The sequence below is a fragment of the Lottia gigantea genome, assembly GCF_000327385.1.
Source record: "Lottia gigantea unplaced genomic scaffold LOTGIsca_12, whole genome shotgun sequence".
NCBI lineage: Eukaryota > Metazoa > Mollusca > Gastropoda > Lottiidae > Lottia > Lottia gigantea.
This window is the reverse complement of record NW_008707225.1, coordinates 2,954,435-3,094,228: the sequence shown is the minus strand read 5'-3', so window position 1 is coordinate 3,094,228 and position 139,794 is coordinate 2,954,435. Positions and strand designations below refer to the sequence as shown.

Sequence of the window (139,794 nt, the reverse complement as noted above, 5' to 3'; positions counted from 1 at the left end):
AAAACTTTAACCAGTGATTGTTGTTTCATAAAGCTGTGTCTATAGACTTATTAACGGATGAAGTGTTGAAGGAAAAACTGATTGGCTAAAAAAAATAATCCCATTTCTGAGATTAGATTTGATTGGTCGAAAAACATGGCGCCTCTGTCCCTTTTTAACGTACCTGAAAATTTTTAATAAAAATATCCAGAAGTTAATTTTTTACCGCCAAAACTTTTCAAAAAGATTACATAAGCTTTTTGGAAGCTGTTTGAAAACTACGGTCCTTATTGCAGAGAAAAATGTCTCTTGTGTATTCTGATGGTTTCAACTAAAAGTATCGAGACATTATGAAACCAAACACCAAAACTAGGTCAACTGCTTAATTAACAGTTTAACCCTTTTAAAACAAATTCAGTTTGATCAAGTTCATACATAGATGAAAATAGCATACTTTAGAACTATTTTTAGGTATAATTTATCTATGTAGGCTGTGAACGCTTTAAGAACTGATGAACTAAGCTGAACAATTCATACCCCGATTATATTGACCACCGCAAACGGTAAATTATGACCTTTGAACGTGTCTTCGGCACTTCATTGTTGAAAGAAAAGTTTAGGGATGTATTTTACGGGTCAACTAATTTCAATTAAGAAGACAAACCTACCAAAACATTGTCGTCCGTTTACAAAAAGTTGCGGTTTAGCTATCCCTCGATTGCCTGCAGTACAACTGCATTTAAAGCCTGGCCTTGAGCTTGGATTTGAATAGCCTGCATGTAAATTACTGCACGTAGCAAGAGGGTGACAATCATGAAAACCTTGTTCACATTCATCAAGATCTGCAAAAAGATACAGTATTATTCATTTAGGTAACATTTTATTATTCAGACTTTGAAGGCATCAAGAATGATTTATTAATGTGGAACCAATTCTTGATATGATTACTTCTAATCAATGTAAGTTTACCTTTTCAATAGCCTGAGAACGTTAACCAATTGAACAGCATTAATGAATTAATGATATAGCATAATTCAAAACTTACTAATGGTATTTTGACCACAATACAAAGGGCCGATAGTAATATTGCCAGACGATCCATCAAGACCAGTTGGTAAAAAGGTGTAACTTCGTAGCGGCAAATCTTCTTTCACAGATAAAATACCAGCGTCGATTCTATCTTCGTCATCACCCATATCACAATTACAATCTCTATGGACAAATAAAAAGATCTCTTATACAGCTTGTTGTCTTAAAAATCAGTAACAAGTCTTTAAGTCACTAAGGTGGCGTTAGCCTGTCGACATCATTTGACCCTATGATATATTCGCCATGTTCATTGAATAAAGCCTCAAGTTCGTGCATCTAGATGTATACAACAATGTCTTACTGCAAAAGTACTACCTCTCAAATTGATAGGCCAGTGTCCATCTTAATGTGTCGGCCAATATCATTTCAAACCAATATTTTTTGTTTGTTGTGATTGTGTCTACATCACTGTTCTGTGATCTACTGTTCATCTTACCCAATTTTCTTTTAAATTTGATTGATCAAATTCAATTTCATGATTCTCCAAATTTAGCTGCAAATTAGGCAAAGAATCCCTTGCCCAGTTTCATACAAGCTATATTTTCCTTGAATTTTATTTCATGTTTTCTCAACACATGATAATTCGTCCTAGTTACTAGAAAATATTTGTGATTTTTTGTTTGTGTAAGCAATTAATCTATTACCTAGCCTCCATTTCACTTTTATCTCCACTACCAGCACATTTATTCTCTTTCCCACAGGTACATTCACCAGTTGATCCAGCTCCAAAATATTTATTGACACTGGCATCAACGCTGGTCCATGAAAATTTATCACCTCCAACAAACTGTTTTGGATGAAATATTGTTAAATGAATATATAATTCATAATTCATAATAATGATATAATTGAGTCGCAAAGAGACACCAGCTATCTTTGGATGGTTTTTATGTCTTGCCTCTTCAACGACACCTTCAACACTTATAAATATAGAAGAATTAACATTAAAGTTTTAATTTGATTTATTTTTAATATTTAAAATATACTGAATTTCTTACTATTTTGTCATTATAGCACGAATCACGTTTACCAGACTCAATGCAATTTACATGCTTACATTATCTGGACGATTTTTTAACTCGGAAAAACTGAATAAATTGAACCTACATTTGTCTTCCTGCAGTTATATCTAACTGGTTGATAACATCTATAAGAATTAGAAACAAGGGCCTGCAATTGGGCATCCGTTAAACCTTTATAAGTAACATTTACAGCAACTCCATCATAGGCTACAGGTTGATCCGGTTCAATATCTGGTAGGACGACAGCAGTACCTAATTAACAGAAGGTTAAAACGATTATTCTTACAGTGAGATTAATGATATTCAAATTTCATAAGCGTCTTCGTTTACACAGTGACCAAAACCCACTACAGGTATCGCTAAATCTATCAATTATACGTTATCCCAAGAGTAACGCGTTGGATGTTTGTCTCTGTTCTTTTACTTCAAATACAGAAAAAAATGAAAACTCGACAAATCTTCACCTGATATTTTTTAAAACTTAAAGATGTTGAAAGTTGGAACGTTGAAAATTTAAGATTCTTTCATTCGATTCAATGTGATAAAATTTCTCTCTGATGAAGGACCTATTACGAGAGAAAACCTTAGTTAACAGGTTATAGCTTGTTTATCTTAGTTGGCCATAAAGACTGAATATCTTACCACGTCCCGGATTAATTTCCATATCACAATACACAAAGAATGGATCTAGTGAAGAAGATGGATAGATCATTACCTCTCCGGTTTTATAGCCTTTTACCTTTGCCTCTTCACAATTCTCAGGTAAATCTGTAATAAATCAATGTTTAAAGACAGGGTCAAAATGTAAATGATCAGGTCGATAACTTCAAATGAAATGGTGGTAGTGTGTGAAAATAGTTTTTGACGTTGAATGAAAGTTCGGTACTTTTAGTGTGTTTCAATGTTATTTAAAATTATATAGTTCTCTTATTATTTTCTTTCCATGACATTAAAAGGGAAGGGATGACAGCCTAAATATCAAGGTTTTAATTGCAATTCCCACGCACAGTTATTACTATCAATGTAATATCAATGATGTGTACAATTGCTTATGAATGCATGCAAGTATGTTTATAACGGTCTTGATCACCGTATCATTTTCTAAACCAGATTTTATATTTTCATTCTATCATCAGTTTTACAGTGAGAACTAGGCCGAATATGTCGTCTCCAACTACTCTTCCGACTCCTCAATTTATATTTCAATACAACATGTACAAACCAATAGGTCTCTTTTCACATCTGACCGAATCTACTTTAACATTAGCCGAAGCTCCAGCCTCGACTTGGCCTCCTACATTAACAACTGTTATTGGTAAATTATTTTTGTCTGTAATTTCTCCACCATCTCGTTGTTTTGATGATAGTTTTTCATCGCATCGACAAGCGAAACCATCACAATACCCAAGAGCATAGCATGGACATACAGAAGAATTTGTATCATATCCAGTACCAAACCCAGTGGCTATGGTATTATCATACAGTCGATAGTCTACAGATCCATTGATAGGTGTTTTGGTACATTCATACTCCACGCCCTATAGACAAAATGAAAGATAAGTTAAGAAAATATTTTATCACACTACCTTACCATAAAGGACTGCATACAATATACACCGCCATGGTGATTACAATATGTTGTCAATTATTAAAAGTCGTCCCAGCTAGAAGATTCCAACTCACAAATTGCTAAAATCGCTAAAATAGGTGTATATTGAAATTTTTCTTTAAATCTCGCAAAGTGTAAGAAAAACCTGTTATTTTGACTTCAAAACAGTTTTAATTTATTCTATTTTCAAATACAAACCTGATGGCAAAACGGAGATTGGTTGGCCAATACATTGATTTGTTCGGGTGTAGCATCTTTATATGTGATAGGAACAGGAAAACCAAAATCTGCAACTTTACCAGTGATTGGATTATTAGCACCACTGTCTACCGGAACCTGTTAATATTTTTTAGAAAATGATAACTAGAAAATTAAATATTTGTAGGAGGCACAATTTATCTTAAAAAGAGATTCTCTTCTTTAGTCATGACACCTGGTAAGTTTAACTGATTAATGTATACTCTTATTGACCAAGTTTGAACTTTAAAGTTCTTCAGCGTTGTGTTATTCAAAAAGTACAAAGTTGTGCTCATTGAAAATATTTTCAATACGATAATATAAGAAAAATTTTGCTAAAAAACAAAGATAAATTCTCTTAATATTCTAAGCTTTTCAGACTTATTTTACAAAGCTATTATGTGTTGCTCAAAACATGAAAGAGATCCAAGCCTGAGAAGTTGTATTGTAACTTGACAGTATTAAAGTCTACCTCTGTAATAGCGTTGTCTTCTTCCGAGTTGAATGAGCATGTAACCACAAATGGATCTACACCATCAGGACCATCTGGATCTATGACATAACGATCTTCAGAATATGGTGTTTTTGTGTTTCCACTCATCATAATTTGGTAGCAATCTGGACGCAATTCTGCAATTATTAAAACGAACGTTTCAAGAGACATTTTTTTCAGTTTACCGCAATCGTTTGAATATTTGCTCAATTTTAATAATTATTCGTCACATTTTTCAGAATGGAAATTCGGAGTATGGTTGTGTACCATTCAAGAAAAATGTGCTAGACCAACGTATCCGAACGAGAGAGTGGGCGGACGTGATCTTGATACAGTGACTATCATTTGAATTTGTTTAATACAGTAATTACCAAAAGAATATTCGAAAGTTTTCACAATCTACTGAGGCCAGCAGAATTAAGCGGCTTGTAATTGAGATAACATACCATAACATTTAACTGGTTCAATCCTAAGTATACGCTCTGACGAGTGTGGTTCAAGAACAACTCTAGAAATCGGTAATAAAGCTTTATCACCGAGGATGCCTCCATCAGTTTGTGCACCGGCTTTGTTACAATTACAGTTGGATCCAGTACCTTCACATTTTAATGTCTCTGAAATTCAAGCAAAGTGTGTAATAGAAAGACAAAGTGGCCCCTACTCTGCCCCCAACCCTATGATTCTTAGAAACACCATTTTGATGAGCATACATTACTCTCTTAAATACGTTTGGGTTTCCTGGTATATAAAATACAGTTTCAATACGCATTACTGGCGCAAGTTTGCATACTAAGAATTGAATTTCAAGGAGTTAGTTATTTTTGTGCAAAGTATTTTGTCAGTAATCAAAGAGTATTATTGCTTCATCTTACGTGATGTTTGTTGTCCATGATTATTCACAGTTTCTATTTGTTTCAAAACTTACTTCCTATATTACCACCCCAACTGTCTTGTGGATCACCAGCTCTAGAGTACCAGCCATTAATACCACTCAGATCTAGGGCACCTGAATTACAATCTATAAAGATTTCCTGGGTACAATAGTAAGAGTCATTTATCAATCTTTCCATATCCTCTTTGCCGTATCCAAAATACACCGGAGATATATCAATGCCTTGAGTCGCTGGTATAGTGTAAGTTGTTTCATTCAAACGAAATTCCTGAAAAAGATACAGACTATTGTTCTACTGCCAAACAATTAATAATCGACTGTATAAATTATTATATTAATTATCTATTTAAAGGTTGATTTATTAAATCTCAATTATTGAGATAATTATATTGCGTAGAGACATGGGAGAATATTTAATGGACCCCCTTTTCCACAATCAAGAATATTTACACCCCGGAACCTCAAATCGGACGGAACTCACCATAATTCCTATCCGTGGTTCAGATATCATGTCACAATAAACTGGCACGACTGAACCTGCCTCCTTATCCCCGATGTAGGAAACACCAGATGTGGTAGAAGTGACTCTTAGATCTTGACAATGAGCTTCACCAACTTAAAAAAAAAAAGAATTTCTACGTTTTGAGACTCGATAAAACGATTAAAATTAATTGAAGTTATTTCAATTGAAAGCAAGTAACATGCCTTCGCTTCTCTGGGCTTTTGGGCTCTGGTGGACAGGCGTTTCAAAGCATCTCATCAGAGAGCCGTCGCAAAATTGACCCATTAAAAGGCATTGCGATATGAATGGTTACAGATTATGACCGATTTAAACAGACGAACAGAATTTGAAAAGAACTTCAATAACGGATGGTAACTAGCGGTAACTGAAACAGTCATGCTACCAATTCAGATTCGGATGCTCCAAATTATCTAGATCAATAAGTACGCTAGTATTAGTAGTGGTGTTAGTATGGTTGTGTACTTTCATTAACACTCTAATGTGTACAACAGATATTATTTTTTAGACACATACCAAATCCTGCTCCAGAGCACTTTAGCATCCCAACATCATATGAGGCTGATCGCACACCACCAGGTGAAGGAGGATTATTGCCACCAAGAGGATCTACAGTTATACACACTTCACAAACTGGTAATCTTGTAGAATTGTATATCGTGCCTTCATCTTTCTCACCATTCACAGTGTCACAATTACATTTCTCATTTAAACCTCCAACACATGTTCCAGTTAAACCACAAGAACACATGTCGTATCCACTACTTAATGCCCAACCTGTAAAATACATCTCAATTTAATCCACCGTTATAAACTCTCCTCGTAAATTCTACATACAATAACATTACATTCTGTAATGTAGATGTTTTTGAACAAAACAGAAAAGTACGTGACACAATTATATTTTGTTGTTACCAGAATGGATTATTTCAAGCTTGGTATTTTAGTTCCTGCAGTACGAGTGTTAAAAACAAAGAAAGTGGATGGGAAAAAAGCCAAGCTTACCTGTTTGTGGCCGGCCGTCACAAGTTGTATAATTTACGTTCCCAGTTAAAGGGGCATTCTTACACTCGTATTCAAGTTTTTGTGTACAGTAGTCGGAATCTGACACAAGATACTAAAAAGACACAAATCAATACGTTTTACGTTTTGGCTTTTTGTCATGATTGTTCAATACGCATGTTTTTATTTTCCTTAATTCCCTAGAAAAGTACAGTATAAAACTTACAGCTACTTGAGATCCCGTTAAAGCATTACCATCAAAATCAAAGTATTCAACAGTATAACATTCAGTTGAACCAGGGTCTGGTCCTGTTAAATTGGCTGAAAACATACAAAATAGCTTTGAAACAGCAATATGGGGGAAATAGATAATAATTTAGCTGTACCCATTCTATTGCAGGATTTATAATCGACACTATGGTAGAATCTAGGAACAACTGGATTTTCAACGACTAGGACAATCTGATCAATCGCGGGATTTAGTCAATGGCGGTGTCCCAAACGTCTACATACCTATATAGCAGGATTTCAGGATTTCCACACACTATCACAACCACCAAATCCTTAGTATACAAATTCGCGATGCCTTACCTGGACCAGTACTGACCACTGTAAAAGGAAATTCACAGGTTACGGTGAATGGTGGATTATCTCCGGATCGGTCAGGATCAATTGTATATTTACCATTTTCAAGCTTAGCTTCACCGAGTTTTTTCTGTTCTTTCAAAAATTTTTCCATATCGTAACAGGTAGTGAAGGTTTCTATCAAAATGAAAAGAAAAAGTCTTATTTTCCATTATAGTAATGTTAGCTTATGATACGTCCTGACGTCCGGATAATAACATTCAATATAGATTTCCTTTCGTCAAGGGTTTATTTGCTGGAACATCCAGTAAAGTTAATTATGTAATAATCCAATAAGAAAAGCGAACACAGAAAACTATATCTGTAACGTGATTTTCTGGTATCCAATACTTTGCCATTACTTACACAATGATATTTGTACAAAGAGACGTATCTTAGTTGAATTAGATCTCTTGAAGCCATTTTGCTATACAGTTAGGAAAATGGATTCTAAGTGATTAATCTGATCGATCACAACAACAATATAACATTTTTATTCAGTTTTAAATGGGTTTCTACGGATAATTCTGGAAAGGTTATATCCAAGAGGTTTGGTCAAAAATAGACCGGGAATCCTTTATCTCTTATCTCCTTGCTCTTGCTATATAAAATAAACTAACCAAAGCATTTCAAAGGTCCAAGCGTAAATTGCAGGGAACCAATATCATTTCTTATATCCATAAAGTCAAGAGAAGAAACTGGTAAATGGGTGATATTTCCCAACTCGCCGTCATCGTTGCTAAAAAGAAACATTGATATATATATATATCATTATACACACCTTGAGTCAACTTTATTAACAATTAAAAACTGTCATTAAAACTTATCAAGATCAAGACCATGTAAACTAAATAATAATTATATCGAAGCTTTGTCTTTTGAAACCAAAGTTCTGTTCACTTATAGTTAGGTGGCTTCGCACGATTTTTGAGGATTAACGTTATTGGCCGGACTAAAGTACCAAATTCTACATGGAGTTCCTTTCGACCTGTCTATTGATTTTGTCCGTGGAACCAACTTCAGCGGTTCAGATTTTCTAAGATGGCCGCCAGAAAAAAAAGGAAATATCATATATATCATGGGCTGTGAAAATCGGAAATGAGTACAAGAACTACACGTCTCCATTATTGCTTCTTAGGTATATGTAATGAACTGGTATCATTAGAGAAGTGGTAATACTTTTACCTAAGGTAGTGTTCATACCACCGGGGTTAAATACATTTCATAAAAAATTTACTACCTTCAAAGTGAACATATCTCAATGATATAAGGATCCATTAAATCAGGATCATTGTCATTTGAGGTCAAATACGTACTAATTTCCGCCTGCATCAGCATCACAGTTACAGATTTTATCTCCCTCAGCACAATTAAGATTGTTTTCAACATTACATCTACATCCAGTATCTCCCGCTTCACCGCCAGATAAATAGCTGTGGCTATTACTATCAATATCTTTCCACGTTACTCCTTCTTCAGCTAGAAAACACATTCAGTAATTGAGTAAATTCTGCAGTCCCAATTTTTACCGTTTCAAATAATGAGACACTTTTAGTTATCGGCGTCATTTTATAAAAAAAATAAAGCGTACAGTAGAAGTTAAGATTGTCTTCACCAACATTATTAAATATTCTCATGGACGGTATTACACTGACTATATCTTTAATCGTTATCACCAGAAAATTATGAAATAGTGCTAGAAAGTACACCAGTTTAAACTCTTATTGAACGTTTTTGTCGAATTGTAGGGCGACCGAGCTATCAGAAGCTTGTAAAGAAAATATAACCATATTGTATGAAATGTGCAAAAATAAAGTTGAAATGAAACATTTTTTTCCAAATGGGGACAAATCAAGTTTAGTAGTCGTGACATTGAATAAGAATTGCACACAGATTGAACCTATTTAACATCATTACTTTGATGGATGTGGCGCCAAACAGGGTTTGCTTCATTTTGAAATTCTTACTCAATGATGATTGATATGATTCCTCCTGCGACCTATGTTTTGCCATCGTGTGGTTTTTAAGATCCATGAGGAAGAAGAAATAAGAAAACGTCTCTGTACAATATCAAAGGCGTAAACTGAAAATAATATGTACTTACGACCATTGTGAAGTTTAGTATTGGTGCAAGCAAAGTCCAAAGATTGTCCGCAAAAGGTTGACCGATCTTTCAAATGTGCTATTTGGCCTTTTTTATCCACATTCTTATAGACCATTTCGAACTGAAAGTCGTCTGAAGTCACATCTCTCTAAAACGAATGACATACTTAAATGTTGATTGGAAAACCAGTTGACCATAGCAAGTAGTTCAATGGTAAGCAAATCATTTTAGAAATATATACCACAGGATATGATGAAAAATGTTAACTTACGGGGCCTTCTTGGTCATGATGAACTATTGTGACACCTTGTGGTGGATTTGCATTGAACTGACATTCGACTTCAAATGGTTCGTAATTGACTGGAAGTAAAAAACAAATGCACCAGCTATCCTTGTGTATGTTATAATCGACCAAGACAACCAATCTGAACAAAATCAGATGACAAATTGAATCTCTTTCACATCAACTTGTCGTCGACAAGAACTAAAATCGACGTATTATCAACTCTTAGATTGATGGACATCTCTTCATTCGAATTTCATCTAGGACGGTGACATTAGCCTACTATTTTTCGATTTCCAACTGTCGAGGGATCTTAAATGCACACAGCCTCTGGAACACGGAGCTTATATCTCCGTATATCACGTCCAGAGAACGAATAGGGCCAGATTTGTCGAGATAGTGATCTAAAAGCATGAATTTAAAATGCTTACTTTCAGTGGGCTTTTCTGGATCTTTTGGACCATCGGGATCGATCAAGTAAGTGTAAGGATCTTCTACACCTATATTTCTGTATTTCTCGCAATTTGGCTCTATTCCTGTATAAAAAAAGGGGCACTTCTCATTGACGGTTTATACTGACTAAATCTTTAATCGTTACTCGCATCAGAAATTCTTAAAATCGTGCTCGAAGGTACACCATTTTAAACTCTCATTGCACCTTTTGTCGAATTGTAAGGCGGACTATAGCTTCGTTATCGTTTAAAACAGGGGCTAATTCATTAACAGCAAGCAATATATCCCGAGGGGGCAATGTGGGCGTGCATCACAGATGTAGGGAATAGGGAAATGAGATTTCCTGGAGTATCAAAACTTTACCCTTGCTACATACCTCGAATATAAGAAACAATATCAATATTATGATGATATGGGTCGGCAATTCGTTTTATCGCGGAGGGTGGGTGGACTGCGTCATTGTCCTGGCCTTGGCCTTCCCAATCCCCTCCACTTAGGTATTACTTACCGAACTGCTGCTCGCTGCATAACAGGGGACCGACAATAATTCTTGAATACGAATCAGGTAGACTTAAGTTGACATAAAAAGATTTTATTGGTAAATCTTCCTTGATTGTATGATTGGCTATATCATATCTTGTGACGTTATCCGTTATGTCACAGTTACAGGTATAATTGGTATTCACACAGGAACATGTTACTCCACATCCACAATATCCTTCCCGCTGTTTTCCACCGGGAAAATAATTTAACTGAGTTCCATTACCACCTCCAGCCTTAACATACACTCTTTGTTCTCCTTCAAAAGTTATTGGTGCATTCTAGAAATAGACAATAAAGATTCACTAAAATATTACGAAAAATTTATCAGGTATATAATCTTGAAAATTTAACCAGCATCACTTAGATTAGTTAAAAGGAATTTTAAATAAAAGGAGAAGAAGATATTGCGTTAAGATCTCATAACAAATATGGCGTTAGTTGTTGACAAAGATCATTTCGCCTTATTCATTGTGACTCAGGTGCATGAATGCAAAATGTCCCTAGTTGAATTTCTAGTTACAACGATCAAGACATACCCGACATTCATATCTGATATTTTGGAAGCAGAATGCTGAAGCCTGTATTATTGCTTGGATCACGTCATCTGGTGTGAGATAGGTAAGGTCAATGGGACCACCCGAATCCGGAATTATTGGCTCTTTTCTGAAACATAACGATGATAAAATTTCAGTAAGCAATTAAATATATAATAATATCAATGCACTGTACAATAACATATACACAAAACTTTGGCTGTGTGGACTTCTGAAATAAATGAGTCGCCTGATATTCACTTACACGGCAATAGTTAAAGATTTCCTTGGAATTTGCTAAACCCGTCTTTTTTACCAATCATTGACATGTACGACCTCATTACAAATTCATGATGGCGGTAGAAACTTACATATCATGTGGCATTACCGTCAACCCAACGTGATCATATTGTGTCATATCACAATGAACCAAAGTTGGTTGAAGATCACCAGTTGGACCATCAATATCTATGTATTGTGGACCATTTTCTTCAAAACCATCCATCTTTATCTGATCGCAATCTTTTAGTATATCTGGCAAAGTAAAAAAGAACCATTAGTCAAACATAAAATAAACTAGTCCTTAAAGGAGAATTGTCACTTATTGTTTTAAAAACAACTTCTCTGATGTTCTGAAAAAGGTTTTTTGTGCTTACCTCGTAAAACAGTAAAGATAATGTTTGAATTTTATCTTTTTATTTTTAATTTGACTAATTATAACTTAATGGTATCTCAAATATCTCAACAGCAGGTAAAACCTGAGCTGTGGAAGCAAAACAAGCCGCCACCGTGAGTCACTATTTTGCTTTATTTTATCCCACATTTCAAAGTATTTCATCTTATTAGTGTATACTTAATAATATGTAACTACATGAAGCAGTCGTAGTAAACTGAAGTCAAATGAAGTCTGCGTTCAGCAGTGTGGCTGACTTAGCCGCGGAAGTTTCAGCCAAGTTCGTTAAAGTTAATAATACAACGACTTGCTTACAAGTTACTACTATAATATAATATAGAGAAATAGAAGAAAATATAATAATTTCTGAATAAAAATGTACCTTGTCTTGTACTTCAGCCTTAGAGCGAAAATAGATACGACCCAAACACCTTACACTTACCTATAATTTTTGAAGCGCAAACAACTTCAGAAACTTTGTATTTAGCTGCACCGTTACTGGCTGTATTAAATTGTAAAGTAGCTATTGGTAACATTGATCCATTAATAATTTTTCCAAAATCATGACCAGTAGTAGTCGAGGTACCATCACAGTTACATGGTACACCTTGTTCACAGTATCCTAATACACCACATGGGCACTGAAACGATGAATATGTTGATCAGTAATAGACTTATGATACATTGCGAGTTAATGCTTTTGTATTAAACACCTTTCTGAATTTTGGGAAAACTGTTTAAATATCTATTAATGCTTTAGGCATCTAATCCATCAGAATTTGACAATCCGTGAATGAGCTGAAATAGCATTCCAAAATAGATGAACATAATGAAAAGTATTATTTGGTTTTTCATCAAGATATGACAAACATGTTTTTACCTGGCCATCTTCTCCAGACCCGCCCCATGTTTTATATGAATTTCCAGCTCCATCAGTCCAATAGAATAGGCCGTCTTTAAATAGGTCAAATCCGTTAGAACATTCTAGCCTGTAACAGAAACAAATAAAATACTTCACAGGTACTCGTTCCACAGACTGGTGGTAAATGTATTCTATTGCTTCTGGGTTCAAATAATAAATGGAAATTAGTTTGGAGTCCTGTATTGTCATGTGGGAAATTATGCTCAGCACGGCGACGCCTACAACCAGCTTTCCAATATAAAAAAGGCTCTCCCTTCAACTCATGGATATCATGTAAACCGTGTGATCAGATTTAAAGTAATGGCACATTACTAAAACTAAAACTGTAATCTTTAGACATGAAAATATCATAAGAAAAGTTGACACGCATTTTATTACATGTATTTACTTACCATTGTGACTGATAGCAAAAAGCGGACTTTGAAACAAGATCCTTAACTTGTTCTATTGTTCCTGGTTTGTAAGATATAGATATCTCTGTACTGCCAACGGTAGAAGGTTTTATTGTGTTGGGCTCCATTATTGTTATTCCAACATCATCTCTAAATTCACATTTAACCTGAAGTAATCGGTTAAGAATTTACAAAATTGGCAGAAAAATCATCACATATTATCTCATATCTGAATATAGTTACCCAAATCCACTCGATAATCCAATATTGTTTGTTGATTAATGGTTGATAACTTTGATTGATTTCCAGAAAAAAATTCTTACAAAAATTGAGGGTTGGAAGAACTTCATGACATGATAGACTAAAATGTACCTGCTGTAATATTATACTTACCATCATAGAATCTATAGGATCTGCTCCATCAGTGTCAATTTCAAAATAATCCCCACTCTTAGCAGTCATGTCGTTCTCAAAGATTTCCTGACAATCCTTGGGTAATACTAGAATTATTAAAGAAAATACGTAAATAAATGTCTAAAAATGGGCACTTTCATGGACTATTGCTATCATTTTCTCATTAACATCCAATGTTGAGTTGTGCAGTGCTTTAGACTTTTAGATCTTGCTGCAGGTCCAAAATGTAGTTCTTTATGTTTATGCCTAATTTTTAAAATTTCTTTTGTGGGCATTGACTTATTTCTGATATTTGTTAAGCATATATTTTGTTCATAAGATTAAGAAGAACATGAATGAATACTATATTCGATCGACATGCAGGTGTTGGCTTATGTAGATTAATGCTGAAATTAATACTTACGGGTGCATTTTCCCACATTTCCAGAATAACCATTCGGACAACCACATGTGTGGCCACCCTGTGTGTTTTTACACACTGCTGGAGCTGTACATATTCCAGGGTTGACCTCGCATTCATTTATATCTGAGGATTTAAGAAACAGGATATTAAAAATAGTCCTAAACACCCAAAAGACATAATTAATTAGGTAACCATTTTATTTTCATTAACATATAAATTATGATGTATGTTAATCAATTTATATAACTGAAACTTTTGGATTTTTATTGTTCAAAATTACCAAATCATACGCACATGTGTAGTGATACTTTTAATTAATGAACTCAGTAAACAAGGATACTGTAAACTCTGGAAACTCTAGTAAGCCGTTGAAAGGAATTTTAAAGTTAAAATGCAATGGTTGCCAAGAATAGACCAGTTAATCAATGGTTTAGTCATTCCTAAACTTCCATCTTGTGAACTGTTTTCACCATTAAATTTCCATATTATATACAATTTTAAATAGCTCTTGTGTTGATATATTTACTGTTCATTTTCACTTTCAACAACTATGATGCTATTTACCTTGTAATGATCAAACCGAAACAGAAAAAAATGATAACAAAGAACGGAACATAATAATTTAATATTTTATCAGTTCAAGTATTATAATATTAATTTTAAATTTTATTCTGTGTTAGTTTGAGAAGTTTCTTACCTGTGCAGCTGATAAATCCATTACCCTCATATCCCGAATTACATTTACAATCTTTATTTACACACGAGGCAAGCGAAAAGCAGTCGTCGTCGAATAAACAAATTCCTGAAATTAGAGGCATTTCATTAAGCAAAATATACAATCAGTCTTTGAAGCCATAGTTTCGTATCGTCACAGTCGCAAGGGTCAAATGTAGCAAAATTAAGACGGTGATATTAAAGTGATACCACGTCTTAGAACACACTCGTCCTGTGGCTAATATTTGTGTTTAATAGTGACCATTGGTTAAATAAGTATGCATCCCACACTTTATCAAGTTTGAAAAAGCGACAATAAAACTATAATCAAAATTTTTTATAAAAAGTAAGCAAGTCCGTTCAGTTTGAGAAAAAAAGAGTCTGGGTAATCAACGCTAAAACAGGAAACAATCATCTCCCGGTGTATACAAATAAACTTTGCCAATGATTAATATTCGTTGAAAATTGTGTTAGTGGTGGAGATATTCATTCTAAATTATATGAATTGCTTTTTCGCGGAGTTGCTTAATCTCCTACGAGGCATTATTATTCCGTCTTCAAAATATGTCTGACAATGTCGAGGTCAATAATTGAGAGTTACTTCCCCTTGAAAATGACACCGGATTACATAGACTCACGATTTGAAAATCGCTTAATGGATGTATTAAGCGTTTTATAATTAATTACTTGATTTTGTGGATATATCGGATTATAGAGGGATTTTGATGTATAGTTAGGACACCAGGTAAGTCCACTGATGGATATATACTGTTATTGGCCAAATTTGAGCAAAATTAAAATTTTATGTTCATCCTAAGACGTAGTATCCCTTTAAGAGGTTTATATTAATAATATGTATGATAAATACACCCCATAAAGGTAAATAACGTACTGGGCAATATCAGAAATTGGAAAAAAGCCTGCATTCCTTCACAACATCGAACAGCAGCGTTTTTTTTAGATTTTATCCAGAATAGTAAGAGCTGCATTTATGTGGCTAAAATTATACGGACTATCCCGACTCATTGATGCATTAAAATAAGAAAAGATAGATTTATTTTTACTTAGTATGGTTATTTCTATGACAACAACACAACAGCAACAACCCTAACTTTCAAACTGGGCCGTTTACATCAAAATATAAAGCAACTTATGAGAAAGACATAAAGTGCACACATTACAATTTGTTTGGTATAAGAATACTTCTTTTCAATACCTCTGAAACAGAACTTATGGATGCCTACAGATTGTAGTAAGCATACTTACTGGTGCAAGTTAAACCATCTCCCTCATAACCTATATCACAAGAACATGTCGGCAAACCCCCGATTTGATTTTGACAATTACCACCTTCCGGAGCACAAGGGCTCGATTTGCATTCATCAATATCTATACGAAAACAAATAAAGATAGAAAATAAAAAAAAGCATGTAGATGTTACGAAAATATCTGACAGTTTTAAATGCCACGTTTCATTTAAAACCAGACACCAGTGTTGTTTGCTATCTATCAATACAGAACTTTGCTAATTGCACAAAATGTTTGAGCTATGCGCAAAACACCACCGGGTAAAATTAAAATCTGAGTAAATAGATGTATGGATACGTAAAAAGTGAACTTACCCAAACATATGTCTTTACCATTACCTACATAATATTCATTGCACTTGCAAATATTTTCTCCACCCAGATCACAGTAAGCATCTTTGTGACAGTCTTCCTTCTTAGTACATGGTTCGTTCTCTTAAATATTAATATATTATACATACAAACTTAATATTTTACATAGTTTGGCATGCATACAAATGTTTGAAATAGTTTATTCCAATTAGTCAAAGAATCACAAGCTTTCCTGTGTATAATTTTATCTATTAATTCTTGGTTATTGTGAACACAAAAATGGTTGATTGCCGATTGCCATAATGTTGGGCGAAGTAAAGAATGGCTTTTGAACCCGACGTCTGACCCTGATAAAGTGATTATTAGCTCATATATACTCTAATAAAAAGATGATCAATATACAAGAAAAAGGGTTGTTTAAGAAATTTTGTGTAACATATAAGAGATATATGAGCAACTTTGACAATATTATTTTGAAGCATAACATTGCGGTTTCCTATGAAATTACAAAATACAATACCAAAGAAACAGCCAGTTCCAGATTTAAATCCGTCTCCCATAGAACCTTCTCCACAAATACATTGAAATGAGTAGTTACTCTTGGTCTCAACACATTCTGCTAGTCCATCACAGATAACAAAGGCTTCAGAGCAGTTACCTGCTCGATAAGGTGATTCTGAAAGAAAGAAACATGAGAACATGATCTTTATTCAGTGAGATCGCATTCTACGATTAGCGCCTCTAAAAAATCTACTGCCACAGATACCAGCACTACATTTAATGACCAAAGATATCAGGGGGGAGTATATGAAGCGGACCATCGAAACCTCAAGTCACACGGATTTAGACTATCATAATCATACCGTTACGCGATACCTGTCGTGAGATATCTCAAAAAAGGGGCCTGATACCACTGTTCTAACCAAGTTTCGTCATTCCAAACTACCATGCTTTACCAGTACAGGTTGTCGATTGTAGAAAATCTTTTAATTTCATCAAAATTAATACCTACGTGCATAAATTGTTGGTAAAAAAGCTAGTATTATATAAAACAGAATCATATTCCTAAATCCAATAAGGATTTCCTTGAATCCCGCCTGGAAATTAAAATTTTAGAATGTAAAAAATTAATATCGTTTTATTCTAATGAAAGTTGTTCAGGGATGGTTAGGACAGAAGCACTAATGTCACGACTCAGATTTCGGCTTTTGATACTTGGCATAAGCCAATTTTAGACCATATAAAGCGACTTGAACAAGTTTTCTTAAGAAATGGTGCAAAATCAAACATACCTTTTATAGGCCTATTACAATTTATATACCTGTCCAGACGAATATTTTCCAAAAATATAATGTTTCCACGCTCTCAACTGGGTATTTGATCTGAGCGATATGGCAGAAAATAACAACCCTTAGTATTGATTCACCAACAGATTGGCTTATTGGCATTATGCTAATATGCAGCATATATTTTGAATATTTTTGTAATCGATATATTGATATTTGTGTATATTAACTGTATTGTTTTAAGGGTGTCCGATCAACCTTTTCATGGACAACTAGGTCCTTATAATAGTGCTCTGAAGACAAAATGATATAGCATTTCTAATATATATTTCATTTCATTTTCTGTAATATATGTCATATTGTGCTATACAGTTACCCATTATGTAATTTACGACGTGGTAGATTTGGGTATGCAAATTATGAACCATGCACGTTTTTTGCTTCTAAATTGTTCAGCATTGCCCTGTTTAACAATCCCACATGCCTTGACCCATCAGGACTAATCTCAGTAAGCTTCTGGTGGGGCTTTATTCACTTTGGTCTTAGAGCCCTGTACACGAGTGTAGGCGATTTAAATAAGATGAAGTAGAATTGTTTTAATTTCGATATACTTGACAGAAGCTAATCTTTTCATGTCGCCACATGTTTAGGATAGAAAATCAATCGCAAATTCAGTTGGTTTTAAATTGGAGAATATTCTGCCCTCTCCAACGCTGGGATTTTGTGAGAGAGTGAAGGAATTTGATTGGTTAAAGCAGGGGTAATCAGGTTATTGTGACGAATGTTCAAGAGGTCTGTCTTTAGACCCTAACTGAAGAAGCTAAATTGGGAATAAAGCTTATTAAAAAACTACACGAAAGTTTGGTTTAATTTTAATTGAATGACGTAAGAACAAGAAAAAGTAACTCGTGTCTAATTTTCTCTGGTCAACGACACGAATAATATGTGACTGGAAGGATTTTCTTTCATGGAAATTTGCGTTAGGTTTGGTTTGTTCTACATCCAATTAAATTTATAATCAGATCGCACGATATTTTACGAGTCTTTGATTCGCTGTGTGATATTAGGTTTAAAGATAGCTTGCCAGGCAAAGTAATATACGCCCGCTGGCAGCTTTGATTTTAAATAAAAATATTTGTTAGTACAGTTACAATTACCAGTATGAAATATGTTCAGTCATATTCTTCTTTTGAACTTTTTGTGGCGATACTGAATAATATTACCAAGTTAAGTCAAAATTTGTCAAGAGTTTACGAGCTAAAATTGAACGCGTTTTCAAAAAACAAGGGCAATAACCCATTCTAAATGTTTTTTGATTTTTGACATTTTCAATAGGGTGCATCCAAGGGTGATTACAAACAAGTTTCGTCAAAATCTGTCAAGAATTGTGACTTCTAAGGTGTTTTCAGGCTAAAAAATGAAGGCGTTTTCAAGAACGAGAACAGTAATTTAAAATAGGGGTCAGCCTTCGGATATAACAAACTCTCACGAGAATCGTGCCTTCAAGAGTGTTTACAAGTTAAAAATTCGATAACAAGGGTTCATCCTTGAATGATAAAAAAAAAACACTCACACCAAGTTTCATAAAAATCTGTAAATAATTGAACAAACTAAAATTGAACGCATTTTCAAAATACGTGCTTAGGAACATTTCAAGAACATTGTCCGTAACTCATACTAAATATTTTTCGATTTTCTATTTTTCAATAGGGTTCATCCGTGGGTAATTATAATCACTCATACTAAGTTTCGTCAAAATAAGCCGAGAATTGTGCCTTCTAGAGTATTTACGAGCAATTGTGGATGGGCGGACAGACGGACTGTCATGGGTGACGACAATATAGTCCCCCCCCCCCCCCACATTCATTGTGAGCGTATAACAATGAGTTTGTAACAATTTAACAATGTGAAATATTGTGCAAATAAAACCCAATAATTCAAACAATATATAAAAATCTCATTTTTAAGGCTGGTATCACAGCTATTCACAATCAATAATGTATGATTGACGGTGTATTTGTTTATATAATACATAAATAAACATATTGAAAACAGGTGGTTCATACAATTGATCGAATATATTCTTTACACGTCTATCAAACATGGCTTACGTACGGTATTAATATAAGCTTCGCCACACTTACCTTAAAAAATATGATTCTGGGACCGTAGACCCCCCCCCCCCCCCCCACCCCCAATTAAATGGATTCCCCACTGAAAATAATATCTGACATCCGACCAATTCGGTTGCCCGTCTTGAACTTTCCCTTTCAAAATTGGCTACGGGTCTGGGCTATGCTTTCGTCTTTAAGCAAGTAATACTCTAACCATGATATCGCTGGATATTTAAAAAATTCTGTGTGTGCATGTGTAGATTTCCAGAAATGGGAATTTTTTAAATTTAGTTCCGACGCTTAATCCTGAGTGCAAAACATCACCCAGCTTGGCAAGAGGGTTCCATAGTTTTAAACATTTCTGACCAATTAAATGAAATTTATTTATAAATATATATATATTATTGTTAAAATAAAGACTTTGTACAATATATCATTATATTTATTAGAACACAAACATACGAAGTTATTTTGCTGATTAAAATATTTTGACCACCACAATACAAAGTGATCTTCCAGTTCTGGACCTCGAATGTTTCTTTTTCAATACTTCTTAATTAGCCAAATCCTGGCATTTACATCTTCTGACAGATTGAACCTGGAAGGTAACAGTAAATAAACCGTAGAAATTCATCTTTCTAACTATTGAAAGAGTTTTCGCGTCCAATTGACTGATGTCTTGTATGATATAACAAGGATGCAAATGCAGGTTACGCACATTTTGATGCAGATTAGCGGGTAATATGTGCTATCAGAGTTTCATTAAAATGGTTGTTTTTATCCATTTTTACAATGTCCATTTCAAAATGTTCTTGGCCATGTTACATACTTTTTCTGATTGAATTCTAAATATAATAAGAAAATTTTAACAGTAAAGGGGAAACTTGCCTTTCTGTCTACAGTTGTTCCATTAGAACAAGTTAATGTATAAGTTATCTCCTCTTGTTCAGTTGGTTCACAACATTTATCAGGATTGATCCCACACCCTCCTTCACAGATACCAACAGCTACAGGTGTATCTCTTGTACATTCTCCTTCTGATATATCATTATATTTAGCATACAGAGAACAGTTCAGTGGAAGAGCTAAAATGTAAGACAGGATGACAGGAGATAAAACGATTATAGTAAAGATTGAATGTAAACACCGAACTATTTATATTATCCATATACAATCGTCAGATGGATTCAGGACGCATTGAGTAGTCCGCCCTAAATGTCGATTTTTATCCATTAAAGCAATTTCTTAAAGTAGTCAATAAGCTTTGGAAAATAAAAAAAATAGAACACAGGAGAAAACAATACCTCCACAAGCACTCTCACTCAGCAAGAAAGGCTTCTTATTGACCAAGCACGCCTTTCTGTCGAGCTCACATTTGTTTTTAAATGTTAACTGTCGACTTCCAACCAAACCACACACAGGTTCATCTTCACGATGATCACAGTTGGGACAAGTACATTTGGCTTCTGTATTATCTTCTGATGGGACACATACTTGACTAAAACCAGCACATACAAATCCAGCACAGGGACCTGAATCGTAAATGGTATATAGTATATATATTAGAAATGACATTGACGTTCTTCTTTTATGCTCTTGAGTTTGGTTATGTCAAATTGTCCATTTTGAACTGTCTCCAAAGGTGTAGATTTCGGTCATATTTCTCATGCAAATAACTAAATGCATTCCTTCTGCATGCAGCACTGACAAGGAAAATTGGGTTGAAAATTAGAAGGTATTTTCTCGATCTCTTACCCTGGACCCGAGAAATAAGATTTATTGAGGCACAGTTACCATGTCGAAGGTTTTGTATTCAATGTATGATAGTTAAACGGAATGGATAGTGAGGGGTAACTTTTATTTAAAAGTTGTCAAAAGTGGTAATAAACACTTGCCTGATGTACAGTTTCCATAACAAGGAGACTTTTCTTCTAATGGGAAAATAAGTTTCTCATAAGTGGTTCTATTTCGTACTTCGGCTCGAGTTCTCTTCATTTTACCAGGTCCACATTCTACGTCACATGTTCCCCATGATGTCCATGTTCCGACGGGAGATGCTGAAAAGATACATTGTTAATGGTGTTATCTGGTGTTTTGTTCCCCATTGTAAGGGATTTATAAAACAGTTTTTAATCATCATAATTATTATTCGTAAACTATCCACAGTAGCCTCTAAAATGGCACGAATTAGAAATGATTTCAAGCAACCTGCAATTGCATTTAAATGATCCGAACTGTAAGCAATATACAACAGTTCATGAACAGAAGGGAAATGCAGAAATGATACATATACAAGCTATATACAACGGCCTGGATTATAAATGATACATTACATAAAATTATATAATTGCCATTGAACGACTTACTTCCAGGGCCCTTATCACAGAGGGAAATGTCGTCATACAGAGTAGTTACTTTATCGTCGATTTCACACATAACTCGTTCAAAAAGACATTTACTTGGGAACACAACAAATCGAGTACTGCATACTGGTGCTGAAAAATATGTTTTTGGTTAATGTAATGATATTTTTAGATGTTTTAGTATACTCTATTTCGACTGACCAAGGATCTATGACGTGCACAATCAGTAGCACAGAGGAAATCGGTTAATTGTGTCATGACAACCACTCCGAATTGCATCACTGACAGGGGTTATTTATTATTTTTTCTGCAAAGCCTTAAGGCAGAACCCTCCACGAATAGAATAGGCATATGACTATACTGTAGCAGGTACCTGTACTAGGTGACATCGGGATGTAAACAGTAATATAAGTCCTTGGCTTTAAATTTTAATAAATAAAAATAATATTGTAATAAAAAAAGTTACGTGGAGGTGGTGCAGATGGATCAGCGCCTCCGCATTTAGGACATTCACATTGAGCCAAGCCTTGCACTGGATCAACCATACAAGTTTCAAATGGTTTTTCACATTGTACCCCGCTACAGTCAGCTGAAAATAAAATATAATATCAGGTAAATATGGTACCAGATGATGACGGACCCTGGTTGGTGGAAAGAAGATTATCAACATCGTTCTACCAAGAGATCATGCCAGATAAGCATTTTCGAATGTGAACCTTCTTCATGATTAACAGTCTGATTAGAGCTTTTACTGGTCGCTGTTGGTGGAAACAGGAGTATCATCCCTTAGCATGCGTAACATTTCAAAACCAGAAAAATGGATCTTACGTTTACATTCTCCTTTGTAACTGACATCAACCTGTTTGTCTTCTTTACATGCTGTGATTCTCAAAGCTCTTTCATTGCTGTATGTTTTTCCATCATCACCACAAACCTACAAATTGCATGATACATGATATGGCCCTGCAAGTTTTGGACATGCCTTGTCGACTGCATGGGATTGGACAACTGATTTTAAGTCGCGAGGCTTATTACTGTAGAATGCGTTTGTGACTTCGACCAAATGTTAAAGGGGAACAGTCGGCATTTTTCGGAGATTGATTTGGGTCTTGAATGTGCTTTAATAGTCTTGATAAATACTAAACGCACGAAAATCGCATAATCCCTTCAAACATTGGAGTCAAACTTTTAAATTTCAAACGTGAATAATTATGAAGGCTCAAATTTCGAAGATGAGCTGTAAACACTATTACTGTAAGCTAAAACAATTCCTGAAACTAAGGTATGATTGGTTGAACGGATAGTGAAGGTGCTCCTTTAAGTCCCATAAAAAAACCTTTTTATACATCTACATATGGTTGCATATTGCCATCGGTCCGTCCGTCAACATTTCTTGTGGGCATTACCATAACAGACACTACAGTTTCGTCTGATTTTGATGAACTTTTTGTGAGCATTGTGAGTTATTGTTTGTGGGCACAATAGAATCTACAATTTTCAATTGACTTTGATGAACGGTTTTTGAGTTATTTCCCTTAGTCAAAGCGCGTAAAATTCATTTGTGAGACGACAGTTTCCATCTGATTAAAATATATTGATGAGATATTGGAAAATTTTGCATTTGACTAATAGTTTTTGAGTTATTTCCCTTCACCTAAAACAAGTCAAATTTGTTCATGCGCTCAATCAATAGATTCCATTTTCATTCCATTTGTAACTTTGTGGTACCATTGGAATTGTTAAGGTCTTGAGTAAGGAGTTGAGTATTGAATATAAACTTGACAGATTAATCAATTAAGAAATCAACAAATACATTTTTAAGACCATTATATTATATGAAATTTCAAATTACCTTGCCTGGTCGTTGGCATTCTGGACCAGTACATGAGCAGCATTTTGATCCAACTGTTGTCGGATTGCTGGGGTCAACTGAAGATAAAAAATCAGATATAAATATTTTTGTGAAATTCAAAACTGTTGGGGCTAGCACAGGTTCCTTAATCATTCGAACACAGTAACACAGGTTTGGAAGCTGATATTGCATTATGTAGAGAATGCTAATAATTGTTACATTGTTAAAACTTACCAACACAATCTCCTACAGCATTCTTCACAAAACCAGCACAACATAGACACAAATAACCACCATGTTTATTGATACATTCGGAATGTTCTCCACAAGTATCAAACCCAGCTTGACATTCGTCAATATCTAAGGACAAATATTACAATAAAAGAATTAAAATGTGTGTATATGCGCCGAAATAACAAAATATGTTGTGTAAAAATCGTCTTATTTTGTATATAGAGTTATCAATTCGGTATTTTTTTTTTATGAATTTATTGTGATCAACCCATTAAACAGCTTCTGAAGAACATGTTGCAATCGAAATTTGTAAGATGCTTTTAGTACCTATATTACATGTATTGGTACTTATATATTCATAATTCACGAGCGAAACATAATATATAATAGCTGAATTTCCACGAAGGCTAGTGGTATCATGCATGACATAGAATATTCACCTACCAACACAATAGTTGCCATATCGAACGTAACCGTCAAGACACATGCAATCAAACCCTCCTTCATAATTGTTACATTTTTGACCAATATGATTACAGTCATCAGTCTTTGTGGCACATTCATCGATATCTAAAAATAAAGAGTCGTTATAAATAGGTGGACATGTGATGGGCTAAGTAAATTGCAGAGAAGAAAACTTGTGGATTTATGGATCATAGTTGAGTGTTGATAAAACGTACAAAACATATTAATAAATTAATAACTTACCATCACAATTATTACAATCCCCTTGATATCCCATTTTACATTGACATGATCCATCTTTACATTCCATATTCTTTCCACAAGTTACATTGAAGCATGGATCATCTAGAAAATTGTTAAAAATTCATGTCTTATTCTTCTGGTTGTCATTTAAAATTACCAATGTGTTTTCATGATACAAATTTGTATCTATTGCAAACAAACAGTAAATGCGTTTGAAGGGTAGAATTTAGTCTTCGTTTTGGTTAACAAAATCCCGCTTATGGTGTATAATTCTCTCACGTTATGTTTTGTTATTAAATAGATTTTTGTTCTTTACTTACCGGAACAGATTTTTCCATCACCGCGGAATCCATCAGCACAATGACATCCATAAATACCGCTTTCTATATCCAATTTACAAACAGTATTAGGTCCACAGTCCAAAGGTTTTTGTGTTACAGTGCTATCCTCGTTACATACTTGTTGGGTGTTACAACCTGGATCTACATATGTACTTCCAATCTACAATGATGGAAATCGATATTGTGCAGTTGTTCTCTTTCTAAAATGTTTTGCACAGTTCTGTAGGGTTTACAAATTGTCACGTTGAATCATATTATTGCAAATGTAACTTTTGTATGTTAAAGAGATTTCTATGTCAATATTGTTGATACCCAATTCAACACTAGGTAAGACTTACAGTCGGTTATTGTATTGGCTGATATCTTTACCTTTGATGTAAGATTTTTGTAAGTTTTGGACGACATTAGAAACGGAGAGTACAGTTAAAACGGGGAATATATTAAGGTAGACCTTGTGTAAGTTGTGTTGAACAGTGTGTTATACCATAATATTGTGCAAACGTGCCTTTTCACTCTTTCCCAGCTTTGCGCCAGTATTATAAGGCATATAGCAACGTGTTATTATTTGTATGAACATTACGTACGCCTGCGTTGTACTATAGCAGCGAATGCGCATAGATGATTCTTCCTCTCGCCATTGTATTTTTTTACGTTGTAATTTGAGTTAATTATAACAATTAATATCATCCAAGAGTAGTTGTATGTCTGCATGCATGTTGTGTGGGTCTATACTGACGTTGAGTATAATTAAAATAAAAATAATACATATATAGTTGAGCAAGGTATTTTTTCACATCCGAGTCCGATTCATAATCATAAACGTGAACAGTCTACCTTATCTAAATGGTAATAAACAGATAGAATTTCCTGTTTACTGTTCATATTTATGTTTTGAGTTAGACTGCAAGGATGTGCGAAAATGTCTGCTGGACTATAAGACTTACAGCCATATAAATACCATCTAAAATACAACCACATTCTGCAGACTTGACACATCTGGTAGATTCCAAAACATATCCTGGTTTACAAAAACAACCCTCTTGACAATAGCCAGCATTTTCTGCTTGTGTTTTGGAAACTGCATTAGTGCATGTTGTTTGTTTTGATTTCGAGGGTTCCCCTCGAGGTCCACATATTCGATATTCCATATTTTCACCACAAGTCACATCTTTAATGTACAAAACAATCCCATTAATATAAATCATTATATATAAACCATTTCAGTAAACTATACATGTAATGACAAAAGAATCGAGAACAAGATCACGGATAGATTGGTGATACCTTCACATAAAATACTTTCTAAAAAAGGCCCGTGTTCATTACCAGATAGACCTATTCTCCCTTCTCAGATAGACATGCGATCATTCCAAGGTAAATTCTTAGATAGACTGGTTCTACATTTCCAGATAGATTGGTTCTACATTCTCAGTTAAACTGTTGTTACCTTCCCACATGACTTGTGATCATTCCGAGATCAAACTTTCTCTACCTTCTCAGACAGACATAACTAATGCGTGGTGGTGAAATAATGATGATTCCAAAATGTTACTACTATATTACTTACAATCACCTGTATTTGTGTTTACAGTTTTGTATTATGTAAAGTGGAATACATACCACAAGAGTAAAATGGTCTCCAAACAGCAACGTCAAAATTCATGTTCTTCTGACATTCATTTGCAAGTCTCTGTGCACTGGCACAAATACCCAACCGATAATCTTGTGAGACATGGCAGAGATCATAGACACAACTAAAGAACATCTCCTTATAAACCGTTTCTTCCATTTGATTTATGCAATTCTGAAATATTGGATAATATCCTTTACATCGTCTAATCTTTACAATGTATATAATGGAAATAAAATATGAACAGATATGTCGAAATTTCAGTTTTATATTTGATATAAAACACACCAATACAATAGCAATACAGCTTGCAATTCAATACATTATCTGTAATCTTAAATGCAAAGGCAATATGCTATATAATTGCAGAATGCCCCTACCATTAGGTTTTTTTTTCTTTACTTTAGATTTCCTGTTTTGGGGTTGTTTTTGTTTTGTTTTTTTTGAAAGGGGGGGATTATTGGTGAATTTTGTTACAGATTACCTACCCCGAATGGTGAAACAGAAGAAACAAATACACTTGAACAATAATACACAATGACTTCATTAGTAATATCACAAGTATCATTTGTTGGTGGAGCATCACAATCTGCCTTACAATCTCCATTACTTTGAATAAATTCAGGAACTACCCAGGAATTACCAAACAGATTTTCATTGTCGGTCTGAAACGCATGGTATTTAGTAAACAAAATCCATATGAAAGAAAAATTTAGCAAATGAACTACTTCGAATCAGAATAGATCTGATAGATCTCAATACGTTTGAATCACACAGTTGAGATTATTATGCATCAATTACATTAAGATAATGTCTGTGCACAATCAGGAAAATCATGGCATAATGAAAGGTAATAAAACGAAACTGATCTATAAATCCTACCACGTTGCCTTTTTCTTCACAATGATCTCCAACCACCCAGTCGTCATACTTATCGCCATTATAGTTACCACATAAGCCACACGTTTTTCCATTATAGTCCTGGCTTAGAATAAGTTCGACCTCATCTTGACCATCCCATGTAACTTCCACTCCAAAGTCGGTTTTAACAACCTATCAATATACAGAATGATGTCAAATGTTCTAAATGTGCGTATTCGTCGAGCTAAAATCATTTTATATACAGGCTCTGTAATAAACGATGGTATTAACTTACTTATCTTTCTAATAGTTATCCTAATGACGCATAATATAGAGCAAAATAGTGCAAAATGTTATTCTCATAGTCATGACGCGTCTTAGAGCTTTGAATTAGGGGGACGTGACACTGCCAAAAATAAAATTAGGTAAATAAACCAGCGACGAAGACGAAAAATATAGATTCTTTACAGAAATATTATAGATTTTCGTTACCCTTCATCCCAATTGATTTGGAGCCGCCGTTGTTGATGTTGCTGTTAACACCAAAATGTTTAAAGAAATTAATCATCGAATTAACTGAGACGACTATTAATAATCTATATAGAACGAATTCGTAAAGAATCTATATTGAATCTGTAAAGAATCTAGATTGAATCTCTAACGAAGCTATGTACTTACAACTTCTCTGCCGTTATCATCTACACTTATACCATCTTTATTATAGGCCAGAGATAAACGATCATTTATACGAATTTCTCGATTTCTTCCCAAGAAAATTTTCTGCAAAGATATGTACCAAAAGTATAGAGGTTTATACAGAAATTTAAATGTTTTTAAATTCAACGACATTTTTTATATTGCAGTATTAGTTAATAGAGGGTTCAATCCAATACCGGTCTGAAACTCGGAAGGAATGGTGATGGCATCAGAAAATTTCTTACGGCACATAATCGCCAAGCAGACGACAATCCAACTCACTTCCGACTGCCACAAAAGACAGAGTTGCAACAAAACGTTAAAAGGAAGACAGCCGATGAGAATTTAACGATCTAATTAAATGGTCCCTCGTTTCATCAGCTCAGTCGTGGATATGCTCGTGTTGATGAAAATCTAAATTCCTACCGTATTGTTGATGGTGACTGTGACATCTTTAACCCAGGAAATACCTTTAATATCACGTCTATTCATATCCCAATCTCGAGTCACAACAGAGAATGTTTGGGGTGATTTACCGTCACAACCATCTTTGGCCATGACATATTCACATTGACCCATAAAATGTAACCATTTATTATCGAATGAGATACAATGTGGATCACCAAAACAAGCACAGATACCGATTCCTATTGACATAAAAAAAATTAAGGTTAGTCTACTTGGAACTTTTACAGGTTTATATATGGTTTTAGTTTTAGAATTACAATAGTACACATGGGCACTAACCAAAAGTATTGGTTAGCCATAACATAAGATTGAATTTATCATAAGTTGGAGAAAAAAGGTTGTGAACCTCTCATTTATCTACGAATCTCAGTAGCTCAACAATATGATTGAGAGTTCGTATCCAGAAAACTCTTCTGCATTTTTTTCTGGGGGTGAATGCCCCAACGGGTGGTAGTTGAGACACAGACAAATCTGTATTGCCAGGACGTACATGTACATTTACTTAAAGTACAATCATCGTTATAGTCATATATGATTGCAGTACAGACCTAATCTAGAGCTAAATATATCATCTACACTACTGTAGTGATAAATTACATGTTTTCTGAATTTGTTTTGTGTTTTCGTGATTGGATCCAGATACAGAATAAAAAAAACCTAACAATACCTTTACAGGTACCATTGACACCATCTCCTTTATATCCACGTTTACATGTACAGAAAAATGATCCAAATGTATTGGTACATCGAGCATTTGGATCACAGTTGTGCTTATTTTCCGTACATTCGTCGATGTCTAGAAATTAAATGGAAATAATAAAAGATTGCCGTAAGACGTTCTACTATACCCAACAAAACCAGTATTCAGATGGCAAATCCAGATACCAGGATGCCTTCTGGAATACAACCAGGTTTTGACAGTCCAGTCCAAGATATCAACATATCCTCAATGTTACGACGTCTATATCAGAAGATATTTTCTTCATTTTTCCAGAGGAATTTTGCTATTTTTAGAGTTGAGAAAGATTTCCATCAGAGGTATGCCCATTATCAATTCCTAAAATATTAGAATGTAACCCAATTTTTAAAATGTGTTCCCGAAACGCGTGTCGTCAGCATAAAGATGATTGGAAGATTACCTTCACAAGATTGCAGTCCAGTTTGACGGAATCCTTCCTTACAAGTGCACTTAAATGATCCTGGTGTATTGTCACAGGTAGCAGTAGATGGACAAGGCAAGAATGTACATTCATTGTCATCTAAAATAGAAAAATCAAGTATAGATTATGATTATGGAGTGTTGAAGGAAAAACACCTTGTTTTCGAGAAATTATGTTCACTTCATGCATTTAGGTTGATTTGTTTGGTCCAGCATGACTAGTTGTATCTCATGATTTTACTATTGTAGTAGTCGCGGGTGTCTCGCTCGAGGCAGATCATGCTTTCTCTTTTTAAAACCCCCGAAGGTACTTCTCTACGTTTGCCATTCTTTGGAGAGATATTTGATTGAATTGTCTGGCTTGTATGGATATCTATCATTTAAGTTTTTAATTTGAAGCAAATTATCGGCGTATGGATGGTACTAATAGACAGTTAAACGGTATTTTTATTTATCGATTCCCAAACACCGAGGCATACTTACATAGCCTTTAGGTAATCATTATTATGAAATTGAATAATTATCTCTATATGTAATGACCCTAGTGTGTTATTGGTTGATATATTTTTGTCCATTTATTACACTATTGCTAGCTTGACTTACCGTAACATTCTCTACCATTAGCCCATACATTACTTTGTCCTCGACCTTGCCAACCCTTCTTACAAACACATTCAAATCCAGTTTGTGTATTCAAACATGTAGCATTCTCGTGACAGTCATGGAATCCTAGTTCACATTCATTTAGTCCTAAAACAAAGAAAAGCAGTGATGATCCCTATCAATGGTGTTCGTAAACTCATGTTTCGTTTATAGCTTGTGTTATGTACAATAGTGTTGGCTGGCATGATACTCTCTAAATGTAAAATAAAACTTACTGATTGGGCTCTGTCCACAGAACAACTGACCAACAGTGATTTTACCAGCAGAATCTGCTACACCTGTAGCTGCAAACTTGAGATTTTTGATAGGAAGATCTTGAGTATTCTTAAATACACCAGAGTCACTTCTTGATCTACCGTCATTGATTCCACAATTACAGTCTCTGAAAGCAGGGCAATGGTAGAATGGAAAATTAATAAATTAGTGTTTGCTTTATATTATGCTCCTGAGATTCTTTATCAAGATTAATAATTCAAATGTATAAAATTATTCAAATATGTATTCTGGCCATGCGCTGTTTATTAATATGAAGTGCGACTTGCCTCGATGGCGAATTCGCCATTATACTCAACTATTGAATGTTATAATCTGTTACTGTATTTTTATTCACTAGTATGTACATTTCAAGGTATTTTACCGTTTTTGCATGGCAGTTCGTCCACCGTCACCACCACATAGATTTTCTTCACCACACGTACAGTCCTTTTTGGCTTGACTTCCGGCTCCAAAATAGGTTTTGTCTCCTCCATCCAGACTTGTCCATGAGAATTTTCCAGCCTCCAAAAACTAATCGAAATGAAAACAAAAAAGGTCGGTAAGTAAATCAAATCTTAATATATTTTTTGATCAAAACAATTCATTTGAGACAGGCATAATTTGGGGAGAGGATAATGCATGTTAAAAAGAAACGAAAGTTTTTTCAATAGTTTACTGAAAATGGAAATGTATAACGAACATGCAATGATACTGATAAGATTAATCAGTTTGCTTGCTCTTTTCTTAACTTTTCATCAAGCTGTCTATGGATTGCTAATGTACACAGCTTGTTAAATCTAGGTTCTTGGATTCTATTTTTTTTTTAATTAATACTTACGACTGTGTTTTTACAATCATATCTAACTGGTTGGTAGCAATTTGAGGATATTTTAACTAATGCTTTAATCTGTTCTACAGTTGGACCTTTATAAGTTACATCTATTGGGTTACCGTTATAGGGTATAGTAGTGTTTGGTTGAAGATTATTATTAATGACTGCAACACCTGTAAATTAAACATTGTCAACCTTAACAATTTTTACTTCTAACTCTGTATTCATGTATATAAATATTTCAGATAAAAACAATGGTACCTCACAAGATACAATTTGATTTGTAGTGGATTTAACATAGCTGGTAACATAATATCATAGAATTGTTGCCGATTCATTAATAATATTTTTTTTTCTATCTTCTCAGAGAGACCCAGTTATTGCTACTACTATAATAATATGTAGAGGTAATATATATTTAAAAAAGGACCTACCATGTCCTGGATTAATTTCCATATCACAATACACAAAGAATGGATCAAGATTTGCGGACGGGTAGATCATTACTTCACCAGTTAAATAACCTCGTTTGAAAGCCTCTTCACAATCTTTAGGGAAATCTGAAAACCAAAATCTGTTATAGATACATTTGTACATTTGCATATTCGGCCTAATAACTAGGACTTCGAGGAAATTTACAACTAAGAAGAAGTTACCCATCAAAATTCGATGGAAAATACGCAAATAGAATTCGATTCGACTTTTTTTAGTGTCTTAAAAAATTGAGCGTTCATTAAACAGATCGGAAATATGTATAGATGAAAAAAAAAATCTTACCAACTGGTCTTTCAGCACATCGTACCGATGATACTGATATGGATGCTTTGCCCGATTCAGATTGACCACCAACTTTTACTTCAGTTACTGGCAATACATTTCGATCTGTGATGGTTCCATTATCAAAAGCCGTCATAGATCCTTTAGCATCACAACGGCATTTCATGTCATCACATGTTCCTAGTAAGCTACATGGGCAACCATTTATAGAACTGTCAGATGCAGTACCAAAGCTGTTTGTTTCTTGTCCATTTACATTCACTTGAATAGCGTTCGTGATTGGAGACTGTTGGCATTCATAATATATACCCTTAAATATATTTCAATAAACGATAACGATTTAATTGAATGGGCAAAGTATACAGGGCCAGTGGCGTTTCTACAAGTGGGGTATGGTCTCTGTCCCCCCCCCCTTTCCCACTCCCTTATGTTTCCTAACAACGCCACTGTACAGGATTCAACGATATAGGAGTGGTAGTATCTGAAAAAAAAACCATGTTCTAGATATTTCGCTTGGTCTCAGGAGACTAACAATGCATGCTCAGTGATATTATAGCTGATGTTGTGCACGGGGTGTTATGCTCTTCGCGAACACTGCACTTTGATAGAAAGACTAATGCTTCATCAGATTTCGTCAGCTATTGAATCCTGATTTACGAATTTTAAAGTGAATGGTATATGGTGTTTATACACTGAAAGTAGTTGTATATAATTCTATATGGTACATATCTTACTTGATGACAGAAAGGTGCTTGTCGAGTTAACGCATTGATTTGTTCTGGTGTGGCACCTTTATATTTGAATGGTACAGAAAATGAATCTGGGGTCGTTTTTCCTGATATTTCTTCTGGAACAGCTGATTCTGGTAATACCTGAAATTTATTACAATCAAATGCAAATATGAGATATTTCATAATAGGGCAAAAGGTAACATAGTCTAGATTGTTATTATATTAGTTCGATTTATTATTCAATATATTGAAGTAAATAGAGTATCAATTAAGAAAAACGTTTGTTTAGACTACGCAAAATGGATGCACAGTTATCATTTTTGAGAAAGTCTTCAAGAGTGATGTAGCCTAAACATGCAATTCAGTACTATTAGAATTAAATGGATGAAGCGTTACCTCCGTTACAGCATTGGAATTTCTCTTATCAAAATAACATTTAACAATGAAAGGGTCGACACCATCAGGACCATCAGGATCAATGACATAAGTTGAATTCTTGTATGGAGTCTTGGTATTACCACTCATCATAATATCATAACAGTCTTTCTGTATTTCTATTAAAATTAATAATGGATTAGTTTATTTCTGTAGATACGCAATTAGATTAAGATTATTGAACTTAGTAGAGCGCTCTTTACTGCTCTAATGTTAGCATTCAATGGCACTTTACAAACACAAATATTTCTACATGTTATAGGTAAAGGTTTTTCTAAAAGGTTGTTTTAAATTTCTCTTAAAAGAGTCAACAGATTTACAGGTTTTTAACTGTTCAGACAACTTGTTCAATAACCGTAGTCCTGCTACACTGAATGACCTATCCCCATGTGTTTTATATTTTGTTGTTGGTACAGGAAGATTAAGAGACATAGGCAATACGGATTTATATCTAGATTTAAGAGATCTGATAGATATTTTGAAGCCAATTTATTTAACCATTTGTACACCATCAGAAGAAGTTTGTACTCGGCTCGTATTGAAAGAATGTTAAGCCCCTTTTACGCCTCTGTCGTGCATATTTTTGGTAGATCCAGGATCAATTTAGCAGCTATATTTTGCACTCGTTGTAGTGGTTGAATGGTCGTTCGAGGCAGATTGATAAAGAGACTATTGCAATAGTCTAAATGTGAAAATACCAAGGCGTTGACTAGCTTTAAACACGTTGATGTGTTGATGAAAGTTTTGATCTTTTTGTTTTTCATTAATACTTGGTATGCGTTTTACCGCTATATGCTTATCAAAATCCAGGTGTTGATCAAAGGAAATGCCCAAAACCTTTACGCATTCTGAGCAGTTAACACTCACAGCACCAACATTTTTTCAGATGTCACACTTTTGTTTCAGACAACAGACAACACCATAAATTCCGATTTATCATCATTCATTTTGAGCCGATTCTCCACCATCCATTGTCTGGTTGAATCCATCAGACAAGTTTTGCATGGTCCTGGCCTCCTCTGATATATTACTCTATCAAAACTTCCGTACACATTGTGATCATCTGCATATCCAACAAGATTTAATTCGTTGTCAACACAATTTCTTAAAATACTCGAATAGCAGGTAAAATAAACTGCACCGTTGATACTTCCTTGGCGAACAGAAAAATGCATTGGTTGAACGGCAGAATTCGCGTTGTTAATATGAATTTCATAACGCCTGTCAGATAGGTAAGAATCAATCCATGTTTTCGCAGTACCTAAAACACCAAAACAATTCTGCAACGTCCCCAATCACAGAGTGGTTTACAGTATCAAAGGCGACACTCAAATCAATGGCGACAAAGGGTGACAACTTTTGGCGTTCAAATAATCATTATAATTTTACCTGTATGTGTGGTGAAGCTGATAAGTGAAGCCGTTTCAACAAGTTTAGATATAAAGGAAAGACTGCTGACTGGACGATAATTTTTTTTGATATGCTCTAAGTTTGATTTTTTCAAAAGAGGTCGCACAATTGCCTTCTTCCTGTCATAGTGAAACATCCCCGACGTTAAAGAAACGTTAATGATATTTGAAATAATTGGAACAAATATATCAGAGTGATCATTTATAAGATTTGATAGAATAGGATCCAAGTTACAGTAGCTAGGTTTGGCGTTGAGTATTAGTTTAAGAACTGTATCATGATCAACTGGTGTAAACGACGAGTATGGTAGTACAAGTAACTCGGTTGGTGTGTAAACTGGATAGCTGTCCAACTCTTGCCGAATATTATCATTTATTGAAGAAGAAAGATAAGAAATCGTTCGCTAGCTGGTCATCCGAAACACGACTTGGTAAAGGGTTTGCTTTGCGAACTCCAGTTAAATCATTTACTGTCTGGAAGAATCGTCTCCAATTATTACCACAGAGATTAATGCGCTCACAGATATTATGTATTAACACGATTTGGAAATTTATATACATTATTACAAAGGATCTCCACTTTCCATCCTATATCACATTTCTGAAAAAGAAGTTGTCTTACCATAGCATTTAACTGGACCAATAGTAAGTTTTCGTTCAGTGGTACTAGCTCCTAATTTAACTCTAGAGATTGGCAATAAAGATTTATCACCAAGGATTCCTCCGTCAGTTTGACTTCCTCCACTGTTACAATTACAGTTGGACCCATCAGCTTCACATTTTTTGGCCTCTGGAATATAAAATGAAAACTTCAGCTCGGGAGTTTGGAGATTCTGAAACGGCTTCAGAAACATGAACGAAATGGGAATGGTGATCCCTCAAACGAGAATTATTTTCATTGTTTGATTGTGATTGAAGTTTACGTTACACTCGAGGTATACTCTCAATATTGCGGTTGATTTAGTGAAATTCTATAACAGTTCAATTTACAAGTCTTATTGTGTCTAAATAACCACTTACTTCCAATATTTCCACCCCAAGAATTTTGAGCTGTTCCATTTCGTGAGTACCAACCATATTCGCCTTCTAAATTCAATGAACCATCGTTACAGATGATGAATATTTCTTGTGTACAATAATGAGAATTGTCTATCAATCTATCGACGTCTTCTTTTTTAAACACAAAATATGTTATAGTTATATCAAATACTTGGTTTGGTGGAACTATTATATCTCCTTCTTTTGGATAAATTTCCTGAAAAAAGGTGACATGTCAGAAAGACAGGTGAAATCTCTTAAAAGTTTGAGTTTAAACGTTTATGAATTAAAAATAGAAAGTGAGAAAAACGTATATATGACAATGTCTTAAGACGATATGATTAATATAAATTAGCATTAATACTAGGTTTACACTATTTTCCCTGCGGACACGGATATCACGGTTCAGACCATCATGGGGAAAACGTGACAAACTGTAATTGCCGTAGATGCTGGCCAGATGCTGGCAAGTGGGACGGGAAGCGTATCAATTCTCTGGCATCTATTCCTAACCAGTTTTGGTCATGTTGTGTTCCGTTTTGCCACGGTTCCCACGGCAAGCTAGGGTTAACGTAAGCCGTTTCGTTATGTTTCAATAAATGTGCTTCCCGATGTGTGACGCTTTCTAAACCGAAGCATTTCTGTATGTTGAGTTCTGCTACGGTCTGCGAGTGTTCTTCAAAGGTGTATGAAAAAGTCGAGCCAGGCAGGAATTAGCCGTTTTAATCTCCATATCCAAAACACTTATTACGAATTGTCACGTTTTGTAGCGTTTACTACGACCTTGTCAAAGTGGCTGCCGTGGTAAATTTTTTGACAGTTTAAAATTCTCAATTGCATCCACTGCAATTACGATCTGTCACCTGTCTGGCCGCCAGGAACATAGTGTAAACCCAGCCTTACATTACCCCGCGTCATAAACAGAACCTTACCATTATGCCCATAGCAGGATAAGGTTTAAGATTACAATAAACAGGGAAAGCTGGTGTACCAGAATATTTACTATCAGGATCAGTATAATATACATCTGATACACTTCGATGCAGACGACGATCTTCACATGATTCTCTTCCACCTGAATGCAAATAAATTTCAATATTCCTTATATTTCAACAGGTTATTTTCTCGATTCTTTCCCTTTTGACTTTTAATCTAAAAATTGTACGTACCAAGTATGTAGTTAGATCAAGATCTCAAGAGGGAGAGTAATGGGGGGGGGGGGGGGGGATGACTGGGTTGAGAAGTGTTCAAAGGTCAATCTAGACATACATGCCACGTAGGGTAGTGTAGAAAAGACTTGAAATATTGTTTTTTTTCTCAGACTTGCTATATAATGAATTACAATAACATTCCAATGCTATAACATATTATTGTGGATCATAGTCGACAAACATAAATTGAAATTTATAAAACAATTGATGTTTTACATACCAAATTCATATCCCAAGCAATTCAAGTAACCAACTGAAAACCGGCTTCTTCTGGATCCACCTGGAGGTGGATTTTCGGGATCGATACCTTCCAGACCCAAACATACTTGACATACTGGTAATCTGGTAGTATTATAAATATAACCAGCGTCTTTTCGAGACACACCATCAACAGTATCACAGTTACAATTTTGTTTAGGACCACCTTGACATGTACCAGTTAAACCACACGAACAGGTATCAAATCCGCCACTGACAGCCCATCCTAGAATCAAATTGTGATGTTGGTACATTCATTCATCTGATCATAGTTAAGTTGATGCAACTTTAGTACCACGATTAGAAATGTTAGCAAGTAGAAGTTGCTATACATTAAAGTAAGAAATATTGTGTCCAAAAAGTGCCAAATTTTTGATCTTTCTAGAGAAATATATGAAATAAATCTAGAAATGGCATATTTTCAGACGACTTAACAATGAACATACATTGTCAATTATTATTCATTTATATTGGCTTTGCTTTCTTTTTATTTCGTCATTAAATTTTAAATAAACGAATCTAATTCTTAAATTATTTTCTGATAGTTCAGTGTTAGATAAAATTTAAGTTTTGACATAAACTTACTTGCCAATCATCGAAGTAATATTTTCTAAAGACATTTTATTATCTGAATAGTTGAAACATAGTAAATTAAAGGTCTTTCGTACCTGGCTGAGAAACACCATCACAAGATGTATAATTAACATAACCTGTTTTAGGAGCATTCTTACAATTATAACTCAAATGTTGTTGACAAGCTTTTGAGTGTTGGACCAAAGCCTGAAAGTTTGATTAAATTCAATAATATTGTGGAGCCCTTCGTGCCACTTTACAACTACGTTTTTCCGCTGGGCATCCGTCTTGGAGAGTCAACACAGCCATTTTGTTCAATTTGGCGTATTGTGTACGCAATAAATCATAGGATTGTCCTCTCGATCATTCATCAAATCAGTTCAAGTCCAAAATTTTTAAATATATAAATATTGTTTTGGGTGTGACTAGCCAGGTGTTGAAATGTTCACTCTTTCGAAATACCTTAGATCAATTATTTATCGATGAACATATCTTTGGAATATAATATGAACCATAACTAAGAGATACCGAACTCAACTGTAAAGATTGCTTGTCTACTATAAACTAAAGTATTTCAACCACAGATTTATCATTTCTGAGAAATTTCAGCTGATTAAGTATACACAGCTGTATACATTGTACTTACATTGATTTGTTCCTTAGAAATTTCATTACCATTGGTATCTTTGTAAGAAATATCATAACATTTACTCTGACCTGCACCTGGTCCGTGCTGAACACCTGAATACAAACATTCGATTTAATTGAACGAGTGGAACATATACACAGGAATATATATTAACGACAGAGTCAGTCAATGGCTTTTGGCTTATAGGAAGAAATAAAAAACGATCCAAATTCCAATGGTTTCCCCTGATTCCAATTCATCTATAGCATTCCACTCTAGTTTCTTATTTTAATAATCAAGTAAAAAGGGTCCAATGGAATTTACAGGAAGTAGGAAATATCCAATAAAAGCTTACTTGGAGATACAGGTACCACGGTAAATGGGAAGTTACAGGTAACGGTAAAAGCTTCTACACCACCGGATGCATCGGGATCAATGGTAAATTTACCAGATTCAACCTTCAATTCACCAATTAATGCTCTTGTTCTCATAAAAGCCCAGAGATCATAACAGGATTGGAAAGTTTCTGGAAAACATATCCAATTTACGATAGTCAAATTCTAATATGTCACAACACTATGGAAATACTCATTATTCGATTAATAAAGAAACCTGACAAAATTCGTGATAGGAAGTTAAAAACAATCTCTAGACCAAAAGCCGGTGATAATTCGTATGGTTTCTGTATTTACTAATTTTGAGACTTGAGAACTTTTTAAGAACAGATGTCAATAGTTGCCAAGTGTAGTCAATTATGATCAAGTTTAAAAACTTTATCTATCATAGTCACGTAATAGTACAATGGGAAATCTATATTTGGTCATATTCCTACAATAACGGTGCCCTAATGAACCAAAAATATTCATTCCAAAACTATATTTAATTGTGACATCATTAAATTGTTTCACCTTATCACTTTTGAGATTTCAGAAAAAACAAATCACCATACATACCATAACATTTCAAGGGACCCAGTGTAACATTCAGTTGTGAATTACCACCAGCGAGTTGACTGTTCACTTTACTGAAGTCTACAGTAGAAACTGGTAGATGTGTAACATTTGACAACTGTCCGACATCTTGCCTAAAAGAAACGGCTTGTACTTAGTGCAAATTTATTTACATCCATTTGACAAGAATGTGATGAGATTAGAACTTAGAGCTCTTCAAGTCACAGAAGTAATTAAGTAAGTAGCTTCATATGAGAGGGGTGTGTGCGTGTCTGTGGGGGGTGGGGGTCGAACGTTGATCTGTTGATTTGTTACTATAAAACTTACAATAGTCTATTTCCAGCAGCATCACAATTACATGATTTGCTTTCTGCACAGCCTCCTGCTCCTTCTAAGTTACATTGACAACCGTCATCGCCTCCGGATCCACCTGCCAAGTAAGTATATTCATTTCCTTCGAGATCTTTCCATACAACTCCTTTTTCGCCTTCTAAAAGGTAAGTAAAATACAATTATTTAAACAGATTATTGACGTAATCAATAATGTAACGTTTATACTACAACTATTTATGTCAAATATTACATACAAAAATTTAAACAATCTTTTCATGAACAATTACTTATAAAATCTGTTCACAATCAATCATCTCTGCAATCTGTTCACAATCATGCTCTGCAATCTGTTCACGATCAATTATTTATACTGTTTACGTACATACAAACTGTTTACGTACAATCATTTATACAAATTGTTTACATACAATTATTTATACGAACCGTTTACGTACAACTTACAATTATTTATACAAACTGTTTACTTACAATTATTTATAAAAACGGTTTACGTACAATTATTTATAAAAACTGTTTACGTACATACAAACTGTTTACGTACAATTATTGTACAAACTGTTAATGTACAATTATTTATACAAATTGTTTACATACAATTATTCAAACGAACCGTTTACGTACAATTGTTTACTTACAATTGTTTATACAAACTGTTTACGCACAATTATTTATACAAACGGTTTATGTACAATTATTTATAAAAACGGCTTGACTAAAGTATAGTATTTTAGACAATATCTTTTCGTATAATTATTCATAGAAACCGTTTATATACTAATGTTTATACAAAATATGCATTCATTTGTTCTAGTACCATTGCAAGCCTCTCTTACCTGCTAAATGTAGATGATAATTATTGCAGTCAAACGTTAAAGATTGTACACAATACGATGCTCTATTTCTCAATCGGACTAATTGTTCATCTTTTACAACTCTATTATAAGCGATTTGGAAGATGTAGGCGATGTCAGAGATAGAAAACTGGAAAGAGATAGTTAAATCTGTTTAAGAAAGTCATCTAATGCAAATTATGAATTGAATAAATGATGATGATCAAAACAAGGACGGTGATGATGGCGTTGATGATTATGATAAATCGAATACACGGTGATGATGATAAATCGAATACATGATGATAATGATGATGATGATGATGATGATGCAATACATGGATGATGATGATAACGTTGAAAATGGAGATGGAGATGATATACAAAGTCAGAACACTTACTGTTTCCTCTGAATCATGATGGATTATTGTAACACCTTGTGGAGGGTAGTCAGTAAAGTCACACTCAGCAACGAATGGATCCACATTTTCTGAAAATGAAAGAAGACATATGAATACACGGCGCAAATCCAGTCGGTTAAAGACGGAAAGGATATAACTGCAATAGTTAAGGGTTTTTTTATAGCACAGGTTGTCTATCCACAGATCAACACAATATGAATTTTGCATAGTCAAGAATCAAGATGGCGAATAGGTAAGGCTACTCATACCAAAACTGTCGGAACAATTAATCGGATAAGGTAAGACATCTTTTCTCTGCGTTATCTCACCTTAAATCATTTTCTGCAACACATGCTCCCACAAAGTGAAGTACGTGATACAAAGCTATATAATGTCCTGTCCACTAGAGCTATGATAAGAGGACAAACTGGCTTAATGGGGCACAACACCGTCGTGGTATAATTTGACATTTCTTAAGTAAAATAGGCTACAATAGGGGAGGAGGGATCACCCACTGTTTCCCAACTGACTGTACACATGGAGATTGTTCTTAAAAATCTCACCTTCCTTAGGCTTTTTAGGATCTGGTGGACCGTCGGGATCAATGAGGTAAGCATAAGGATCTACTCGTCCAGTAGCTCTATATTTCTCACAATTTGGTTCAAGTCCTGCAGACAAAAATGTAACATAGTTACAATCTATTTGATTTATAATCGTTTACTGAACATAGGCCTACAAAAGCGATTATTTCACAGCACCCGAGAGATGTTTAACGTTTACATTTATATTAGTTAAGTTGTTGGAGTTTCCTTTTTTCAGTTGAGAGAATAAGTCGATTTGTAACATTGTTATTGTAAATGTTAAGGCATACCGAATTGTTGATGTGCACATCTCAGAGGACCGACTTTAATGGCTGTATATGTTTCATTGTGATCTGATTCAGTGCTGATGGAGACTATTGGTAAGTTTTTAGGGTTGGTTTCTACACCCAAATCATATCTAGTAGTATTATCATTCATATCACAGTTACATTTGATATCTTTCTTAACACACGACCCAGCAATACCACAACCACAACTACCATTTTCACCCTGAGCTCCAGGGAAGTAATTTATTTGTCTTGAATCATCGCCAACACTAACAAATACTGCTTGTTTTCCATTTACATTGATAGGTGAATACTGAAAGCATACATTTACATACACTATAAAAGGCCATTGTAATAAATATAATTATTATCAAACCTCGAGAAATCAAGACCTCTAACTGGCTGTATTCGCCAAATCAAATCGATGACCCTGGACAAGAAAAAGAGCCATTGCAGTCAAGGTATAAGATGAAGACCATTGTAAAGACTTATAGTTACATGTCGCTATCTTGTCATTCCTCATTTTTGGATCGATGATAAAGAATTTTACTGTACAATCTGGTACTCTGTATATAAATATACAAACCCTGCATGTGTATTTGATTTCTTGTGAGCAGAATGCTGATCCAGCGATGACACCAGAAATAGTCTTCCCAGGTGTCACATAGCTTAGAGGATTGTCTCCATTTTCTGTTGGAACGATAGGTTCACCCCTAAAAGAAAGTATTCCGTCATATAGAAAATGAACAACAGTACATTCAAAGAAAGCACAGTAAAATAGAATGTATATATGAATGTGATTTTGAAAGGACAAATAGTTTGTTATGTTAATATGAGTACTTACTTATCATGAGGTAGCACTGTTACACCAACATGGCTAAAAGTGTTTAGGTCACAATGGACCAGGGTAGGTTGTAGAGGACCATCAGGTCCATCAAAGTCAATAACTTGTGGACCGTCATCTTCAACACCGTCTTTCTTAATAGCTTCACAGTCCTTTAACAAGTCTGAAATAATCAAGTAATGTGATGTATATCAACGATATCATCAACAGAAAGTCAAATGCTGTAACATGCTGTAGTAAGAAACAAGAAAGGGTGGGAGAAGCTGGATTGATCTTACCAAAGTAGTCACAAATAAGTCTTAACATTATTCAATTTCAATTATTCAGCCAATGCCACATTTTCATTTTGGATATTCATGCATCTTCATTATAACCTGTGTTACTTACCAAATGGTTTTGGTGCACATTTAATCTCAGAAATGACATATTTAGCAGTTTTCTGTCCTGATCTGGCTTTAAATTTGATAGAAGTTATAGGAAGCCTTTCTGAATCGAACACTTTACCATAATCAACAACTGTGTCTGTTGAACTTCCATCGCAATTACATGCGGTACCCTTTTCACAAAATCCTAGTACACCACAAGCACACTGTAAGCAAGAAACATAAATCCGACAGTAAAAAACTTGGTCTATTGTAACGGGTGTATTCTTTCTACGTAAAGAGTTATGTTGATGAGTAGGACTATTTTACTTTCATGTACTAAATACATGTAAATTGTCTTTTAGTTCAGTCATACTACAACTAGATAAAACTAAAAAATTATATTCAATTAAGAAGAAATTAAATGAAATGATATGTTCTCCATAGCATTGGACAAATGGCGTTGTCGGTCCTCTTTCCGTAATCATTTATCCAGGAAAGTGGCTAACTAAAGAAGTAAGCTTTAAGCACCTCACACACCTAGAAGCATATATAGAAGAGATTAATTTCTATGATTTTCTCAATTCCACGATCCAAACTAGAAAAGCTTTCATTCATCAGTTCCTTTCAATGACTTAAAATGTGCATAACAATTTCGGCAGATCAATGATAGCACGTAGGATAAACCGAAAGAACAAGAAGAAACGAAACGAAAACACAAAGATCTGCATTTTAATCAGATTAAATGATTTCTCAAGTTGGAAATGTTGTTTTTACCTGGCCATTTGCTCCTGATCCACCCCATGATTTATATACTTTGCCTTTAGAATCTGTCCATTGGAATACACCGTCTTCATGAAGATTATATCCTTTTCTACATTCAATCCTGTGAAAGTCCGAAGTAGGTAATACAATTTAAATTTGGGGTCGTTTTACACCCCGAACGTGCCCTTTATGTAATCGAACTCATGTGAGTGTTAATGAAAGTACGTAGCAAAGTCTGTTAGAGAATAAACTTCTAGATATATTGTTACATTTTCATACTTAATTAATCAATGATTTTATTCTAAAATTGAATGTACAGGTATATTTGTAAGACGCAAAACCATTTTTACCCTTGAACTACTAAATATTTTTTCAGAGAATTGACAATTTGTGGTGCTTTTCTTCTAAAACATATTCACAGTCTTTTAGTCATAAACTTTAAATTCCATAACAGTCCATTTAGCATTGGATTCGATTTCGGTTATAAACAAGTAACTTACCACTGTGATTGGTAGCAGAATTGGGAGTTATCTACCAAACCTTTAATAGTTTCCGGTGAGGCACCTTCATAAGTTATTGGTCTATTAGTACCGCTTACAGTTGTAGGCGCAGTGCTGTCTGGTATAACAATAGATATACCCATATTGTTACGGAATTCACATTTAACCTGCAAGGGATATGGCGAGAGTTTATGAATAGGTGTTCGATCTGCCTTTGGGGCATTTTTTCGGTCAGGGACTGAAGCTAGTTTTTGACAGGAGATGGAAGCATTGGACGGGAGATGGCAATTATTCAAGATATTTGAGCATCTTTTCGTTCAGATTTTAAAGTATTTTCCAGATCTCCGTTTAGATTACTGTTGTGACTAGGTCTCGTGTATATTTTTAAACAGAATCTGGAACACTTAAAATAGCACATGGAACTATTAAATCAGAAATATGATCATGTATGAGATGGGTGCATCTTTCTGATGGGAGAGTGAGGTATTGTTAATGTTACGACAAAGATTAAAAGTGGGAGATAAGGATTGTGATTTCAGAATAGGAAACAGATTTTGTTTGGACGGGGTAACATAAAATAAGGCTAGTGCATTTTAGTACAAAACCCAAGATTCATTTCATTGTTAAATGATACACGTAAAAAAAAGTTTAGAGAAATTACCTTCATTGCTCCAATTGGTCCTGTACTATCAGGATCAATATCAAATACTCTACCACTTACTGCTGTTGGGTCATTTTCATAGATTTCTTGGCAATTAATAGGAAGCTCTGAAAGCACATTTAGTGACATGAAGATAGTTATGCCTTTTAGTTCAAAATTTGATGTGTGAAGTAAATAAACAAGTCATGATATATCAAAAGGCTAGAAAATATGGATCTTACTTCTACAGGTAGCAAGTTCCTCAACATATCCATTTGGACATTGGCAGCTGTATCCACCAGGGTTATTCACACACTCTGATGGTTCAGCACAAACATAATCTCCAGTGACACACTCATCAATATCTGAAACACAAATGTTCTCCAGTACGTACCTGACCAGGTTTTTAATTGACTCAAGTTAAATTGACCTATGCGCCGACACATATATCGGGTAAGAACTAACAAGTCCTCATCAGAACAGCTTGTTACTCCAAATTTTAAGCAATCATTTTTCTTTTAAAAAAATATACTCTTGGTTAAACTTTGCGATTCAAGCAATTGTTATTTTCATTACGGAAAAGATTAACAGGAAAATTGTTACAATATGCTATTTAAACTTGAATTAACAAAACTGTTATTAATGTTAATGCTAATCAATGACTTATGATTCATTGCATAAGGTACTTCAAATTATAAGAAGAAAGGAATCTAGCTTCACAGCCGACGCCCATAATTATACTGCAGGCTCTTAGAGTCCGGATTGAATGTAGCAAACTAATTTGCGGGGAACTTCATAAAATGCTTTTGTCAACAAGTACATGTACTTGGGTAATTTGAATGTTCTTACCTGTACAATTATTAACAGCGTCACCAGTGTAACCTTTGTCACAAACACATCGATTATTTATACAATTACCATTCGGCTGGAAACAATCTTGTTTCACACTGCAAGAACCTAAATTAATATAGATTTGTCACCAATAAAATATACATATAATTTACATTATGTACATTGCGTACGGATGAATTTATTATTTGCAACTTTGGGATATATCTATAAGAAGAAAAAGACATGCATTTACATGTCGATGAATCTATACAAATGGTATATGATATGATTTATTTGTTAGTATAAATAACAACGTGAAAAAGGTATACATGACAATTTTATAAAGTAAAATCTAGGAATGATATAAAGATGATAAATAGTGGAATAAAAATGTTATAATTTGTAAAATATAGCCTGCTGATGATAAAAAGGGAATAGTTAAATATGATATAAACTAAAATATAAAGGTAATAAATAATAATATATGGAAATAAATTGTAGCATCAAAAAATAAATAGAACCTGTTATGTTTATAAACGGTAAACATTAAGATAAATGATAAAATATAAAGATTAATTATTAAATATACAGACGCTAAATGGTAAAGACTTAAAAAAGTTAAATAAAGAAAATTATGAAAAACAGTAATATAAAACGATCAATGATAAAATCTAAAGACGATGCATATTAATGTATATAGTGATAAATTGCAGCATTATGCTAGACATGAATAGAAAATAAAGTAAATGGTAAAATGTAAAGATGAATTATATACAGACGATAAATGATAAATGGAAAAAATATATAGTTGATAATTTATAACCTAATCAAATTATTAAGAGGGCGATAAAGATGATAAATGTTAAATATATATGTAGTTAATGAATTATAAGCTGCCCAGACGAAAAAATGAAAATATATAAAGATGATAAATGAACTTGAAACTCTTCAGGCGATAAATGGTAAAATACCAATAGATGATAACTGGTAAAATCTATTGATTACAAACTGTATCGGGTGGTTAAAAAAAAAAACATAACACTTTTCATTTCAGGATTTTCCATACAGTGTCAGGGCTATGGTCATGATAATTCCAACTCATAATTTTAGGGATACAAGACATCTTTCCACCAAATTACAGCTTTATAGGTTGAACAACTTTGGAATCTTGGCTTTTTCAAAATTCCTTGTAAAAAAAATATAATGCCGAAAATAATTACTATAATTTCACATCTTTAATCGAAACAATGCTCAATATAGCCACCATTTTTTTTAACGACAAGATATTGCCTGTCCGGTTTGTTCATGTGGTATTTTGGTCCATTTCTCTCTAATTCTATCCTTTAGTTCTTGCAGACTATTACCATTGTTAATAGTATCAGCTAGAGAAAACACTGTAAACTATTTGACCTGTTATTGAGGTTTGTGGTCCCCAATCATCTTTTGTATAAAATACTCCAAATTTCAAAATTCAGAAGGCAATCTTTTCATAGAAATAGATTTTTGGTATCTTTGGATGAAAATGTCATTCTCGTGGTGCATTTGTTTAATTAAAGAGGAGAAGTTACAGTATTTACAGCATTATATTTTTGACAAGGAATTTTAAAAATGCTGGTATGGTTTAACCTTTAAAGCTTTTATTTGGTGAAGCGATTTCTAATATCCCGAAAAATGTGAGGGTAAAATATTATGATCTCAGCTTTGATACTTTTTGAAAAATTCTGAAATTAAAATTGTTATCGTTTTTTCTGGACCACCCCTTTTATATACTCTACCGCTGATTGGTAAAATATAGCGATGATGCATGGTCAAAAAGTGGATAATCTACTAAATTTAATTTAATTTTTATAGCATATAAATGACAATAATATGTGCATTGTAAAATAAGCAGGAATCAAATGACAGATGGTGATGATGTGGAAATAGTGAAAAGGAAAGGAGACAAATTGTTAGATATGAATAATATCACAAAAACCGACAAGCAAATTTATTATTACACTACACTTTCGATCCAATAAATCTGGGATATTTACTTACGAGCACAGGTCATGCCATCCCCTTCAAACAACGGTTTACATGCACATTTAAATCCTGGCTGTGTATTCTGACAGTTGGCATTAGGATCACAGGGATTGGTCAGACACTCGTCGATGTCTAAAATTATAACAAAAATTTAATCTAAGATCTGAGAGAGATCTAAGTATAGCACAGCATTCTGAAACTACCACGAAATTTAATTTAATAGTGAATAAAGCCAAACCAAAACTGTCAAATTACAGTATACTCTGTGATATACGATACTCTGTGATATACGACATCTGAGTACTCTGACGTTCTGCTTAATCCGACATATTTTTCTGATCCCGATTTACTTCCTTCTTATGTCAGTTTAAAAATACTCTGAGTACTCAAACATTCTGTATAATACAAATTCCCGAATTCAAATCGACAATTATGAATATACATGGTAAGTAAAATGAACAGACAAATAGAAAAGCTTAAGTTGTGGTCCGTGAGCGTCACCTGAACAACACTGATGTTTGTGAAGAAAAAAAAAGTTAAGTAGTTGTCATTAAGCTTGAAATGAGTTAACTAAACAGTCGGCAACCAAAACGTTTCTTGTTGGTGTCGATTAACAAATATAATTTAGATTATAGTAGAAACATCTGAAAATCTGTATAAGGAGGATAAATGAGGAAGTTCTTACCGTCGCAAGTATGTTTTCCATCCCCAGTAAAACCTTTACTACAATAACAGATAGGTTTATCTGTATCAGTCTTATTACAGAAACCATTAGGATGACACGAAGCATCCGTCGTACACGAATACGATGCTGCAAAAATATATATTTTGCACATGAAATTTGAACACATGTAAAGAGTGTTATACATAATATCATCAACGATGCCCTAACTTTTTCTGAAGTTTTTTCCCTTCTTCTCGATTTAATAAATCCTTCTTTAAATGATGTTCAGCCACACCTGACCAAAAATGGCCTGTAGCACACGGGGCCTCATGTTTATTGTCCCATCCGAACGACTAGACTCTTTTTCCATTCCAACCCCTCATTATCTACATCTTGACCTGGGCGAGCGTCTAACTCACCGAACCACCGCGGCTTCTGCATTTCAGTATAGGTATTCCAAATCTCTCAGTGCTGAGAACACTGAACACGCCATTCGTTGAATAATATACAAATCAAGAACTCGTGTTCAGTGAAGTAATCAGATTCCAATTCCAAAAAGTTTCATGAATTTATTTTGATCAATTGTATACATCTAAGATTAGTTGCTTCAATGTGTGTTTTTTAAAGTTACAGTACTTACTTTCTTGACATCCCGACTGCCCTTCCTCTTTCAAACCATTTCCAAATGTGCCTTCACTACATACACAACGGAAGGTGATGGTATTTGGAATTTCTACACAATCTGCAAGTTTGTGACAGTAGGCGTATGCCTCCGAACAATTACCATGAAGTGGTTGCACGATATCTTAATAGAACATAATATAACAAATATAAGCTTCCAATGTACCCAGAAAAATCGGGAATCTATGAACCGATTGTCATGCCTTGCAATGACAGTATTGTCTTCAGACCTATTCTGTCCAACTAACGTCGAAAAGATTGATGTAGAGTGCTTGTGACATTACAAATTATAACATGGAATATCAATAAATGATGTCAGAAATTTAATTTTAAAGGGGAAATTTGAATTTGAATGAAATGAGTTCATCTTAAAGTAAACTTGATCTTTATATCAATAAACTCGTAGCTATTCTTAGGAATTACATACATTTTGGAAGTTAATATCGATTCAGAAAGCACAGTGCTTGGAAAATAGATGACAAATATGGTTCAAATCGTGAACACATATGCATGTAAATACCACAGAATTTTGTAAGTCATTTCGTACATATTTCGAACATTTTTGTTTATTAAAAAGTCGGTCTGCATTCTATTGATTTGACAATAAAACTAGGTTGTTATGTAGATATAAGTCTGGAGTACCATTATTATGCTAATTTCAGTACTTATACTAAACAACATTTCGTGATATAATTTTCTAGATATTGTATATGTTTACTAAAAATTGAGGTCGGGCATTAATGGTGTCTTTGGGTGACAAAAGAAAGCTTAGAAAACGATTGGTTCAAATTACCTACTGCCGATGCCACAGGGACAAATAATATCAAAGCTGCTGTTAATAATATCATATTTGGTTTTCTGTATGGCGATAAATCGCCAATTGGCACTGCCCGTCTGAAGTATAAAAACATATTTATAGAAATAACATAATTGTAGTCAAATAACATATTTCAGTATAAAAAGGTTGATATCATTTATGGAGCTTATTTTAATGTTTAGAGTAATACTTCCATCTAACTTTTCGCACTACTGAAAATTGACAGCTACATGTAATCTTTTCATAACGATAATCCGACATCTGGTTAATCACATTATATGACGGAATTGGTTATAGATGATGAAAATTATTTTCCGAGTAGAAAAATTATGATTTTAAGTTTGAAACTGCTACTAGTAGTTTTAGTCTATTAGCTGGAAACAATACCTATCTATTTATAATATACCCTTTCCTAAACAAAATAACCTAGATTTTTTGTATGTATAATGTATAATACTAAACCGCTTACTTGATTAAAGTGTAATTTGAGTATATTCTAAATCTGATCCACACAAGAATCAGAGACACTAATCCACATCAAAAAACAATATTTTTCAAATCAAAGTCTTAAAGCGTCATGTTGATCCCTCGTTAACCAACAAAAAGGCTCTTGTATAATAAAACTAATAATTTCAACATGTTTCAAACAATGGATAATTAATACACATTAACCACATAATGTTGCTTTTTATGGATTCAAAGTTCATGGCTAAACATAAATGAATGAAATACATTGTTGTAGTATCGCCAGCTACTGGACATTTCTCTTCTGGATTACTATTAAAATTAAAATTAGATTATAATGTCGTATATTTTTTATTTTCGGATATATTAAGTCCCAATGGTAATTCAACAAGTTTTTTATACCAAAGCTCCGTCCCAAAAGTGGAATTTTCAACTGATCAAAGCGTCTCATGTAAAGCCCGTTTCGTGATAAAATAAAGAATTGTGGGATATCGATTCTTAAAGTAGAGCGATATGACAGCCTCTTTCAGTTTGGCTATCACACAATTCCTTATTATATGAAGAAGCGGGTTTTACGTGACACGATTTGATTGTTAAAACTAACATCATTGGGACGAGACTTTGGTAGATTTCACTGATTCAAGGACAATTGTTTGTCTTCAAACTTGTCTGAGATCTTATCATTCTTCATGCTTATACATAGTCCATGCAATGGAAGATTAAAAGATTAATTCCATTTCCAGCTAAAAATCCCCGGTGCCACTTGTTTCAAATCATATGAAAACTGTAGCTTGTACAGTGCTAACAAATATTTACGGATCGTTGCCACGGCGATGTTCTTCAATATTTTCAAGTGTACGTAAAATAAAAAGCAGGGTAACGCCGCTCTCGTGAAAACAATTAAATTAACATTACAAGTCGTTGACTGTCTACATTATTCAAAACTTTGAGCAGAAATAATGGACCTTCAACTCAATTTCAATTACGACTCAAGTGGGGAATTCGTTATTTCATGTCTGTTGTCAGAAAATGTCAATTTTTAATTTTTTTAAAAACACATTCTAATTTCTTCACACAGTTTTGGCTGAATGCATTTATCCGAAAATTACGAATTAACATTTTGTGAATAAATACAATACATTGCTCATCTGGAAGAGTTTGAAGCTTAATCCATTTCACCATGTCTGAACAACATGTCAGAAACGGGTATAATTTTTTAGTTAAGCTAATCTGTAATGGTATTCACAGCTCACTGTCATAATTTGAGTCATGTGCGTCCAGAATTATTCGCGTTTGAAAATTAAAATGACGACGCGTCTATTCTTGAGACTCTGCCATGTATAGTAAAGACATAACAGGAAAAGAAATAGAAATTCCTAGTTTGAGATATTTTTGAAGGAATTGTGCAATTTTTGTACATTTCTAGAACTTCTCAATTACCCCCGTAAATTGCACAGCTTTCCCTCTAACACAGTCGTCCAAAAAAAAAAGACGGTTTTGAAGATTCCAATTGATGTAAAATCTGAGGTGAAAATATCATTTCACTTCCTATTTTTTTATTTTTAGGGTGGACAGTATTTTAGATGAAGTTAAGTTTAGACATAGAGTTAAAAATAATTTGTAACAAAGATCAAAACATGATTTGATAACCTGGTGTAAACTTAACAAACAAACTATTTTGCCTCCTTAGCTGAAGTGTCATTTTTTTGTGAATATCCCAGACACTCAAGTAAAAAGAAACATTACAATTGCAAAAAAATGACTGTAAATAAAATATTTTTGAAGCTGTATTTGAAATTTGAGAGGGAAATGAAAATAATTGAATTCATGATTCATGATTCAGGATAATATCTAAGAATATTATTATGTCATGGGTTTTATTTGGATAATGAACCACGAAATGTTATAACGTAAAAAGGTTAGAGGCCTGGAGTGTTAAACCCTTTTTAAGGGTGTAAGAGCTTGTTAGACGCTTGCTCGCTAACCTGATTGTCTAGGGTTCAATCCCGGCATAGCTCGAGATGATACCTTCGGATTTTTCAACCCGGTTTCCTCCTGTCAGTGATGTAGGTAAGATGGACTGACGTCTAGTCGCTCGGATGGAACAATAAACCGAAGACCGTATGCTACAGGTTGTGCACGAGATCCCTCGACAGTTGGAAATCGAAATCAAGAGCGGGATAATACCGCTGTCCTGGCAAATTTTTGTTAAGGTTGAATATTTGTATTTACATATCAAAAGTTTAGGGATGCAAGATAACATGTTTTACTCGATTATCACGATTATCAGCAGGTTATTTGAGCGTTCACAAATTAAGATGCGCTATATCAAATGATATAGATCTGTAGTTCGGGCTCTTAACTCCATTTGGGTAAATTATGTCAGTATTGTTCTTTTAGAAGCACTATGGAAAAAGCTTGAGTCGTAAGACTGAGTTGTCTAATGATAAATAGGTACCGATGCCATTTACCTCAATTGCATTTTGCATTAGCGCAATACGACCAGTATATTTACTCTAGATATTCATATGTTATTTAGTAATCCTGAAGTTAAAATTAAAAAAAACAAGTACCATGTTAACAGGTGCATTTAGCTTTTTTTTTGCAAGTCACTACTTATGTTAAAGGTAACAACCCGATAACTCCACCGACTACTTTTCGCCAATTGCATCGATGAACATCGATGCTGGAACTATCTGTAGTTGTTCTATTTTGAAAGAAGCCCATTGTACCACATCCCTATAAAATCTAATACTTACCTGAAAGGTAAAGTTCCCTTCGGGCCTATCAAATGAAAAGATATAATCACAAATGAGCTCTACTATAATTGTATTGAAGTATTCGCTGAGATTTTTGTTCAAGTCGACAAGGAATCAATATAATACCTTAAGTAATAATCACAGTTATTCAAGCTGTTTTTCTCTTGTTGACGTCGACGGTACCGTATAGGAATGTGATTTGTATGCGAGGTAATGTAGGGACAAATAGAAAGATTTATAGAGTAACAGATGGACACGCGATTTCTTCAAATTTAAATTCAAATGTAGTTAGCTTATTGGTGAAATCACAACTTTCCATTGGCCTCAGTTTGTGATTTTTTTCTAATTTGTCGTTTGACTAATATATGAATGTTTTAAGAAAAATTATATTAATTCTTTGCTGACATATTAGATAGATTTTTATACATGTATTACAGTTCGTAAAGAGAGGTATAATTCAGTGCATCTTAATTGACCATTGACGGCTCCTCTGCCCTGCCCCCCCCCCCCCCCCCCTTTGAAGCGATAGTCTATATTTTACTTTAAATTTTGTCATAGTATAAATGTTTAGTTCAATAAATTCCAGTTTATTAATGAAATATGGTAGGGATTCAGAAAAGTTTGGAGCAAAATGAACAGACTTTCAAAATGCATTTTGTGCGAAGAATTGAATCAACAATATCGGTGCGATGACACTAAGGAAACACAGTCGAATTAAAATAAAACCTAACCTTCGTTATTTTGACGAATATTCAAGAGTCCGGTCGTTAGACCCTACTCCTAATTGCCTATATTAAGAATAAAAACTATTTTATAAAAAACGAAACGAAACAGTAATTACATTCAAATTTTTAACGAAGCTTATGTTGTCCAATATCCACAAAATTAAACCTTTTAATTCGGATTACGAAAATACAAGATGACATTGAAAGAGCTTCTGTACCTGTTCTCACACATCCTTTTTTTGTAATCATTGACCTACATGCAAGTGATAACTAAGTTACAGAACACTTATAAGACGACTAATTTGACGTTTAGTTGCTTCTAGAAGCTATAACATGAATCTTAAATGTTGCCATGGTTATTTTAAACCATAAAGATAGTGGACCACAGCCATATACGCCCACCACGGCATGTGGATGGTAAAAACGAAACATCCATTTTAAGTTTCATCAAAATCGGTTTAAAACTAAGAGAGTCATAGCATATTCAAGATTTTTGGGTAAGGGCAATAACTCTGCTTCTAACGGTCGAAAATAGCTCAAATTCGAAATTAATCTTCGTTTTATGAATATGTATACACATACCAAATTTCATTTGCATCAAAAAATCTAGTTTTTAGAGCGTTTACAAGCAATTGTTGACGGACGGACCGACCTACCGACCGATCGACCGACCGACAGGGGTGCCGACAATATACGTCCAGATAGAGAGATGTGATGCCTTTTTTCTCATAGTTCTTTACGCTTGCAATTCTTATGATTCTTTATGCTTCCTGTTCTTATAGTTATTTAAACTTGTAAACTTGCTATTAGTTCTTTAATCTTTCAATTCTTTTAATTCTTTATGCTTGCAATTCTCAAAAGATCTTTAAGATTATAGTTTTTATTCTTGTAGACTTGCAATTCTTATTGATCTTTAAAAGAACAGGTGTGCCATTTTTTTTTTGTCTAATTCTACTTTAGTCTTGTAAACTTGCAGTTCTTATAGTTCTTTAAAGTTGTAATTCTTATAGTTCTTTAAGCTTGCAATTCTTAAAGTTCCTTTTTTAATAGTTCTTTATGTTAGCAATCCTTTTAGTAATTTAAACCTTCAATTCTTATAGTTCTTTATGCTTGCAATTCTTATAGTTTTTTAAAACTTGTGAACTTGCAATTCTTATAGTTATTTAAGCTTATAAACTTGCAGTTCTTATAGTTCTTTAAAGTTGTAATTCTTATAGTTCTTTAAGCATGCAATTCTTATAGTTTTTTAAGCTTGTGAACTTACAATTCCTATAGTTCTTTAAGCTTGCAATTTTTATAGTTCTGTATGTTTGCAATTCTTTTAATTAATTTAAACCTTCAATTCTTAAAAGCTTGCAATTCTAATAGTTCTTTATGCTTGCAATTCTTATAGTTCTTTATGCTTGCAATTCTAATAGTTCTTTATGCTTGCAATTCTTATAGTTCTTTATGCTTGCAATTCTAATAGTTCTTTATGCTTGCAATTCTAATAGTTCTTTATGCTTGCAATTCTAATAGTTCTTTATGCTTGCAATTCTAATAGTTCTTTATGCTTGCAATTCTTATAGTTCTTTATGCTTGCAATTCTAATAGTTCTTTATGCTTGCAATTCGTATAATTCTTTATGCATGCAATTCGAATCGTTCTTTATGCTTGTAATTCTTTTAGTTTTTTAAACTTGCAATTCTTATAGTTCTTTATGCTTGCAATTCTTATAGTTCTTTATGCTTGCAATTCTTATAGTTCTTAAGCTTGCATTTCTTATAGTTCTTTAAGCTTGCAATTCTTTTAGTTTTTTATGTTTGCAATTTCTATGGTTCTTTGTGCTTGCAATTCTTAAAGTTATTTAAACTTGCAATGCTTATAGTTCTTTATGCTGGCAATTCTTATAGTTCTTAAACTTGCAATTCTTATAGTTCTTTATGCTTGCAATTCTTATAGTTCTTTATGCTTGCAATTCTTATAGTTCTTTATGCTTGCAATTCTTATAGTTCTTTAAGCTTGCATTTCTTATAGTTCTTTGTGCATGCAATTCTTATAGTTCTTTGTGCTTGAAATTCTTATAGTTCTTTATGCTTACAATTCTTATAGTTCTTTATGCTTACAATTCTTATAGTTCTTTATGCTTACAATTCTTATAGTTCTTTATGCCTGCAATTCTTATAGTTCTTAAACTTGCAATTCTTATAGTTCTTTATGCTTGCAATTCTTATAGTTCTTTATGCTTGCAATTTTTATAGTTCTTTGTGCATGCAATTCTTATAGTTCTTTAAGCTTTCATTTCTTATAGTTTTTTGTGCTTGCAATTCTTATAGTTCTTTATGCTTGCAATTCTTATAGTTATTTAAACTTGCAATTCTTATAGCTCTCTATGCATGCAATTCTTATAGTTCTTAAACTTGCAATTCTTATACTCATTATGCATGCAATTCTTATAGTTCTTTATGCTTGCAATTCTTATAGTCCTTTAAGCTTGCATTTGTTATATTTCTTTGTGCTTGCAAATTCCTAAAGTTATTTAAACTTGTATTTCTTATAGTTCTTTGTGCTTGCAATTCTTTTAGTTCTTTAAACTTGCAATTCTTATAGTTCTTTGTGCTTGCAATTCTTATAGTTCTTTGTGCTTGCAATTCTTTAAGTTCTTCAAACTTGCAATTCTTATAGTTCTTTGTGCTTGCAATTCTTTAGTTCTTTAAACTTGCAATTCTTATAGTTCTTTGTGCTTGCAATTCTTATAGTTCTTTATGCTTGCAATTCTTATAGTTCTTTGTGCTTGCAATTCTTATAGTTCTTTGTGCTTGCAATTCTTATAGTTCTTTAAACATGCAATTCTTATAGTTCTTTGTGCTTGCAAATCTTTTAGTTCTTTAAATTTACAATTCCTATAGTTCTTTAAGCTTGCAGTTTTTATAGTTCTTTATGTTTGCAATTCTTTTAGTAATTTAAACCTTCAATTCTTACATGCTTGCAATTCTAATAGTTCTTTATGCTTGCAATTCTTATAGTTCTCTATGCTTGCAATTCGAATCGTTCTTTAAGCTTGCAGTTTTTATAGTTCTTTATGTTTGCAATTCTTTTAGTAATTTAAACCTTCAATTCTTACATGCTTGCAATTCTAATAGTTCTTTATGCTTGCAATTCTTATAGTTCTCTATGCTTGCAATTCGAATCGTTCTTTATGCTTGCAATTCTTTTAGTTCTTTAAACTTGCAATTCTTTTAGTTCTTTAAACTTGCATTTCTTATAGTTCTTTAAACTTGCAATTCTTTTAGTTCTTTATGCTTGCAATTCTTAAAGTTATTTAAACTTGCAATTTCTATGGTTCTTTGTGCATGCAATTTTAAAGTTATTTAAACTTGCAATTCTTATATTTCTTTATGCTTGGAATTCTTATAGTTCTTTGTGCTTGCAATTCTTAAAGTTATTTAAACTTGCAATTCTTATAGTCCTTTAAACTTGCAATTCTTATAGTTCTTTATGCTTGCAATTCTTATAGTTCTTTGTGCTTGCATTTCTTATAGTTCTTTATGCTTGCAATTCTTCTAGTTCTTTGTGCTTGCAATTCTTAGAGTTATTTAAACTTGCAATTCTTACAGTTCTTAAACTTGCAATTCTTATAGTTCTTTGTGCATGCAATTCTTATAGTTCTTTGTGCTTGCAATTACTAAAGTTATTTAAACTTGCATTTCTTATAGTTCTTTGTGCTTGCAATTCTTATAGTTCTTTATGCTTGCAATTCTTTTAGCACTTTAAACTTGCAATTCTTATAGTTCTTTAAACTTGCAATTTCTATGGTTCTTTGTGCATGCAATTTTAAAGTTATTTAAACTTGCAATTCTTATAGTTCTTTGTGCTTGCAATTCTTAAAGTTATTTAAACTTGCAATTCTTATAGTTCTTTATACTTGCAATTCTTATAGTCCTTTGTAGTTGCATTTCTTATAGTTCTTTGTGCTTGCAATTCTTAAAGTTATTTAAACTTGCAATTCTTATAGTTCTTAAACTTGCAAGTCTTATAGTCCTTTAAACTTACAATTCTTATAGTTCTTTATGCTTGCAATTCTTATAGTTCTTTATGCTTGCAATTCTTATAGTTCTTTAAGCTTGCATTTCTTATAGTTCTTTAAACTTGCAATTCTTATAGTTCTTTATGCTTGCAATTCTTATAGTTCTTTGTGCTTGCAATTCTTAAAGTTATTTAAACTTGCAATTCTTATAGCTCTTTAAACTTGCAATTCTTATAGTCCTTTAAACTTGCAATTCTTATAGTTCTTTATGCTTGCAATTCTTATAGTTCTTTAAGCTTGCATTTCTTATAGTTCTTTGTGCATGCAATTCTTATAGCTCTTTAAACTTGCAATTCTTATAGTCCTTTAAACTTGCAATTCTTATAGTTCTTTATGCTTTCAATTCTTATAGTTCTTTAAGCTTGCATTTCTTATAGTTCTTTGTGCATGCAATTCTTATAGTTCTTTGTGCTTGAAATTCTTATAGTTCTTTGTGCTTGAAATTCTTAAAGTTATTTAAACTTGCATTTCTTATAGTTCTTTGTGCTTGCAATTCTTTTAGTTCTTTAAACTTGCAATTCTTATAGTCCTTTAAAACTTGCAAATCGTATAGTTCTTTAAACTTGCAATTCTTTTACTTCTTTTTGCTTGCAATTCTTTTAGTTCTTTAAACTTGCAATTCTTATAGTCCTTTAAAACTTGCAAATCGTATAGTTCTTTAAACTTGCAATTCTAATAGTTCTTTAAACTTGCAATTCTTTTATTTCTTTATGCTTGCAATTTTTATAGTTCTTTTTGCTTGCAATTCTTATAGTCCTTTAAAACTTGCAAATCGTATAGTTCTTTAAACTTGCAATTCTTTTACTTCTTTTTGCTTGCAATTTTTATAGTTCTTTTTGCTTGCAATTCTTATAGTCCTTTAAAACTTGCAAATCGTATAGTTCTTTAAACTTGCAATTCTTTTACTTCTTTTTGCTTGCAATTCTTTTAGTTCTTTAAACTTGCCATTCTTATAGTCCTTTAAAACTTGCAAATCGTATAGTTCTTTAAACTTGCAATTCTTTTATTTCTTTATGCTTGCAATTTTTATAGTTCTTTATGTTTGCAATTCTTAAAGTTATTTAAACTTGCAATTCTAATAGTTCTTTAAACTTGCAATTCTTTTATTTCTTTATGCTTGCAATTTTTATAGTTCTTTATGTTTGCAATTCTTAAAGTTATTTAAACTTGCAATTCTAATAGTTCTTTATGCTTGCAATTCTTATAGTTCTTTAAGCTTGCATTTCTTATAGTTCTTTGTGCATGCAATTCTTATAGTTCTTTGTGCTTGAAATTCTTATAGTTCTTTGTGCTTGAAATTCTTAAAGTTATTTAAACTTGCATTTCTTATAGTTCTTTGTGCTTGCAATTCTTTTAGTTCTTTAAACTTGCAATTCTTATAGTCCTTTAAAACTTGCAAATCGTATAGTTCTTTAAACTTGCAATTCTTTTACTTCTTTGTGCATGCAATTCTTATAGCTCTTTAAACTTGCAATTCTTATAGTCCTTTAAACTTGCAATTCTTATAGTTCTTTATGCTTTCAATTCTTATAGTTCTTTAAGCTTGCATTTCTTATAGTTCTTTGTGCATGCAATTCTTATAGTTCTTTGTGCTTGAAATTCTTATAGTTCTTTGTGCTTGAAATTCTTAAAGATATTTAAACTTGCATTTCTTATAGTTCTTTGTGCTTGCAATTCTTTTAGTTCTTTAAACTTGCAATTCTTATAGTCCTTTAAAACTTGCAAATCGTATAGTTCTTTAAACTTGCAATTCTTTTACTTCTTTTTGCTTGCAATTTTTATAGTTCTTTTTGCTTGCAATTCTAATAGTTCTTAAACTTGCAATTCTTATAGTTCTTTTTGCTTGCAATTCTTATAGTTCTTTATGCTTGCAATTCTTTTATTTCTTTATGCTTGCAATTTTTATAGTTCTTTATGTTTGCAATTCTTAAAGTTATTTAAACTTGCAATTCTAATAGTTCTTTATGCTTGCAATTCTTATAGTTCTTTAAGCTTGCATTTCTTATAGTTCTTTGTGCATGCAATTCTTATAGTTCTTTGTGCTTGAAATTCTTATAGTTCTTTGTGCTTGAAATTCTTATAGTTCTTTGTGCTTGCAATTCTTATAGTTCTTTGTGCTTGCAATTCTTTTAGTTCCTTTAAACTTACAATTCTTATAGTCCTTTAAAACTTGCAAATCGTATAGTTCTTTAAACTTGCAATTCTTTTACTTCTTTTTGCTTGCAATTTTTATAGTTCTTTTTGCTTGCAATTCTAATAGTTCTTTATGCTTGCAATTCTAATAGTTCTTTATGCTTGCAATTCTTATAGTCCTTTAAAACTTGCATTTCTTATAGTTCTTTATGCTTGAAAGTCTAATAGTTCTTTAAGTTTGTAATTTTTATAGTTCGTTATGCGTGCAATTCTAATAGTTCTTTATATATAGAAAATATGAATGTTGAGGGACAGGGAGGTAACGAAATTTGATATACGTGATAGTTGAGAAGAATAAGTCGTGGGAGAATAAAAAACAGGAAATGTAATTAAGAGACAGTTATAAGTTAAGAGGGCGGGAAAACCTGGCGGTGGTTGAAAGGAAAGATCAGTAATCACAAGGGGAGAAGAGATGCTAGTAGACAGGAGGAGTAAGGAGAGAGGTACTGGTGTAAAGTCAAGAAACGGAGATTAGAAGGGATAGGAGAAACAGGAAGAAGAAAAACAAGGAGAGAAATGATAAGGGAAAGTGAGCAGTGTGGAACCAGAAGAGAGTCTGGCCTGGCTGAGGCTGAGTAATCTCTGTGGTCAAATAGAATTGCATTAAATTCTTTCCTTTGAAGTAAAAAGAAAATAGAACGTTACTATTTAAGTTAAAAATTTTGATTCGCATTTCATAATATTAGCAAATCTGGTTGTAGATTAATTTAGATATTGACTAATCATAGAAAATTATAAATGATTAGCCTACTTTGATATGGATAAGCCGGACTAATGTTTACCAACGTGGGCATATTTATTTTAGTCGCGAGGCTGAATTATCTGTCGTTTAGAGGCTTCAGCACACTATGTCGGTGTGTAATCGTTTTCGACTTACTTTTATGAATTACAATCTTATAATCGTTGCCTTGAGTGTATGTTACCTTGTTTGGCATTCCGACTTGATAATTCATACTTACAATGAAATGCACAAATTTCAAATTAGTGACGTGCTATATAGATCTCTGTGCTTGCAGTATTTGTATGTATTAGCTGTACATAAAGACTATGTTACAGTACAGTACATTTACAGTGACTAAAAAGGAAGAAGTACAAAGTATAATATTCCCATATTTAAAAGAATAATAGACTGTTAGTACCGATTATGCAAACCACGTTCTAAATTTTTATTCTTTTATTCGCTTGAACAATAGTTACGAGAAAGAAAATTTCAAAAATCGATCATTACTGAAGATTTAGCCATGTTGATAACAATAAAGAAATTGACATTTTTGAAGTAAATTATATGAGTGTTTCACAGTTGACAGATTTCTATTTGTGTATGATAGGATAATAAAATATAAAGAGTTCGATTACTCTGTTGTCGAAATTCATCGTCTTATCACTATATATAGTAATACCGACAAATAGCGATATTAGGTATGAAACCAGTACGTAGTTTATAGAATAGGTTAACTTTTTATCTAATCAATTATGTGTATTTATTGAATAGGTAACAGCTGAGAAATTATCAAATTGATCACATATTGACAAGCTTTATATATTAATCTATCCTTGATATTTATATACTGATTAAACGTGTACATTTTACTGACTTAAGACTGAACACAAACAATTGGTATTTGCCAAGTGCTTTTAAAATGGGAAATTCATCGAACTAATGATAATCACTATCAGTTGTGCATAATATAAACACAGAGATTTTACCAGCAGGCTAAAAGTCAATATCTGTACATTAACATACATTCCATATGTACCTATTATTACTTAAGGCTTGAACACAATGGAGTCTTGGTTCCAAAAAAAAGGAATATTTTTTCTTCTTTAGGATTGTCATCAGTTTACATAGAGTTTACAATTAGTTTACAGTTTACAATATTTAAATTAAGAATTAATTAATAATAACTGTCAATTAAACTTATGTCTAAAATGTTGATTTCATAGCTAATGGTTAGGACTTTCGTATTTTTTTAACAAATGAGTTTAACAATATTATTATAATACTCCTTTCTTTCTAATGATCGCCCCAATTTTTACTGGACCAATATGCAATTAAACCATTAATTATAATTAAATGAATTAAATCGAGAAAAAAACGAAGAATGTTCAACTGCATGTTTTATTTTTGTTGTGTGCGTGACAATGCCATTGACTACTTTGTTTTTGTTATTTAGATTAAAATATTTGTGATGTTTGTAAATACAATAATCTGTCATTAGGAAAGCTGAACACGAGAGATTAAGAATTTGAATCACAAATAGACTTGGCTGTTAAATATCATTGATTTGTTTTCTGGTATAATTTATTTCAGGTCAAGGTTAGATTCAGGATGATGTTGCTTTCGCTCTACGTGGCATCTAAAACTTGAAACCCAATTAAATTGTAGGCCGACTCTTTTCTCTCATCTAAACTCTCATTATTGAAAACCCAAATCGTGAACAGTTCTCCTCGCTCCTGATATCTTATTATTGTAGACTGAACTTTGGTGAACAGTTTCTTTATTCTTCTCAACTTTTGTAAACCAAAATTTAGTTAGTCCTCTTTCGCCAAATAATTGCTGTTAAGTCGTCTAAAATAATGTTTTTATTCGCCCACATGAAATGTGAAGCGTAAATTGGCTTCACACATGCGCGTCAGTGCTTGTAAACACTCTAGAAGGTACAATTCTGTACAGATTTTGACGAAACTTTGTGTGAGTGTTTGTTATCATCCAACCATGAAACCGCATTTTTGATACAAGTCATTGAACTTGTTCTTGAAAAGCGCGTAAACACTCTGATTTTTGGAAGCTAGGTGAAGAGTTTATTACCACAAATGGACGAACCCTATTGAAAACGAAAATGTATCATGCGAGTTATTGGCCTTGTTGTTTAAAAGTCGTTCAGTTTTTACACAATTATAGCTGTATTTTTACAAAACTTGTTCATTATCATCCTGTAAAGTTCAAAAGCTGTGTAAAACTGAAGGTTGAGTATTTCGTACTGGTAATTGTTACTGTACTGCCAAGTACTTATATTGAAAATCAAAGCTGCCAGTGGGCGTATATTACCTTGCCTGATAAGCTATGTTTAAAGATGGGTTCCCTCATTTTCATTCATTTTCATATACTTATATGAATAGAAAGTAGAAGTGTTCTAATGTCCATAATTAATTCATAATTAGCTAAATTAGAAGAGAATTAGCTGCAGAATCCCAATGATTGACCGTTAAGGAAAGGTCAAAAAGTCTTTTTTTTAGTTTATCCAGACTGTACATACATGGACATTTATGATAGGTTAAAACTCTTTATTATATGCAATCATTAAAGTTTGAGATGATCAAGAAAGATGATAATTTATTAGAAACACCAATTAATCAAATAGTTTGCTTAATTTGACACTAAATAAACGAGGAAAACCATCTTTAAGCATAATATGGCTAGTTTCAATAAATTGAAATCAATAAAATATTCAATTCTATTTAGGTTATAATTTTATACAACATGACATAATGGTTTTATCCTATTGTCGATATATGTTCGAATTCCGTCACCTTCTTCAGCTCTGTTAAATTATCCATATGATCCATGGTGAGCAACATGACCTAGCATTATTAGTCTGAAATGACACCCTGTTCAAGGGTTAGATTGGAAAAAAAAGTACATCTTTGATACTTATCTGGGGATAGATCACGAAGTCAAGGGCAACAGAGAGGACCGCTACAACTTTAACTAAAAAATTTAAGCAAAATTTATCTCCATCATTAACCAAGATTCGACCCTTGGTACTTTTTTATTCGCCGTATTCTTCGAGAAAACACACCTGGCAAATCTTATGCTCTATTGGGTTTGATTTTTAAACTGAAAATTATCAATAACCACATATTTTATTGTTGCTAAAAGAAGCACAAACCATTGAAACACACATTTCTTGTATGACTTTGGGTTAGTTTTTCAGATTACTCTTTGTAAGAGATATTGATATTTCTACAGAAAACTTTAGATTCTTTTGCTAATTATCGACTCAAATTTACTCTTACGTGACGGATGCACTTTATTTGTAGAATTATTTTGATACAAGCACTAATCTATTTTTGGAAATTCCCGATACATTTATATTGTACTTTGTCCTATTTTGCGAACAGGGTGGTTAAGAGGATTTACTTTCTTTAAGAAGGTAATGTTGCGAACTTGCTTTAGTTTCGTCCTTATATTAAGTATTTTGTTAAATCAACTGTTGTAATGGCGACTGTACTTGCATTTTAAAAGCCATTTTGTCACAAACATTTAGAAATTTAGAGGTCAAGTTAACCTTGCACGCCACCGTCCGAAATTACTTTAAAAGAAACAGAAGGCACGATTATACATTTTATTGCACAAAACAGCACAAAATAATAATAATAATAAAAATTAAATATTCAACACATATATAAAGCAACATAGGCCTTCTATATCATATTTGGTTTATATTCAGTGATTTTAATATTTTTAAACTTGTGTTGAAGCTGCTTACTTGAACTTTGACCCTGACCCAATGTCGGAAATGAGTATACAAGGCCTATGTCATATTCATTGTTAAATCCTTAATATCAAAAGTAGCTCATAATCATAATTAATCAAAAAAATCGAACAATTCTATGTCCAATAAATAATTCTATGTTATCACTAAGATAATATAGATCAACACCATTACTGCGTTTCACAGAATATATCATTTATAAATATGTAGTTCATTTCTGTATTCATATTAATTACAAAGTAAGATAAAGGTACAAAAACAATTAAGTATGAAATTTTAATTTTTTTTTTTTATAAATTTCAAATAAAAGTTACATAATAAAGGCTAATGCCATTTTCATATCACAACTGCTAACCTAATATAAATCTTAATAGGACTAGTATTATGTTCTCAGAAAAATGATTTTTTGGTGAAGTAAAACTCAGAAAAGAAAGCTTAACATAGAGATAAAAATGAGCGAAACTGATAATTATTAGTGTTTTACTGTTTACATTTAGTCTACTGGCTGGTAAGGAACAGAAAGTTCCCCTTTTCAAAATTTCTAACATTTTGTATCCTGTCCAAAATTCACCCTCAATTTCTCAGAGAAGTTGATCAGGAATGGAATTCTCTACCAGCCAAGTCTCACTATATTGCTTAGTACATTTCAAACAAAATCTTTACAAGAATCAATATATATTAATACTGACAAACAAATAACATGATTATTATGTTACTATCAAAAATAAACATAAATCATAATGTGATATCACAGTTTTAATTGTTAGGCACAGAAAAAGATTGTTTAATCATATCAATGACTGGTTTAGCACTCTGTGGCATGTATATTAAATTTTCATGAAAAACAGCTGTAAAATTTCAGACTGAGTTTCAATACATATTTTTACTGTTTATGAATGAGTCACATTACTTAGAGGGTGAGCTGATAAGTTCACAGGTTGACACAGAAGGAAGTATGCCACAACAATGAAACTTGGTATGCATTAAATTTGACATTTTCTGATACTAACAATCTTGTCTCTTTACAGATCAATTGATGCTGATTAAGTTAGTCAAGTCTTAGAAAAGCAGCCAGTCTTAAAACTTTTCAGCCCACCCTCATATAGTAACACAATGAAATGAATGAATGGGTTAGAATTCAATACATTTATTAGCCAATATTTGTTAGTAATTCAGTATCAAAAGAAACCTCTGTTAAATGCCCAATTGCTCAAAATCAAATTATTCAAAGCTGATGTTTTTTAAGAACCTTGAATACTTGTCATTTTGTCCAAGCAGGGAAATAATCAACAAATATAGTATAATACAGCTAGTATGTACAATGTTTCAACAATGTTTCACATAAAACATATAAACCCACAAAAAATTGTTGAAACATTGTGTTCAATAAACAAACAAAAAATTACTTTCAAACCATTTTACATCATTAAGTATATGTTCTCCACTCTTAACTTTACATTAAGAGAATTTTATCTTCAGTGGAGAGGAAATGATATAAATGAAATGGGATTTTCCATCCTTCTACTTCATTTTGGACCTATCCTGTGCAATGCCATGCAGTGTCCTATGGATCTTTGCTCAGACAGCAGGATTGACTTAATCCTCCATTGGAAAGGGACACTACTATCTATTTGATTTTTCAACATTGGATTATGAAATCACCGTAAATTTTCTCAGTGCAAAATAAGTGTAAAAATAACATTGATAGTTAAATGCATATGAATGATAATAAATGAAACATAAATACAATTATCAAAGAAAAAAATCATGAAAGTCAAAGAAGATGAGTGCATGTAAATAAATATTCAATATAGATTGAATCTCATTAAATCTTAATGATATCTAAACTGACTCTTCAATAGGAATGACACCCACCCCTACCCCTCCCTCATGAGCAGACATAATTTTAGCAAATTTCCAGGTATCTGTGCTAGGGTCGTAATATTCCACTGAATTGAGATTTGTTATCCCATCATAGCCACCAATAGCATATAACCTGCCATATGTAGCAACTAATGATACCCGACTGCGTTTTCTAGCCATTGAAGCCACAAACTTCCATTTATTTTCAGCTGGATCATAACATTCTACTGTTCTCAAGAATACAGAGCCATCATACCCACCTGCAGCATACAGTTTACCATTTAACGCTGCTACTCCTAGTCGACATCTCTTAGACTGCATAGGAGCTACAGACTGCCATGAACCAAGTGCTGTATTGTATAATTCTACCTGAAAACAGAAATAAACTTTTTTACAAAAGAATTATCAATATCATTTGTACCTATTCTATATCATAAGCTTGCTTAATCCTTTTTCCATTAACATACTGTCCAATACAAATGTACTTGTATATATTTTTTAACACATTTGAATTTTGTGTAATTTTTACTAAGGTGCTGTCTTTGTGGTGTGGTTTTGTTATCAAATTATACATTGTATCTTTGTCTTCACAAGCTGAATGTTGGACCTAATTCTGACCAATATAAAATTAAGGATTCTTTATCAAAGTTTTACAGGCATCATCCTTTTTTGATTCTTACTAGCTTATCATGACTGGCAGTAATGATAGAAATTGGCAGAAGGGTATTGTATTGTCCATTCAAAAAGTTTAAAGGAATATCTAGGGCAAAATGTCTCAATGTGGGCCCCTCAAATATCAGTATCAGATGCTTGTCTTTATGGAAAATATTATCATATACTATGACAATAACACGACTTACTGAATCATAAATAGATAGGCCATCATGTCCTCCACAGGCATATATTTCACCTTGTAATACTGCTACACCAGCAGCACTACGTAACTTCTGCATGTCAGTTATCATAGCCCATCTATATGTAAAATATAATAAGAAGGATTCATCTTTAGTGAATATAGAATGAAGAAAAACTGATATCTCAATACCTGTCAATTCATGCCATCAAAGTGCATCTTCAGACCAAATACATTTTTTTCCTGAGGTAGATAGTTTTTAATGTTTTTCGTCAGTCGACCAGGAGTAATTCTAGATCTTGAATGTGACAAAACAATTTTAGATTTATTTTTAAACATTGAAAAAATAATACTTATTTACATTATTTACCTAATATATTAGCCCAATATCAATAATTGACTGTGATAGTGAAACATTAGAATTAAATAAACCAGCTGGCACACAAAAAGATCAAATAAATAAAATCAGATATTTAAATAAATTCTTTATATCTGTTAAAAATTTCTTTTTTTTTTAAATTTCATATAATCAAAGTCAGTATTGTTGGACAAACACTTGATTTTGGTTATGATTTGATTTCATTATCATCATTCCATCATCTTTTCGTTTCACAGTCATTATCATAAATACCATTATCATTATTATAAATATTTCATTATATCTGTATCATATCATTGTCATAAATACCATGTATATCATTATCATCTCATTATCCTTATTCTCAATTTTTTAAATAAAAACCATTATCATTGATAAAGAATGACTATGGATCTTGTGATAATGATTATGGTTTTAAAGAACAATCATTGTTTTTATAAATCTCACTGCCAGCAATACCATTATCATTTATTTTATTTTTCAGTCTGATTATCATAAATATCATCAATTATTTACAATATTTCATTATAACAGTATCATTATATTTTAATAATCATAAACTATTATATTACTACTAAATACTATTTCATAAAATCAGTATCATTGTATTCAAATTATCATAAATACCATTATCATATACATAGTTTATTTTAGCATCAATACATTCAAATTATCATAAATGTCATTATCATTAATATTTTATTTTATATCTTTTCATATTCATTATCATCAAATTATCAATATTTCATTGTGTTATTTCATTATTATTACATCATTTTCAGCATAATAAATATTTCAATTATATCATTATCATAAATGAAATTTACATTAACTGAAATCTTATTAATATGAATATCAATGAATGTAAACTTGAATAAAAGAGTGAATTGATTTTCAATCTTTTTTATTTCCCTCAGTTTAATAAGGTTGATCATAAATATTTAATAAAAAGACTGTGAACAATCCCACCTATCAATCACTTTACAATATTCATCGGCTAGAATATTTCTCCACACATCTGCTACCAAAACATCTTAATATTCAAAACTTCATTGCAATAAACATACCTAATTATGGTCTTCACAGAAAATATCGAGAGCAAATAGGAATATTGTTTCCATAATCAATATTATAGAATACCATGAGAAATTTTGTACTATTATTGTAAATCAAGAGCTAGCAGATATCTTGAATATGATTCAGATCAGTCATAATCATGGATCACACATAAACCCATTTTATCAAAAAATATATTTCTGTGACATATACCTGCTGCAAAAGCTTCAAAAACAAGAGGGCTTTAAATGTGTCATGTCTATTTAGAGCTACGCAATTAAGTACTTTGAAAATATGCCCAAAGGGATGTGATGGGGATCTTTCAACAAACTCAGTAATACAATTAGAATTAATTGGCATGCAAAAAAAAACCCCATAAAATAGCCTTCTTTAAACTATAAATATTTAACTCACACATCAGTTTTGGGATCATATATTTCTACTGATTTTAAAGATGACACACCATCATAACCACCGCATACATATAGTTGACCATTTAATGCTGCAGCACCTTGAGCACTGTAATATAATAGATTATTCAGTATGGTTAGACCTATATAATGCCCATAAACTAAGCAGGTTATGGACTTAATATTTTAGATTTTTTTATGTAAGACAATTTTCAAGGGAATCCTTAAGAATGTGAAATCATGTTTGATTTGAGCTGTATAATTGCATGGTAAATTGATTTATCGCTTTGTTAAGCAATTGATTTTTTTTCATTACATGTATTTTTATTTTCTTGGGAAGCTTTCAAGAGCAAACTGAAAATTATAGAGCATTTCTGAAAAAAAACAAAAACAATTTTCATCTCTGGTCCTAACATCAAAAGGAGCCTATTTATCCCACAACAATGTGGTTTCATAATTAGGATGTACTCAATTTTCTCTCTTTAACAGCATGGGTTTGGGTGGTGTCAAATCATTAAATTTGGATTTTTTTTTTAAAAATCTAATTTTTCTGGTTTTATCTCAGAATAATATAAAGTTGAGTGTGAAGTTGATTGACAGGTGTTAAATGTGTAATACAACATTGATAACAAATCTGTTGTTCTAAACTTTTCACATCTCTCCAGTGAGCCAGAGAGAAAATAAATGTGATTATGTAATTTTTAAATCCTAAAAAAATTATTTATTTTATTTTTGTATATGGTACAAATTTTAAATACACCTCTATTTAAAGCTGTTAATTTCTCGCAAAATATAAAACTGTTGGGGATTTTTTTTTCTATCTTAATTAGAACTCAGAATACTTCAGAAATATGCAAGTGTTTCTACAGGAGCGTATCTCTGAGAGTATAAACCTAAATTAGCAGACAATGCATATTGGACAGCGCACTTTCTTTGAAACCCTTCATTTTAAAGACTGTCAGTGGCTCATCTAGGTAAGTGTGGACCCTATCACAGAAATATAACATAATATGCTCTCTTGCATGTCCACAGAAGTCAACTCGTCAACAAAATTGGATGAGAGAAGTCGTTGACAAAAGTCATATGATCAAATTACTATCTCGGGTGACTAGGTCTGATTATCTATGTGTGTTGTTTTTGTCAACTAAATAATTATTGTGATGTGGTATGAATTAATTCTAGTATTTTTTACAACAAGAATATTGAGGTGACATTTCTGGAGTGTAATTATATAACTGATTTATTTATCTGATCCCAGAAAGTTTTAACTTCTTGTTCTAGTATCTGATAGTCATTGTTATTAGTTTTAACAATTTGTCATTCATAAGATGCATTCAATTCACAATATTTTCTGTTGAAATTACTATATATTCGAAAATTCTGAATGTATTGAAATATAAGCTTACCAGCTTACATTACTGAGACAGTACTGAATCAATTATTCAATATTTGTTACTGTTTTTTTTGTTATTGATCTATTTATAAGAATTTTATGCATAAATGCAATAAAGCATATGTGTTTCAAATGTGTAATAATATGACATAATATCATTTTCAATTTTTAAAGAAACCAGCTGAGTTACTGACCTTCTTTTACAATTCATTGGTGCAACCTTCTTCCATTGTTTTTTCTCAGGTTCAAAAACTTCTACAGTATTCAATCTTTCAGCACCATCATTACCTCCTATTGCATACAACTTACCTAAATATTTAAACAACAAAAATTAAAAAAAAACACTGATGAAGCATGCAATGCATGAAATTTTGCAAGAACAGCAGCATATGCCTATTCTTTATTTTTTTTAACTAGGGAAAGAGGGATCTTTAAAGGGTACAGTCTGTAGTACATGGGGCCTCAGTTATAAATTTTCGTGGTAAATATAGTTAACAAACCTTCCAACACAGCAACCCCAACTCTACTTCTCATAGTACTCATAGCTTCAGCTATTTTCCATCTATCTACTATTGGGTCATATCTTTCTACAGTACTTAATGATTCACCTTGAAAATCATATCAATATGACATATTATTGTGCATAGGAGGTTAAAATAACCTATATAGACTACTGAATGTAATAAACAACTAGTTCACATTTTCAATAAGGTTGGTATAATAGATCACTATGTTGTGGGCCATTGCTTTTTTATAAAATAAATTGACATCATCTTATTTGGATGAATAATATATCAAGAACAAATTTATATCATAATATTGATGTGAATGAATATAATTTGTGTCAGAATTTTCTTTTCTGATATGTTCAATTCAGTGGTTGGTATTTTACATAATCCTTAACATGGCAAAATAGCAAGGTTCATTATGTCTTAGTCATTATTTTATATCCAAAAACTGTGTTATTTACCTGATGAAGTGAGCCCCCCTACTGCATAAATCATACCAGGTACATCTGTACAACATCTTGGTTTAGTTTTAAATGTCTGTAATAATGGACGTCTTTCTGGCATTAAATGATAGTCTCTAGCTTCATCTAGTAAATCTCTATGGAAGCAAAAGAACTGTTTAAAAGGTTTTGGAACATTTTGTGATATAAATGCAGTTTAAAGAGATAACATTTATCTTATATTGTACAAATTCTATTTTAAACTAAAGAACACATCTAAGAAAGGTATATCAAAGCTACAATTATTTTACCATTTAATTTTTTTCATTAAATTGCTCTTAATGGTTAGCATAATACTACATTTCCATTTCCATCCTTGTAGTATACATATACTTCATATATAATTTCACGAGCCACAAGAACGCCATATCTCCATGGTTCAAATGTCATATTAAATAAGAAATAGAATGAGTTGAATCAAAATTAAGTTTATGGAAAGCTACAAGCAAAACAAAATTATCCATGATATTACAATTTTCAATCACAAAATATTTCTTGCTAAGAAAGGAAGAACATAGCCATACACAAAAAGCTAAACACAATCACCTTGTGGCAAGGGAACTAAATCAAGTTGTGTATATTAACATACCTGCACTTGAGACAACTCTTGACTAGGTCTTCTGTAGCTACTCTATCTGATAAATATTGTGGAGTTAATAAAGGTAAACGGAGTCTGACTAGAACTTCAGGGAAATGTCCTTTCTATTATCTAAATCTTTCTTTACCCATGAGAGTGCTGCTTCAAAAACCTGAATGGAGGAAAAAAAACATCCAAATATAACTTAAGAAATAAAATGATCAACTCAGATATAGATAAAATAACCTACATAAATTAAAAAATGAAATATCTTGAAATCTTAATCAGATTGTAAAGAGTCTATTAAAAAACTTTATTTAAATACTAATACATAGTCTGTATTATAATCCCATTGCTTTATAAAAAAAAAACATCTCTTGCATTTATTTCTGGAGTAAACAAGCCAATCTAAAATAATGATGAACTAAGGGCTTACTTGTTCTTCATTGCTGACATTGAGCTCATCTCTGGACAAAATATCTACAAATTCAGCTTTAGATAAGCTCATAAATTCATCTGTTACTGATACTTGTTTAAAATTATTCTGTATGAATTTATTAGCTGCTTCAACTAGACTTGTACACATATATTGATCAGCAAATGAACGTACACCTAAACAATTCTGAGGATGGAGTCTGAAATATGGAAGAAATACATCTCTATAACTACGGGCATTGTGACCAAATCTATTCACCTGTGTTCAACAAATTACAGGTGTTTGTTCATATTATTGAATTTAAATTCAATGTCATTTCAGCAATGATATAAATTTTTCAAAATATATCCTTTAATGTGCATACATACATACATACCGGTATATGCAATAATGTAAATAGTTTTAGGGGTAGTGAAGTTTGTCACAATGTAATAATAAAATGTTATGAAGGCGCAGACCATATAAGTCAAAATTCTTATTATCAATATAAATGTGTGACTTTTCAATATCATTACTCAATTATGAAATTGAAAAAAAACATATTTCACAAGTGTGTAACATCTGCAATGGTACAGCCATAAAGTTAATAAAACTCGTTAAAATTATTATTGCAGAAAGCAAATTATCTAAGAAATAGGAATTAGTTTTACCTGTTTTGTAAAAAATCACAACATGCTTCTTTAACACATTGTAAATGTAAGAAACTAGCTGCTATAAGTAAAGATTGCACACTTCCAGCATCAATTTGTAAACGACCATCATAAGCAAAGTTGACTAGTGATTCCAGAGCACTGTAATCAATAAATCATAATACAGAGTACTTCAAAATATCCAATTGGAATATCTTTAAGGAACCACCTACTAGGTCACAGCATAAGATTAGGCACTCTTGCACACTAGCCAACAAGACAAGACAAGGTTTTTTGATAAACATGCCAGGTATCACCCCACCACTCTTTGTTTACAAGGCAGATATCACGTGTGCAAAGTTGAAGCATTCAGACCAACTAAGCTACAACACTTTCATTGCAATAATCTTGAGAAATTTCGAAGCATAAAATATCTACCTTGGGTCAATTCCTTGCATACAGATTTCACCTTGTTTTGATTCTACCATATCATGAGTAAACATAGCATTAAAATATGGTATGCTGGCTGCTAGAATAATTCTATGAGCTGAAAATCTCTGATCTCCAACCTACCAAGGTCAAAGGAAATATTTGTTACCACTTAATTATCACCTTGTTTGACAACCCTCTTACTCTTTATTAGAAGTGTTATAACTTTAGATTTAGTTCTTATAAAATTTTAGTTCAAATAAAGCATTTTGAATAAGCTGCAAAGGTAATCATGACAAAGTGATAAATTTTTCAGTCAAATAATCCAATTTGATCTGTACCAAGCAAGCAATTTGAAGTGCAGACTGATGCAGATATGAGAAAAATTGATTTCTGGGTGAAGTCTGAAAATTGAAGAAGAGAGACATTTGAAGATAGTGACAGTAAACGAGGCAATCACAATGCGTTTTTTCATAGACTTTAGAAATTTGCTTTGTATAAAATCATGGGACTAGCCTTGAGGGTGACATCACACAATTTCCCTTGTCGCCGAATATCAGCAATGACAGGGAAAGCCGTGGAAGGTAAATCTTCTCGTTTAAAAACAACAACATCGTCAGCCATTTCTGTTATTATGTATGGTGTTCGATTGCTCTACCCTGCTAACCAGTCAAAAGGCAAAAGGATGCTCTTATCTATCTAAGCTGGAGTCGAATGCAGTTCTACAACCTTTGGTCAAATCAAAACCACTCAGCCATGTTATTTATGTAGGCCCCTAAAGGATCTTCATCTTGAAAGCCAAAAAGCGAGAACGAGAGCAAATAATTATATCCGTGATTGCATTCAGAGGTTATGTCGAACGCATGTTACTCACAATCTAATCTTAGAGTCAAAAACTTTAGGAAAGAAACAATAACTCGAATGCTTTATTAAAACCCAATATAAAGTGCATCAAAGTTCCAATACAAATTCACACAATGATATATTTCGGCAATATTCGGGTAAATATGCTCTAAGTTAGAGCCTAGATGCAAGTTAAAAGCAGTAGCTGGACTGCAATTAATAAATGGTTATTGTTGCTGTATAGACTGAGCAAATTGCCCTCACTGTTCGACCAGAATTTTTGCAGAAACGCATTTGCCAAACATTTTTGTATGAATTGATATAACAGTGAAAATATTAATTGGCTAAATGGCCATATCAAATATTTCTTTTAAATTTGTAAGAGACTTTTCAGTTAATTTAACCCCCACATGACCCAACTAGTCAGTCTGTCAACTAATCTTTGGTTGAGGATGAAGTGTAGTCAGTAGTAAAGAAATATATGAGAACAAATTCTTGATTAGGGATGAATTTTGTTCACAGATATAAAGAACTTCAGGGAGTGTTATGCACAGTTTGGTGTGGACTGAAATCAGAGAAGACTTCTCTGCACCTGTATTGTCTGTTCGGTGTGACTGCAGACATCCCAGAGTTCAGAAGATTTTTCGTTGATTTTGGAGTTTCATTTCACTGTTACTATTTTCATAGTTAAAGTCAAACAGAAAACGAAATTAGCCCGTCAAATCTGGCCCTACCCGTTCCTCGGACGTGATATACGGATGTCATATTGTTTCGGTTTAGGCAAGATTCAAACGGCAACATTTTATGTGAGTTGCTCCATTCCTATATTTGGGAAGCTTTTAGCTTAATACAGATCGAAGATCAGGTAAATCAGGTAAATCACAACAAAAGCATGCAAATTTCGCAAACCTTTTCGTATTGATACAAGCGGAAATATAAATTAATGGATGATTACTTGTTATGGGCCTATGTTTTACATAATTACTACTAATAATTTATCTATATTTTAGGATGGATCTTAATTTTGAATTTTTTTGTATTTCTCATTCGAGATCTCTACACAACTTTCAGGATTTTATCCATCTCAGCTGATAAGACATTGTTAAAATATATATACACTCAACCAAACAGCTAATAAGACATTATATAACATAATACACCCAACCAAACAGCTGATAAGACATTATAACATACATATATAGGCCTACCCAACCAAATAGCTGATAATATATTGTAACATAATATAACCTCGATAGACGACGGACCTTCATCGATGGATCAACTGGTTTTGTCTTTCTTCTGTCTGGAACCATTCCAACATTTCATTTAATTTAAAGATTCTTTCGAAATTTTTCACAACGGAGAGAAAAGCAAAATGACCAATTTTATGGGTTTTTTTTCGAGCGCATCTACTCACAGTCTAATTTAAGAATCGTATTGCGTATATCCAGTGTAAAAAAAGGACGGTTATTCGATCTTGCAAAATAGACATTTTAATCCGAGTGATTTTGCGCACCTCAACTTCATCAAAGTTTTGATTGAATATCTCCGGTAATATTTCGGATCAAATAGTAAATTTCAATAGACCTTATAGTCATAAGCATACTGAACTCTGAAGGAAGGTTAGCCTAAGATGAACTACAAATAGGCTTTATATCTCCATACCTTCCTATGTAAGATTTCGTAAATTCTGTGGTTTTTGTTCCTACCTTTTTTTAGGAACTGATTTAGATTTCGGTTTTGATCCGATAATTACCTCTAAGAAGAATTACCTCCCTTTATTCACCTGAGCTTTGTGTTGATTGAAAGTTGAAATATTAGCTACAGCAAATATAAGACCTAGAGTTCGTTAATTCTTACTATCATCTGGTTAGTTTATAATTAAAGTACGAAATATAAGGCCTCGAAATGAATCGTGAAATACCTGGAATCTTACTCTTCGAGTGTAGTTTAACTTAAACTAACCAGTCCAATGCCAATCAATTGTGCTGTGCCTATTCTCATCCCAATGCCCATTACCATACCAATGCCTCTATGACTCAGTTGGCACCGAATGTCAGTGCATTCACTTGAGTAAACATTGCTCATAGAAAGTTTATGTGCATAACATTATACAGCCATAGGACCATAAAAGGTATATATTACTGTATCATTGGTACCTGTACTGAACTCTGATCAAACAAAGATAAACTTTCACATCTAGGGCTAGTAGCCTACTTACTGTTTTGATACTATTTAAAGTTGAGTGAATTTTATCAATTTGTGGAATTCAAAATATTAGCCTACTGATAGTCTTACAATGAGTCACATTTATAAAAGTATAGACATGAGCTCATATTATTATCATTTAAAAGTTTTTTTTCACAAACGTCCATTTTCAGTCAAAATTGGATACCATTACTTGGCATAAGCCTATCGGTACTTTGTTGAAATATCTTGAAGGGAATTTTTTATTATTTTGGAGGTGACCTTCTAAAACTTTATACTTTCATCAACTCAAAGTCATCAGTAAGCCGAAGCCTACTATTTTGAAGCTAATATTAATCAGTATGATTCCATTTACTATGGATAGTATGAAGACAGTAATCTACAAGTAAAAAGAGGATTAGCGTCAAATTTGTTTTATCAATTGTTATCTTATAGAAGTTACATCATCAAAGTCGATTGAGTCAAATTAATGATGGCTGCACCACCAGTTTTAGAAACAGAGGCTGAATGGAGAAAAAGGTTTAGAGCTGATCTGAAAGTTGCCACATGGCAGAAGTTAACTTTGGAGTCTGGAAATTATATGATCAAATCATTCTTCACACAAAATTCTTATGAAATTCTTATCACTGATCTGTGTTCATTCTGGTTTGAAAGTTTGACAGAGCTTGAAATCAAAAGAAGAATTCAGGTATGAATAAATAAACCAAGTGTTATGCTGCCCTTAAATGTCTTGAATATAAAATCATGATGGATTGGGAGCCAGTTTTGGAAATACAGATTAATTTAGCAAGAGAAGGAAACCTTCATGATTTTACCCCCATTTCCAAAACTGAACATTTGGCATTGGATATTTACAGACAGAGAGAGAAGGAGAGAAATTACCAGATCTATGTAAAGCGCCAGTATGAAAAGATTCAATAAAACTTAGATGAATGTTTTAAAAGATTGTTTTGAATTTCCATTGATTATTGCAGTCCCAGAAGACTTCAGAATTCTACATTGTAAAGGAGTAGCAGTTGTCACAAGCTTTGCATTTGGCTCACCTTAATTTATGAGTCAATTAGAACTACAATATGCTACAAATTGATACTAACTGATCATAACATCTTTTTATATATTTCTAGCTTCACTTTTGTCTGTCTTTTATAAATTTCAGAAATTAAATCCCAGTATAGAAGCACCATTAATGAAAATATTAGATCAGATAAGAAATACAGTGAATAATCCGAGTGGTAACAGTAAAGATAGTGAATTAACTATATCAGTTCAAAATAATAGTAATGGTGAACAAGCCTGTATCTTCTCTATAAACTCTAAATTAGCTGGTATGCCTTTTGTCTGGAATTTTGTCTGTCATCCAGCTGATCCTAAAATGGTGAGATATTTTCTTGGCACATTTTATTTATAAATAAAAAGTTATTGTTTTGGATTATTCTTATGATATCTGATCAAATGGAAAAGGATATAGTAGTCCAATTATTTGCTTTCCATGTAGGTAGAACTCAATTTTTTGTTACCCATATAAACGCTCTTAAGATCAGTTCTTCTGCAATTCATTTGAAATAATGGTACCATAAAAGATTAGACATGCATGTTCTTTTTGTGTTAGACTACAGAACATCTAACAGTACCTCTTATGGAAATGGTATCAGAACTTTTAAGAAGACAGCAAGAGTTATTTAGTATCATATATAAAAAAGATAAAGAATTAGAAGATTATAAAGCACAAGGGGCCAGACCAAGCAGACGTAAGAATTTATTTGTTATTTATAAACTATATTCATAACCTAACCTGAAATTTTCACTATGAATAATTACATTCATTTCCTACCTAAAATTTCATTTACATAAAACTATATTCATCCCTCACCTAAAATTTCATTTAAATAAAACTTTATTCATAACCTTATCTAAAATTCATTTACTTTCATAACCTAACCTTTAATTTCATTTGAATAAAACTATATTCATAACCTAAACCTTAAATTCATTTATTCATAACCTAACCTAAAATTTCATTTAAATAAAAATATATTCATAACCTAACCTAAAATTTCATTTAAATAAAAATATATTCATAACCTAACCTAAAATTTCATTTAAATAAAACTATATTCATAACATGACCCTAAATTCATTTATTCATAACCTAACCTTAAATTTCATTTCAATAAAACTATATTCAAACTCTAACCTAAAAATTCATTTAAATAAAAATATATTCATAACATAACCTTAAATTTCATTTAGATAAAACTATATTCAAACTCTAACCTAAAATTCATTTACATTCAGCTTTATTCATAACCTAACCTTAAATTTCATTGAAATAAAAATATATTCATAACATAACCTTGAATTTCATTTAGATAAAACTATATTCAAACTCTAACCTAAAATTTCATTTAAATAAAAATATATTCATAACCTAACCTAAAATTCATTTAAATAAAACTATATTCATAACCTAACCTAAAATTCATTTAAATAAAAATATATTCATAACTTAACCTTGAATTTCATTTAAATAAAACTATATTCATAACCTAACCTAAAATTCATTTATTTTCAGCTTTGTTCATAACCTAACCTTAAATTTAATTTAAATATAAATATATTCATAACATAACCTTAAATTTCATTTAAATGAAACTATATTCAAACTCTAACCTAAAAATTCATTTAAATAAAACTATATTCATAACCTAACCTAAAATTTCATTTAAATAAAACTATATTCATAATCTAACCTAAAATTTCATTTGAATAAAACTATATTCAAACTCTTACCTAAAATTTCATTTAAATATAAATATATTCATAACCTAACCTAAAATTTCATTTAAATAAAACTATATTCATAACCTAACCTAAAATTTCATTTAACTATATTCATAATAAACATAACCTATAAATAATGCATAATAAGTTTATTATATTTTTAGGGTATATTCAGACCTCACCATTTAATGCCATTGGATTTTTCCACAATATGAATGTATCTGCTGTAAGTTTAGTTTTGTCATGTTTTCATGTGTTCTATGAAGAAATTCATTGCTTTAAAACATGCAAATACTCTGTGCTGTAAATACTAGGATATTTAACAATATTTTAACTGTACTCTTTCTTTAACAATTGAATGGAGATTTTCTGAATTATTATACTCAATAATTATTTATAAAGAACAATATAATCTGCAGAAGAACAGTGTCTAAAATAAAATCTTGCAGGCTGTACTTCAAAAGCTATCATCTCAAAAATATGACATTCTATATTAAACAGGGATTTGAATCTGAAATGAGGAAGAAAGGAATGTATGTATTTAATGAACCTGGTGGTAAACTGTATGAAGCTGTGATGATAAAAAATGCCTGGATAAATAAGTCACCTGCTAAAAGTAGGTATCTTATATTATCTTCCAGTCTTTTCTACTAGTTCACAGTTACCATTCTTCTCCACCTAAAAAATATTCTTTTACTAAGCTATTCCTAGCTGAAGTATCAGTATTAAGATGTTAAGACAAGGTACGGTGTAGGATTATCAAAACAGAAATGAAGAACCTGTTTATCTATTGCTGGATACATTACCTTGTCTTGTAGCTAATATTTTACACCAAAGATGAGTTAAGCTCAGGTCCTTATTCTTGAAAACAGTGAGTAAATTGGTTAGCAGTGGTCAGGAGCAGTTTAAGTGATGATTGACCAAGTGACTTGAGTAAATTAGACTACAAAAATAAGGTCTGATGAGAATGTATGTACAAATTTGGATGTTTCTTTTGATGTCTTTGCTTTAGGTTACTAAAGCCATCCATATTCTTCCTGTTCTGTGGAATTTTGACCCAATAGTATCAAAAGTTGTCCAATAGAAAAAGCTTTGATTTGAATTTGAAAAGGATTGGACAAAATACTTCTGTTAATTTTTTTAATGTAAATTTTGAGTACTCTTTAGTTTAATGTCTCAATTTCTTTTTATCTGTTTATATTATCTGTTATAAGGAATAATTGTTTAAGAAACTAAAACTAAATAGTTGTTAACTATGTGGAACTTGTGAGGATGTGAAGTTGTCATTGGTTTTTGTAAAATTGTATTAGTTCCAAATGTTATTTATGGTTGTCAATCCTTTGAGCCAAAATTGTAAATACATTTTCAATTTGTGTAAAGGGAAAGTAGAAGATGAACTAGAAGAAATAGATAGTTTAACAGATGATATACCTCCTAAAGACAGTACTAGTGTTTCATCTTGGTCTAATAGACTACCACCTTCTATGGTGAAATCAGAATCACCAAATTCTTCAACTCATAATTCACCAGCTTCATCACCTGCCAAGGTTATTCTTCATTTTAAACAACTTTTGATATGATTATCAGATGATATGAATAGATTTAGTCGTCTACAATTTCATGAAAAAATATTTTTGGAAGTAAAGACAGTCAAGTTCTCAGGCCTTTGACATTTCAGATATAAGACCTGTGTGATATCTTCTAGGGACAAATCTTAACGGAGTTACACTTACAGCCCTTGACATGCTGACAATTTTTTTTTTGTTGCATGGGCATATCTAGCTTTGCAGTCACTAGTTATGTAATTGCAGGCAAACTGGACATGCAAATGTGATATGGAAAAGGGAAATTGAGCACCATCAGTATTTTACCAAAGGAGATAATAATAGTCTACATCCTGCTTTAAAAAACATTAAATAGTGAAATTATTAAATATATGATATTTCTGTCATAATTGTTGTGTGGCTTGCTGAAGATCTTAATAGTGTGGAAATTAAGACATTAAACTAGGGATCATACTAGTTAAAGAAACATTCAACCATTTTTTCTATTGGCTTGCCTAAGATAAAAATATATAGGGTATATTGATTTAAAATTTATTTTTCAGGAGGAGCTTTTACGACGTGAACAGTTAGAAAAAAATTTAATGGAACAACAAATGAAAAAACAAGATCAACAAAAGAAGAAAAAGAAAATAGCCTTTTAACATTTTATCAATATATAGGTTATATATTTGAGTATTTTGTTGTTTATGGAATTTATATTAGATTGTTATTTATGAATCACGCACAGAATCAAAATGGTTATATTTTGGTTCTTATAATTTATATTATTTTGTATATATTATAACTTAATGAAATTATCATTTTATAGTCATTATCATTTAGACTCATTCATGCAATTTTTTTATTCATTTTCATTAAATCTTTCATTATCATACATCTATGAGTTTCTTGTCTGAAGGGTTAGTGGTTTGAATGGGGAAGTTATAAACTTGTTTGTTTGATAATGTGTAGGTTCTTCATTTGATTTGGATGATGTTCAACTCGATTTCCCTTGAGTGGTTGATTGAGAAAAGTGGGTTCTTATTTAATAGTGGCAACGTGATGCAGTCTGTGTACTTAATAAGTTACACAAATATGGAAAATGCTGACACTGTTGTTTAACATTTCTGTCAATATACTCTAAATGTCTGTCCGCATCTGTAAACCAATTTGATGCAGAAAACCGATTGCTGAAATCAAAAATCTCTTTGAATGATCTTATTCTTATTTTGAGTGATCTGCGGTCAAAGGGAGATAATATTACCTAAGTGTGGTCCGAAATTGTTATTACTACAGACCAAATCAAATAGTTATTATATCCCTTGGGCCATGTTCATCAACCAACTATTTTACAGCGATTGTAGCTTTCATAATTTAAACCTTTCGATTTTATTTGAATGTTTTTTATAGCAAAGAACATGGAATAGAGTTTTATCTTTATTTTTTGGTGCTTTATTATACTAATTAAAATAGTCAACGACATGAAGCTTGCAGTTGTAGTCATTACTTTGAAACCTATTTATTTTTACAATGCACAGTTCCAAAAGTAAGTAACTCACAGAACCCAAAACTGCCGATTTACTTTTAAAAAAAATGATTGGGCTACATGTCTAATGTAACTTGATCCGCATTAAGATAAAATTCAATTTTGCTCTAGACCAGTATAGAAATCGTTTGAATGGTCCTGTATACTTTCTATATTATGTAGGCGTAAATCTGTCAAACTGATATATAACTAAGACAGTAGTTCTGGACCAAGATATACTAACCGCTAACCGATATTTATGAAATTCTGATATTCATAAGCCTGTCGATCCACTTTTTTGTTTGAATTTCTCGAAGTAAAGAAAATATTCTTAAACATCAAAGTATTCGAAGATAGATTTTTTCTTTTCTGTCTATGTGACCATTTTTTTAACCCTTAACTGGTAAACCAAAACGTTTAATATATTCCAAAATATGTCAAAAAACCAAGTTACTATTAGACACAATTCTTATATTTTTTTGTCGAAAGTCAAAAAGCTAAATCATGTAATGAGGAAATCAGCACGTATATTGCCGTCGACCCTGTCCATCCGTCTATCTAATCATTTTTCTTGACTTGACTGTTAAAAATTAGAGGCTGAATGTTTTTAACCGGTTTGATGAAACATGGCATGCATTGGTATATTGATGATAGTTTGGTCACGATTGAATTTGACAACGCCTGCCATTGATTTAATCGAAAACGGATCGATTTGCAAACACGATATTATTTTTCATTTTTCATATATACATGGTTGCGTATATTGATTAGACCTTGGTCAAGTTCGAATTTGGCATTATTCCTTGCAATATATTTTAAGTAACAGCCCTTTATTAGAAATCTTCCTAATTATGAGACTTCAGAGCAGAGCGATTTTAATAATTTGATGTATGTAATGAACGTTATTGATATTTATATTGGTAACTTTATTACTTAAACAGATTTTGAGGAAAATTATTATTATTATAAGAACTTGTTATACCGTAATGAAGTTACTTAGTAGCCTATAAGAAAAATATTTTATCTAATAAAGACATCATTTCATTTCAGCATATGGAGTTTTGCATTCTTCTATTCGGTATTGGAACGCGTCATACAGTGTCCAATTTACACAACGATACCTGATTTGGCTGAAATTCAAACTATTGAAAGATTTTAACGTGCACATTCACTCGTTTTATTTTTCCTTGTCGGCACCTCCAGTATTACTGACTGGGATAAACCTAGAGTACAACTTGGACGGAATAAAACTCAAGTTGGTAGACTTTTATTAAGTCTGTCTGGTAGATATGGTTCTTTTGTGTATAACGCTTTGTTATAAATTTGACTTCAGGTATATGACTTCAGATACATTGCAGCTGTTTTCTGATCGTTTGTTTCGATCTGTAAAAAATAGTTCATGGTTATTTTGCGGCCAAAAGAAATTCTAGATTCTATTGTACATTAGACTATCCGGATGTGGGAAATCTGTTTTGATAATCGCAAGTATTTAGCAGAGAGCAATTAGCAGAAAGTCGGCCTACCTGCTAAAGAAAACATTTTAGCTGAAAAGATTTGAAGTGTATATAAATTACACCATAATTGCATTTTTCTAGGATACAATGATTCAATTTCTAACCAAAAAAAACATTGAAAAATACAGACACTAAAATTATGATTGATAATAAAATATATATTACGCGTCTGTCGATTGCTAAATTTATAATATTTAGATAATAATTCCTATTTTGTTTAATAAGACATTCGATACATCAGTATTTATGGTTTAATTCAAAAGAAAATATCGTTTAAAATGATGATTCTGTTGGAAAATTAGAGTCTAAATATTGTATTAGGTGTTGGCGCGTGTCTTCAATCATTTAAAAAGATAAGTAGATTTAAATGATATATTTGATAAACTTTAAATATACACATTATTTAATATCTTTTTGTTCGTATATACAAGGAATTCAAGTATGTAATAGAATTTAAATTAGGTTTAAAACCCCTCGTAACTACTGGCCTATTAACAAGTCCATAATCTTCTATTTTCTCCTCATTTATCATGATGATCGACGCCACTTCATACCTTTCATACATAAAACAGTTTAAGGAAAATGACTCTAATAATGATAGCACCTATTATAAAGTAATGAAAAGAAATATGAATCGAGTTGAGTCAATGCGTAACAAATTGCACTTGTTTAAACTAGAAGTACCTTGATATATCATCTTCTTTCTTTTTTCATTCATCTGCAGTTTCATTGTTTCGTATTATTTACCATACAAAATTATCTTCAATGCAGATACATTGTATATTTGGACGAAAATTAATACGTGGCCTTATAAAAAATGCATCGAAAATCTATTCTTCATAGAAGGATTGAATGAATATCATCTCTGTCAAAGGACATCTTCTATAAAGAAAGTCGACAATCGTGCTTTACCAGCTTTTTCAAAATAGAAAACCCCATTGCCACCTCCTAAAAGGCTAAACTCATATTTCGATGCATAAGAGTTAACGTTCTATTAGACGATGACAACAAAAAAGGTAAATTTTAAGTAGTAAACCATGTCAAATCAATAACTGCACTCAGCATCAATTAGTCTGTTATTACAGTCTTTAAGTTACAAAACAATGACTTTACAACTTCAACAAAACATACCTTAGAAGGTTCATGTCTCATTTGCCTGTCGACTCTCAGCCACCTTTAGGGATTTAGCATTAGGCTCTCTTCAAGATACAGAATATATTTATATGTGAATATAGGTTTTCAACAAGCATAATGTGTGAAATAATCTAAACAAATATATATATATATAGAGCATTACACCACACGTCAGTTTACCTTAATCTGTTATGGGGTTATTTTTTTTTAAACATTAAATGCAAATTTCCATTTTCAAATGGTGCATTCAACTGTTCGAATGAATTATGTTTCCTTCTTGTTAATAAGCAATTGATCATGTTTTATTATTCTTCCCTACGCTATAGTATGATGAATAGATATTAAATATGAAGGTGACATCTCAACCATTGTCTTACATCTTCCACAAATATCTTAACTTTCCTCACCCTCTTATTTTCTTGTCACTTAAATTACTTGACCTTATTTACATGGGGAGGGTATGTCGGAGGGACGCAGAGATCAGAAGAAATGATATTTGAATGGTTCACCTACTAGCCGGTGAAGTTTATAGATATATTTGATAAAAGAGGGAAGAGTAGCTTGTTTAGTATATTAACGTCCAGGGTCAGTCATTCGATTCACAGCATGTGTAGATTCCATAACAAATAAATAAGGGAGCGAACAAATGTGGGAGCAGAGAGATTGTAACATACGATAACATACAAAACATATTACTCTTAACCTTTTGAAGCTCTTTTCCTTGAAGATAGGAAAAGGTGTATTGACCTGTGACATGTATGCACGTGTTGGTGCTCGAGGCATTCGATTTGACGACAATCCACTATGGCGTTATCTGCCTAACCATCTTGAAATCGGAATCCGTGAAGTCCCCTTTATTGTTCAACCGTGGGTAAATACAAGTAACTGACTCAAACGCCATTCAACATCTTTCTTACCGTGTCATGGTTTCTTAAATATCTTTTTAACCAGAAGATGACACACCTAATACAACCTCATAATACCGGGATCAAATCTACGTATGATATTCTTTAATAGTTAAAATAACCAGCCGAAATTCTTTCCACGTCAGAGTGTTTCGCAAGATTGACAGGAAAAAGTACAAGGCAAATGTCTCTTGCAAAAACGTTGGTCTTGGCGCTAAAAGGAAGATGATCTGTTGTGAAATGGTGTCACGTCATCCATCAATGTAGACTTGATCGTTAGATCTCAAATATCCCCTTTAATCAAATTTGTTTCGACTGGTTAATTCAGTCTACGGTGTACCTTAACAACAGGTAATTTTACCGTGACAAAATTTGGACTCACTTCGACAGGATGATGTAATATGAGCTAATCAAATACAGCCCTAATCAGTCGACTGCAATACAACTCAAAATAAACTGATACTTGGGGATTAAGTCAGAATAGTGTGTAATCTCTCATCCTATTTGACAGGCTAACGTTTAAGATATTTAGCAAGGGATTAAATGAACGCCAAAAACATCTAGAAAAACACATCACTGTCACGATGACGGTATGTTGTGGATATAGTACTAGATCTATCGATCACTGCTTGTTAAGATTTGGTTGTAAGTTATTGTCCTATCTCATGTCTCAAGCGTGTCCTATACCTTCAAACTTGACGTGAAATACTGGGAGTAAAGATGAAAATTGCTCCATCAATAACCAAGCGAAAGGATTTGTTTCAAGGACTTGACAGACATTCAGGATTTGTTAACACAAAATGGTGCTTTCTCTATCACTTCGGAAATTCAAACTGTACTGGAACTAAACTTTTGCCAATTTGATTTCTGAAAGGGTCTTCTGAAATACGTCACTGTATCGTATATCGTATATATCGAACATAAAACAAAATTTTAGAAATACTTTTAACACCCGTCTCCCCAGTTGGGTACAAAAATAGAGCTTGATGGAACAATTTTGATAGAATTTGGGTGTGTAACAAAAAACCCCAAAACAACAAAAATTACCTTTAATTTGAAATAAAATTCCCTTCATGTCTTATACTTAGATGGTACTGTGTATACCGTATAATCAAATCAATGATGGTTACATTCACTCCTCAACAAACAAGTTCCACAAGCAAAGGTTATGTTGTGAAAATGACCTGCAGCGGCAAAGCATTTTCATTCGCAGATGCAATATTTGTCACACTTTTCTTCTTTCCATCCATCCGTAGAACTATACGTCCATTTGTTAACATTTATGTTGTGCTCATCCTAGATGAAAACAATTTTTATTTTTGTTCGTGGGGATTGTACCAACGTAAAATTGCTGATTGTCGACTTTCTTGATGATCAAACAACACTTTTACTATTATTCAGCGTTGGGCTGTACCTCCATGTTTATCTTGATGATTTTGATTATGTTTTTTTTTATCTTTTTTGCCGATTTTCAGCATAGTATCGTACTTGTTCTACAGCTTAAGTTTTTGTCGGATTGTTCAAACGTTAAGGTTTATATTTGATGTATTGTCATGTGATAGTATTCCACGTTGTGTGTGGCTATTATATTAACAAGTCAAGTTACCTACCTTAAAATTAGCAGAAATAATACCTATTAAGCGTCTGGTGGAACTCTCCACCCTTTCAATATTTGGTGCACAAAGGATGCAATAGAGGTATAATAATTGATGAAAAATAAATCTCACTGTAATTTCTTTTCCATAGAGAGAATTTTTGGTCGCAGGGGTATTCTCGATACGCTTTACGTATGAAAAAACCCAGTGCCATTAATAACTGGTGTTGATCTTTTCAACCATTTCAATTTTTTTTTGAAAGAAAGATTGGTAACGTTGGACAGTCTTTCTAAATCCATGTGATTTAACGTTAAGTGCTTGTTGCGTGTATTTAGCAATGAGTTCATCAATATATGAGAATATTAAGCGGGTCTATGTCGTGACGATCATCTTCCAGCCGAAATCGCTTATTTATGTCAATAAAATTCTTGCATTTTTTTTATTCTCAAAGCCTTTCACAAGTTTCTTTGTTAAACATGTCACTTAGAGAAATTACACCAATAATCTAGGAAACAACACTTTTCCTTTTTCCTTTTATTTATGGCATGCATTTACGTAAACTATTTGAAGAGTTTAAATTGCTCTTTTTATGCCATTTAATTCTGAAATAAACAAACCTCAGCCCTCAATGGTATAAGGGTAAAGTGGTATAAGGGTGCATACGTCCTTAACCAATGGTCCTTAATGAGCACTCGGCGCGTGGCATTTTCCTATAAAGCAGTAAATTAAGAGATGGAATATGGGCGGCATTATCAGTTAATTTTCACTACTGTTTAAATAAATGTTAAGGTTCATATTAAACGCTTATGAAATGACTGAAAGTGTCAACTAAGCTTTAACAAGTGTCGTGTCTAAACGCGTGCATTGCATCTTCACGTGACATCAATTGTCACATTGGACATAATGAGCTCAGAGCTATGAGGGTTATTCATCTAACCATTTTTACTATTTATTCTCTTATATTGAATCTATGTTCACTCTGTAAACTGAGAAAATTGTTTATTTACTTTTACAAAATGTGTATTTTGTTGATCAATTGGGGTAATTTTCTCTCATTGACTAGGCGAACCTAATCACCCTCTCAACTCAATAAAATATTATTGTACCAAAAAACCTTTCGTTGTGTTACTGCAGTTATTGATGAAAGTGAAATCTCGGCTATTGATAATAATTATAACAGGCCAATAGATATAGATATTGTTCGTGGTGAATAGGCTTTTATCTCTCATATCAGTGCAATATACTCCGAGCTATATGATTTATAATTTTTTATTTTCATTTTATTCTGTGCGTACTTTTTAAAAAAATTATGATAATGTGTGCCCAAGTATTTTGTCATTGTTGTGGTTGTGACAAAGTTTTATATTAAAACCATACTTAAAGTCTAGATCTAAGTCTATTTACGTAGATAAAAGACATAAGAAAAAGAAAATATGTTAATAACTTAGTTTTATAAAAACAAAATTGTGGTAACGCTCAGAAAAAATATGCATATGTCAAAATATTATTGAATGGAACAGTATAGGTTTGTCCTCAATTGTATGGACCAAATATACCACAATAGTAGTGAGCCAAAACCCTTAAAAAACAATATACCGTCATCATATTTAACAGAAATATAATTTTTGAATAACAATGTTCTTGCCAAAGATAAGCTTGTCTTCTCTTTGGCAATTTTTTAATGCTTTTATAGTTTGAATATAACAAAGATAAAAGTACTTGTTAATATTAATATTAACATTGCTATACGAATAAAACCCGAAATAAAACGAGGAATATTATTTTTCTAATTTTTTCTTATCCTTTGATCTATTGAATATGGAAAAGAATATTTTCACATATTTTATTTTTATCTTGAAGTTAATTTTTGCTATCTTTACCTTATGTCTTTTGATGAAGATCGAGAAAATTGTCTTGTATAGAAAAGAGAATGAAAATTGAACAATGTGATTGAGGAAACGTCAGTTAAAAGGAAGATTCAGATGTCATTTTCCACTGTGTATAGATGTGTCTATATATGAAAGATAGTTTATAGTGGGATATTGATAAGCTTTAGACTTGATATTGGTTGATTAATAAAATAGAATATTTATTTATCTTCGACTCCAGATGGTAATGAACTATCTATAATTGAAAATCTAAGATCACTCTTTTTCTTTTCATTTCACACAATCAATCGTCAAATGAAATGAAAAAGTGGGATGAAAGAAACAACGATGACATACGAACCCTGAAAACAAAACGCCATATGTTCCATTGAAAAAAGTAGTGTCTTACATGTATGATCTTTACTAGAAACAGAATTTTGTCAGATGATAAACTTCAATTTGATTGGTTAAATTATTCAAATGAAATCCAATGATATTCAGCATTGGCATTCATAGAATTTGAAATTAAAACAGAAATGATAGATAATTTGTTGAAAAACTTCTTCTGTAAAATAGAAGACAAGAATCAGATGGCAAACCTATTCACAATACTGATACATGGATATGGGGTGGTATTGATGGATCTTAAAGAAAGATATGAAGTTTCGCTTTTCAGAAATATTACGTCATGATAATTGTACAAATTTCGACAGCAGAATTCATGAGGTTCCACCTATCATTTTTGATTTAAACTATATTAAAATATTTCTCAACGTCAAACTATAAGCTTGCTATATGCTTTATATTTCATGTCTGCATCAGATAGGCATAGGTTTAAGCTTACAGAAACAATTACGCCGAACTTTAATAGTTGTCTGAAATTATAGTTATTTTCCAATTTATCTGAAAAGCTATTACAAAAAAAATTACAAAGGGTTATACTTCCATGATATTTCCGTATTCACCCAATCAGAATATTACATAAAATAATCAGAAGATAAAGTTTTATAGATGAATAAATAAAAATATATACTCTGTTATTATGACAATTTCAACACGATCAAAGGTCAATCCGTTTTTTACATCGGGTTTAACATCTTCAAATTAGCATCAATTAAATAGAAAGTTTTAACACGTTAAGTGAAATACAAACTACTTATTACCAGCTTATCGTACACGCGTTTAGTCTTCATCTTTTATACTAACAACTTTAATTAAAGATTTCAATATACAGCACCGTGTTCATCTCAATATATCGATTTCAACTCAAATTATCTAAGGTGTTGATGTGTAAATTTAATGCTTAATATAATTAATGACTAGGACATAAATACTGCTTGTAATAACTGATAAACAGATATCCTAGTGATAGGGATATTTAAATGGTTGCACCATAGATATATATTAAATATTTTAATATTGCTTTACAATATTGATGTCTTTGCAATGTCAACAATGGACACCTGATGGTACCTCTTATAGTTTGAGGAGCCACTACTATACACTTGCTGCTCCCGATTTTGTCATGATTTGGACGAGATTTTTAAGTTGAAGGAATTGTTTTGCCCGCATGGATTCTAATGGTATGTCACATCATATACAACAATATCAATTTCAACAAAATTGCATTTTCACCATTTTCAAAGAAGCCTGCCAGAATGGCAGAGGACGGGCTCTTGTCAGAAAGATATGTACATAACATAGCTGTGGTTATGTAGAGGCGATATGCGATATAAACCGAAATGGTGGTCTCTCGGAAGCACTTGACGTTGTTTCATTTTCAGAATTGTTTTTACAATTACAAAGTTAAAAATAGTTATGATCATCATCTATTTGCTCAGTCACTTGTATACTTACGAGGTCTTAATATTGGTCGATGCATAGAAGTGTTCACTTACAATGAGGACGAAGGTACAGGTTTTGTTCTTGTATTTGAAACGAAATTGCTAAAACTTATACAGAAATTAAAGATTCCTTTGGTGCTTTGGTTTTGTTTGTTCGTATACCATGTTATGCGAAAATATGAACTTGTAAACTCTTAGATGTGTATGTTCATAACCTCGACTTTTAAGGAATTTAGCAATTAAAATAGTCTGGCCAGTTAAACAGTATCTATATCACCCTTAATAAAAACTGCTTTGTTTGTTTTGTCTGTATGTTTTGTTAGCTACTCTATAGCTCAACTAATTATTGAATAAGGGAAGTAGGTGCCAGAGGGTGGGGGAGGGGATAGTTACTGTTTCAAGCGTGTAATCTGACCCTCATTTCGACTCCTCCTATTCTCTTGTCTATGCCTAGCTTGAGTGACAGTTGTTTTGTTTCGACTTTTACGATGCATACTAGCACACACCTGTCATAAGCTAGTTTTTCCTCAATAAGATTCTATTATCGTACAACTTGTCTTCACTTGGTTCAGCTTTAATTAACCTTTCTCCTCTCATACACAGTGTATTTTCTTGTACAGAAGACATGTGCTGAAACCAAACAAGCATTACAAGTACATTGATATATTACATTTTGCATAATGTGTTCTCTCCAATGAGAAAAAAAAACCAACCAAGAGTCGTTTTTGAAAATCAAATTTTGTTGTTAAGTATTGATTTCAAAAATTGTCTTTGAGAACGACATTAAAATAAGTGTTTTAGAGGAGAAGCAATGACCCTTACTTCCGGTTGAAGTGCACGAGAAAGTCTAAATTCTAACGAGCAATTTTCCCTTCTTGACATATTATACAGATAGGGGATCATGTGACGTGTATTTGCATTTATAATTCAGCTAAATTTAATTAGGTCTAAGACGTGTGTTGCGCGTGCTCTGACAGCAAGCCATTTTGAGCTGTGGTTCATTTCAATGTGACGTTTTCACACATCAACTGATTGAAAATTATCATGTTTTCTCGAGAGGTTAATAACAGGTTTAGTTTTGTATTTTGGAAGTGATTATTAAGACACCTAAAACGACAAATCTTGAGATGAAATACTACACATCAGACGCAAAATAATATCTAATATATTTATAATAGAAATTGGACAAGATAGCTCGTCTGTCTAGATAGTCTAACCAATAATTTTGTGGTTCTAAATGGAAAATTACTTGTTTTTGAATTGCCAATTAGATGAGACAATTTAGAATTAAAGCAGCTCAATTTTATGAATAAATAACATTATTGTGGTTGGATTAGTTCCCACTGTAACAAGATGCTAGTTGTATCATGTTTTATTATATTCATATTCATTTTCTTCATAAAATTTAGGTTCCAATCCTCAATATATTTGATTTTGGTGTTCAATGTCGAATATCTGAATATTTTATATTAAATAATTCTTTGAGCTTGTGTATCTGAGGCGATCTGGTCTAACTAATTATTGAAATTATAACTTATAAAATGTTGAAATAAAATAAAGAAATTTTAAAATTTCTCTCTATTCTGTTCCTGATTGGAAGATCTAAATTTCGGAGATATTTCAGATTTTGCCATCAAAGTAACATGTAGAAACCACACATCAGTCCATTATAACGTCTAGTTCTATCTGTTGATATCATGCTATTACTTCGGAAAAACTAAAATTCGTGTTGTTTGGTTTACAGAAATCTTGAAATAGACAAAATAAACTTCCATTGACTAGATTCGGGTCAAATAACGTAATTTACCTCAAGATATTTCTATCACGTGACATATCGACTTAATTAGCAACTAAATTACGTAGAGAAGGTTAATCTAGTTGAATTCTCACACCAGGTGGCGTGTTATGGTTTCTGTGTCAGTTTTATAAAACTATATCCTGAGGGTAGACAGGAACACCACGGTCTGCTCCCCCTTTAATTACACATATAATTACTTTACTAACATTCTAGGGACAAAAGCATTGTGGATACTTGGACAAGAATTACACTGAGAATGTGTATCAGATTTACCAATAGATCTACAATTATCGGAAACATCAAAACAAATACACATCATCCCTGTTTACATCATCCATGTCTCGGTGAGAATTAAATTAAATCAAGTTGACCCTTGAACATAATACTGCTGTAATTTCTCTAGTATTGCAAAAATCCAGCAACGGTGGTTTTTTGATTCTTGGGAAATTTTGTAAGCCTATGTTTTGAAGTTCCATGATTAGATAGTTTTTTTTTTTATTTCCTGAATTCTACTCATGCCTGTAGATTATTTTCTTTTCACTTTTTATATTCATCTCAATATGACGTCCATGATTTTTTTTCATACATGTATAAGGAAGTGGGAAATATTTCCTCAGCATATAGGCGAATCTGACTCATAATATTCTAGTTTATAAAGAGCCCAAACGTCACTTCAATTCTAATGAGGAAGTAACTTTTTCAACTTGGCATCCTTTTAGAGACTTAATAAAGCTAAATATTATTGCAACAATAATTCAATCATGTCCACCACAAACAGAAACCCATTTCCAATTTCTGATTCACAACAAGAAATAGAAAAAATCGACTTTCAGTTAAGCTTATCTAGAAGATGAATGGCGACTCAAGAAATTTTGACCCCAGAACAAAGAAAATATAGAATGTAATGTTATAAGTCATGTATTGGTTTTCTGGTTATCTTTGAAAGGTGATAAAATATCATGTAAGTTGACAATCACCTTCTAATACATCTGTGTTTGTCTAGACTAATATTCTCTTTAGTCTTTTGTCTTTATATTGTATACAAACAATAACCTTACACATGACGATCTTTTTAAACCAACGTTATATTCGGTACTTCCAATATGGAGTGGACAGATTTTTTTCTTTAACTGAAAGTAACCAAATATATTATCACTATTATATAACTTCGATCTATTAGCTTTAAACACCAATTCCATGTTCAATTCCAAAGACTAACTAAATTCACTCAGCTAAGTACAGTGTCTTCTGTGAGGCATGACATGCTAACCCTTCGGAAACACCTGATGCTAATTTTCGACTGGGTTTGTCAACTCGGCATACCTTTTGGTCTGTATACTTAACACTTTTTAATTGGTAAACTTATTTTAAATCACATGAGGACAATTAGGACGATTCTAGACTACAATTACTTGTTCTAAAAATATATGCATACGAAATTCCCTGTCCATCTTGTAGCAGATTGTGCTTGGGATAGTTTGAAATGGTCTGATATTTTCAGAAATGTATTTAAACTAAACATTAACTATTTTCTGCAATAAATGCTAAGTTGATAAATACAAACAGTTCTGAGATGGTGGACACAAAAGAATAATCCTACATTTAATTGTAGGAAAAAAAGAACTCATATTGTAGCGATTCCTAAACTCAGAAGTCTTTGAGTGGTATAACTTTACGTAAAACGCAAATATTTTTGAGCCAACATACATACATCGGACAATGAACCGAAATCTTTACCTGTATATGTGATATTTCCAAGGATCAAGGGTGGAAGTTAGGACGAAGTAGGGCGTCATTGCCGAGAACGGAAAGTATAATAGCTATTTAAATAAAATCTTATAACAAATTACTTGATGTGTTTCTATGTCCGGTTAAATTCCCGAAGAAACTGTAAGGACAATAAGTTGAAGTTGTGATTAAAATAACGCGTTGAATTTCTTATTTAGTTATTTATTAATTTTAAAAATGATATCTTTGGATTTTAGATGTTAGACGCTTTCTCGCTTTCAAGAGGTCCAAGATGCGATCCCGACATACCTCTAGATTATCTGTTCAGTGGTTGTTCTCCAAGTTAGATTGTGGGGTATAGGTTGATCTTATGCGGTATTTGACACACCGGACGCTGGACCCAGATATTCATCTGTGAGATGGCACCAAGGATGACAGGTCAGTGTTTGCCAGTTACATCCGACTTAGGGTGTAAAGATGTCGAGAAACGGAAATGATAAGTTATTTGAATAACACATATTCGAAGGACACTTTCAGGGAATAACTAAATTGTGATAAATTCAATATAACACGTGGAATTTGTTATTGTAATCAAATTTTAAGAGGTCAGATACTTCAAGGATAAAATAAGTAGGCCCGAGAATTGTCGAATTGGAACATGAAATGAGTCACGGATGAAAGAGATAGATATCAGTAGGGACAGTAAATGTTAAATATGATAGGCTGACATTTATTTTTACCACTACTAGAGTAAATTATATATAATTATTGCAATCATATTTAATGAGTATATCCTGTATTTAATATCAGCCTTGAACAGAACCCTTCATTCTATTCGACCAATAGTTCTATATCCTAATTAGTAAGACAAGAGGTTAGAATGATATACTGAACTGAATATTTGCTTTCAGGCAAATAACCTCGAATGCGTAAAAGGTTCATGGGAATAATGAAAAAATTGAAAATAGGTTTGTGATCTAAACCTAGTATAATAGTAAAGCTTTTTGGTTCTATGAAACATTTTTTCTGTCAATTTCTAAAAATCGTGAAAGGCTTTCCGGTGTTTATTACGAATAATGAAATATTGTGAAAAATTCGCCAATTTTCGGAACAATAAAAACTGAATGCAAGATATTTCCCAGAAAATTATTTTATAACGGTAAAACATATGTCTTACAAAATAGATAATTATAATCATTATATTTAATAGATGTATTGATATACTTCTAAACAATGTTACGAACCGGTTGTTCTTTTCAAACAGCCCAAATTGTCCTCTCGAAAATTGTTCGCTAGTTTTCGTATTTAATGGATGTCGTTGTCATGTATTAGTGGGTCTAAAAGACGAAAATCGACTGTCATCTAAATTATCGACTGTATTATTTTGGTCTAATTAAGATAAGTGGGTATTTGCCAGTAAAGACTAAAGACAAAAAGTGACTACTATGTTATTATATCATTAAACCTCCAATTTTATAAAGAATTAATCTGCACTGATTGCAGTAAATTTTAGCCATTTTCTCCGTGGTAATGGCGGGTGAGGCTTATTCGCATCCGTCCAACTCATATAATACAACATAATGCAATATAATGTCCCTTAATTTTTGTAATTTCTACCTAGTATAAATAAAGAGGACTGATCACTTATTTCAGGTTATTTTATGTGACTAGTTTCTATAGTAAACATCTCTTTTAGATATTTTCCTTTAAGACAAAGGCTGTTTGGTTTTTGGTGAATATGGTTTTCTATATGGACGTAGTTCTTCAAAAACAGAAATGTTCCCAATGTTCATCGGTAATGAGGAGTATTTCAGTTCGTATTACCGACAATGGACATTTTTTTTACAAACGACTATCATACTTAGGTATAACCTAGTTTTGTTTTCGAATGTAGTGTGTTGCCTAAATTCCAATTTTCGTGCCAAGGATTGGCAGTAAACGGTAAACCATTACATACTGATTTTTGCAATCGTTGAAGTTATATGGAATGGTATGTAAGGGGATTTTCAAAACACGTTTTTTGAAGACTATTTTCTAAAAAGATACATGAATTTAAATGAGTATGTGAAAGTTTAGTGCCGATGCAATAAATAATAACAATGGATTTTTCAAACAAATCAAATGGAATTGAAATTGCAATTTATCAAATATTGTACAAAATATCATGGTGTTTTCTAAAAACGGAGTGATGAATTTAAGGATGAAAGATCGTTAAATAGAAGAGATGTTAAGTTGTAAAAATCAAATTGGAATTTAGAGAATACAAAGTGGTTAAGATTAATATCATTACTATGACATGGTAGGTAATGACCGCTGTAGAAATGAACAAAACATTTACCGCGTGATGTGTTATAGATGTGGAAAAAATATACCTCTTAAACGAAGTGATGCATTAGTGATTGAAGAAATAAAATTACATTTACAAAATACGAAAACGAAGCCTCTAATAATCGGGTTATTTCTTGACGGAATAAAATTAAAACTCCATTATTGGGACATTGGGGTTATAGAAATTAAAAATTCTAAAATACGGGGTGATGTCATGGTGGATGTAGAAATAAAATGAAAACTCTTAAATAATGAGTGATGGGCCCATCATAACGGGTGTAGAAATCAAAAAATCTAAAAAGTGGAGTGATGTCATGAAGGTTGAATAAGAATTAAAAGATGGTGGTTGTAGAAATCAATTAAAAATTCTAAATACGGAGTGGTGCATTGGTAGTTGTAAAAATAAAAAAAACCTAATAGTGAGTGATAAAGGTTATCAAAAACGTTTAATACGGAGTGGTGCATTTATGGTTTTAGAAATAAAAAAAGTCTAAATACGATTTCATATAACGGTTATTGTAAAAACCAAATTAAAAATCTAAAATACGGAGTAATGTAATAGCGACTGTTTAATATTACAATTCATATCAAAATTACACAATATGCAATAGTAATGAATTGTAGTTGTAGAAATCAAATAAAATCTCTACGAGGTGTGTCAGAAAAGTTCTAGAACTGGTGTCACAACATATTTATTTTGAATATAAACTACGAATTAAGGTGGAGCTGTGAAGAATCGCAGGTAACTCTCAAAGGGGCTTGAAGTTTGTAGTTTTAATTTGAAATATATCCTGGAACTTTTCTGAATACGAATGAATGTTATGAGGGTTTACATTACATGAGAAATAATGTTAAAACTAATATATTTTAATACTTTTTATGACATAATGATGCAGAAATAGATAAATATGATCCAACTAAATACATCTGTAGTTGTATTAGTTGTTTTTAATTATAATATAATAATTCTTATTTATTTTTTTTATTACTAGTTGCTTTAAAAGAATGGTGAATTTTTTTCTGTTTAGGATATGGTCATTAATGTACAGTAAGCAAAATACATAGATGCTATTTGAATCAAATAGATTTTTAGAAAAGTGAAAATGAGAAAATCAAATTATTTTATGAATGGGATATCATCAAGATTGAAGTAATATTCATTCCATTCAAAACATATCTATATAAGATGACATATACTAAATGATACTATATAAATTTCACTCTTCTGATTTTTCATTTTGAAAAATAATATTTCATGTGAACATAAATTTCAAAGATTTTTTCTTTAACTAGAACTTTTGATCACTGAAGCAGGCATGAACCTCGACAACCAGAAAAGACAGACCTGCATGATTATTTAATTGAATAATTAGAATTGTAACAGTTGTTTGTGAATAGTCACAAAACTCAGGTATTGAATCGTAAAGCGTTTAAAAATAAGTGATCAATTAGGTAACAATTTGGTTTCATTTGAAATAATGTATACTGATGTATTTTGATATGATGATGCATATGCAAAATATTATTATGACGTGTATAATTTTTAAACAACTTTGTATCTGAAACATAACAGGGCCAAATGTTGCTTAACCCTTTTGTACTGGTGCCAGGACGATAACAGGATAAATTAAAATGTCACACATTATTCTTCTTTTAATAATATTTCTATTGACTTGTGTTTCATGTTACACACATTTTTGTTTTTTAAATGATAACATTTATTTAAAGTCGCTTCGGCTAATTATTAACAATTTCGTAATCATCAGGTAGAAAATGTTTTTCAAACTGATTTTTCTTTCGATCGAATTTGACTAATATTCATTTTTGCAAAACTTTCTTTAAGGTATTTGCCCTGATTTAATCAAAATACGTCACAAGAGATTTCCAGATTTTATCGTATGTAGATGTGTAACATTATATTTTTCCGGGAGATTTAAAATCTTACGACATTCGATGAATGGACTTCCGATGTAATTTGACTTAATAAATAATTATTTTGATAAGTTAAATAAATTAGGGGATGCTTTTTAAAAGATGTCATAACATTTTCTGTTATGTCTGCCTGACGACCGCTGCTTTCCTAACTGATGAAAAAATTTAATCTTCAAGAAGAAATGTATATTTGAGTTCTGTGATAATAGACGTGTTTCTGTGAATGAACTTTAAATCGATCAAGGTTATATTTTAAATTGGGATTTATCAATTCTTACATTCAACCGACAGGATACTGCTGCAACTTGTTTCCTGTTCTATTTACCAGGATGTCATAAACTTTATGACATATTTCTAATAAAACGGTGTGGTCACATACATCTAAGATATACCAATCTGTAATTTTAATCACCCGAATAACAAACTGGTATAATTAGACAATTTGGTCACACGAACAACCAGACGGGCTAGGTAATTAAACAAGTCAAATTGTCGAAAATATACATACTTATCCCTGTGAACATTTGTCTTACACTTTTACTAATCTTCGCTTTAGGCGACTTCATGGAGAAGGTGAAAAAAGAACCGTCAAGTTTGGCACATTAAACAAATAAAAACAAAGTTTAGAAGTAGTTATCCACCGCCTTCAGCGTCTTTATCTACTTAACTTCAATCCTTGCTATTGTTTTTTGAAGAAGTAACAATATAATTTGGAGGGTTCTCAATTTTAAAGACGTCATGTACTTGACAGATTGTGAACAAACAATAAGTGTCAAGGACTTTGTTTATCAGGTAAAGATCAAATGTTTTCCACCTGATTTCAATGATAATTTACTGAATTCCTCACCCAATTTTTAATTAACTCTCTCCAATTAATTAATGTTCCAATTTCAAAATATGTAATTCACGCACAAAAAAAGTTTATATTTTTTAATAAAATTATTATAATTTATTGTATTTAAGAGAAATTATTGCAAAATATTTTATTGCTGAAAAACGTAAGTAAAAGTAAAGACAGATTTTAAATTTTAATAATATCTAATATTTTTTCTTGTTAATTGTTAATATTCTTTATAAGAAAACTGTGTATATTGGATACGTAATAAATTTCACACTTTATTTTTTTTACTCATGAAATTTAAAATTTTTTTAAATGGTTCATTTGTTTTTCATGCGATTATTCACTTCGTTATTTCAAAACAACAACTGGTACTAAAATTTAATTTACATCGCATCCACGATTATTAAAAACCGATGTGTAATGAAATAATAATAAAAAACATGAACAATTTTTAACCTTTTTTTTATAACATTACTGTGTCTTAACTCGACAAAAATATTGTTTTTGCATCCATTTTTTGCAGATTTGCAGATTAAGATGGGGTTTCCTTTCAGATTTAAAGGTCATCCTGGTGGAAACTTAAGTAAGTTAAATCTCCACTCATCCATCAAATAGATACTGAACAATAGTATTTTTACAATTTGTCTTCAGCCTTAAACTTGAACATTCAATAGCTACTTAGTCAGTTATCCGTCTAAACTTCAACCTTCATTGTCGGTATCCAAATATAACCGAAAATTGTAGGATAGAGTTCGAAATATTATATAACCTTAAAGTCCTACTTGTCACCGCTTGGACAGAAGGCGTCAGTGATGATCGGCAGGTGGAAAACACTGGCTTTACCGTCAATCGGACTCTTACAGTTACGGAAATTTCGGGGCGACATGAAGGCCCAAAGGGGTTGTTTTAGAACCTATATATTTACACAGTGGGCAGTTGTCGCTATTCCTGTCTGTTTACACCTCTGTATATTATTGTGAAACACTGATACTCTGACCAACTGTGATCAACCTATACTAGGCATACTATCAACTACTATCAACACAGCGGTCATGATGCAACAAGAGACGACCAGTCTTTCCAGTATCCTATCACTACAGCGGTTGACAACATGTGATCCAGACGTAACGTTAACGCTACAAGTCTTTACTACCATAACATTGGCGCCGTTTATGACTTTAAACGAGAGCAAATGAGCATAAATATAGAGTTAAAATGTAATTGTTCTTGGTAGACATGGGGTTGTATAATTTACGACTGGAAATCACTGGCGGGATTTGAATTAAACTAAACTAGCTTCAGAATAATGACATTATTTCGTATTCACTCTTTTTTCGTAACAAACGAATCAATTGGAAAAAATCAAGAAGTCGGTATCTAATAATACATTCAATAACAAAATAAAGATGCTGACAAGAATGGGTGAATATAATGGTACAGGGAGCTGAGACCAAAGTGGGCGTATATTTCGCCATTAACAGAATTATGAGCACACGAATCAGATCAAATAACAATATTAGCTATGAGAACTGTGACAAATCCAGTCGGTATGTGTTTAAGAAGAGTGGAGATCCAGTTATATGTTCCTTTCTGTCTGCTATGATTTAGCATCTATGTCTATTGGGATTGTTTTCGGAAAGAATCTGTGATTTATGTTGATATATGATGAGTTATCAATACAGATCAATGGGTTATTTTAATCAGAGATACCTAGAAGTCTGTCAGAATTAATAGAACTATTAAAACATCACAAACACACGTGTCTAAGCACGGTCATTACATTTGAATTCTCTTTTTGATCATTAATCAAAGAATAGAAATGACATGGTATTGAAAATGGCAATCGTTGATATTAAATTATTACGTAAGGGTAACTTGAATATGAAATAAAAACGACCGTTTTAATTGGACACAACACGGAATGTATTGAAGACAATTTCCGCTTTTTGATTGATTCTAACGTGTGCCGTTATTTTGTTGGCTTTTGTATCGTGTAGAAGATTAACGTCAAACTTTCTCAATAGTCAAGTCAAATCACAATTTCCATACACGACAATATTAATGGACCATATAACCGTTTCAAAAATGACTACACGCAGCATGGATATTGAATATTGTTTTAAATTTCCCAGTAAATAAACGAGAAAGCTAACTCCACAGTTCCGGTAACTCTGTTGGTAGTCAATCAGATATATCAAATGTAATCTATAGATCATTATGGAAACGATAGTTCTTTGTTTTAATTAGTAAACTATTTTCTATAAGATAGACAGTACCTGAATTATGAATACTAATGTTTTGAGACACTTGTGTATTCTTACTTGTGTTCTTGAATTGAATTTTAGCGAATATATTTATGTAAACATATGAGTGAAGAAATTAAAAAAATTGCAAGTTTGAATTGAATATCAACTCATTTGTTTTCGAGGAAATTTAAGCGATAATGTTGCAAATTTTAGTGAAAATTGTTGTCTTTCAATAGCTATTTCACAATAGCATAGTTTCATTGTAATTAACAGATCATTCTATATCGGTAGCAAACTGATGATATTTATATAAATATTATCGCGTTAAAAACTACTGCTTTAATCAACCGAAGTTTAATTATATCTTGACATTTCGGACGTTTCCTGTTTGTTTTGCATCAATGGATCACAATCAAATGATTACAATGAAAAGGGGGCACCAGCAGTATTTATTCAAAGAAAAAGCACATAGAAATAAGTTCACAGAAAGACCTATCAGATGCCAGCAGAAATAGTGTTTTAAATTCTTTAAGTTTTCTTTTTTCACGGTGTTTGGAAAGATTGTGTGGTCCCAGAGAGTCTATTCTGTCGGAAAATAAATTCTAAACAGCAACAGCTCTTGATGGTGGATATCGTTATTGATGTCCTTACAGCATAGCCGAGAGAAAAACATAAAAATATATGCTCCATTTAACTTAAACTGTTTCCCGTATTTATGACTTTTTAATGATATAGGACCATCAAATCAAATATTGATATTTATAATAAAATGTATTCAATCTATCAATTTGTAAACGATTGAATTCTGATTTCTTGACCTTCAGACAAAACTTTTATTCAAACATGGAATATGTGTCGACTAAATCCAATAATTGATTCATTAATTGTTTTTTAATGATCATCAGATCAATAATCGAAATTTCTCACGACATTAAAGTACATTCACTTTTATTGAAATTATTATCTGAAAGTAAAAAGGCAGGTGATTTTTCAAAATTTGATCGGAATACAACTGCAATTTGGTTTTATTTTTAAGTAAATCCACGTTGTTTGTATTTTGGATAATAAATATCCATATTTGATTATAAACAAGATCAAGTTATTTACATCAAAGTAAAGTAAATAATATAAGAAATAATAAAAACTTTTTATATCAATATAATGGAATCTAAAGATTATTTTTTTTTTATCAAGATAAGTTCATTTTAAAGAAGATTGACAATTTCGGTTTTATATTTTCTAAGATCTATTTCGTCCTATATTTCAGTTTTTTGAATAATTGTTATGAATATCCTTTCGACATACACATTTTTGTGGAGAATTTGCTGCATTTTGTATTCATTGAAAATGATTTTGATAAAAAATGTACAGTTGTACAATTTGTATATTTATAAGTCAACCATGAAGGGCGATTGGTTCGAAACTTAAAGCTTTTTTCAAAAACATTACATATCAACAAAAAGTCAATCTACCACACAATTGTGATTTGTCGATATTATAACAGTGACATTTGATACAAGAATCTTGTCATTATTTTCTGACAACAGTCGATATATACTTAGATAATGATAAACAGTGTCGTTATTGGAATATACTCATATCATAAATAATATTCAAAATGTTAATGAGAATCAACGAAATATATACTAATTATATTTGACATTTGGATACCGAGGGTGCGGTTCTTTATCTCTACATCAATCAAAGAGTTTTTATGATTCTAGAAATGATCCTTACAACCCCATAGGTCTTATAATATTTATAACAATACGCCATAGCATGGGAAAATTCAGAGAGATTTGTAGAACGGTAAATGTCAGAAGATATATTAAATGGCATATACATATATTTACTATATTAATTACAGAATGACAAAAATACTTAATGTTCAAGAAGTAATGTCCAGAAGAAGCACCAGATTGAGTGCATATTCGCAAAAGACCCAACAAGAGTGTTTCTAGACGGAGGGCGATTTAATAGCAACGTATTTGGCTGATGTTTTACATCGCTTGTTTCAGTGATCCCGTACCAAGAAATCTTACATAGACTCATCCACTTCCGTCGCTTGATGTGGAGTATAATTATGAAGAAGCAATGCCAATACATCTGAAATATATTTCCAGCTTTTGATGCACAGATATCACAGATAAAGGATTAAGCTCTTGAAGTATATTCACAATTATTATTCTGATATTAATATTACGTCCTTTTTGGACGAAGGATGCTTTTGATGTGTCATATATCGAGGTATATAATTTCATTCGAGGAAAAATTCACACAAAAAACATTCAAATAAACCATATCACAATTAATCTGCAAATGAAAGAAAAAATACCCCTCACTTGTACTCATTAAAATATCGGTATTTCTGATCTTGGGATTCGGGCACCACCCAAAATATAAATAATCAGAACACTGTTCACTGTTGATTGTAACAATTCTACTTAGTTCAGGTATATTGTATTGGCAAACACTAGTCGCGTGGAAGGTGGTTTAATATAACAAAATTACATACATTATCCTATTAAATATATATCAATTTGAAGTGAATAAAATAAAAAGAAAATGCATGTCGTTAAAAGAGGACATGAGATGGTAACGACTTCAAACTTTCTGTCTCAAATTTCTCCATTGAAGAGAATTGGGCTGAATTAATGGTGAATTGCTACTCGATTAACTCTTTACTGACAATAGAACTAATTTAAACAGATCTAAATCGTCAAGAGATTCTAATTGGCTTTATTTAACTCCACTATCAACCCCCTGTTCAAATAACAAACACATTTCTTGTCGTAGCCTTGAAGCGTTGAAAATTAACCAACTTTAGATCAAATGCCAAATTATTATTTGATTTTCCACAGAACGGAGATTGATTTTTCCAGTCCGCTGATTATTAGGCTGTATCGTCTTTCTTACCATCATTAACATTATTTATATTGAACTGTTGCACATCACAATCTATCCAGGTTTTCTTGCATATCATCATTCCTATTTTATGTGATGCTTCGTGATATAACAGAATCAAGGCAGAATTGATTCAATTCAGGTAATTTGAAACCCGTACTTCAAAAAAGGAATTAATGTTCGAATGGGAAAGTGAACAGAGGCTTCCTGTTCTAAGAGCTGTGTGTGTTCAAATGAAAATAAAAAATAAATGGAGTTTTAAATCCTACTTTTATGCACCTTATGGGCTAAAGAAGACTAGCGACGCCATGCAGTGTGCAATGAGGGAAATTTTGTCTGGACAGTGCCTTAAGCTTACTCTGTTTCAATTTCCATCTGACGAGGTATCTTTACCGTGCATAGCCCGTAGTGTATGCGTCGGTTATTGTCAAATCCGAACGACTAAGCGTCTTTTCCATATCTGCTTCTCCGACTTGCATCACTGACAGGGATAACCGGTTAAGAAATCCGAAGGTATTATCTTTACCTCTGTAGGGATTGAAACCTGGACCTGTACAGTGTAGCCTACTTCAATTTACCTATCTGGAGCAAAACAGTAGGAAAGCATCCACATTTGTTAATTTGAAAATTGTTATTCCAGACAGGTTGGCCATTTTCGGGGGTTAATTTGGTCTTGAATATATGTAAATAGTCTTCAGAAATACTAGAAAGGTACAAAAACACACAAATAAGAGTTTCACTTACTATTTCCATAAATGAAATGTCTTTTTAACTTTCAAACGCGGATAATTCTTGACATAGATAAATTTGTAGGCTCAAATTTCGATGGTGAGCTGTAAAGACTATATACTGATAATGTTGGCTAAAATATTCTCGTTTCTATGGTACAATGGTACGATTGGTCCAAAAATTGCTCACCAGTCCCTTTAAGGAAGAATTATTAACAGTAATACTGCGAAACGAGAAGGTGCGAAATTTGTATTTCTTGTTTTGTAACAACAAAATTCAAAGATTTAAGTGGAAGGCAAAAAGTTCCCAAAGCAGTAGTAGTCATATTCGAGCAAAGCTGAATCAATTTACAATTCTCGGTTTTCTAATGTTTTGTGGGCCAATTCTTTCCCATGGATGATTCAAAATAGAGTTGGCCTGGGACTATCCTAGCTATGAACTCATTGCATTATATTGGGGAAGTTCATTAAATGATCGAGCTAATTTGCCCCTCCCAGTGATCACACATCAACTTGGTCAATTAAGAGAGAAAAAGAAAAGCACTTGTAAGGTCGTTCTGGTGGACTAGGATGTTTGTTCGTAGAGAAACATGGCTATTGTTGTCTTCTTTAAATTCATTTGTTGGAAACACTTGAGAGAATCCTGATGAAACTTGTTAACAATAACTAGAGAGGATATCCCGTCGTTTTCTACACACAAACTCGCTGTATTTTGTTCGCCTCTACGGGCGACGATTCAACCCCATGGGACTGTCGGCGTCAGTTGTAAGTAGTCACCGAACGATTTTTGACGAACGTGAATAGGTGAAAAGAGACAGGCTGTAGAGGAACAGCAGACGAACACATAGTATTTTTCCCGCTCAGATTCAGGTAGAAAATACACATTGAATGCCCTGTCAAAATATATTAGTATCATTTCCTTTTCACTGAGCACATTTATCCTAGATAACGTGAGAAACTTAAAGTCAGAAATACAAGACTTTAGATAGTAAATTATCTCAATATAAGCCAAACATGTTGTTAAAAACGATAAATACGTAGCAAGTAATACTGACAAAAGTTGTTGATAATGAAACGGTAGAAATTGGTGGGGAGAGGAATTTGTCTGTTTAGGTTTTAATTAAATTGAAAGGTACCAATATGTTGAACTACTATTGTTATTATTAGGTAAACGATCTATTGTTAGACGAATTACCGACTCACGACATTTAGGCTTCTTAAATATTACTCGTGTCGACCCCTATTGACTTTAATGAGAATAATTAAATTCAAAATTAAAATTGATTTGGTGCAGCCGAGTTCTTGTGGGTTAAGACACCTTCTCAGTCGGATGCTGGTGTCAGTACAGCATGATCAGCGACAGTAGAGTGTCACTTCGAACTTTGAGCCAACGTGTCACCTACTCTAGCAATTTCCTTAATCCACGTTCGTGGAACACCTGAGATTAGGCAATTGGCAAATATTCTTAAACAAAAGGATTACGTTTCTTTTCCATTATTACGATGAAGATATTGATCATCACCCTACAAATGACGCCTATGGTTCATGTGCAGCGAGGGAAGTTTCAATCTAAGAACAAAATTAGTAAAAGGAATACAACCTAATGCCTACCCTGTGCGCTTTATCTACATTGTATAAACATACATTATAAAATGTCATATTTTTTAATCCCTTACCGAAATCCAGGTATATCGAATATGACGAAAACATAACTAGGGATGTACAATTTGTATGTTCAAAACTAGGGTGGATAGTGAACTTAGTAAAGCTGTCAGAATCGATTTTATTGTTCAAGTATGCATTCTATAACTTTGTTAGCCACAAAAAAGTTTACTGTAGTTAAAATACAGGTCAGCATCATAGATCGGTTATGAACGGTTTCAGAGGGTGCCTTTTCGCCTTTTGATATATTATTTAACATTTGGGGCGATAAATCCTTTTTTCTTTAACGTTAACTACACGTATTTTAACTTAACGCTTGGCTGTATATTACAGAAAGATTTAGGAAGGTAGACAAGATAAACTTCCGCTTCCAGTGATATCTGATTATCGCAAACATTGCAGAGAGCCTTCATCAACAGCTAGTAGTTTCTGAGGGTTAGAAACAAGTAAGTGTACGACTGTCAAATATGAGAGTGTTGGTTGTTAGCGAGACGTCATGATATTAAACGTGTTATAATGATAATCTGTTAATATCCTATCAAGCTAATGACATTGATGGTTTTACTGAACAAGTGTCCGTTCTACACCTCGATTGAATGATCAACATATTACTAACATATTTTCTTTGTAAAACAAGTTACTCTTCAAATCCTAGTAATTAAATATGACGTACATTTACTTCTAAAATCTGGTACATTTAATATTCAGAGAGAGTTTATTTGAAGGTTTCAGAAAGTATTGCTCAGTTCCTCAAGTGGGGAAGAATGACCCGTTACGTCCACGAAATATTATCGTTAAAAATCAAGTTATTGTATGTTAACTTAAATGTTATTTTTGTGTCGCACTAATAAGCTGACATAAAAGGCCGGAATGACTTGATTAACTACCATGTACTTGTCCCTTGACTAACTACCATGTACTTGTCCCTTGACTAACTACCATGTACTTGTCCCTTGACTAACTACCATGTACTTGTCCCTTGACAAACCATTCAAATAAATATGATAACCAAACTATTCTCTTTGGTAGATGTTTTAAAAATTGTTTTGATTTTTTTAATACTGATCTATAATACATTTTGATTTGTGTTTTGTTCGGATTTCCTTATTTTATTATAAAACATTCAAAAATATAGTAAACTTGAAATAACATTAATATAGAAAATCTTTAAAATCGTTGTTATGGTTTTACATATCACATATCATAATCAAATAAACAATCACTCAAAATGCATTAGTAATCTTGGTATCTTCAAATATAGCGTTTGCACCATAAGTATTTGAATTATTCACGTTAAAAATTTTTATCTCAGTCATCAAAAAGATGAAAATCAAGTTCAATTTTCGTCGATAGTTCGATTGAGTGTACCGCGGTTTGTTATTAAGTAAAAATAACAGAAATGTAAATTGGTCGGTATCATTGATGTAGAAACCACCTGTATTGTACCTGCTCTTGAGTTTATCATAGTTTACATCATATAGATCTTATTGTAATAATCAAGTAAATTAACTACAAAACACTTGCTATCACTGTCTCGTTAAAAATTACAGAATATTTCTACCATAACTGTAATGATTACATGATAATTGCTTCACAAATTACTCACTTGATAAAACTTTGTAATAGGCCATATTTTTACTTTTAATATTTCTATATTGGTGGTTTAACCGATAAGTGAAACAGATTTAGTCAAAGGCTTTATTAATCCTGTAAGCAACACGTTAATTATTGAATTAGAAAATATGTCCTAATAACTTCCCACGTATTTGAGTAGAATAAGGGAAAATCTACTTCAAGGAATCTTGCACATAATAGAATTTCAAAGGCAGGAAATATTTAGATAGATTTTAAAATTGACGAAAACTAACTTTTCTTAGCAAAATTGTAGGATGTCTTTAGGGCGTTCCTTTTGTTAGTATCTGATAATAATAGACTTTGTTCGATGTTGCCAGCTTATTATTTCTATGAGTGAGAGTAGTAGAATAAAATTGTTCCTGCTGAATGCAACCAATGCTTTTGGTAACTGTATGTTGTTTCGTTTCTACTTTAGAGAATATGCGTTAATTAACTGATAAATTGGTAAATTTTCTAAATGTCAAATTGCAACAGCAAGACAAGTATTTTTGGTGGCACAATTCAGCAATAAACATCTGACATTACGCAAAAGGTGTTTGTGTTTCGCTGACAACATATTGCACAGAAAAATATATAGTAGCACTTTATTGACATTTGGCCTATTTTTCTGGGGTTTACACCAACCAATAAGTGAAATTAATCAGGTACTCCTGATAAAATATCGTGAATTTATCAGTTAAATGCATTCCCTGTGTTCTAAGTCTAAGTCTAAGAAATGACCACAGCTTGTGGTTACGGAGCCTATTAATTAAAAGAAATTAACATAGTAAACATAGCTTTAATCGATCTTTTTTTATTATTAATTACTACTTGATAGACTCGTTAGAAAACTTCGTCCGTCGCCTGAGTACGGCCTCGCCGACTTCAATTCCGAGTACCGTTTTTTACACCAAACTGTGAAGTACATAGTCTAGAAGATAATCCGTTCAAGATTGTATTAATCTTGTTAAGTTAAAGTAGTATTTAAATTTTCAACTACTGTTTTAATACTCAAGTATCTACTTGATGTCTTTGTATTAATTGGTGATTTCAACCGTTAAATTAAAGAGCAATTATTGAACATAAACATTATAATCAGTAATACTAAACTTTCATCGATTTTATTACTTCAAAACCAGCCACTCGTCCATTTTCATTGAGTCTTAAGATATATACTTTTTTAAATTGCATCTAATAATCATAAAATACATGATATAAGTTGAGTTTTCTTTTATCAGATTCAATGTGCATCGAATAATATAACCTAGGTTAGGAAAGATTAAAATTATGATGGCAAATCTAACTGAAACATTCTTTTCGTTTTCAAAGTCGGCAAATATAGCTTGGTTTTACGTAAAATTCATTTAATATTTACAACACAACCTTACCGAGACATTAAAAACCTTCATTTTGTCACTAATTGGGACACTTTTAATTGCCTTTATAGAAAGTATAAACAAGAGTTTCAGCAATATTCATTGAGAGTTTTCATTCCTATAAGACCAATGGATATTTGAATGTAGTTTTATAATAATATGTATTATATTATATAGTATTATTTTATACAATTAAAATGTATGGTATGAAATCGGAAAATTTCAAATTTTCTTATGACATGACAATTTCAGTGTTTCAGCTAAAGTCAATACTACTATCATTAACGTGTGTTCAATTGAAATAGCAAAAAGTATAACAAAATATCCTATATTAATTCAGCATAATATCTACAGTTCTATTTCCATTCAACTAAATTCCAAGTTTCAATATTTTAAACTCAAAATTCAAATGCTACTTAGTTCTATCTTGGCCAATATTGAATTGTGAAAAAAAAAAACACATTTCAGACAAAAATTGTTGAAAATTTTTAATCATAATTGTATTTTGGAAAAAAAAATATTTTAATGAATCCATTATATTTGTATGAATGTCAACACTTTTCAGTTTAAAATTCGACACACGACAAAGAAAAATAATGGAATTCCTAATCTGTTATAAGTAAAAAATATCTAAATATCATCAAGTATTTAATATTGTAAAACATATAGAACATGTTAAATCTAGAATAAAAGTCTGCCAGCTAAGTCAATGTTGTGATTAAGGAAAATGTTCTACAAGAAATATTGTGATTTTTGTCTAAAGATGCCATCATAAACACATAAACATAAGATTAAAAGTTTTGTTCCTTGCCCTGATAGGCGATAGACGTTTACACACTTGTTCACAACTTTCTAGATTTACAAGCATCAAGATGGCGGTAGCCTACCGTGGAAGGTGGCTATCCCAAACTCACAGACAACCAAATAAAATTCAATAGCTTTTGTGTAAGCCTCTTAGGAAAATTTCTATTGAATTTAAACAATAACTAACTTGAGACTACGGTAATCCATTTCGTCGATCTGTCGTATTGTTGTCTTCACTCAGCCATTGAAAACATTGATTGACAGTTTGCTTTTCAGACAGCCAATGAAATTGTTTAAAGGGAGGAGCTAAATCTTGTAGATGTATGTATTCATATATTTTGGGGGCTGACACATCTGATTTAAGTGGTAGTTAGAAGCAGTGGATGTGTGCGGTAAGAAGACTTTGTGATCTGTAGTTAGAGACATATTTAAGTCTAAATTACCTTTAATCAGAGAAAGTGGACATAGTACTATCATGTTGAATATGACGGGTAATATGGAGGGTATGGACCCAGAGATTGCCAGTAAATCCGCTTTTATGGAACTACAACAACAGTCTATGGCGGGTGGAATGGGACACCCAGCTTATAATATTCGTTCTGGGTACCCAACACAGCATTCTCAACACGATATGTTTCCAACATCTCAACATACTCGATCTTTTGGGTACCCATTTCCAATGAACAGTATGGCACCATCAGGATATAACGCAGTTCCCCCTTCCCATCATTTTCCAATGTCGCCGTATCAGCCACCTTCACCGACACGAGATGGTAAGTAAAATATGTAATTATAGTTATTTTATAACAATTACCCTTCATTATTTTCTTTAGTATTATTCACATTTAATTCTACTCTTTATTTCTTCACAATTATAGGTCTTTATGCAATTTCAAACTTGTAAGGAAACGAGAGACGAAAATCATTACAATTATTTAGTAAATTATTTTAATTTTAACTAAAGCTTGAAATTCTCATAAATCTGCCATAGAAAAGAAAGTGTTTAGTTTGACGAGCGTAATGTTGTGATTTGAAAGTAATTATAAGATTTAATAATAACATTAATGACTAATTATTTTCTATAATAACTTATAATTACTTCTATTATTGAATCAATCTTAATATTTTCAAATATATAAATCATTGAACAATTGGTAACTGTTCCCCGAAGTATTGCGATTAAACACCGAATGCAGTTGGATTTCTGAATTTGATTTTCACTTGAGTAGAATGGTTTTGTTTTGTTTATATTTTAAAATAGCATTGATGTGAAGAAAATTTCTCTCCCAATGAATTTTTTGTCCAAATTTTCAAAACCTTAACATCATTTATGGTATATTTTCAAGTAAATGTTTGAAAATGTAACGCATGTTGAGCCAATGTTATATTTTCGTTATCGAAAAAAACCCTTAATTTTCATTTCCTCGAATGACGAATAGGAGACGAATGTCAATTTTTTATAATTCGCTAAAGTCCCCATTTTTTTACTCTTGTTACAAATTAAGCGTTACTATTAGTTGTATATTTTGGATTAAAAAGCGGAGTATTCTGAGTATATTCCACTAAAGTAATATTTATTTTCATTGATATCCTAGTTTTACCGCTCCCTATTTTCCTCTAACATAGCTTGTTTTGAGTCAGGTGTATACAATTTCGAACTGAATATAAAATTTCACCGGTGTTTCTAATGAATAGTATCCTAACCCCGTATCTTACAGTCGTGTTTTTGTGTTAAGACTATATCTTCACACCAATCTCAACTGATGAACTCGACCCCAATTTTTTATACCCTAGATTTTCACATACAAATATTAAAATATTAGAAATTTATGTGACTCAGAGGTTCACGTTTTGCAACTGATAAGTTTTAGTATGTTAATGCATTGACAATTAACAATGACAAATTGTTTTAAAACGTAAATATAAATGTATTCCACCTCACTCAAATATAACAAGTTGCATGGTGAAATTCGCTGCATCCTTCCATATAAATTTGACGGATCTCTTTTAACTGATTATTGAACTTATTTGTTAGTGGAACATGAAATGTCGTACCGAAGCTATCCCATGACAATTCATATTTCTCTTTTTTGCAATTCAAAATTCGCAATTTTCGTCTCCTTAACGGTGATATTTGTTGACGTGCAAACTGTTGGCTTAGGTAAACTGTAAGCCTATTCAAACAACGGCCTTTTTCCATAAATCAAGTTTACATAGACAGAATTGTGTGTGGACATTTTCCTTGTTAAAGGGGCCCAAAAGACCCAGAATCAAGATCTATTCCACACCAAACATTTGTGGAAAAGTACTGACTTCACCTATCATAGTGTTTTTCAAATATATAGGTTTTTATAACCTTATATATTTTAAAGTATAAATATAGCAAAAGGCTAAAATGCAATTTGCACCCGCCAACGCCTTTAAAGATGTCGTAGATGCAGTTAACCTTTAAATATTTTAAATTTAAATTTTAAGGATGTTTACGACACTTTCCTACGGATCTGGAAACAATAAGTTAACGCTTTTATCTTGAATGACCATATTTTTTTTTAAGAACATCCGATTGCATTTCACTTGAAATATATTGATTTATATAATAGAAAATTTGTGTGCGAGGCCCACAAAATATAGTTTCCAAATATTCCAAAAAATTATTTCCCAGAAATTCAATTTTAATATTAGCATTAAGTTATATTCTAAAAACTTAATTAACTTTTGCCAGAATGAATGTAAATATATTAAAAATTTTACTGTGTATAAAATAAAACCGTTTCTGGTCAGTCTTTAAAAAATGTTATTATACTCATGTTATTTTTCATTTAATATACATTGAAAGTTGATTAATTTAATTTGATATTATCTGTATTAATTAAATATATTAACAGTAAAAATCTCATACTTAACATTAACAGCATGAAATCAGAGTCGCGGACCATTTCACAAACATGCCATCAAAGCCAGACAATGACAAGGGCTGTTATAGTCTTTTAAAAGTGCTTGTTAAGCAAATCTCTTTTGCGAATTAATTTTGTTTGCTGCATCATTTAGTCCGTCTTCATTAGACAAAAATATTACTTAGATAAATTAGGTTTTTAAGCGATTTAAAAGAAATAGATGCGAGTATGTAGAGATTATGTAACATGTTCGACAATATAAGAATAAAAATGAAATATATGGGAAAAATGAAATACCGCTATATTCAGCAAAATGCAATAAGAAATACAGGTGCACTAGAATATACGAGGAAAATGAAATACAGGTATATTAGGCTACGCAATAAGAAAAAAATAAAGTACTGGTGTACTATAAAATGTAAGAAAATGAAATACCATTTGACCCGAGTCCGGAAATACAGATGTATCAGACAATTTATGGTATATGAAATACCGGTGTACCAGTTAAAATGAGAAATTGAAATACCTGTATAATCGGTAATTTGCGGTATATAAAATTCCGGTGTACCAGGTAAAATGAGAAATTGAAATACCTGTATCATCGGTAATTTGTGGTATATGAAATTCCGGTGTACCAGGTAAAATGAGAAAAATAAAGTGCAAAAATATATAAAAATAATATTATAAAATATTTAGGCTTCGTTATAAGGTTTGAATGGTATTTAGAAGCAAGGAACATCTATCAGATACACAAGATATTTATTCTGGAATAGAAAACACTTCTTTAACTAAACAAGCATTTTATATTATTATAATATTGTCTTGTTTGTTTTACCGTATATTAACCCTTCCTTCTATTTGGCAGAAATCCCAGGCTCCACTACGTTGTAAAAATACAACTCAATTCGTACCATCCATTGTAGTAACGTTCGTTGTATCATTCTAATCCAAACCTCCCTGACCAATAGGAAATTGGTGTTGATTTTGAGGCAAAATAGATTTATAGAAATATTCGAACTGCGCGGCATATTAATAAGAAAAAAGACCTATACCTTTGGCGATTTTTTTTTAATTCAAATCCAAAAACAAAAACGGAACAAAATAACACAATTATATCCATTTTATTACTTTAAAGCCAAAATAATTTTTATATCCTATTTTTATTCACAGATAAATCCCAAGTTGAAGAACAGTTGAGAATAAATGGTAAAGGCAAAAAGTTGCGTAAACCTCGCACAATATATTCCTCACTACAACTTCAACAGTTAAATCGTCGATTCCAGAGAACCCAGTATTTAGCCCTTCCAGAAAGGGCCGAGTTGGCTGCTTCACTCGGTCTTACCCAAACTCAGGTAAGAATTAACTATAGACACTGATCATTGCTTCCTCTGCTTTTATACAACAGCTAAAATTGACCAATTTTACAAAGGGAGTTATTTTCCTCTGTTAAGGGGACATTTACCATATTTGATTGGAGTAAAGTATTAGTTTTGTCAACAGCAAAATTTGCCTTGATTATACGCAATTTTCTCCAACGTTCAGGCTTAAAATTTCATAATGGCGTCTGATTAGGTGTTTTAACATTTACCAGTTAATTTATTTGACAAGACAACGCACTTAAGAGGCAGAACAAATAGGCCAATAATTACGGAATCTTTCATCAGAAATTCATATATCGACAATTGGAATAAGATTGGAAAAAATGAAATTGGTGTATTTATTATAATAACTGCAATAAAGGCAAATTAAGGCCTGGTTACAGACGATTTGGTGGTCGAGAAGAAGGTTTAAGCGGGAAGATAGTAGTGTTAAGGGGTAGTTCCAACTGTCAGATCTTAAATGACACCTCATCTACCTTAACGACTTTAATTTCTAGTTTGTGAATATTGAGCTAAGAGAAGACTACACTATATAATTTCTACTGTCTATTGATTAGATTTAATGATATAACAAAGCCAATAAGACTCTTTCTTCTTCTGTAAATATATCATTGTCTTGGTGACTGTAACAAAATAATATTCTATAACCTAAGAAAATATATAATTTCATTTTAGCTTTGTTAATTGTTAGGATTATATTAAAATGAAATATTTAAAACATAATGACAGCAAAACTCAAAATACCCAATCTGGCAAAGTCACAAAAGTAAAATTCTGAACAGGATTTAAAAAATACTTTAACTAAGAATTGTATATTACAATGACATGACTTTTGTAAATTTTATTTTGTTAGAAAGGGAGACTGATGCAGACTAAGACAAAATCAGAGTGTACAGAATATAAATCATAATAGAAAAAATGAATACAGAGAATCTTCATTTACATTTGATATTTATGATACTAAAAGTAAAATAAGAAAGTGACAAGTGGGAATGAAATCATTGATTTATAGAGTAAAAAGTAAATAAAATAAATTCCAATGATATTTTATATCAAACATTCTAATCATCCTTTTCACGTGAAACAGTTGGAGATTTTCTTGTTAAGGTTACATAGAAAGTCATAGACAGTTTTTTTGCAAGGAAAACCAAATACAATCGTACACGAATATATTTATAAAGAATCAGAATCTAAAACCACGCCGAGTGGAGATCTAAGTTGCAGATTGGCATCTGGTGTTGTTAAAGGGTGAGCGATCTGAGTTAGCAAGTTACTATTGGGTTCTAACTGAGTAAAGTCATCTGACAAAAAGGTCACTGGTTTAAAAAAAAAAATTCTATCGATATCACACGAGAATGTTTTAGTCTTTCAAATCGGATTTGAAGTCATTTCATTACAATAAAACTTATATTGAATGGAAGTTCAAAATTTCGATTTGACAAAGTGTCGTCATAAACTAAACGTATAGTACTCTTTCATTAGCCCAAGTTCCATGTCGCCCTATTTCAATATCAGATGTTCATTTGTATCATTGTGACAATAAGATTTTTTCTCTCTCTTGTGTTCAGTTGATAAAATCACCAGTTGTGTGATTGCAGATGGTTTGACTTGTAGTTGGGTAACACCTGTTATTTCGGCTAATAATCAATCTGAACTACAACTCTCACCTTTCTGTATTAAGAATTAATGTGGCACCATCTTTGCTGTTCAAATTTATTCAAATGTTTAGTGCATTTTGACGATTGAAATCTTTTTTTCCAAAGGTCGACTATCAAATTTGTGTTGGATACTGTGATATATGAACGTCGTCCATTCTCTTTGAACTTGTAACCTAATGCGTTAAATTACTGCTTCACATGCATGTAATTGCTCTCCGTTAATTTTTTAATTACCTATACAGCTGTATGCAGTTAAGTGCAGAAGTCACATGAAAAAAAGCATGAAACATGCAAAAGAGATAAAAGAAGCAAAAGCAGTCTTTATCTTAGTTTATATCAAAATTAAAAATAGATACCAGTGAAAATGTTCAAAGACCTTTTATATGGGCTGTCTGTCATAATTGGTGAAGTATATAAAACTCTATTGTTACTGCGATATGAAGTAGGGAAACTCGGTGGGAAAGAAAAAATTGAACTTGGCAGTTGAGGTTAATAGGTAAAACTTGTTATTCATTTTTTACCTTAAACTATATCAGTTTATTATACGGAATTCTTTTAGGGCTCTTCAGATATAAGTATTTTTCAATTCAATTGATTTCAATTTGAATATAACATTATTATGTTTTGCTGCGTACGACAGGGCTGTTGATATCAAATGGTCAACCAAATTAAACCCGCCATGGGATAAATTTGAAATTCTGTTTCTAAACCCTTTCAGTTAAAATTGAGTAATTATAATGGCAGGTCATTTTCTACATAAAAGCGAACAAAGTTTCAACACTAAATCTATTTCAATAAATGGTAAACGCGCACAAACCGATTCCGCGATAAAGATCAAAGCAATTTGAGATTTGTACAATAGTCAGAAACCAAGAGAGCGAAAAATAACGTAATAATGTAAAACTGTTTGAAAATAAAACAAAACGTATTTGTTAGCAAGTGTGGAGAAAACATTAAAGTGAAGTTTTAAGTTGATGAATTAGTAAGATGATATCAATATATGTTCTGATTAAATCAACGATTGTGTTGTGTAGGTAGCCTCTAGCAATCCTTTACGTCGTGTATCAATAATTCGATCAACGGATTTATGTTTGATTCTTATGTCTCTTTAACTTAGATACCCAACATGCGCCTAAGGGTTGATTTCTATTCAGAAATTAAATAACATTTCAATTAACTATTTTCAGCAAACCAATACACTCTTTCTCCACACTGTTTCCTTTTAAGCATTCACGTTTAACAAAATCAATTAATTTTATTTATAACTTTAAAAATATTTTCGTGTTACGATTTGACCTATTAACAGTTTCAAATTCCCCCTTTTTCTTTTTATGTTGTTCTCTCATTCTTGTTTCCTTCGGTCTCGAATTACTCCTGCCTATTATTTATTATTCTAAACGCACTTTAGAGTGACTAACTTTGAATTTAAAATTTAGATTCCGTTATTCCTATTTTTTTCATCTGCAGCATTTACCATTGGGAATTCTGATTGAATTTTTAAATGCAGATTTTAATAAAAGACAGTTTTGAAATAATACTGATAGCAATGTATTGTCAAACTGCATTTTGAGTTTCGTTTTGCGGTTCTTGTGTTTTTTATTTGGGCATAAAAGATCAAGACAAAAAATGTTTTGAAGTTGAGCCCACTGTTAGGCTAGTGTCACTTGAATGGTCTATGTCTTTATCATTTTCGGAAGCTCCACATAGCTAATAATTATGATATATGTATTCATCAAAAGTATACTGCGTATTTTTAAGTTTAATCATTCCAATACACCGTTATAATCGTAAGTATCGTTTTAAAATCTTGAATGGTAGCAATCGATTTATTATTATTTGATTGAGACTCAAAACAAGTTAGGTGTTGAAAATCAAAACAAAATTGACGTTTAATCGTGAAGAATGAATTGATAATTTATTATTAATATCCTTCTTTAGGGATTCTTTATCAGAATTAAATGATATCAATCGTTCGTCTATTCTTAAGGGAAATCAGATCATTTAAGTTTCAATATCTTTATATTGTCTTTTAACATGGCGGCTACACCGTCACGTCGACGACGATATCATGGTCACGTGACGTACTAAATTAATTATGAGTCAATTACTGTAAACGATTAACAAATGTTATAGAAAAATGAAATTAATTTAAGTGCCACTCGCCACAAACACTGTGCGAGATTAAATTACCTTTTATACACGTCTTAAATCTGTTGTTTTATATTCAGTATTCAAAGTTACCGTCACAATATCAATGTCATCTCGTTTATCTTCACTTTTCACAATTTCTGAAGGAAAAATCTGGCGGTTTCTCAGCTTTCTTCATTTCTAAAGAAAAAATATTCGATGAATAATGCCATTCAGGCACATACTCGCAAAAGGTAACGGTAACTTAATTTAGAAAAAGAGGGAGAGGGGGGGGGGGGGTGGGGAGTGGGGTAGAGTAAGATAACTTATATGCAATCGCATTTCAAATTTAAAACTTCAAATAATAATAAAAAAAAGGTATCTGTGTATAAAACGTAAACAAAATATAGAATTTCACATCTGAAAATATTTTTCTTATCAAATATACGCAAAATTTAGCTAAAGGGGATTAAACTGTAAATACTACAACGGACTAACTTAGTTTTTTTTATTTAGAAAACTTCATAACATAAAGATGAAGTCTTACGGTCTGTTAAGGGGCTAATTCAATATCTTGAAGACACTTTCACACTAAGTTGAACACAAGTGTATTAAACTAACATTTTGTCGCTAATGGCCTTTTAATACAGACAGCCCTATTGTGAACAATCATCCCATGAAAATTAACATGAAAATATAAAATCAAGGGGGAAACTGGGCAAGTTTATTCAGCTGATGTACTTTGTCGATGAATTTTGACATTGCTGGCTTTTTTTTTATAGTGTTGTTGATTTTAGATATATCTGATGTGTAAAAATGGCTTTATGCATAGGAAAATATTTAATATTTAAATATATAAAATAAATCAAGGGCATAATTTTAACATATACATTATAAAGTAAATCTTAATCCATCAATATCCATCAAAATATAGTATTATATAGTATTTCTAGTTGTAAATAATTTCTTAAAGTTTGAAATACTGTTAGCCATCCTAAGAACCCTTAAAAATGAACCCAAATATCCCAGTCCATTTATCTTGTATAAAATACGATACTGTCTATGTCTAGGGCATGTGACAACACCCTTAAATAACATCCCGCAGCGAGCAAAATGAAATTTTCCTAATATCAAGCGTGACGAAGTATCGCCTCTCCACCCCAACATCTATGTACCTTCTTTTGTTAACGTTTTGAGTGTTTATGTGAGAAAAAATATCAACCTTAAAATTTTTTACCTTGAATACAATCTACCGTTTACTAATTTAACTCTTAAATTATCTGGTCTTTGTTCACTTTTCATGGCCAATATTTGTTAATATATGAAGAGGGTGATTTGAAATTTAAACCACAAATTTAAATAATTTCAAATAGCACTTAATTAGCAAGCATCTACCAAATGTTACACATCGGTGAATTGAAGGAACGCAAAAAGTCAATTTTTTTACATCAAAAATAAAATTGACGTTATATTCGCTGTATATTTGTAAGAAATAACTGGAGAATTGATCTCTACTTTAAAGCTTACATGTAATATTTGTGGCAAACATAAAAAAATAAATAACATAAACCAGAATAGACTGAAAAATCGTTAATTGAAAAAATATCATGCAGGAAAATTCTAACTGTTAATACACAAGGTGATTTAAAAACGTTGATAACCAATATTTTTTCTCAGAAAATATGAAAAATCAATCAAATTCTAAACATTGACTAATGGAGGAAACTAAAAATAAACGTTTCGGTTCAAAACGTATCAGTACATGTATAAAATGGGCTAGGAGAGGCACTGAAGCACGAAGTTTTCAAATATGAAGTTTGAATGAACGGGAGTTCGATATCGACGTAACTAGTGTAATGTCAAATCAGATTTTTTAGTTGCAAAACACTAGAGATCTATACTTGAAAAAATGTGAAAGATGATCTGATAAAAAGTTGTGATTAAGTTGAACAATTAAGGAAGTCTTTCATCTCGTTTATTCACATACCTCTTGAATTTACAGTGTAAAACTCAAATAATATTAAATTATCTCTCAACTAAATCAAACTTTAGGTCAGATGGTGCAAAACAATTAGATAATTATTTTTAAAAATCTATAGATGATATCCATCCATGTATTATATTGCTTAGTTTATACACCCAATTCCCCTCGTTTTTTATAACAGTTTTTTATTTTTTAAATTTCACTTTTTGTTATATTCTGTTAGATGTTTAGGGTAGAAAATTTGTTGAATCGATGTTATATTGCATACAATGCACATTACATGAATATTATTTTTTATACTTTCAGGTTAAAATCTGGTTTCAGAACAAGAGATCCAAATACAAGAAAGTGATGAAACAGAACCCCAATGGACCTCCTCCTCCTCTCACACCTCAAGGATCAGCATCATCACCCCCTCATGGACAACAACCCCCTCCTCAACTTACTCCAGACATTCCCCCAAATCAACCTCCTACCCCAATTCAAGGTGGACCTCAATCTCAGTCTATGTTACCTGTATCGTCTAGTATGAGTCCACAGCCACCATGCTCTTGGTCCGATATCAGTAATAACAATCCCAGTTCGAACTCTTATATGTCAATGCCTCATTATTCTTGGTATCAACAGAATTCTATGGCTCAACAACAATTACTGACATAAATTGTAGACAGTTAAATTTGGACAAATATTCCTCAATACTCACTTGGTGAACTTGTTGTGATTCAGTGGTGTGTTTGTTCGTGATGGTGTAACAGTGTTCCTGGTACAGGAACAACGAACAGGATTGTATATTGGAAGTGGCATGAATTGTGCAAGTGAGTTTCTTTACGAAAAAAGATAGAAGTTTCAAAGATCATAGTGCCAAGCAATTGCCAAAATCCCAATCGAGAATCAACGGATTGAAAAGAATGTGCTCCAAAAAGAAAAATTCCCGGGACGAATGTGCAAATTGTCTCAATTAAGAGAGGTTTTGACTCTTTTCGTATATAATGTAAATGTACAATATAGACCTATAATTGTATTTGTATATAGCCGAGAGACTTGTAGAATAATTTACTATAGTTCTAATATATATATTGTTAACAGTGCTGCAGCCAGATAACCTTCCAACAAATTATCATCATTATCATCATCTTCATTACAAAATCATCCGGCGTTGTAGTCATCATCATAACCTGCTTTTCTTTCGATATCATGTATTCGAAGGTTTAAAAGTATTATTGCTTCATTTCAAAATATAAGGACATTTCCATTCCAGAGAAGAGAAACGTGCTATTTATTCTCTAAAAGAGTATTCAGTACAAAAACATTGATTGCAATGCTCAATCAGAAGCATTATTTTCTCCATATTGTTTCATCAAATAATTTCTACCAGTATTTTGATCTCATTCTCATTCATTCCTTTACGTAAACTAAAATCTATATTATTTATTGAGTATTCAGTGAAAAGATTTTTACATAAAATCACGTCATATTTGTTTTCATGTTAGCTATTTTAATCAATACAAGAACACGCCATTTCTGAAAGCGACGCCACAGGCCAGTCATACTGCAAGAAGAAAAGTTTGAGTTATTTGGCAATCATTATAAGTTAGGAATGAAAAGAGCTAAATTACCGTCGCTTCTCTTTCTAAATTATCTTCTACCAATCGATGGAAAATTGCTACTTTGAAGTCAGAGAGTCAGTTGATTGGTGGAAAGAAATGGCCATGATTTTTCGCAGATGACATAGTCATACAAGCTCATTATTTCTGGATGATGGTTTCCACTTTCTTTTGGCGTTTTATTGAATTTGAGACTAAATTATATATAATGACATTATAATCGAATAGCAGAAATGGTAGATTATCCAGCCTCGAGTTCTTAAGTCGCCATATTGTATTTTCATGCCGTGCAGCAAGTTTTTCCATATTTGTATTAATATCATTGTTATTGTATAAACCATTCCAACTTCTCCAAATACTTTAATGATTGTATTCAGTATAAGAATATACAATGTTTTGTTTTTTGTTTAATTTATTTTAAAAGTACAATATGTATAAAATTTGGGAATGTATGAAAATAGATTTTATAATAATTTATGTACTGTTTCCGGTTTTTGTGATTTAATTAATAATGTTCGTTTCAAATGTGGAATAAATAACTTTCTATGTATACATTCTTTAATTCGCCAATATTTTCTCATGTTTCAAGCCGAGCTTGAGATCTATAAAGTTGAGACAGGTGCAATAAAAACGACATGGTGTAGTGATGTATACATGCTTTTGTACCTGTTTTCCTTTCAGTCCTAGATTCTGGCCAATCCAATTAATTTTTTATGACCCTAAGGTAGAAAATAGTCATATCTATTCTTTCGGTGTTTGAATTTGTCCCACTTCGCCATAATATTTATGTAGTTCTCATTAATTGAGGCCGCCATACTGAGGCGATGTATAAATCGTGAAGTATAAAGTATTGTAAAAGATAAACGAAGAACTGAATAAGGACGCCAAGCAATACTTAAGATTATGACACTTTAAGGATGTTTTGTGCTATATGACTGCTAATACATTCCCGCATCATGTTATTGTAAACACTTATGTTTGAAGTGAACTTTCTCAAGCAAAAGCTTTAAGAAGAGCACGTAAATCAGGTTCAAGGTGTGTCTACATATCCACTTCTTATACCTTATTGTATCTGATCTTGAACAACCCTTCTCCCACATACCATCATAAAGCGAAATAGACGGACAAGTTTTTCACGCCATCATACTAAAGATAACAATTTACAAAGGCAACATGATTTTAGTCGACAAGGTTACCTACTTTGCCCCCATCTTTTTAAAGACCATGTTAAAATGTGTTACAACACAGACATGTTAATAAGGTTATAATTGTCTGTTCAGTTATTATTATGTTACTACACTTTCATAACAATATTTTTTATGGATAAGAGCACTATTTCTACATGTGTTAACTGTTTTAATTTGATCACATGTTTAGTAGACTGACGGATTAGCTTGACGTTACGTTATGGTTCATAGATAGACACATCCTTTATCCCAATGTCATTTTTTCACATATTCGTATATCAGAATAGGGAAAAGTTGGGGTAATTCTATATGAGTATGAATTTTGTGAAAAGAAACAGAACGGTTCAAAGGATGTCAAAATAAACAAAAGGCCAAACTGACTAGATCATGTATTGTTCTAGTCGACAGGTTGTTGGCAGTTGGACAGAGAGGCGAGAAATTCTAACTCGCACAGGCCATGTCATCGCGTGCGCGTTTACCAAGACATAAAATTAACTGCATTATTCTACCGTTTCGTTTGATTAATTGCGCTTGAAGCGTTCTGGGGCGGGCGCCACGAAGGAGCCTACCGTCTAGAGGGGGAGTTAAAGACGACTATCTTCTTTATCCTACCTTCTCCGTCAACAGTGACACGGTGGGATAAACACATTGTTCTTCACACTAGAGTATTTCAACCCAACAGAGGTAAAAGAATTGAAGGGTTGTACGCTATGGTTGTCGTTGCCGGATAGTAAAGGCTCCCGACTCAAGTTACCCGCCTTATTCGTCAAATTGCCGTAGTTTTTCAGTCAAGTTTGTTACTGTGTGGGATTAGATAGAACTATCAATTGTCCTCTGATTATAGGATATACTATATATTATCGATCATTGATTAAATACTTAGACATTTCTTGTCATTAATCTCTCTCTGTCGTCCCTGGTGAGCTACAGACTACACCCCTTGCATTTAAACATATACCTGCCACGAATGGTTCGAGATTGCTCCAAACTTGTTCATCTACTTCAAGGTATGCATCGCCAAGACCAACAATGAATAAATTCCATCAAAGGCTAGTCATTTATCAACTGATCAGTATCGACATTTGGGAAACCCTTTTGGAAACAGTAGCAATAACCTTTTGGCCTGTGCTAGACGTCAAGTAGGGGAAGATTATTTTTCTATTGGTCTATTTGTGGTCATCCTGTCATTAGGGCGATGACAGCAGGGTCTCCTAATCACAATACATTGTCAAATTAACAATAGTTAACCCAAACGAGCATCAACCACCCATAAAAATGTTGTCTTGATCATCAAGGCACTTCTAAATTAATCCAAAACCACAGCGTTACTGGATGAAAGAGTAAATGATGAACTTCCCTCACACTTGGATACCAAATTCAGGTTGTAAAAGGACGAGTTTTTATAGTTGTCCAAGTAATGTTGTATTCTTGTCCTACACAATGCATCAAAACCAATATTGAAAGTTGGAGACCAGCACGATGTCTCAGTAAAGAATGTTGTATAATGGTCTTTCTCATAAAACAGCTGTTGTATAAAAGTCAACTCCTTAGGAGTTCAATCCTCAATATGAATGGTTACTTGTAAAACTATGATGGTTGATTAAGAGAATGAAAGGGCAAAAGATGAAGTTTGTTTGAAATGACCTTGGTCAGCTATCCAAGTGTGAAAATATACTCTTTCCGTTGAAAAGGCAACCAACTTTTCACATGGGCCATTGATGATAATATGAACTTCCTTTTTTTATCATATACGCCAACTTGAAAGCTAAACATTTAAGGTTTTTGCGATACATTACACTAATAATGATGTAAATGTTATGTGGATGATGTAGTTTTACTTCGTTGTATTGTTATAGGTCTAAAGAGTTGATCTACGATATTATGTAAGTGGTTTCTAGCTGTTATAATGCTACTTTGCTATGTTTACAAGATAAAAAAGCTATATTTACAGTTTACAGTTGTATCTATTCTACACATGTATACATGTCTTGAGTTATCCTGATGTTATGAAGTTGATGATACAGAGTTGTATATATGCTCTGATGGGATGTTAGTGGTCTAGAGTAATTCTGATGTTATGAAGTTGATGATACAAAGTTGTATATATGCTCTGATGGGATGTTAGGGGTCTAGAGTTATTCTGATGTTATGAAGTTGATGATACAAAGTTGTATATATGCTCTGATGGGATGTTAGGGGTCTAGAGTTATTCTGATGTTATGAAGTTGATGATACAAAGTTGTATATATGCTCTGATGGGATGTTAGGGGTCTAGGGTTATTCTGATATTATGAAGTTGATGATACAAAGTTGTATATATGCTCTGATGGGATGTTAGGGGTCTAGAGTAATTCTGATGTTTTGAAGTTGATGGTGCAGAGTTGTATATTTGTTCTGATGGAATGTTAGGGGTCTAGAGTTATCCTGATTTTATGAAGTTGATGGTACAGCGTTGTATATTTGCTCTGATGGGATGTTAGGGGTCTTGAGTAATTCTGATGTTATGACGTTGATGGTACAGAGTTGTATATTTGCTCTGATGGGATGTTAGGGGTCTAGAGTTATTCTGATGTTATGAAGTTGATGCTACAGAGTTGTATATATGCTCTGATGGGATGTTAGTGGTCTAGAGTAATTCTGATGTTATGAAGTTGATGGTACAACGTTGTATATATGCTCTGATGGGATGTTAGGGGTCTAGAGTTATTCTGATGTTATGAAGTTGATGATACAAAGTTGTATATATGCTCTGATGGGATGTTAGGGGTCTAGGGTTATTCTGATATTATGAAGTTGATGATACAAAGTTGTATATATGCTCTGATGGGATGTTAGGGGTCTAGAGTAATTCTGATGTTTTGAAGTTGATGGTGCAGAGTTGTATATTTGTTCTGATGGGATGTTAGGGGTCTAGAGTTATCCTGATTTTATGAAGTTGATGGTACAGCGTTGTATATTTGCTCTGATGGGATGTTAGGGGTCTTGAGTAATTCTGATGTTATGACGTTGATGGTACAGAGTTGTATATTTGCTCTGATGGGATGTTTGTGGTCTAGAGTTATTTTGATGTTTTGAAGTTTATGCTGCAGAGTTGTATATATGCTCTGATAGGATGTTAGTGGTCTTGAGTAATTCTGATGTTTTGAAGTTGATGGTGCAGAGTTGTATATTTGCTATGATAGGAAGTTAGTGGTCTACAGTAATTCTGGTGTTTTGACGTTGATGGTACAGAGTTGTATATTTGCTATGATGGGAAGTTAGTGGTCGACAGTAATTCTGGTGTTTTGAAGTTGATGGTACAGAGATGTATATTTGCTATGGTAAGATGTTAGTGGTCTAGAGTAGAGTAATTATGATGTTTTGAAGTTGCTGGTACAGAGTTGTATCTTTGCTATGATGGTGTGAAAGTTAGTGGTCTAGTGTATTGTAGCAATGATCATGGTTCAGTTGGTAATTATACCTGCCCTTTAGTGTAATGTTGGTCTTCTGTTACTAGTATGATGTTATAAAGTTGTGTAGCTGGGATAAGTATATACTATACTAATGTAATAATACTGAATGAATTATAATGGCACCAGATCACTTTTTAATTTTACGTATAATTAAATGTAGGGCTTTGTCACAAATTTTAGTTTAATTACGTCATGTCATACATAAAAATCTAAGTTAGGGACTTAAAGTTCCACCTATCTTTCAATTATGGAAAGCTATCTTTTGAAATCTTTCTTTCATCTTTCATTGATGTGTATATCAGTAGCTGCTCAGTGTTTCAACAAATCTAAAATATTAATTATTTTATTTGACCTCCTCAAAGTGCAGACATACATAAAGTAAATATTAAGACAGAAAATATACTGGCATGAAAACGGTCCTTACAAACCCTTTCGAGGATCCATTATAGTTTTTTTCTAAGCTCTATATACATTTTGTAGTTGCTTTCAATAAGCAAATTATGTTGAATAAATTTTTTAAATTAACTTACTGATGCGATACGAAGTACATATTTTGACAGAAAAAGTCGGCCCTCAACTATGTCAATAATATAACAATAAACGAGAGAAAATTTGAATAGGGAACTCCGACCCGTCGATCCTGTCTTTACTATAAATTAAGTGAAATGAATGACATATTAAACGCATTATCCCCGAGTCGATAGAGAATTTAATTTTATTGTATTTTAATACAAATATTTAGCTTAAGAAAATCACACATGTAATTCTGAAAAATACATTAAATTTTGTTACATGTATGTATTAAAGCTACAGACCATGTTTTGGAATTTATTTAGCATTTATATAAATTATGATGTGTGTTTGCTTTCCTTTTCATACGACAATTTCCTTAGGCGCCTCTACTAAACAGGTTTGAATTATCAGGTTGAATGGCAGATTTAATTGAAATTTATCTTTCCTCACTGCAATCTATTATTCTGCTCGTCATACCCATCAATTCATTAAAAACTATTACTACAAACTGCATAGACATAATTTGAATGCAAAGGTTTCGTTCAAAAAACCACAACAGAAATTTCTTATTTAATTAAGTTAACGAGCTTCATTCAAGATTGGCTGTATTTTTATGAATGATCTGTAATGAAATGTGAAAGAATACAAGCGTTTGTCAGAGAAGAACCCGATCAGTGATGCTTGCTACCATTACAAAATATCATGTCAAAGAGCTTACAGAAGTACGTACAATATTGGTAGTTTTCTGCGGACCGAGTAGCGAGTAGCTTAACGGACTCGGAAGAAAGGTTGAGGTACAGCGAATTACCAATTTGTTAACTATTTACAACTGAATTTAAAACTAACAAATTTTAAAATATACCATTCATAATACACGGTTTGTCTTCATTTAAACATTTAGGTGCTAAATAACATAACAAACGTACATATAACTTACACTCGGTTTCATATACATTATGTATTAGATAACTTCACATAGATACTTTACTATTTACATTACATATACTTCATACTTTATCAAGTATGAAATTTTCAATGATTTAAGGGTCAGGGACTAAAGCTTCTTCTCTTTTGGTGTCGAGTACGGGTGAGTTGACGCGGAACAAACGACAAGAATTTCGGTGAACAGGTACATTTCAAGATCCCGCCCCTTGCACAGTTCACATACGTAAGTGACTAATATTCATGGAATTTATTTAATGTGCCTTGAAAAGAAAAGGTGGGATCCGCTTTTCAAGAATATTTAGGGAAATATGTCGAGATGATGAACGCCATTCTGAACCAATAGCTTTTACACTTCAAACTAGTTTTTAGTTCTCAATCTACGGCCGTAGTCCTTTTTCTACTCAAACTTGATTCAAGGGAATTTTCTTACTAGCTTAAGTTAACAAAATTAATACATTCATAGTGGTGACTGGAATCATAGGTAAAAAGGCGATAATCAGACATGATGGTTAGGTAAAGATAGGGAGTTGACTACAAAAAGGGAGTTCAAACCCAAGGTACATAAGTCCAGTGCATATGACATTTTATTTCTGGTTTGCGAAAAGATATGAATATGCATTATATATTGAATTTGACAAGGGCTTTTTTATAGATCCATTACGTTAGCATGAATTTGAATAAAACAGGTTTAAATTCCGAACGTCATATCAAATGTAAATGCGTTAGTTAATAAATAAAAAAATGTAAAAGCAAAAAAGAGTATCTTGAGAATAAAGTAGTTTAGAGCAGATCTGAATCTATTCATTTTATTTGTCGATTACACTTCAGTGGCTCTAGTCTGAAATTGTTTTTATTCATTCAAATATGTATTTAGAGGGTTCGTTTACAAAACGTCTTCAACAAATCGCTTAACTGACATCACAGTTATTATAAATGGTTTATGGAGAGCGAACTTTATTACAATTTGATAGTTAATTGATCTGCTATAGTAAAATAGGAACAATTATTGAATGTAGTTAATGTGTGTATATTTTGTAGTTTATTCTAATCAGAAGGAGGCTGTTTTACATTTCCACAATTTTCAAATTTGAAGTGGTTCGAGTGACATTAGAGGTATCAGAAGAGCTGCTTAAAGGCGCCTTGTTGGTCCTCTATAGACAATGTTCTAACTCTATTACACATCCTTAAGTGGACAAGTATATTTAATCTGCTTTTCTAGTGATGAGTCCGCAGTGAACTCAACTGCTGTTTGAAGTAGTGCAGATGGTACAATGCTTGTAGTCTAATATTAGTCAACTTACAAATCATAAAGTTTTTTGTATGTACAACAATCAATCAAAGACTATTTATTTTTCAGACGATATAGACAATGAACGGCATGGGTAAATAGCATAATAAAATTCGATTTGTCGTCTGATATTTATTGACTTAACCTTCTAATCAGCTCTTATCCATCCTTTTCATCTATAGCCTTACAATTCTTATACAAATCTCAGCCACTTGGCCTAGTGTTGATGAGTGCCAATATCTACGGGGCATCATACTCCATCGTTTACCAATCTATATTAGAACAAAAGGTAATGTTCGATCCGTACTTCAACTTGGTGAGATACAAGTCAAGTCATCTGAAGAGAAACAACATGGAATGATTGGTGATCAATAGCTACACCTGAGCCTGTAATATACAATTTCTTTCTTTTCAAATAGAAACTGGATTTTTTAGTCTTGATTTACTAGACAATAACAGGCCATATAAGATGATTATTATGTTCTCAATACAAATATATACTTTTCTCAGAGGGACGCTTCGACCTGGTCGATACCATAGACTCATATAATTTTCCGTATGTTGATTATTATTATAAGATATAGTTCTTTTATAAGATGTATAATGCTACATTGTACTTCCCTTCAGATATGACGTATCTAAAATTCTGTATTATATAGAGTTTTTAAATTAAATCATTATAGTCGAATATAACTGACCAAAGGCAAAAAACAAAATAGTACTCCTTTTCATGTAATGACGAGGAAGTGAGACTAACTTATTTGTACAAATAAAATGGGTTTGTAGAGAGAACAAATCACAATCAGTGGTAAGTTAGTAATAGATGTTTTGGCAGTGACAGGAAGCCTTGAATCGTTAGTTAATGTTGATGACATCACTACAAGAACATTGAAAATGTTGTTGACCTAATTTCAAAATGGGTAATTGGAGGTTGAAAAAATCTTTAGGATGCCAATAATCACTTAAATCATGCTGAGACTTGGGTTCATCATGTATTGATATTTTCCTATATCTTATTAAAATGTCAATATTCTTTCTTCAATCACATCTCTTAATTAAGCAGACAGATTTCATAAACAGCTGCTAATTCTACAACACAATTCTTTTTTTTTAACTTTGTATCACTCAGTGGGTACCTTCAAAAAAATGATTTTACTATTATCGAAGCTGTGAACAAATACTGAACAGTAAACATTTTAGAAATTATTGTGTTAAAGTCTAGAAAATATCAACTCTGGGAAAGTAGAAAAAAATATCGTATTGCTAATCTTGTCCATAAAAAGCCCAAAAAGAAATGGATTTGGTACATTACATGAGTATATAATATATTGTACGATGGTTGAATTTATTTATATGTGACTATTCTGACCTCTTCTGTATATTTATTGAAATTATATTTACACGATGTTGTATTTTTTTTAAAACAGAAAACATTAACTAACAGAAAAATTCCAATACTAGAATTGACTTGACTTATCTTCTATTTCTTCCTTAAATGACAGATGTTGAAACATCCGACATCTCTAGAACATACTAATTGTAACTCGCTAATACTGTCCTAATGCCAGGTGACAATTGGATTAAAGATTATGACATTTTATCTAATGCCAAGTGATGGTTGTAGAAAGAATGCACGTGTAGAACATGTGTTGAAGTTGTTAGGGTTAATCTGCTTTAAATCTTTCACGGTTCTTTTATTTGTATCAAATTAATCCTAGAGAGTTTCTTTCACTAAGCATCTTTCTTATTATTGGTCGATCATATGATGGTAATATAGCTTAATATAATACCAAACACCAATTCATAGTTTAACTTCGTATTCTATTTTCGTTACAAGTACCAATTATAGTCTACATATGACAAATGAAGAGCTTTTTTATTTTGAAAATAAAATAAAACATAATGACGAATGTGCCATACATCTTCCTTAGCTTGAAGAATGTTTTCTTTTGCCCTTTTTTTTTTGGTTTTCTAAGCGAAAAATAGGATGGTGCGGACTTTTGCATCTCTTTCTACAGCATTGGAAGCGAAACAACTAACTGTATATAAATTACAATATAATACTTTATCTCTTTTATATGCTTAGTTTATGATTTGTCTATTGCTACATATTTTGTTGAAGAATAAAAATTTCAACGAAAATATTATCCATATTAAGAGTTTTCCAAATTTTAACTATTTAAAGGTTTTTAAATATAAATTATTTTCACCAAAACCATGATTTTGAGGATGTTCTTCTTTTTATCATATGACTTATGCATTAATGTGGGTCCATTTAATGTTAAAAGCTAAAGGTCCTGTGAATATAAGAATACCGTGAATTTATATATCACACAGTTTTATTCAAACAAAAAAGTTTATTGAAATGGCATCATGTCAACACACGTGCAATTGCGCGTCCACACGTGATGACACGTGACTGAAACAGGATCTGGAAGAATTTGTGATTTGTGTTGGCCCTTTTGTTGGCGTTTTATCTTGATTGAATACTTTTGTTTATAAATGTCGACGTCCGTATTAAAATAGATCGGAAATTCGTCACGTGTAGTTTCTGGAAACCGGAAATAGAACATCGAGTTTAAAATATCGAGCGAATCAGTGTAGACGACAAGATCTTTAAATTGGACACTAAAACAATATACCTGTATAATATCTCGTTCTTCCGTATCACGCGTGTGGATTCCAGATTTACTGATAAGCTAGGTGTAGCGAGAACTGTTTTAGTCTGAAAATTGATGAAATGAACATTGTTTTAGTATTTAGTTAACAACACGTTTCCACTATCACTTGGATAATCACACAGATAGAAAGTCTTACTTTCAACACAATATTGGTGGTTAGGACAGGCAAACGTACGCATTACGTTTGAAGTTTATAAGGAAAGTGTTCCTGAGTGGTGCTTCTCATGACGAAAATATAAAGACAAAAAAAAAAACCCAAAAATAACAGATAGTTAATTACTCATAGAATGAATCGGAAGAGAGTTTTACGTCCTACTTTCAGTGCATGATTTTCCTAAGAAAGATTAACATTTGTCATGCAGTGTTCCACGAGAAAAATATTAAAACAAAACGTGCTCTTAAGCGCACAACACTAAAAAGTCTTTTTCATGTCAGTCCCTCCGATCATAGGCATGAAAATATGTTTGAAAATCCAATTGCAATATATACGTGGTATTATTATCATTGAATGAATTATGATTTAATCGGTTTTGAAGCAATATTGATTTGTGTAATGACGCGTAGAAAATATCAACATGATATTCCTAATAAAAGACAAAGTACCGGGCATTTTATATTGTATTTATTACCATCGATCTCATATATATTAAAATATCTTCCGATTTCTGTCAAATATAATTGTATATTTCACTATCACATCTGCCCCCTGGCGTGATACAACTTTCAAAACTATTGACAAAAATTCTAATCAAGACCATTTTACAGTCAACTTTCAACTTGATTTACGTTTTATTTTGTATTAAATATCCCGTCGCTTCAGCAAGCAGCCGATATCATTTCGCCATTTATCAAACCACTATTTCCGAATGGTTTCTACTTCACGTTATGCAGTAGGGTAAACCGGAAACATCGTTGCGTTTCAGCAGAATCGACGAAGCAGAAGTTTAAAGAACATTGTTACACAGAATGTCGTTTAATTGTAATTAGTTGGGGGCTAGTTAGCCCGTATGAATTTCTATATGTTTGGATTCAATAGAAGATAGGATAGCAAATATCTTCCAGTCGACTGAGTGAGGTCAATCGGGCTATTATTTTAACATAACAATCACATCATCGATATTTCAAACTTAAATATAGCTCAGTTATTTCCCTTTGTCACATCATTTGTGACAATCGGCTGTGTTACCCCCACGGGATTGAGGTCGCAGGTGGTAGCCAATCGACCAGTCAGACTGCTTTTAATGTGGACACTTGTCATGCGGGGAGTAACCTTCAAATTTCAAATATTCATCGACTGAAAACAATAGACAATCAGTGAAAAGCACTTCAGCTTTCTTTAAGATTATTGAAGGGTTGTTGATGCTTGGTTTCCTCTCAGAAAAGACAAGAGATAAAAATGAGCTAATTTCAGCTGTGTATTACAACAAGTATTGTTGATCTGCAAGACCTGAGCAGTTTCTATTCAAATCATAGCTCTTATCCATATGCTTCAAGCCGTCAATGGCCTACAGCACTTAAAGTCGCGGAATCAAACATATTGTTTAGAAAATCAATCAAATGTTTGGCAAGAACGAGGGGAATCCGAGGAGGTCTTTATTCAGACATCTTGAAGAATGGGGAAGACTGAATGAAACCGTGATTAAATATCTGAATGTAAACATAAGTCAGAAATCATTAGGCTATATTGTTTTGATGAAGAAAGGACAAGCCAGACATTTTGAATAGTTGAAATAAAAATATTGGTTATTGATAAACTGTTCCCATATCTCTATTAATATTTCTTTTACATTTTTTCTTTTATCTTATATATTTGTAAAAATAACATTAATTCTATCTTTAAAGTAAGCTTGTCATTTTATAAGTAATTTAAATCAAACTGTCAAAAGAAATTACAGAATTCTATCTCCATCATATTATAGTGTATAATGGCATAAACACCACAATAAGGTCATTGCACTCCTATTTACACCTTTAACTGCGTCTAAAGTAGTTATTAACTATTATCTATAAATCCCTGGTTTCGATAAACTTTAAAAAATTAACTTCGAAAAATGCTACATATTGGTTAAACAAAAATGGGCCGTGACTGGTGATTTATTAGATTCAGGGTTTAAATCGAATTGGATGAAAATTTATATAAATATATTTTATGTCTATTGAAAAAACAAGTTCAGTTTCACACGGCACTAACAATCAAATGTTCTGTTCTGAAAAATACTACCGGAGACTAATTCTGGGAAGTAAATAACTTAATTTTAACCTAAATAACAATTCAATTAAATCCGGAAGGACCCTTAAATCTAGATTGGTTGAATTAACTCACAGAATAATCAAGAAAGAATACCCCGGTAATTCAAAATAATATTCGTAAAACAAAATATTCATAAAAAATCTATACGTGTCATAATCTATATATATTGCTAGACACTTCAGCACCATTTTCAGGAACGGCTTGTTATTTCAAATAAAAAAAATATGAACATTGAATTGAAATTGTTTAGAAAAATCAGGTTGAATTGCCAGTCTAGCATAGTTAAATACAATATCATAATTAATGATTCATTTTACATCACACATTCAAGCAATACATCCTACTACTGCATATAATTAGATAATTTAATCGTCAATGTAAGAGAAACGAAGCGAAAACTTTGACAGCTGTTTTAAGCCTAGCTTCGATTCGAGATGTAGTGATCATTGAAGAACACCGCCTGGGACCCAATAGAAAACCACAAATCAACAGCAGCATATTGATACCAGCAAGAAACAGCACTAATTAATTAAATACTAGCAAAGCCTTCAAATTACACTCAAGATTCACTTTACCATCTCAATTCCCTTATTTTGATTCCCGAGAAAATAACCCGTATTAAATAACATTGTTATAAGTAACCTGATAATCGTAATTATCTTATTTAGTAGTCTTTATTAGCCAGTTATCTCTCATTATCAAATTATTAATATTCATTAGAACTATTTTGAGTTTATTTTATCATATATGGTCGTTTGATAATATTTTGTTAATCATTTATATGTAATAAACCATTCTTGAAAAAAAATCAGATTTTACTTTTTTAGCCAAGTTCTTAATGAAGCAAAGGCTGTATTTTAGTTTTCCATTATCTAAAGGTATACGCGAAAGAGCCTCTCTGACCAAGAAACGAGGTAACATTATCATTTAAGTCCAAGTTTCTGTTTTTTTTAGTAAATACATGCATTATAAAAGGGAAACATAATATTGAACTCAATTAAAGAAATTCCAGGTTTCGTAGTTCAATAACGATGCACCACTCATTGCGTTGAACCCTTTTAAGTGTCGCGGCCAAGAGCCCAGCAAATAATTCCACAAATAAAAGCTAAACAATATTGTTAACTGTAGTTTGGAGAAATAACAGACGAAAAGTCAATTTTTGATTCCGGAATTAATGAATTAGATCATATTTTATGATTTTATTGATGAAAAATTCAAGTCAATAATATTTCAAAAATAGATGAAGTTTACAAATGATTATTGATAAATACAATGGAAAAGAATTCCTGCTTTATAGTGCATAGCATATTTCTTACTTATAATCACAAGTCATCATTTCCTTCCAATATATTATAGGGAACTGAGGGGGCAAAACACTACTGGTAGGCACACAGAACCTTTCATAAGTTCAAGAAATATCAGTGAATATGACAATTACCATCTTTTCAATTTTCTGTTTACTTTGAGACGGTGAGAGCAATTTGTGAATTAATCCTGATTCGCCATTTCATTTCCAATGTCTTGTTAATGGAACTTGTTGTAACTTTAAGTGGCGTGGAAGTGGGTTATATAAAAACAACACACGGCCTTAAAATATCTCAACAATTATCCTGAATTCATTCTATTAAACATAGTAGTATTATTTTATCAAAGAAATGGGGAAGAAAAGAAAATGAGTTGGCTGCGAGGTGTGTAGATAATTATTCTCCTATTATTTCTCGATACCCAAAGAGTCTGATGGAACAACCGGAAACAGCCTTAGCAGCCGGAAATGGAACAAGGGGTAGAAATTACAAGGCGCGCTGTACGCCGGTAAGATTGCCTATAGAGAAGGAAAGAGATGTGTAGTGATTTCCCGCCACTCACAGTCAGCTAGCAAACGACACAATTTTTCCCGCCGCCAGACATGCAAGAATTTCCCGCCTTGATAAGCCACGATTCCATACAACAGCAATTACTTCTGAATTTAAAGCCAGAAATAAAGCAGGAACGGAGAAATCCATCTCCGTGTTCTCATTATTTGAAAGATAACTATAGCGTTTGATAGAGTGCTTCCCGTGAAATTACTGTCCATTAAACGAATATAATTAATACCTTTACCAACCAATTCCGATCTGAAAGCAGGCGTGACACAGTTCTGTCATAAAAGGAAAAATAATAACTAGTTAGAAAAGAACAATACCCTGGGCAGCATGATTTGCTGGAATCATAATATTTTGTTTTCATTAGTTTCTACTACTCCATTGTACTCTTTCAAAATAGTGTTTTAACCATATTATATAGTCTGAAATGTAAACTCTAAAGCTTCCTGGAGAAACAACCGAACCGAGTACACGAATCTTGTTGAAGTTCTCTTAAAAAAGTTTTCAAATATGGTACTTTCTGAAGACATTAATTACTTAAGGTTGACATGGAATTTTTTCGCATGGTCTAAAGAAAATTTACATAGTCTTTAATTGACAAAAAGGGGGGGTGTCATCAGTTTCGCTCCACATTACGTAATAGCGCTTGAAATTAATAAATTCTCTCAATTTTTTTGTCAGGGAAATATCCCTTACGACATTTTTCATTCAGGATGAATACATGCTATATCAACGTTCAAGGCTAAATTTAACTTGGTAACATAATGTAATTATCATTTTTCTTCTATTATATTTTTTTAAAATATGGTCCAAATACACTAATACAGACAAAGGTCAGCACCTATTTAATTACAGGACAAACTCAACGTCAGATCTGCATTCTGGAAAGAGTTGTAGGAAACATTATTCAACCAATCCATTTAAAAATAAAATATATAGATATTAAAGGCGAAAAAGCATAAAAATAAAGACAAATCACGTCTTCCTTCGTGAACTTTGTAAAGTAAACCTTTCATTCGATTTCTGACAAGTTGTCATAAAACTGAAAAAAAAAACAATTGCTAACTGGGACCTCATTATGAAAAAGGTTTGCTTAACTATAAACGACTATGAAATTGCTACTTGCTTTTCTAAATATTATGGGAACAATCAAGCCAAAAATAAAAAAAAATCTTGCTGAGCTCCGTAGCATCAGAATGTTTTAATGAATTTCTTGGTGTTAGTCTACTGCAAACTCTCAACTGAAAATGAGATTGCTTCATTAGAGGCGTTGTCTCGAGGGAAATGTGTGGGCTAAATTAGCGGCTCAGAGTTACTGCAAACTTCTAATTTTCAGAATATAAAAAACGGTTGCTATGCCATATACACAAAATAATAAATCCAACGGAAATAATTAAATTTCATGTGAAGCAATTTTCTGTTTTAAAAAAGAGGGTGTCATGCCTAAATCATAACCGATTGATAAGTGATTGTAGCCAAATATTTTATAGTCATTACAAGAATTGATCTTCTTAAACATAGATTATTGGAATAATATCAATAATAGCGCTTATCAGTAAAACTTCAGCAGTGTTCTGTAGATCACGGCATTCATTCCCTTCAACTCTAGCATAAAAATCGGAACACTGACTAATATAAAAGTTACTCAAAAAACAGGTTAATTTAAGAATGCTCAGGGATAGAAAGTATGAAAGTTTTTATTTCAAAAGATATGTCACATTTTAAAATTTTTTGACCCTAATCATTTGTCAATTATTCATTTGATATTTTTGGACCTCTCACTACACTTCCTCCGTTGTGATAAAACACATAAAGTAACCGTATATTATATGATATAACATAGAGACAGTATTGAAGGTTGGCGGTGGTCAGCCAGAAAATCCTCTGTAATTAAACTGACCGCTACCTGTATATAATAATAGGTATATCTGATATTAC

The 139,794-nt window shown here is 32.3% G+C and overlaps 6 protein-coding genes across 6 annotated transcripts in view; 2 read left to right on the top strand and 4 right to left on the bottom strand.

The window, feature by feature from the left end:
• Positions 1 to 17,968, bottom strand: part of LOTGIDRAFT_230443 (hypothetical protein) — a gene marked incomplete at its 5' end in the record, with an annotated part of 27,486 nt that extends 9,518 nt beyond the window's left edge. Inside the window, 33 exons of the mRNA XM_009048211.1 lie at positions 648 to 821; positions 1,025 to 1,191; positions 1,713 to 1,855; positions 2,176 to 2,342; positions 2,733 to 2,858; positions 3,313 to 3,628; positions 3,898 to 4,035; positions 4,409 to 4,566; positions 4,876 to 5,043; positions 5,355 to 5,589; positions 5,803 to 5,936; positions 6,358 to 6,618; positions 6,847 to 6,958; positions 7,070 to 7,164; positions 7,435 to 7,605; positions 8,088 to 8,206; positions 8,784 to 8,946; positions 9,572 to 9,719; positions 9,843 to 9,931; positions 10,286 to 10,390; positions 10,816 to 11,128; positions 11,387 to 11,513; positions 11,755 to 11,917; positions 12,499 to 12,697; positions 12,937 to 13,045; positions 13,371 to 13,537; positions 13,764 to 13,870; positions 14,188 to 14,310; positions 14,885 to 14,989; positions 16,168 to 16,290; positions 16,524 to 16,643; positions 17,041 to 17,196; positions 17,842 to 17,968. Of these exons, the coding sequence (XP_009046459.1) occupies positions 648 to 821; positions 1,025 to 1,191; positions 1,713 to 1,855; positions 2,176 to 2,342; positions 2,733 to 2,858; positions 3,313 to 3,628; positions 3,898 to 4,035; positions 4,409 to 4,566; positions 4,876 to 5,043; positions 5,355 to 5,589; positions 5,803 to 5,936; positions 6,358 to 6,618; positions 6,847 to 6,958; positions 7,070 to 7,164; positions 7,435 to 7,605; positions 8,088 to 8,206; positions 8,784 to 8,946; positions 9,572 to 9,719; positions 9,843 to 9,931; positions 10,286 to 10,390; positions 10,816 to 11,128; positions 11,387 to 11,513; positions 11,755 to 11,917; positions 12,499 to 12,697; positions 12,937 to 13,045; positions 13,371 to 13,537; positions 13,764 to 13,870; positions 14,188 to 14,310; positions 14,885 to 14,989; positions 16,168 to 16,290; positions 16,524 to 16,643; positions 17,041 to 17,196; positions 17,842 to 17,968 (5,128 nt within the window). The remainder of the gene's footprint in view (positions 1 to 647; positions 822 to 1,024; positions 1,192 to 1,712; positions 1,856 to 2,175; positions 2,343 to 2,732; positions 2,859 to 3,312; positions 3,629 to 3,897; positions 4,036 to 4,408; positions 4,567 to 4,875; positions 5,044 to 5,354; positions 5,590 to 5,802; positions 5,937 to 6,357; positions 6,619 to 6,846; positions 6,959 to 7,069; positions 7,165 to 7,434; positions 7,606 to 8,087; positions 8,207 to 8,783; positions 8,947 to 9,571; positions 9,720 to 9,842; positions 9,932 to 10,285; positions 10,391 to 10,815; positions 11,129 to 11,386; positions 11,514 to 11,754; positions 11,918 to 12,498; positions 12,698 to 12,936; positions 13,046 to 13,370; positions 13,538 to 13,763; positions 13,871 to 14,187; positions 14,311 to 14,884; positions 14,990 to 16,167; positions 16,291 to 16,523; positions 16,644 to 17,040; positions 17,197 to 17,841) is intronic.
• Positions 17,969 to 21,174: 3,206 nt separating this feature from the next.
• Positions 21,175 to 23,217, bottom strand: LOTGIDRAFT_110846 (hypothetical protein; the record flags this gene model as incomplete). Its single annotated transcript, XM_009048210.1, has 2 exons — positions 21,175 to 21,452; positions 23,112 to 23,217. Coding segments are annotated over 2 exons (384 nt in total), but the record flags the coding sequence as incomplete, so codon positions are not given.
• A 1,588-nt stretch (positions 23,218 to 24,805) lies between these two features.
• LOTGIDRAFT_111193 (hypothetical protein) lies at positions 24,806 to 48,539 on the bottom strand (the record flags this gene model as incomplete). Its single annotated transcript, XM_009048209.1, has 5 exons — positions 24,806 to 24,939; positions 29,747 to 29,869; positions 30,213 to 30,332; positions 45,799 to 45,950; positions 48,454 to 48,539. Coding segments are annotated over 5 exons (615 nt in total), but the record flags the coding sequence as incomplete, so codon positions are not given.
• An 18,578-nt stretch (positions 48,540 to 67,117) lies between these two features.
• LOTGIDRAFT_177864 (hypothetical protein) lies at positions 67,118 to 74,933 on the bottom strand (the record flags this gene model as incomplete). The annotated part of the gene is made up of 12 exons (XM_009048208.1): positions 67,118 to 67,507; positions 67,999 to 68,110; positions 69,841 to 69,945; positions 71,424 to 71,538; positions 71,730 to 71,837; positions 72,200 to 72,334; positions 72,711 to 72,736; positions 72,917 to 72,987; positions 73,252 to 73,450; positions 73,902 to 74,042; positions 74,319 to 74,449; positions 74,838 to 74,933. 12 exons carry the CDS (start codon positions 74,931 to 74,933, stop codon positions 67,118 to 67,120), a joined length of 1,629 nt encoding a protein of 542 aa, XP_009046456.1.
• Positions 74,934 to 76,949: 2,016 nt separating this feature from the next.
• On the top strand, positions 76,950 to 82,347 carry LOTGIDRAFT_230440 (hypothetical protein; the record flags this gene model as incomplete). The annotated part of the gene is made up of 8 exons (XM_009048207.1): positions 76,950 to 77,021; positions 77,796 to 78,048; positions 78,517 to 78,735; positions 78,970 to 79,108; positions 80,306 to 80,367; positions 80,643 to 80,757; positions 81,522 to 81,688; positions 82,249 to 82,347. Exons 2-8 carry the CDS (start codon positions 77,830 to 77,832, stop codon positions 82,345 to 82,347), a joined length of 1,020 nt encoding a protein of 339 aa, XP_009046455.1. The 5' UTR covers positions 76,950 to 77,021; positions 77,796 to 77,829.
• A 30,228-nt stretch (positions 82,348 to 112,575) lies between these two features.
• LOTGIDRAFT_72890 (hypothetical protein) lies at positions 112,576 to 122,511 on the top strand (the record flags this gene model as incomplete). Its single annotated transcript, XM_009048206.1, has 3 exons — positions 112,576 to 112,808; positions 116,061 to 116,277; positions 122,380 to 122,511. Coding segments are annotated over 3 exons (582 nt in total), but the record flags the coding sequence as incomplete, so codon positions are not given.
• Positions 122,512 to 139,794: the final 17,283 nt, after the last annotated feature.